This window comes from Perna viridis, chromosome 10 (genome assembly GCF_037379345.1).
Source record: "Perna viridis isolate PV_CMFRI_1.1 ecotype Kerala chromosome 10, ASM3737934v1, whole genome shotgun sequence".
Classification (NCBI taxonomy): Eukaryota; Metazoa; Mollusca; class Bivalvia; order Mytilida; family Mytilidae; genus Perna; species Perna viridis.
Genome location: NC_142454.1, coordinates 32,321,062 through 32,465,240, shown reverse-complemented (window position 1 = coordinate 32,465,240; position 144,179 = coordinate 32,321,062). Strand labels below are relative to the sequence as shown.

Here is a 144,179-nt window from a genome sequence, read left to right as displayed (position 1 = left end):
TTCTTTAACGTGCGAGGAACGTGGCATCTTTCCCAACAAGGTGCACCACTATGGTTTGCGGTCAGGTTTTCCGTATTATAGCCTGACAACCCCAGCATGCAACACGCCAGGGGTACCCCATTCCACCACCTGGAGCACACAACCCAGTTGCTCTGTGGGCAGAGCGCCCTAGCCCCCGGCTAGGGTTCTGAGCACTACTTAGTCGCCTTTTACGACAAGCTTAGCGCTGCTGCAGGCCTATTCTTTTGACACCCGGACCTGCACGGGTCTGACACTTCTTGAAAGAGACGCAAATCATTTACGTTGGTTTATGCGCAAACAAATTATATTTTAGCTCTGTAGAGTTAGTATCCAACTGAGACATTTACGACCTTTAAATTTTGCAAATATAAGCTTTCGTTTGGTCTATAGACTTAGGAGGAGGAGGCATATATAATAAACTTGAAATGTTTTGAAACCCCTAAGCTGGAAATCTTTACATACGTGTACATGGCATGTGTTCCACATAGCCACTGATGTATCCGTCTGTTTATTATCAAGTCAACCCATGTGCCCACTCGGCCACCAAACTTCAAAAAGGACTATTTATTAATAATATATTAATTTGTAGTATGATAGATTTTTCCTTTTTCCTGTGTTTTTTTTTATTTTTTTTTTAGTCTTGATGAAAACAGATAGTAGGCTTAAATAACACTTGTGTATGATTACGTTTATGATGATTGCTACATGTATATCAGAACACGTAACAATTTCACATATCGAGGTCACGTAATAACAACTTCGAACGTCTCCATGCTACTACATGCACTATTGATGCGAGAAAGTTAAATACATTTGAATTTAGTATTTATAAAAAAACACTTACATTTTTTTTTATATAAGTACAAAACTATTTAAGTACTAGTCAACCTAAAATTCAGACACTGTTGATGGTAGAGGTGATTCATGTTGTAGAAAAACGAAAAACCCATGGAACAGACGATGCTCAATTGGTCTACATATGCTGAATTTTATGTGACAATATTGCTTTCTGAATTTAGATCTGTACTTTTAAGAAAACCACACTTTAACTTGCCACTAAAATCAACCAAATCAATCTAAATCAAGAACGATAACTCTTGCAAACTTTAAGTGCTAATTTCGGTCACATACGCCAAGTAATATGTGACAATATTGCTTTCTGTATTTAGATCTGTACTTTTGCGAGAACCACAAATGAAGAACGATAACTCTTTCAAAGTGCTAATTTCATGTACAATCTATACAAATTTTATCTCAAAAGCGCAACATACGACTGCTTATGTGTTCCGTAACTGTTCCTAAATAAGAAATAAAAGTGAACCTGCTGGGGTTTTGACCTGCATGAACCGCCTCCTGTCTGATTTTTTTTTATAAAGACTGCTACTTAATATACATTCTAATGTGTTTTCTTTAATTATTTTTGCAAACCCGGAAACAGAAATCGGGCTGTCATTTATTCCTTCAGCAAATGTAATTTAAGATATTACATAACCATTAAATGAGATGATAGAAACCCTTGACTAACAAAACTTCATTTTCATTCATTCAAAGAACGACTGCTAACCAAAGAATACTGTTTGTACGATAAGAAAATGATAATACAAAAAAAAAAACATGTATATTAAAATATTGAGATATTCATTGGTTTCAAACAAATTGTTTAAGTGTGACCGTGAATGACTTTATTGTAAATCAAAAACATTTAGTATAACTGATGAAATACAAATAATACAAGGCCAAGATACCAATTTTCACTTTAACGGACGCCTAGAGGCACAATAAAAACCTACAATGTAACTGTGGACACCGACCCGTACTACACCTTTTCACAACAACAAAATGGCAATCACGCGTTAAGAAAATAATTATTAAAATACATGTACAAATGGGAGAGAGGAAAATCTACATTTGAACCTGTAAAATCCTAACTCCTGGCTTCTTGGTGGATTAGAAGGAGTTACAGCTAGTTACTATTAAAGTTCAAAACTTGTTGAAATTGAATGCGTATACGATATCCGTTTTTAACGTGTTCATAGTTCTCTTTTGGCAGGTTTTACTACATAGGATCCATTGCATGCTTATTATTCCTGTGTTGCCAAAAATATCCAGTTAATCGTACGATGATTAGTCGTAGAACAGACTTTTAACTTTCAACGCCCAATACTTTTCTCACGAATCATAGTTTAACCTCTATAAAAAATTAGAACTATTTTCCATAATAATTTACCTTTAAATGTATGTGTCTCTTTTTTTTTATGCAAATTCGCAAAATCGATGGTTAATGAAGGATGTAAGATAAGGGAACACGGTTGTTACGTCTATTAGTCGACTGTGTTCTAGCCTTTAACCATGCTGTCAAACTTTTGGACTTTTTCGAAAATTTTACTTATTACTGTGTACGTAACTGAACTTGGATTTTCTGTTGCTGGTAAGTGCTTTATCTATTCTTTTAGAGTAAGCGTTTTATCGTTGTTTTAGTAATAAACTTGAAAGACAGAACGTTTCAGCTATTCATAGTCAATTTGTGGCTTATCACAAATATGCACCACATGCACCAGTAGTTATCGCTTACACCTGAATGTTCATGTAGCGTGACGCAAAATAACACTTTGTTTACTAAGTACAGTGACATTCTGTCCTTTCAAGATACATTTTATTTTCTTTGTACCAAGTTCTCCTTAACCTTATTAATGGGACGGCGGACAGTGTAAAGGGAGAGGGCGGGATGGACAAAGAGATGAGGAAGGTATAAGGTAAAAGGGGACAGGAAAAGGAGAGGAGGAGTGGGAGAAAGGTACCCCTGTCCGTCTGCCTTTAATTTAATTAAAACCCAATACGCAGATGTTCTGGACAATTTGAGAATCTCCGTAGTTTTACGACTATGTGATTCCAATAACAAAAAAAATTATATACATTGCAATTTGTTTAAAACGAAACTCTAAATAATCCGAAAGTCTGTCTAAACTAGACACTTTTTAAAGGTCTTCCCATCAATTTAAATGTATTTAAAACCTTGGTAAACCGAACACCTGTCTAAACCAAATACCTGTCTAAACCAAACAAATTATAAAGTCCAAAAGGGGTTTGGTTTACTCAGGTTTTACTGTAGAAGAAAAAAATTACTTCTTCCAAACCTTTGTTTACTATTTTCTCCAACCTATCCTGTCTCGCCAACGTATTCAGACTATGGTTATTTTATCAATACCTCGGTAATGCAGTGAACAAATTGAAGCTGTACGTGTAAAAGGAAATTAGTATCAATATTTCATCTTGATGCGAGGAATGTTTGTTTTTAAATACATGATATTTATCACGCCCTATTTCAAGCATGAATTTTTATAGAATAATAAGGTCGAACGTAATTTTTTAAACGAATAAGACACGTTGTGGTAAAAACAAATTACTACTGTATGTGGAACATCTCTCTCTCTTTCTCTCTCTCTCTCGCTTTGAATGTGTGTGTGTGTCTTACGTTCTGGTGGTCTACTCTAAGAAAAGAATAGCATGGCCTATGATCGTAAATACATTTAAAGATAATCAGGTAACGTAGACGTCATATTGTCAAACATGATACTTAATTTTGTTAAGTATTTTTTAATGCAAATACATGTCTAATAAAAAAATGACATTTAAAGAGCTGTCATACAAAAGAACTTTGAATGGAACAAAAGGACAGCGATTAACTGTGAAACCTCAATAAACGGAAACATTTTTGGACTTAAAAATTTGTTTACTTTATATAGTTCGGATTACCAAGGTTAAAAATACATAAAATTGATGTAAAGGGACTTCAAAAGTGTAGTTAATTTTGATGCCTAGTTTTTAATTTGATGTTGTGGTTATAGGAAAGATTTACAGTGGAAGCTGTGTAGCCCGAACCAGTTTCTTGACTTTGAAGTATAATAATGTATTTAAACAATGAAAATACATTTATGTTGTTCACACTCAGTTTCACTTTGTTTTTTGCCTGAGGTACATGTATATACATATAATTCGTTTTACTTCAAACACACATGTAATGCATTATGTAATGTTCAAAATATTTTTACATGTGGGTTAAAATGTCACGATCCATTCATGTCTCTCTACCCCAAATACATATATTATGCTAGTATGATATAAGTTTAATGTGCGTGTGTGTGTGTGTGTGTGTGTGTGAGAGAGAGAGAGAGAGAGAGAGAGAGAGAGTACGCGTCAGTTTTGTAGGTGACGTGTAAGATTTTACGATAGTTGGTTTCAAATAATACTAAAAAACAAACGAAAACAAAAAACAAAAAACAAAACAAAACAAAATAAATGAGGATGGACTGTTACGCACCATCATCACGTTTATCTAGTATTAGGTTAAGTAAAATGTTTAAATTTAAATGTTGTAGAACATGATATAGGTCAGCACTAAAACTAAGGTGCAGGATCGCCTAAGAATTTAGCAGAGGGTGATAAACCAATACTTTGTCAACTGTGTGTCAGTTTCAATACTTTTTGAACATATGTAAACCAATCACATCCAGATGTCCCGTCATATCAGTTTCAATACTTTTTGAACCTGTATAAACGATCATCTGTCTCAACCGAACACAAAACTCAGTACGGAAAGGGGTCGGTTAGGTTTCACTGTATATCAAGTATGCTTTATAAATGTAACAGCAATTAGTGATTGGGAAAGAAGGAAAACCATAATCTAGAGATTTGATTTCAGAGTAGATCCATGCGTATCAAAGTCCCACACAGTGCTCATTTATTTTTTTTATTCAGGAACAGTTATAGATTACTTCTTTCACTGTTAGATAAAAATTATAAAGACTGTACATAAAATTGGCACTTTGCAAGAGTTATCGTTCTTGATTTGGTTTCATTTGGTTAATTTACGAAGAAGTACTTAGTTGATAATTTACAAAAGTTGTCATTTTCAATTTGATTCTTTTAAGTATGAGCCAAATGTGTGGCTTTGTATACAGAAATGAATACTTATTTACCTGAACAAAGAAAAAAATAGCATAGCCTAAGATCGTAAATACTTTTAAAGAAAATATTTTGTTATTTCGTCGGTTTTTTTTATTTAGTTACAGTTGTACACGTCTTGTCGGATTTTCTACTCTAAGGCACAGACCATTTTATTAACAATAAGAATTTTTTGCGAAAATGTACGTTTTCTCATCAATGATTTTTTTATTTATATATTTTAACCCCCCCCCCACCCCCAATCTCAGTAAAACTAGTTAGGATCTAATAGTTGTGTACTTCTCGTCGGATTTTTTTTGTAACAGTTGTATACATTGCCACAAATTTTTACAGTGATAAGATGTGAAATACCAACAGAACTACGAGGAGCCAGTTGGACATACCAACGACCGGGTTACAGCAGTAAAACAGTAAACTTTGGTACCACTGTGCTTACCTCGTTCTTATTACGTGTACAAGGGGGTGATATATCAGCCTACACATGTGTTGCGAACAAAGATCTATCCACTGACAAGACTGTTTTAATTTTTAGGTAATTGTAAGTTCTAAAACAGATAATAAGTGTGAATTGTATATCGATAAAACCATTTCGAGTAATTGATTTTCAACTGTAATATCAACAAGCCTTGCAGAGTGTACTGTTGTGCTGAAATTAAATATCGAGAAATGTTCGAAAATTTGATCATATGGTCGAAGTCAAAATAGAGTTCCACGTACAAGTTACTGCCCATTATGTATCAAATTGATGATTGTCATATCATTTTGGCTGAAATTTATTCAACAGACCAAATTCTACGAAAACATTATTTGGGAGTTATTGCCCTTTTCTAACAAATTAGCAATTATTCAAGTTTATGTTTAAGAGTAATCAATGAAACCAATATATAACAAAGAACATACAATAATAAAAATAATACGTACAAAACAACAAGAGTAAATGAGCAACTCGGACTCCAATAAAACTGGGAGCATGGACCATGTGAAGCGGTAGGGTAAGCGTCCTTTGCTATTCGAGAAACACCCACCGAGTTGCTCATAAAAAGTTAAGGCCGGGGTAGATAAATGAGGAAAGGAAAACTGACATATTGAAACAGTTCTCATGGTGCAGATGGACACACCATAACAATCCACGAGTTCATGTTTACGACAACAAACTTCTGTAGCGATGACTTGTAGTAACATAACTCTGTTCCAGAACATCATTGGAAGTTTAGCGCGGTTCAAAAATTCTGGGTAGTTACGGCAAGCTCTGGCATAATGTATGAGTTATGATATGAAAACTGCATACGCAGGTGCTGAAGGGATGTTGCCACAGTTGAAGGAAAGTTAACAATGCGGAATGAAAAGTCATGGCGTATGTCGTATACAATGGTATAATTTTATTAAAAGTTATCTCTCAAAAAATGATTCATGACAGATATATACTGTTACAGGCAAATCATATCGAATCACTTTTGGTATTATTTATTAAGCAGGGTCAATGGACTCCTTGGCCTCTTTTTTATGTCTTCCTTAAGACCATTTTTCGTTAATTATATAATTTTATTCTTTCAAGTATATTTCACAGGCTCAAAAGTCAAAACTATGTTCTGACTATCATGTTATATGGACGGATCGTTTGTCCAGTTTGTATGCGCCAATATATTCAGTTTAGTATATATATCATCTGATATACTTACTTCGTTTGATTTTCCGGTGTGACAACCTCTTTTACTGCCTCTTTTATATACAAATATTCTGCGCATTTTTTTCTTTTGTAGAAGTGATGAAGAATATTATGATGTAGCTACCTCTCAGAATCGTCGTATATATTTTTGTATGAAGATGACTAAAGTGTCCAATGATTTATTTTATTTCTTTTTACTTAACGGTAAGTGTAAAATAATGTTATCATGTGCTATAGGTAAATGATAAACATATCATATTTCCTGATACTAATGTAAATCATTAAAATAACTATTGACATTCAGAAATGTATAGGCAAGAACACTGTACAGACTTGAAATAAAAATAATATATCGATGAGGCGTAGAACCGCGAAACTTCGTCAACCGTTTTGTTTTATTGATTATTGCAGAAATCGTGTTTTTATTATTTCTAGTAAATATACTTCTAATGTTTTTTTTTATACTGGAGGCCTTATCATTTTTATCCATGGTTGATTATAATGAAAGTCAGATAGTTCGTGAAAAGGTAGGAAATAGTCGGAATCATAGTGTTTATACTGTCAGTGACCGTATACCACCAATGCATTTCGGTTCCTCGAATTGAATGATTGCTGTATAAATTATTTTTTATTACTTAAGGATGAATATCATTTGAAATACTTGCATTGACATCTTGAATTGTATAAACGTACATTCATTTAACTCATTTTAGTAGAAAAAATGACGGCATTCGCAATAGAGCGACATCAAAGGATGATAATAAGACAACTAAAATACACTCACATATCAACAACGAACATGAATTTACAGCATTTACACACAAACGAACTTCAAGTATATGCGCAACTTCATTAAAATTTGGGAGCATGAATCAGGTGCATAAGTTATATGTGTCCTCTGAGCTTCTAGAAACAATGCATATCTCACCCATTCCCATCACTTAACAAACCATAGGTTTAGAGGTGTATCATTCCAATATGCTGTATTTAGAACTTATATTCGCATTTGATAAAACTATTGATTGCTCTTCAATATGTGTGTGAGCGCATGATGTGCTTAATTGAAAATAAAACCACCGTTAACGACTGGATAAATGCAACACATGCACTGTATCGACACAACATAGAAAAATCTTAATAAAATGGGGAAAAAATCCACAACAATCACCTACTTTATCTATGTGACTGTTTTCTCATGCGACTTTGGAAAATTTAAGACATTTTACAGTGATCATCAAATGGCTGAAAATTAAGAATTTTTAAAAGTGTTAAGATACCGATGTATTAATTATTTATCATAAACATATTTTTGATATTATTTTTATTTCAGATCTGTCACCATCATCAATGAGGGTTTCTCCAACTGAAAGAGTCTCATCATATGAAGATGAGGAAGTGACTATATCTACAGATACTTTAGAGAGTACATTTTGTCAGTATGATACAAATAACCCACCTGATGACGTCAGAACTCTACAAAGATCAGGTAAACAGCACGATAATTTGTATTTTATTGAACATATAACAATAAAATGTGTGATTGTTTGACATATTTAACAATGCATGGAACAATCACGTCAGAACTCGAAAAAAGATCATTTAGCTAAAATTCATTTGGGTTTACACACCTATAAATTCAATTACGAATCCAAATGGGGAGTGCACCCCCTTTTTATTGGAAAATTTGCAATTTGCATGTGACAGAAAATGGAAAATAATGTCCTAGCAGTCACTTTTTTTTTCTGGGGAACCTCGACTGGCACCCTTCACTTTCAAAGTGTCGTTCCTCCCCCGAAATTCTTCATGTTTACACTGATACATGTTTTTATACAGACAGGCTCCATACACGCTTTTACATCAAGTTATTTGTTTTTTACGTTATCTTTTATTTTTTGTTTTCAAATATTGTAATTTGCACAGGTAATTGTATAAAACTGCTACTCGCTTAGCATATGTTAGACAAGGCAAAAGTAAAGTCTTTTTTATTGCTACCAGAAAGAAAAAAAATGTAGATAGGAGACTATTTAAAAAAAAATATATTGCATTGAATTAAAGGGGGGCAATCTAACGATACTTCATTAAAAATGGTTATAAAATGCTGAGGGTAGGCTAAAAAGTTAGCAGGAAGCAGACATTTCATGTTTTTCCTCGTGTGAACATGTGGCAATAAACTTAACATTGTAAATACCGTCATTAATACAGCCATCTTTATTCATCCATGAATCCAAATTAATTAATGATTTGATTCTCAATTTATGAATTGAAACAAACTTTTAACTAGTTACAACGTACCAGGTATTTTTCTTGTTTACTCAGCAAACGAAACAGTAAATATGGCTTGCTGGTTGTTTACTTTACTTAAACACTTGGGCTGAAAGGGAGCTGTTTCATCTAACACGTTTGAAAAAAAGTACATATGTACCTGTATGAATGCGTAAGCAATTAGTCACTTTAAATAAACAGTTTGGTCCTTAGTATTAGCCTTCGTAAGGCTATAAGAAATGTAACATTTTGCTTGTTTCGAGTGCAAGATGTTGTGTGTTCGATCCCCGGCAAAGTCATACCATATACTTTAGAATTTGCAGTCACTACTCCGCAGAATGTAGTATTTAATTGGCTCGAAGTCAGGATAAAGTTTACAAGTGAGGGGTAGCCTACATGCGGGCTGTGATATAGCACAATAAAGATCAGTAAAGATCAGGTCCAGCCTTTCAGTCTATTACAAACAGAGTGTGTTTGATCAAAAGTTTTCGTCCTAAAATACATGAACTATTTGCCATACGACGTTAAACCATTAATCAACCCAGCAATCACTCAAATCTGAAATAACGTTTCCTACGATTTGTTACATTTCATAGTTTTTTTTTGTATAAAATGACAAAAGTGACTTCCTTGAATCAAACCAGTCTGGTACATGTTATAACAGTGCTCCTTGTTTCGGCGGATTTTCATTCATTCATCTATGATCCCTTCAGGACCTCATGGTTTTCATATCATAACATTACTCATTCGTTACGCTAGAGCTTAGCAAGAAAACGCGTAATTTTTGTTATGTGACAGACTTCTGCTTTTGGAACATGGTTATTTTGCTATAAGATTAGTGTCATCACTACAAAATTTTATGTACTAGTGGATTGTTATGGTGTGCTCAGTTGCACCAAGAGAACCAATTTGTTAATCGGCAGAGTTTTTCTTTTATCTTTGTCATCCGGACGTGATATTTTATGATCAACTTGGCAGGTGATCCTTGAAAAGCAGAAACGTTTACGCTACAGGCGAGGATGGTCCACGCAAGTTTTTTTTGTGGAATTTGATTTGCTCATTTACTTTTTACTTGTTATTTGGGTGTATCGTGTTCTTTGTTGTGAGTGTATACTTTCCCCGGTTCCCTTGACTTTTAAAGTCATCCCACGAACTTCATCAATTTATGTTTACGTTAGGTAATTATAAAATCAACTAATTTAAATATTTTTATACTGTAGGAACATCAGAAACACTTCCGGCTGGTATCAGGTTATGCGAACCTTTTGAAAATATATGTGACTCAGGTTAGTAATTGTTGTTTGTTTTACATGTATATTTGCGAATGTTTCTTTAAGCTGCATTAGCTGCCAAATTTGTTAAGTTTTGATTCTACTGAATTTTGCTGATAAAATGAAATAAGTTTGTAGTAATGCAATGGAAGCAATAAATGTCGATAATACCTACGGAATATTGTGAAAACAACGTTTTATAGCTCAGATCTAATCATTTTTCGCCATTACTTCCAAAGATTGCCGACAGAACATTAACCTGGGTTAAAAATACTTTACCTTGGTAAAAAGAAATAACAATAACGGATACACAGGCAAGCACGTGTCTTGTTTACATTTCATTTCATCTATTTCTTTATTAGTTTTCAAATAAATAATGACAGTTACTGACCAAATTTTTGCCACATTATATCACAGTTCGTAAATTTTAAATGGATCCTTGCATTATATTCGAACTTTTTTCTTTGACGGCTTGATTCCGACGGTCTTCCTGGCCGTTGATTAACCACTTTCGCTTTGCGATCAGTTTTTAAAATAGCTACCGTTTCTAAAAATAGAACATAAGGGTCGTTTTCCGCATATATCTCCTAAACCGATAGGTTTCAGTTAAACTCTTTCAATGGCTTAAATAATCCTTATTATTAGGACTACTAAAAGTTTTCAGTGTTAAAAGTTGTCTGATGACTCATTGTAAGAGTTGTTGCCTTTGAAAGGGGAAAATGTCTTTTTTTTTAAATTTAAGCCACTGTCTTGAAAACTTTGATCGATAGAAAGAAACTTTTAATTTCTGAAATGATCCTTATGATAAGTCCTACCAAAGTCTTTTTTAGTCAAAATTGTTGGACAACTTCTTGTTAAATTTATTGCCTTTTAAAGGCAAAATTCAACCAGGTGAGCGATTCAGGCGCCTGAGAGCCTCTTGTTTCCTACTAAATTTCTATATTTTGCCAATAGAGTGAAAACTGTTTAAAACTGAATACAGACTGTATAATCTCTTTAGATAGGTGTTCGGTTTACAAATGTGCAAAACACGTTTAATCGTTTATAATGAGACTTCAAAGAGTTTAGATTTCCGGTTTATTCAGGGTTTGGTTTACGCATGTTCCACTGTATTGATTATATATTACGTCGATGTTTTTTTCCGGTTGGTACGATAGAATTTTTTTTGTAGTAATGATGTAAAGAAAATAATTTGTAAATATCAGCAAAAAATCTAAGCGTCAGCAGTGGTTCAATTTAACCTAGACAAATTCAAAATAACTGATATGATGTGATATACATTTAAAAGCAGTTTTTAATTAGTACTTAATTGATATCTGAGAATTTCACAGTTTCAGTCGTGAAGTGTCCTGACATTGATACCGTTCCCTTTTCTACGAACACAACATCTGGTTATTTAGTGGGTGACACGATTTCATTTAACTGCTCAGAGGGGTATGAATTGATCTCCGGAAGTGCAGAGTTGTCATGCGCAGATAATGGAACATGGACGGGAACGCCTCCGATATGTGGTGAGCTTTTTTAACGTTTAAAGTTTCTGGTTAAAACCGACATGTCTCTAAGATACTTTGAGTTCTTCATCAATACAATATAAAGATGGTGAAATTAAACAACTATTTCTGGTTCGAATAAGCATTGTATGATTAGTATAATTTAATTTGTGAACTTTTTTTGTAATATTTTAATATTATATCATGCTCTCACAAACTTGCTCTCCACCTTTCAATGGTATGAACATTACACATTTTTCATCTATCAAATATGCATCTATTCATATTTCAAAATATCTGTTGTATCCATACTAAATCCTGGCTTTTTTTACACTGACATTATTACATGTGCTTTTTATACACAATGTCTTTATGTGTTCAATGTGGATTATTGCTATCTAGTATTATGTGTTCTTTTTATTAGCTCACCTTAGTAACCTTTAGTTACTGAAAAATAGAACATAGGGGTCAGACAGTTGTTTTTCCCCCTATATTTTCAAAATCATTAGGTTTAGCTAAATTCTGACTTTGGTAAAAGTGTTCAGCAAGATAAGATCTATGTGTGGTCAAATTTTGGTTTTAATCCATTGAGCCATGTTGCAGTAACATACACTTGTAACGAAGAGTATGAAAGAACCTCAGGAGATTTAGTATGAAAGTGTCAAGCCGATAAATCATGGACGGAATCAAATCTAGTTTGTAGTGTGTGTCGTATGTATTAACTTAAATGGCTAGTACAGCGAAATCTATCTTTGCTGAACCCATTTGGACTGTAAAACTTGCTCGGTTTAGACAGGGTTCGGTTTTCCAAGGTTCAAAATACGTTTTTATTGAGATAAAGAGGGACTGTTCAAATTTTCTGGTTAAGAGACGGTGAGATTATTCAGAATTCGGTTCAGACATGCTACATATTTTTTGTTTCGCGAGTTCAATGCACCTTATTAGGTATTATACTAGTGTCTTTATCAACAACTCTGATTATGTACCATACTTTGATAAAACTAAAAACAGAATTGTACACCAATCTCGGAAAAGAAATAAATTGAAATATTAGCGTGCCATATTTTATGAAACAGTTTAATTGTTTTTCTGGCAATGATTGCTCTAATACTAGTAATTTATCACAGTTATAGCAGTTTTAAAGCATGGTTACCTTTATTATATAATAAATCGCTAAGAATTGTCGTCCATAAAGAGGATGTGTGGAAACACTCATATTTTTACATACTCTCTTGTCGAATTGGTTAAAAGCACACCAATAAAAATGTCCCTAACTTAACACAACATTAAAGGCCATGCATGATTAGTTTCCGAAAGCCCTTCTAATTAGGAAGGAACTATAACCTGCACCTGAAACGTTGGGTATTAATGGTTAAAATGGCGGGAAATATCTTTAACAAAATTTATACTCACATTTAATACTTCATTAACGTGTTAATGATTCACAAAATTTTGTAGCAATTATTTCGTGTCCATCTTTGCCAAATGTCCAGTATTCTACACGAACTCCATCATCACCAAGTAATACGTATGGTGAAACGGTGTCATACACATGTAATAAAGGGCATGAGTTAACTGCAGGAGATCAGACGAGGACATGCCAGGCTAATAAAAAATGGAGTGGCTCATCACCAACATGTAGTGAGTAATATATGCGGGGATATTTTTGCAATAATTAGAATGGGAAATCCCCACATGTTAATGTTCTTGGTTTAAATTGAGACAGTAACGAGGGGTATTAGGAAAAGACAAATGTTTGCCTACCGTATATGATAAATGATTATGCTTCCCTATCTACTAAACATATTTAAAAAAAAACTTTCACAAAATATCAAAATATAATACATATTTATCCAGTGAAAAATTATCAACGACGCTTTCTGATAACATCATGTTATTTCTGAGCATGCGTATGTTAACTATTTTATCGTTTAATTAAAATTTCATTCAAGCATGAACTGTCGCGCACAATATGAATTTGCATCTTAAGTACTAGTACTTCTCTGACTAAGAATCAGGCAAAATGTGTATAAGGCGTGACACATGAAGAAAGAAAGGCAGAGACTTTATAGCATTGTCCAAGTATTTATACCTCAGGACCTCTAGAAATAACCATCAAAGTATTTGTAAAGTTTGCTCTTTTAAGATATTGATAAGTCAAGTTTATTTGATGTGCTCTATGAAAAAATAGCATTTTGGTTGTTTTTAAGTATATGGAATATATATGAGGCAAAAAAAAGTTCAAATTGAGAAAAAAATGATGTGCCACCGATTACCTGATTCTTACACAGAATAGTACTTAAATTTCAACAAGAAAGAAAATTTTTGGTTGCTTGGTTTATAAATCGAATATTAGTTCTTTTTCAATTCGATATTTATATAGAGGTTCCCTTTTTCTTTTAGCAATAATATCGTGTCCTCAACTAGAAACAGTTTTGAATGCAGAATCAAATAATCCTGTTCCGGGTATTGCATTTGGGGCACAAATAGTATACACGTGTAACACAGGATATGAACGTACCTTTGGAACCTTAGTGCGCACATGTCAAGTAGACAAATCATGGAGTGGTGGCATTCCTGTTTGTAGTAAGTTTGATGCTTGTTTTTACGACACAAATTGATCCCATTCACCACTGAGCATAGAAAGTAATTCAAATAAAAGTTAAAAAAAAGTTCATTAATTGAATTTGCAAGTCTTTGAGATTTAATAATAAAGATTATGAGATGAAATTTTAAACTTCCCACTTTTACGTATATCAATTTGACATTTTGCCCATCCCTGAATATAACATCAATTTAACATCTTCTTCCTATCTTTATAGATATCATACCTAGATTCCAGCAGGAAATTAAAAGAATATTATCCAGGGATAGTCCAGACTTGGAAAACAGTTCAGATTTTATATATTTAAAACAAAAAATAAATTTACATTCTGATTATCTAGCTCCAGTCACGCTTTGTATTTGTCCACATTGCTCAGGTTTATCTGTAGGCAGAAGGAAATTTGTGAAGAAATGAATCCCGTTTTTATCAGAAGGTTATGTTGAATATCAAAGCGAACGATAAAACAATTCTGTTTACGTTAGGATCGAAAGCCGCAGCCTTAGCAACGTGTTCCGATATAACGTATACGAAAGCAGAATTAGCTTATTATAAAATATTAAAATGATAAAAAATACGCAAACAAAATTTCTGCCGTCTGTGTTTTATTTATGGGCAATTTCAGTTAAAAATGGTGTTTCATTATTATTTTTAGATCGTGTAAACTGTGGCATTCTATCAACTGTTCCCTCAACCAGTAATACTAAAACAGGGACCCTTTACTCAGACATTATTACGTACAAATGTTTACCTGGATTTATTCATGTAAACGGTACTCTCTCCCGGAAGTGTCAAGCTGACAAAGTATGGGATGGAAAGCCTCCTTATTGTGGTAAGATAACTGTTTTTTTTCATGTAAAATATGCTTATAAATGTGTAAAACAAGTCTAAACCTGAATACATGACATGTAAGCAATTGCAGTGAAACCCCACTTTACGGAACTCTGAATAATCCGTACACCTCTGTAAACCAGATACATTTCGAAGTCCCGTTATATCGATTCAAATGTATTTTGAACCTTGGAAAACAAAACACTTGTCTAAACACTTAAAAGGGGTTAGGTTTGGACAGGTTTCATTGTTTTCTTTAATCTTTTTTCTTCTTGAGAGTTAACAAAAATGCAGACATTTTGAATATCGTTTTTGTTTCTTTATTTTGCATCAGTTGAACATAAGTTATAAACTGAATCAAAGGGATAGCAGCATTTGACTATGAATACTGCACAAATATTGATGTTGAAAATACATAAAATTTGATCAGAATAATGTAAAATATATAAATATAGGGAAAGAGTTGCTTGTACATTAGTTCATTGTAATGACGTTATGTTTTCTCAGTTGCTATAGATTCTATTTTGTAAATTCACAATTAAATCTAACACACTTAATGATTAAATTTCAGTTATTTTAAGCCAATTTTAATCGCAATAGTTTATTTAAACTGATCTGATCTTTACTAAAACAAAACAAAAAAGAAAAACGGAAAAAAACATGTCATTTGTCTTCTTTTCCTAGACGTATTTTATCCGTAATATGGTAGATATTTATTTCCATGGATATTCTTGCATAGGGGAAAATGACATTAATGTGTCGGCACTTCATGCGCATGATAATTTTACACTTATCATTGTTACATTCATGTGAATTGAATTTTACATGAAATTTACGTGAACTCCGCATAATATTAACATGCTTTTCACATGAAATCCCTGCACATGAATTTCATGTCAAAAATGGACGTGAATTTTACGTGACTTCCCAAATCACCAGAATTTCACATGAAATCTTTCACAAATTTTATTTGCTCAATTCAGTTGAAAACACACATGAACTATTTGCAAGAATTATATGACATAATTTTCGTGTAGAAAGATAATTCTGTTTCGGATTCGATGATATTATACCATTTATTTTCAGGACAAACTCCCAGCTCACCAGACGCTCTGTCAAATATGTACATAACAGTAGGTGTTGCTAGCGGCATCCTCTTACTTATACCGTTGCTTGTCGTACTTCTAGTTTGTTATTTTAAGGACAAAATATTTAGGAAAAATAATGCAAAGGGAACATTGTACAAACAGAAAGACAGATTCAAAGGAAGGGAAATAAATGGTTACAGTGATTACTATTCAGATATTGACAGTAGTATGTACAGCTTTCGGCAAGAAAGAAAAGGACCATATCCGGTATACAATCCAAGATTTCCATATTATTAATAAGAATGAAAATCAATTTTTAAAAGGTATGCATAGAATGGTTACATCTGAGAAAGTCGGTACAATAGTGACTCAGCATTTTAAATGCAATAACAAAAATGACCTAATTAGCAAATGTAAAAATGTTGCAAATGCATAAACAACAAGCCTAGCTTGCGAACTAGTTACAAAAATATAATTATGTTCTAGACGCATTACCAAAATGAGTTAGCCTGCAAAATAGTTATTAAAATGTAATTATGTTGTAAAAGCATTAACAGTCATAACTAACCTTTCGAAATATTTATACAAATTGTAAGTCTTGTAATTCTAAATTAATTACCAAAATACAACGCTGAAGACAAACGGAATCATTAAGTTGTACTACATATAGCGTGTGTAAGATTAAGTTCATTAATCGTTAGTTGTAAGAATCGGGAATGAGAAAACATCAGAAACATGCATGTCAAAAACCCACCGTTCGACGGTATAATTTCTGTCAAAGATGCTTTCTCTATTTGAAAATACCACAATTTGATTTTTGCATCACTGGATTTTCTAAAAAAAAATTGTTCAATAGAATGTTAGAAAAATCAGGTTTTTGACAGACGTATCTTTCCTCGTTCTTCCTGTTGAATTAAGTCTTCTAATGGAAAAGAAATAATTTATCCGAAGATAGTTTTTTGCTCTTATTCTCGTACTTATCAACGTCAATTTGTTTATATCTATGAATTATGATGGCGTGCACACCTGTACCATGGGTGCTAATTTGTTTATTGTGTCACAGTTGTCGACCTTTGTCTACCTCGTCTTTCCGCTGAGCAAAACATATCTACCCTACATGGTCCATCTGGTCCTTGCCCCAATGTGTAAGTGGAGTCAGTGCTGTTTTTTTTTAATTTTTGTTTGTATACGTGTATGCCATTTATTACATTGAAGTGATTTACCGAATCAGCCTGTACTGTATTTGCAAAGCATCGTTTTTAACTAAATTAATGAGTCGATATGGAATTATTCTCCTTTATGTATATGTATTGTTTTGGTGATATAACATTTTAAACTTCTTTCATTTTATGCTGTTAATTTACTCTTTATATTTGTAGGTTTTGATGCACATTTTTTGTTGTCCATAATTTTATGTAAAATGTCTCTTTTTTACATTTATGTGCTTTCATATCCTGATGTATTTATGTGGTCGACGTTATTGAAAATGACATTTGCATTTTTTCTGTTATTTAAATAGCATGATGGGTTATTTTGCTTCAAATTGTCTTTTTTTTAATATTTTATTTCATTTATCATTCATGTACTGTGCACCATTATCATTTTGTGTGTGAAACCATTCATCATTTTCTTTAGGATGTCAAACATGAAAATCAAATTTGTTGAATCAAAATATTCCTACAGAATTTTTATAAAAACTTTAATATCTTATGAACCATTTTTCTGAGAGAACCCAATACATGAATTATCGTCACTTTACTACTTTACAATACAGGTATACAAAATTATCAGTTAGGATAATTAAAATTTTAAATAAAACATTTTCTTAAGGAGGCAGACAATTGTGAAAGGATAGGACTCGTAGTAAGTTAGTATAAATCATTTTACAGTAATATCATGCAAAGCATTTATGGAGTAACTTGGATTATTTTTTTTCTTTTTAAAATGAACGTTTGCCAGGCGTTGATGAAATTAAATATGATACTAACACATACCAACACTGATTTTATGAGTTATATCCCATAGCCTAGGTCTGCATATCTTAGATTTTAGTGTTTTGTCTTATTGTTGGAAATTGCAATGAAACTTGACGTTTGAATTCAATTGCTTAAAACTATTTCGATTATACAAAAGTCTCTTTTGTTTGTTTGTCTTTCATATGTTCTCTACTTTTTTATAGTTTGTTATTATTATTATTATTATTATTATTATTATGTTACAATTATATATCTTTATTGGGTATTATAAAAAAAATCATAAAACATTTGTACATTTTCTTGTTATTCTGTATCCGAAGCCAGGAAGACGAGGTACCAAACACCGGAAGTATAAATGTAGCAATCTTTGGGTAAAACAGTACCAGGAGAAAACAAAATCACCGAAAAGATTAACGCAGAACTCCTAGACGAATGAACGCTTTTTTGGAAATTCTAAAAAATTAAATTGTTTCCCCGACATCACTTTTATTGACACACCTATTATTCCTGATTAATACAGACCTTAGATTTAGCAAAAAAGTACATATTATGTTATTAAACGTGAACTCTTTCGAAATTCCGGAAATGTTTCACCAACAATCCTCCCATATTATAAAAATATCTTAATAAGCCCAAAAAGACATTAACTGAAAAAACAGTAATAAAGTTTAAAACTAGCCCTTTTTAATGATAATGGAATATTTTCAAGTACACCATAGTTTGGACATTTTTACAAGAACTAAGATATGTTTGTTATTTTTTTTTTCTGTCGTATTTTGTTTGTTTGTTCGTTTGTTTGTTTTTTGGTTCCATTTTTTTAAGTAATTATAAAGGCAATTTTAGGATGTTGTTGGAATATAAATTCTTCTTCGTAAATAAAAGAATAAATATAAAAACGTCTATTGTAATGTTTTTCATGAAAAGTAACTTTAATATCAATATTTCGAAGTATACCCTTTTCTAAAAGAGATTTTAGGAAAACATAGTATTACCCGCATAACAAATTTTGTTGTGAGTTGTGATATAATTTAAACTTCAGTTTTAGGTTGTAAAACCATAAGAAAATATTAACTTACTTCTGTGTTTACAACCTTAATCATTTTGTATCTATTTGTACTCATATCATAACCTGAAACACGCATATTGCTCCATGGCCTCTCCCAAAGTTTACCAAATGTATGATCTTAAACAACTTTCAAACCGGTCTAAACCGAAATTTTTATCTTAAAATTAGTTTGGTTTGGACAGGGGTTTGGTTTTCAAAAATAACTAAATTGTATTAAGGGACTTTCAAAAGTGACCGGTATAAACAGATTTCAGTATCAGTAAGGGTGTGGTTTATACAGGTTTCTGATCAATCATAGTGTGGATAGACATGTATTTAAATCAGTCAGGGTGTGGTTTAAACAAGTTTTCTAATCAGTCCGACTGCGGTTTAGACATGCTTTTGGATCAGTCAGTGTGCAGTTTAGTCAGGTTTTTGGATAGGTAAGGGTGTGGTTAGACAGGCTTTTGGATCAATAAGTGTGCAGTTCAGGTTTTCGGATATGTTAGGATGTGGTTAGACAGGCTTTTGGACCAATAACTTTAGACATGTTTTCAGATAAGTCATGGTTTGGTTAAGACAGGTTTTTGGATCAGTCAGGGTATGGTGTAGGCAGGTATCCCTACATCTAAACGGTGATAAGAATAATTCGGTCGTCAATGTATATGATTCAAATCTCATAATTTATATTAGTGTCTTAAAGTTCCAATGAAATGACCGAACATCTGTGTATATTTTTTTACCCATCAAACCTGGTTATCGTATTTGATAGAAACGCTGTCTCTTTTTTCCATTCGATGACTGGACTAGTAGATGCTGATATACCATCGGGGACAAATAACTAATACGCATGTACGTGTATGCAGTTACTGTAAAATAAAACGACAATACAATACACATAAAGTGTAGAATTTTACAGATAATACAAGTTTAGACAATGGTTTTCAAGGTGTTTAATATTAAAGATAATATATTCAACTGATGGTTCCTAGGAATAGGAGGAATAGGTGTGTTTACCTATTTCAGTTGCAGTCCCCTAGACCCCCTTTTTGTTGTAAAATTTTGTTTATTTTGAGCATATATTTTGGCACAAATGAGCAAGTAATAGCCTAAACCCCCTTCTTTCTGGACCTTTGTGTCCAATTTTAGAAATAAGATACTGACCATTTTTTTCCACATATTTGCCTCCAAACAGAAACAGAACACAGAAAGCACAATCATTCTAAATTTTAAATTTTACAATATCATGGAACTATGGCCACTATTAAAATAGTCCGGGATTCTCACCCCCTCTCGACCTGGTTTTTTTACTATTCCGAAAATATTTTATATCGATTTCTTTTTTCTATTTTTTGTTTTTGGGGGTGGGATGGGTTGAACCCGTGAAAAATGAATAATGACAAAACTTTTAATTTTTAGAAGTATTAGTATTAGCAAAGACAACACTTCTTGAAAGACTGGTAAAATTAATTTACGTTTGTAAAAACTCAAATAAATTATACTTTTAGCTCTGTGGAGTTAGTAACCAACTGCGACAATTACGACCTTTCGCAGATAAAAGCTTTTGCTTGGTATACAGACTTGTGGGTGAGGGAGGGGCATATATTTTTAACTGGAAATTCGTTGAAACCCCTAAGCTGAAACTATTACATCCATAAACATGGCATGTGTTCCACTCAGCCACTGTGGTGTCCGTCTTGTTTTAACAAGTTCAATAATTACAAAACTTCTAAAGTACCAGTCAACCTCAAATTAAATTCGAACCCAGACAGAGGTAATTCATGATGCAGAACAAACGATGCTTTTTTGGTCTACATATGCTACATTTTTGTGTGACAATAGTCTTTTCTGTACTTTTGAGAAATCCACATTCTAGTCTTAAATCAAATCAACCCAAAAAGAACGATAACTCTTTAAAAGTGCTATTCTTGTGCTAATTAAGCACAACATCCAAATGAAAAACGAAGACTTTTATTGTGGTCTATAACTGATTCTGAACAAGAAATAAAAGTAAATTTGGTGGGTTTTTGACATGCATGAATCGCCTCGTGTCTATTTTTTATAAAGACTATTACTTAAACGTTCTTATGTGATTATTTTTATTATTATTTTATTTTATTTCACATTATTAATATCTTATATGCAAATCCTAGAACGGAAACCGAGTTATCAGTTATTCCACCATCAATTGTAATTAAAGATCTTACATAAGCAATAAATTAGATGATAGAAAATTTTGACTGTCAAAATAAAGAACTATTGCCAACCTTGGGAAGGTGGACCTTGGGTTACGGACATAAATCTTACAAATCATTGGTACGTTTTTATTCGGCATTTTACATCAATCTCATGAAAGCATCAAAGTAACGTGGAGTAATTCCATTCTGTTTCAAGTGAAAGCATGATAGGCTTTGCTGAAATTGAATATGATACAAGCATATCACTGATTTTAAGAGTTATGGCTCTTACCCTAGGTCTACCTCCTTAAAATAATAATTCAAAACATATATATTGTAATATTGAGAAATGCATCATTAAAATGTTCATTTGGTTTCAACCAAAATCAATTTTAAGTATGACCGTAAATGGCTTTATTGTAAATCAGAGCAAATAGTAGAACTGATGAAATGCAAATAATATTATACAAGGTTTACGTATCAATTTTCACTTAACATAAGTCTAGAGGCAAATTAAAAACCTAACTGTGGACACCGACCCGTACTACACCTATTTACAACAAAAAATGGCAATCATGCGTTAAGAAAATAATTATTAAAATAGATGTACAAATTGGAGAAAGGAAAATTTTCTTTAGAACCAGTAAAATCCGAAGTCTTGTTAAAACTGGACTTTGCTTGATTAAAAGGGAGTAATATCTTCTTACTAGGTTCAAAATTTATTGAAATCGAATACCTAAGATATTCGTTTTTAATGAATCTTCCAGTGTGTTCAAAATTTGGTTTTGGCAGGTTTTGTTGTACAATTTAAAAAAAAAACATTCAATTTTTTGTACGATGATTATTCGTAGGACAGACTTTTAACATTCAACGCCCAATACTTTTTTCACGAATCATAGTTTAACCTCAATGAAAAATTAGAACTATTTTTCATAATAACTTACCTTTAAATGGGTGTGTCATATTTCAATGTAGAATTCCAATTGATGGTTAATGAAGGGTGTAAGAAAAGGAACTTGCTTGTTACGTCTATTAGTCGACTGTGTTCTAGCCTTAAACCATGTTGTCAAACTTTTGGATCTTTTCGAAAATTTCGCTTATTACTGTGTACGTAATTGAACTTGGACTACCTGTTGCTGGTAAGTGCTTTATAATCTTAAGTATTTGAGTAAACGTTTTATAAATGTTTTAAATAATAGACTTGAACGACAATTTAAACGTTTCAGCTATTTATGGACAATTTAAATGTCGCATACCACAAATATGCACCACATGCACCATGCAATATTCACCTTTCAAAAATTATGGCTTATTTTTCTAACGTTGTTCATGCAGCGGGACGCAAAATAACGCATTTTTTTTTACAATTTACAGTATTTTCTCTGGCCTTTCAACATAAATTGTATTTCTATTTTCTATCCTCATTTCCCTATCCCTTCGCCGTACAAAGTCCTTCCTAACCTGGGACGACACACAATGTAAATTAAGAAAGGGCGGGATTGGGCGGGAGAAAGGGAAGAGAGAAGTAAGAAATAAAGAATAAGGGAACCGAAGAAAGAGAAAATGGTTTGGGGAAAGGTACATCTGTCCCCCTTGTCTTTAATTTCAATATAGCCTAACATGCAGGTGTTCTTGAAATTTAAGTCTCCATGGTTTAAAGACTTTGGCGATTGCAATACAAAAAAAGGAGAAAAAAAGATGGATATACACTTTAACTTGTATAAACCGTAACCCTAAATAATCCGAAAATCTGTCTAAACAAAACACTTTTTTCAAAGGTCTTTTCGTCAATTTAATTGTATTTAAAACATTTGTAAACTGAACATCTGTCTAAACCGAGCAAACTTTAAATCCCAAAAAGGGCTTTGATTTAATTTGGTATTACTGTAGAAGACAAAACAATGTTCCAAATCTTTACTTACTATTTTATCCACTCTATCCTATCTCGCCAACGTATTCAGGCCATGGTTATATTTTCTATAGATCGGTTATGCAGTGAACGAATTGAAGTTCTACATGTAAAAGGAAATTAGTATCATTATTTTATCTTGTTGCGAGGGAAGTATTTTTTTATATATACATAATGGATATGCCCTATTTCAAACCTGAAATATCTACTGAATTATTAAATGTAACATACGAAAAAGCCACACTGTAGTTAAAACCAATTACTGCTATATTAGAAACAAACAAAATAAATATTTGGCTGCTTGAAACTTTAAATATCTCTCTCTCTCTCTCTCTCTCTCTCTCTGTGTGTGTGTGTGTGTGTGTGTGTGTGTGTGTGTGTTGAAACAAAGATAAAATATTGATCGTAGACCATGCAATATTTTATCTTTTTTGAAACAAAGATAAAATATTGCATGGTCTACGATCAACGATGGTAAATATATTTAAAGAGTAACAGGTAACGTAGACGTCATATTGTGAAACATGATGCTTTGTATACATAGAATGGGAAAGTCTAATATCATTTTGTTCAGTATTTTTGTGCAATACATGTCTGAAATACATAACAATTACAGAGCTTTCAAACAAAACAACATGGATTGTATTAAAATTTAAATTTCATAATATTTGTTTCAAATGATATAAAAATTGGTGAGTGGACTGTAACATAATCAAGTATTAAGCTCCGTAAATTTAAATGTTGTGAAACATGATATGAGACAGCATTAAAACTGAAGTAAAGGATCGCCAAAGAATTTGGCAGCGGGTGATAAGTGTATATTTTTGTCAACGTTCTGAATTGTGTTTCTACAAAGAAACCTGTCTAAACCAAACCCTGTTTCAATACCATTGAACCTGTATAAACCAAACATATTCTGATGTCCCGTCATATCAGTTTCAATACTTTATGAACTTGTGTAAACCAAACATATTCTGATGTTCCTTCATATTAATTTCAATACGTTTTAAAACTGTGTTAACCAAACATCTGTTTTAACCGAACATAACACTCCGTTCAAAAGGGTTCGTTGTAGAAAGGTTTCACTGTGATTATCAAGTATGTTTTATTTGTGTAGGAAAATAGAGAAGAATAACTGAATTGCTTAGTGATCTGATTTCAGATAAGAGTTGATTTATGCATATCATAACCAAACACATTTCACACTTATTTTTCATTCAGAAACAGTTATAGACTACATAGAAAGTGTCCGTTTTCCATTAATTTTCCATTCGCTTGTAGTACTTATTCGATGGAAATTGTATATATTGGATATTAATTGGCACTTTACAAAAAATATTTAATTTTCAAGAGTTGTCATTCTTATTTGATTGATTTAAGTATGAGCTAAATGTATTGCTCTGTATAGATAGGAACACTACCTGATAATATGGTCCACGTAGACAAAAACAAAAACAAAAACAAAAACAACGTCTGTTCCGCGTTTTTTTTCTCACCATAAATCACCTCCTGACGCTTGAATTTTATATAGATTGATACTTTTAAAACATGTAAATGTTAAATTTGACTATGTTTGCACGATTCTTAGATGACAATGTACTAAAAATTACATTTAGCAAGTATCTACAACACATATTTAATGATATGATAATAATAAAATAAAAAGGACTTGGGTTTCGATTTATTCATGATACCAAAAAGGGGATGAGCGACCGACTATAATTACGGTCATTTTTTACGAATCACTACCCCCAATAACAGTTGTATACTTATAGTAAGTTTTTTGCAAAGAAATGGTAGTTTACATCTCGTCGGTTTTTCTTCTGTAGAAATTATGTTATTTTGTCGGTTTTTCCACACTGAAAATTGTATACTTCTAGTGGCACTTTCTACTGTAAGGCGCAGACCATTTTATTAGCAATGAAAAAAGGAAATTTATTTTTACTCATCCATGATTTTTTTTTACTTATATTTTCCCAATTACTGAACAAGGAATACTTTCAAATAAAAACATTAATTTCGGTTGCTGCTAAAATATGAATAAAGAATTTGCACTTGGATGAACAAATTTCTTATCGAAAATAAAATACCAGCCCCCCTCCCCCACCTCAGTAAAAATAGTTGAGATCTTATAGTTGTGTACTTCTCGTCGAATTTTTACAGTAACAGTTGTGTACATTACGACATATTTTTACAGTGAACACATGTGAAATACCAACAGAATTACGAAATGCTGGTTGGACATACCAACGACCGGGTTACAGCAGTAAGACAGTAAACTTTGGTACCACTGTGCTTACCTCGTTCTCCTTAAGTGTACTAGGGGATGGTTTATCAGACTATACATGTGTTGCAAACAAAGATCTATCAACCGACAAGACTATCTTAATTTTTAGGTAATTCTGAGTTCTGTAGCAGATAACAAGTGTGAGCTCTAAATTGATAACACCATTTCGAGTAACTGAATTTAAAACAATTGGATCAACAAGCCTCTCTCTCAGAATATACATTTTTGTTGAAATTGAAAAAAACGAGAAAAGTTCTTCAATTTGATCGCTCAGTCGAAGGCGAAATAGAGTTCCATGTAGAAGTTGCAGGCCATTATCTGTCGAAGTTGATGATTGTCATATCATTTTGTTGTGCTTCACAAAATCTGCTCTTTAATCCGTTTGACACTGATTACTCGCCTGATACAATGATCTCCTCTCCGTAGGATATAGTACCCGTTTCTACAATATATCACACACTTGATAGGCACCTATTTTTCCAATTTGTATGCGCCAATATATTCAGTTAAGTATAGATCTCCTCTGACATATTTACATCGGTTGATTTTCCGGTGTAACAACCTATTTTATTGCCTCTTTTTTATACCGATATTCTACACATTTTTTTTCTTTTATAGAAGTGATGGACAATATTATGATGTAGCTACCTCTCAGAATCGTCGTATATATCTTTGCATGAAGATGACTAAAGTGTCCAATGATTTATTTTATTTCTTTTTACTTAACGGTAAGTGTAAAAATAATGTTGTCATGTGACAAAGGTAATGAGCAACAAATTACACAGTAAAGGTATTAATTGTCGCGGTGGACTAACTTTCGTAATTTCCGACATAAAAGTGCGAAAAATAGTACCCGCGAAAGTGAATGTTGACACTATATAAGGCTTATAATTTATTGATTCCGCGAAAACTTAAACCTCCGAATATGTTCACTTGATAGAATCCACGAAAAGTAATACGTTTACAGTATTTGCTGAAACTAATGTTAATAATAGAAAGAACTATTTACAATCAGATAAAAAATTGACAAAATAAGTGTGCAGTCTTGAATTAAAGAGACAATATACGGATGAGCTGGCTTAGAATCTGGGCAATACGCAGAGCTTCGCCGAACGTTTTTTTCCCGATTCCTGGGTAAAACTTACTTCGTTTTTTCTCGTAAATACACTGTGTTGTTTTATACATGTGTTTGCATTTGCCCCGATTGTAAAGTAGTTCGAAAAACGCTAAGAAATAGTCGGGGTCAAAATGGTCCATGCTGTCCATGGAAGTAAATATGCTGTCAGTGCATTTCTGTTGCTCAAATAATGTAATATGAAGTAGTCATTGCCTTAATAAGCGGGCACCGTGAACTTTACCATACATGTACCGTCTGTGCGAGTCTCGTAAAAATGATAAAGCACATTACAATGGTCGGAGGAAATTTTTTTTCAATATTATTATTTGAAAACCTGCTATCTTAAATAATGGGGGAGTTTTTATTTCAATGAATAAATAAATTGAAATAAAAACTGTTTTTTCTAAAATCCCAACCCACATCCCCCTTTCCCTCGCTTTCAAAATGGTCGAGGACTTTATGGCACTTCACAATACTTTATTTTTTTTACCCTTAAGGGCATCTCTAGCAACATCCTTTTCAGTTGTGGCCGATCAGATCAATCTGTACAAATACCGGAAATATTACAGTTCTCCGCTGACTGTGGAAATATGTTACACATATCATGTGACGTAAACAAATTCAGACGTAACTGACAGCTGCAAAAGAAAATGATTGCCTTTTCTATCTTAGAAAAGTCGTGCTACGATTTGTATAATATAATCGGAGTTATATTCTTTCCAAGGCGGGTTAGGTTCTTGACAACAGCAATAGTGGAACAGCGAATACACGAACATACATCCATGTGTTTCCTGATTTTTTTTAAAACATCATATTCTCCGTAAGGACAGTCACTTTTTGTTACTTCCGGGACATGACCTTTTTTCGTTAGTATATCGGGGAACCTTAAGGGAAATTTAGATAATACATGTAATAACCATAGAGCTCACATCGCTTTGCGGTGATCGCTATAAATTTGTGTATTTTTTGGATGAGTATCACTTATAAATACCTTCATTGACATCTGATATTTTATGAACGTGCACTCATTACTCATTCCCATTTCAGTAGAAAGGAAAATAAGGGGTACATGGGTAAAATATACATTAAATTAATCAAAGGAAAAAATTTAGACAACGAAAATAAACAGACAAAACAACGGAGAACATGAATTATCTAAATTAACACACATAGAGAACTGAAAGTACACGTGCAATTTCATTTAAAAAGGGGCATGGACAGGGTGCACCTGTTGGTTAAGGGTATTCTGCGTGTCTAGAAACGATATCTGTCTTCTTATTACTGTCACTCTACAAACCATAACCTTCTTGGAAGTTAATCTGGCAATGGGCTGTATTTAGATTTCATATTCGCATTTGAAAAAGAACGATCGATTTCTTTTCGCTGGGTTTCTCGACACATAGTGTGCTTAATGGCTGAATATTTCTAAAAAAAAAATCTACGAAAAGACATTCGTAATTAGATCGCCATATGGTTAAATAATCCAAAAAGTCATTTTCTTCTTTAAAAATATAACCGACTTATTATTTATTCATTTCTAAATGAGGAACTTTTTATTGGATTGCTCCAGATATTCTTGTATAAGCTCGATCATTAATTTATTTTAATATTTATTCATTTCAGACCTGTCACCATCATCAATGGGTGTTTCTCCATCTGAAAGAGTCTCATCATATCGAGATGCGGAAGTGACTATATCTACAGATACTTTAGAGAGTACATTTTGTCAGTATGATACAAATAACCCACCTGATGACGTCAGAACTCTACAAAGATCAGGTAAACATCATATTCGGCTTCACTTGTTTACTCTGATATATGTTTTTTCCCGAGAACTGACAGATTTTTACATAAAAGTTATGTTTTGAAATTCAGTATAATTTTGTTTTCAAATATTCCTAATTGCACAGACAACTTCCTGTTTTCATTGTGTGAATATTGCTACTTGCTGTTCGAAGGTTCAATTATGTGAACATTATACATATTAACTAAACACCCAGACCTTTAAGGCCTTTTAATTTATGAAATGTTGCAAAAACAACACGTCATTGAGGTTATTTTATTATAGACCGAATAATTTATAACTGTCATTCCTCATACTTTAATCCTAGCATCAAAAGTCAACGAGTAAATCATTCTGAAAGGTTGATGTCGTCAGTCGCATGACAAAATTTGGTTTTTCAGATGATGGACAAATTTGTTTTGTCAAATCAGAAAATGTTTTAATTCAGAAATTAAATTATTCAAAGATAACCTTTATCATTTTGTAGGAACATCGGAACCACTTCCAGCTGGTATCACATTATGTCAGCCTTTTGAAAACACATGTGACTCAGGTTTGTGATTTTTATTTGTTTGACTTGTTTTTAAAGTTGTGAAGTAAACAAATGAATATTATTATCATGATTATTATCATTAACAAATTTCTTTCTCAGCCGATGAGGTAAAAACATAAGTCTCTGATTTTGTTTCTTCCAAAGTTGCATATTTTGGTTTGCATTTAAATGCTGTTTGCTGATTTCAATTTTGTCTAAAGAAGAAGGTTGTACATTAAAAATTAGCCTATGGATATAAACATTGAACTTGAATTGGCAAATTTTGCTCTAAATGATACTGTTTCAATGATTAAAGCTTAATTCCATGAAGGACATTTCACAAATAACGTTGCATGAAATGAAAAGAAGAAAATTCACGAGGAAAGACCATCAGGAAACTGTTGTTTTCACATGTATTTTCATTGCATTGATATACTATATTTATAGTTTCAGTTGCACAATGTCCTGATATTGATATTGTCCGATTTTCTACGAACACAACAACCGGTAATTCAGCTGGTGATACAATTTCCTTCAACTGCTCAACTGGGTTTAGAGTGACCTCAGGAGATACGCAGTTGACATGCACAAATAATGGGACATGGATGGGAACACCTCCATTGTGTAGTAAGCTTTGAAAAGGATAATGTAAATGTTCTTTGATAATTTAAATATTTATCCCAAATCTATTGCGTAATTTCAAATAAGCAAACAAACAAACTTTACATTACATTATATGGTATGAAAAAGAATTAAAATCTTACTTTTTTGACTCATTAATGATCATAGTAGTGACTGCCTTTATCAATATATATGTATTAAATAATTTGATGTTAATAGGTAGAACAATTTGTGAAATACCAACAGAATTACGGAATTCAGCATGGACATACAAACGTCCTGGAGAAAATGATAGGACAGTACATTTTGGTACGACGACACTAACGTCGTTCCAATTGATGGTACAAGGATCAGATTATTCAGATTATACATGTGTTGTTGACCAACCCCTTTCGTCTGACAAAAGCATTCTACTGTTAAGGTAGTTATACTCTCAACCTTTGAACCATACCTATGCACTTCATACTCCCAGTGTTTAGCAGAGTTAGGATTGCTCATTCACTTTTGTTTTTTTGTACATGTTTTGGTTAATTTATGTTCTTTGTTGCATATGTACATTTTCTCAGTCTAGTCGTTATGCTTGAATTATATTCTTTTGTTCATACTCGAATCAAGTTGACTTAATTTCTTTTCCATTTCTTAATACATAAAATCTTCTTCATTTTTACTTGTTGAAAATAGTTTTAATTATCATCTATTACTTGTTGATTACCTTAACTTCAAATTTTCTAAACATCTTTACTGCCTTTTCACGAACAAACGAGTAACCTGTGGTTCATCAAAGTATGGCAGCATTAAAAATGTCCACAGGTAGGATAAGGGTAAATATCCATTCGAAATGCACTAATATTTTTTCTAATGTTCTAGAAATTCTCATGATTTCTCCAGATTTGATCCTCAAAACATACATAAAGTGAAATAGAGAATAAAAAAATAAAGGTTAGATTCCAATTCTTACAGACTAAAAAAGTACATCATTTTTTAATGTGTTCCTCTACTTCGTCTGAAGCGATATACTTCCATCTTGTGGTAATCTAGTATACGGCACTATACTGCAGTCGGTATATGTATGAATATCTGCAATATATCGTCCTATTCAGAATAAGTTATCTTATATCTGCAAAATACCTCTCACCTCAGGATATATTATCCTATATAAACGATATATCACTTTCTTGACAGGAAACAGTTTTCCTCATTTGTACGACCACTATGTTCAGTATAGTGTATCTGGTTTTTTTTTTATTCACTTTGACTTCTTTCCACAGAGTAACATACTCAATTATACGATTTGTGATACACATTTTTATTTCTTTTGTAGAAGTGATGGACAATATTATGATGTAGCTACCTCTCAGAATCGTCGTATATATCTTTGCATGAAGATGACTAAAGTGTCCGATGATTTATTTTATTTCTTTTTACTTAACGGTAAGTGTAAAACAATGTTATTATGTGCTATCGGTAAATGATAAACACATCATACTTACTGAAACTAATGTTAATGATTGAAATAACTGACAAATGGACTCTATTTAGATTTCATATTCGCATTGAGAAAAGAACAATCGATTCATCTTCACTGTATGTCTTGACGCTTGCTTTGCTTAATGACTGAACATTCTTGGAGAGCAAAATACCGTTCATGGGCAGACATTGTAGAATATAGACTGTATCGGCTCACTTTGTGATACCAATATAATAACAAAATCGAGAAATTATATTCTACTTTAAATATGTATCTGATTTCTTTATTTATTTCGAAATGATGAAATTTGTTTGAGATTGTTTATGATACTGATTTATTAGCTGGATCATTAATTTATTTTAATATTTATTCATTTCAGACCTGTCACCATCATCAATGGGTGTTTCTCCATCTGAGAGAGTCTCGTCATATCGAGATGGGGAAGTGACTACATCTACAGATACTTTAGAGAGTACATTTTGTCAGTATGATACAAATAACCCACCTGATGACGTCAGAACTCTACAAAGATCAGGTAAACATCATATTCGGCTTAATTTGTTTACTCTGATACATGTGTTTTTTAAACCAAGAACTGACAGATTTTGACATAAGAGTTATGTTATAAAATTCAGTATAAGTTTGTTTTCAAATATTCCTAATTGCACAGACAACTTCCTGTTTTCATTATGTGAATATTGCTACTTGCTGTTCAAAGTTTCAATTATGTGAGCATTATACATATTAACTAAACACCCAGACCCTTAAGGCCTTTTAATTTATGAAATCTTGCAAAAACAACACGTGATTGAGATTATTTTATCATAGACCGAATAATTTATAACTGTCATTCCTTATAATTTAATTCTAGTATCGAAAGTCAACGAGTAAATCATTCTAAAAGGTTGATGACGTCAATCATATTACAATATTTGGTTTTTCAGATGATGGACAAATTTGTTTTGTCCAATCAGAAAGCGTTTTAAATCAGAAATTATAATTATTCAAAGATAACCTTTATCATTTTGTAGGAACATCGGAACCACTTCCGGCTGGTATCACATTATGTCAGCCTTTTGAAAACACATGTGACTCAGGTTTGTGATTTTTATTTGTTTGACTTGTTTTTAAAGTTGTGAAGTAAACAAATGAATATTATTATCATGATTATTATCATTAACAAATTTCTTTCTCAGCCGATGAGGTAAAAACATAAGTCTCTGAATTTGTTTCTTCCAAAGTTGCATATTTTGGTTTGCATTTGAATGCTGTTTGCTGATTTCAATTTTGTCTAAAGAAGAAGGTTGTACATTAAAAATTAGCCTATGGATATAAACATTGAACTTGAATAGGCAAAATTTGCTCTAAATGATACTGTTTCAATGATTAAAGCTTAATTCCATGAAGGACATTTCACAAATAACGTTGCATGAAATGAAAAGAAGAAAATTCACGAGGAAAGACTATCAGGAAACTGTTGTTTTCACATGTATTTTCATTGCATTGATATACTATATTTATAGTTTCAGTTGCACAATGTCCTGATATTGATATTGTCCGATTTTCTACGAACACAACAACCGGTAATTCAGCTGGTGATACAATTTCCTTCAACTGCTCAACTGGGTTTAGAGTGACCTCAGGAGATACGCAGTTGACATGCACAAATAATGGGACATGGATGGGAACACCTCCATTGTGTAGTAAGCTTTGAAAAGGACAATGTAAATGTTCTTTGAAAATTTAAATATTTATCCCAAATCTATTGCGTAATTTCAAATAAGCAAACAAAAAATTTTTACATTACATTATATGGTATGAAAAAGAATTAAAATCTTACTTTTTTGACTCATTAATGATCATAGTAGTGACTGCCTTTATCATTATGTATGTATTAAATAATTTGATGTTAATAGGTAGAACAATTTGTGAAATACCAACAGAATTACGGAATTCAGCATGGACATACAAACGTCCTGGAGAAAATGATAGGACAGTACATTTTGGTACGACGACACTAACGTCGTTCCAATTGATGGTACAAGGATCAGATTATTCAGATTATACATGTGTTGTTGACCAACCCCTTTCGTCTGACAAAAGCATTCTACTGTTAAGGTAGTTATACTCTCAACCTTTGAACCATACCTATGCACTTCATACTCCCAGTGTTTAGCAGAGTTAGGATTGCTCATTTACTTTTGTTTTTTTTTGTACATGTTTTGGTTAATTTATGTTCTTTGTTGTATGTGTACATTTTCTCAGTCTAGTCGTTATGCTTGAATTATATTCTTTTGTTCATACTCGAATCAAGTTGACTTAATTTCTTTTCCATTTCTTAATACATAAAATCTTCATTTTTACTTGTTGAAAATAGTTTTAATTATCATCTATTACTTGTTGATTACCTTAACTTCAAATTTTCTAAACATCTTTACTGCCTTTTCACGAACAAACGAGTAACCTGTGGTTCATCAAAGTATGGCAGCATTAAAAATGTCCACAGGTAGGATAAGGGTAAATATCCATTCGAAATGCACTAATATTTTTTCTAGTGTTCTAGAAATTCTCATGATTTCTCCAGATTTGATCCTCAACACATACTTAAAGTGAAATAGAGAATAAAAAAATGAAGGTTAGATTCCAATTCTTACAGACTACAAAACTAAATCATTTTTTTTAATGTGTTCCTCTACTTCGTCTGAAGCGATATACTTCCATCTTGTGGTAATCTAGTATACGGCACTATACTGCAGTCGGTATATGTATGAATATCTGCAATATATCGTCCTATTCAGAATAAGTTATCTTATATCTGCAAAATACCTCTCACCTCAGGATATATTATCCTATATAAACGATATATCACTTTCTTGACAGGAAACAGTTTTCCTCATTTGTACGACCACTATGTTCAGTATAGTGTATCTGGTTTTTTTTTATTCACTTTGACTTCTTTCCACAGAGTAACATACTCAATTATATGATTTGTGATACACATTTTTATTTCTTTTGTAGAAGTGATGGACAATATTATGATGTAGCTACCTCTCAGAATCGTCGTATATATCTTTGCATGAAGATGACTAAAGTGTCCGATGATTTATTTTATTTCTTTTTACTTAACGGTAAGTGTAAAACAATGTTATTATGTGCTATCGGTAAATGATAAACACATCATACTTACTGAAACTAATGTTAATGATTGAAATAACTGACAAATGGACTCTATTTAGATTTCATATTCGCATTGAGAAAAGAACAATCGATTCATCTTCACTGTATGTCTTGACGCTTGCTTTGCTTAATGACTGAACATTCTTGGAGAGCAAAATACCGTTCATGGGCAGACATTGTAGAATATAGACTGTATCGGCTCACTTTGTGATACCAATATAATAACAAAATCGAGAAATTATATTCTACTTTAAATATGTATCTGATTTCTTTATTTATTTCGAAATGATGAAATTTGTTTGAGATTGTTTATGATACTGATTTATTAGCTGGATCATTAATTTATTTTAATATTTATTCATTTCAGACCTGTCACCATCATCAATGGGTGTTTCTCCATCTGAGAGAGTCTCGTCATATCGAGATGGGGAAGTGACTACATCTACAGATACTTTAGAGAGTACATTTTGTCAGTATGATACAAATAACCCACCTGGTGACGTCAGAACTCTACAAAGATCAGGTAAACATCATATTCGGCTTAATTTGTTTACTCTGATACATGTGTTTTTTAAACCAAGAACTGACAGATTTTGACATAAAAGTTATGTTATAAAATTCATTATAAGTTTGTTTTCAAATATTCCTAATTGCACAGACAACTTCCTGTTTTCATTATGTGAATATTGCTACTTGCTGTTCAAAGTTTCAATTATGTGAGCATTATACATATTAACTAAACACCCAGACCCTTAAGGCCTTTTAATTTATGAAATCTTGCAAAAACAACACGTGATTGAGATTATTTTATCATAGACCGAATAATTTATAACTGTCATTCCTTATAATTTAATTCTAGTATCGAAAGTCAACGAGTAAATCATTCTAAAAGGTTGATGACGTCAATCATATTACAATATTTGGTTTTTCAGATGATGGACAAATTTGTTTTGTCCAATCAGAAAGCGTTTTAAATCAGAAATTATAATTATTCAAAGATAACCTTTATCATTTTGTAGGAACATCGGAACCACTTCCGGCTGGTATCACATTATGTCAGCCTTTTGAAAACACATGTGACTCAGGTTTGTGATTTTTATTTGTTTGACTTGTTTTTAAAGTTGTGAAGTAAACAAATGAATATTATTATCATGATTATTATCATTAACAAATTTCTTTCTCAGCCGATGAGGTAAAAACATAAGTCTCTGAATTTGTTTCTTCCAAAGTTGCATATTTTGGTTTGCATTTGAATGCTGTTTGCTGATTTCAATTTTGTCTAAAGAAGAAGGTTGTACATTAAAAATTAGTCTATGGATATAAACATTGAACTTGAATAGGCAAAATTTGCTCTAAATGATACTGTTTCAATGATTAAAGCTTAATTCCATGAAGGACATTTCACAAATAACGTTGCATGAAATGAAAAGAAGAAAATTCACGAGGAAAGACTATCAGGAAACTGTTGTTTTCACATGTATTTTCATTGCATTGATATACTATATTTATAGTTTCAGTTGCACAATGTCCTGATATTGATATTGTCCGATTTTCTACGAACACAACAACCGGTAATTCAGCTGGTGATACAATTTCCTTCAACTGCTCAACTGGGTTTAGAGTGACCTCAGGAGATACGCAGTTGACATGCACAAATAATGGGACATGGATGGGAACACCTCCATTGTGTAGTAAGCTTTGAAAAGGATAATGTAAATGTTCTTTGAAAATTTAAATATTTATCCCAAATCTATTGCGTAATTTCAAATAAGCAAACAAAAAATTTTTACATTACATTATATGGATGAAAAAGAATTAAAATCTTACTTTTTTGACTCATTAATGATCATAGTAGTGACTGCCTTTATCATTATGTATGTATTAAATAATTTGATGTTAATAGGTAGAACAATTTGTGAAATACCAACAGAATTACGGAATTCAGCATGGACATACAAACGTCCTGGAGAAAATGATAGGACAGTACATTTTGGTACGACGACACTAACGTCGTTCCAATTGATGGTACAAGGATCAGATTATTCAGATTATACATGTGTTGTTGACCAACCCCTTTCGTCTGACAAAAGCATTCTACTGTTAAGGTAGTTATACTCTCAACCTTTGAACCATACCTATGCACCTCATACTCCCAGTGTTTAGCAGAGTTAGGATTGCTCATTTACTTTTGTTTTTTTTTGTACATGTTTTGGTTAATTTATGTTCTTTGTTGTATGTGTACATTTTCTCAGTCTAGTCGTTATGCTTGAATTATATTCTTTTGTTCATACTCGAATCAAGTTGACTTAATTTCTTTTCCATTTCTTAATACATAAAATCTTCTTCATTTTTACTTGTTGAAAATAGTTTTAATTATCATCTATTACTTGTTGATTACCTTAACTTCAAATTTTCTAAACATCTTTACTGCCTTTTCACGAACAAACGAGTAACCTGTGGTTCATCAAAGTATGGCAGCATTAAAAATGTCCACAGGTAGGATAAGGGTAAATATCCATTCGAAATGCACTAATATTTTTTCTAGTGTTCTAGAAATTCTCATGATTTCTCCAGATTTGATCCTCAACACATACTTAAAGTGAAATAGAGAATAAAAAAATGAAGGTTAGATTCCAATTCTTACAGACTACAAAACTAAATCATTTTTTTTAATGTGTTCCTCTACTTCGTCTGAAGCGATATACTTCCATCTTGTGGTAATCTAGTATACGGCACTATACTGCAGTCGGTATATGTATGAATATCTGCAATATATCGTCCTATTCAGAATAAGTTATCTTATATCTGCAAAATACCTCTCACCTCAGGATATATTATCCTATATAAACGATATATCACTTTCTTGACAGGAAACAGTTTTCCTCATTTGTACGACCACTATGTTCAGTATAGTGTATCTGGTTTTTTTTTATTCACTTTGACTTCTTTCCACAGAGTAACATACTCAATTATATGATTTGTGATACACATTTTTATTTCTTTTGTAGAAGTGATGGACAATATTATGATGTAGCTACCTCTCAGAATCGTCGTATATATCTTTGCATGAAGATGACTAAAGTGTCCGATGATTTATTTTATTTCTTTTTACTTAACGGTAAGTGTAAAACAATGTTATTATGTGCTATAGGTAAATGATAAACACATCATACTTACTGAAACTAATGTTAATGATTGAAATAACTGACAAATGGACTCTATTTAGATTTCATATTCGCATTGAGAAAAGAACAATCGATTCATCTTCACTGTATGTCTTGACGCTTGCTTTGCTTAATGACTGAACATTCTTGGAGAGCAAAATACCGTTCATGGGCAGACATTGTAGAATATAGACTGTATCGGCTCACTTTGTGATACCAATATAATAACAAAATCGAGAAATTATATTCTACTTTAAATATGTATCTGATTTCTTTATTTATTTCGAAATGATGAAATTTGTTTGAGATTGTTTATGATACTGATTTATTAGCTGGATCATTAATTTATTTTAATATTTATTCATTTCAGACCTGTCACCATCATCAATGGGTGTTTCTCCATCTGAGAGAGTCTCGTCATATCGAGATGGGGAAGTGACTACATCTACAGATACTTTAGAGAGTACATTTTGTCAGTATGATACAAATAACCCACCTGGTGACGTCAGAACTCTACAAAGATCAGGTAAACATCATATTCGGCTTAATTTGTTTACTCTGATACATGTGTTTTTTAAACCAAGAACTGACAGATTTTGACATAAGAGTTATGTTATAAAATTCAGTATAAGTTTGTTTTCAAATATTCCTAATTGCACAGACAACTTCCTGTTTTCATTATGTGAATATTGCTACTTGCTGTTCAAAGTTTCAATTATGTGAGCATTATACATATTAACTAAACACCCAGACCCTTAAGGCCTTTTAATTTATGAAATCTTGCAAAAACAACACGTGATTGAGATTATTTTATCATAGACCGAATAATTTATAACTGTCATTCCTTATAATTTAATTCTAGTATCGAAAGTCAACGAGTAAATCATTCTAAAAGGTTGATGACGTCAATCATATTACAATATTTGGTTTTTCAGATGATGGACAAATTTGTTTTGTCCAATCAGAAAGCGTTTTAAATCAGAAATTATAATTATTCAAAGATAACCTTTATCATTTTGTAGGAACATCGGAACCACTTCCGGCTGGTATCACATTATGTCAGCCTTTTGAAAACACATGTGACTCAGGTTTGTGATTTTTATTTGTTTGACTTGTTTTTAAAGTTGTGAAGTAAACAAATGAATATTATTATCATGATTATTATCATTAACAAATTTCTTTCTCAGCCGATGAGGTAAAAACATAAGTCTCTGATTTTGTTTCTTCCAAATTTCCATATTTTCGTTTGCATTTAAATGCTGTTTGCTGATTTCAATTTTGTCTAAAGAAGAAGGTTGTACATTAAAAATTAGCCTACGGATATAAACATTGAACTTGAATTGGCAAATTTTGCTCTAAATGATACTGTTTCAATGATTAAAGCTTAATTCCATGAAGGACATTTCACAAATAACGTTGCATGAAATGAAAAGAAGAAAATTCACGAGGAAAGACCATCAGGAAACTGTTGTTTTCACATGTATTTTCATTGCATTGATATACTATATTTATAGTTTCAGTTGCACAATGTCCTGATATTGATATTGTCCGATTTTCTACGAACACAACAACCGGTAATTCAGCTGGTGATACAATTTTCTTCAACTGCTCAACTGGGTTTAAAGTGACCTCAGGAGATACGCAGTTGACATGCACAAATAATGGGACATGGATGGGAACACCTCCATTGTGTAGTAAGCTTTGAAAAGGATAATGTAAATGTTCTTTGATAATTTAAATATTTATCCCAAATCTATTGCGTAATTTCAAATAAGCAAACAAACAAACTTTACATTACTTTATATGGTATGAAAAAGAATTAAAATCTTACTTTTTTGACTCATTAATGATCATAGTAGTGACTGCCTTTATCAATATATATGTATTAAATAATTTGATGTTAATAGGTAGAACAATTTGTGAAATACCAACAGAATTACGGAATTCAGCATGGACATACAAACGTCCTGGAGAAAATGATAGGACAGTACATTTTGGTACGACGACACTAACGTCGTTCCAATTGATGGTACAAGGATCAGATTATTCAGATTATACATGTGTTGTTGACCAACCCCTTTCGTCTGACAAAAGCATTCTACTGTTAAGGTAGTTATACTCTCAACCTTTGAACCATACCTATGCACTTCATACTCCCAGTGTTTAGCAGAGTTAGGATTGCTCATTCACTTTTGTTTTTTTGTACATGTTTTGGTTAATTTATGTTCTTTGTTGCATATGTACATTTTCTCAGTCTAGTCGTTATGCTTGAATTATATTCTTTTGTTCATACTCGAATCAAGTTGACTTAATTTCTTTTCCATTTCTTAATACATAAAATCTTCATTTTTACTTGTTGAAAATAGTTTTAATTATCATCTATTACTTGTTGATTACCTTAACTTCAAATTTTCTAAACATCTTTACTGCCTTTTCACGAACAAACGAGTAACCTGTGGTTCATCAAAGTATGGCAGCATTAAAAATGTCCACAGGTAGGATAAGGGTAAATATCCATTCGAAATGCACTAATATTTTTTCTAGTGTTCTAGAAATTCTCATGATTTCTCCAGATTTGATCCTCAACACATACTTAAAGTGAAATAGAGAATAAAAAAATGAAGGTTAGATTCCAATTCTTACAGACTACAAAACTAAATCATTTTTTTTAATGTGTTCCTCTACTTCGTCTGAAGCGATATACTTCCATCTTGTGGTAATCTAGTATACGGCACTATACTGCAGTCGGTATATGTATGAATATCTGCAATATATCGTCCTATTCAGAATAAGTTATCTTATATCTGCAAAATACCTCTCACCTCAGGATATATTATCCTATATAAACGATATATCACTTTCTTGACAGGAAACAGTTTTCCTCATTTGTACGACCACTATGTTCAGTATAGTGTATCTGGTTTTTTTTATTCACTTTGACTTCTTTCCACAGAGTAACATACTCAATTATATGATTTGTGATACACATTTTTATTTCTTTTGTAGAAGTGATGGACAATATTATGATGTAGCTACCTCTCAGAATCGTCGTATATATCTTTGCATGAAGATGACTAAAGTGTCCGATGATTTATTTTATTTCTTTTTACTTAACGGTAAGTGTAAAACAATGTTATTATGTGCTATAGGTAAATGATAAACACATCATACTTACTGAAACTAATGTTAATGATTGAAATAACTGACAAATGGACTCTATTTAGATTTCATATTCGCATTGAGAAAAGAACAATCGATTCATTTTCACTGTATGTCTTGACGCTTGCTTTGCTTAATGACTGAACATTCTTGGAGAGCAAAATACCGTTCATGGGCAGACATTGTAGAATATAGACTGTATCGGCTCACTTTGTGATACCAATATAATAACAAAATCGAGAAATTATATTCTACTTTAAATATGTATCTGATTTCTTTATTTATTTCGAAATGATGAAATTTGTTTGAGATTGTTTATGATACTGATTTATTAGCTGGATCATTAATTTATTTTAATATTTATTCATTTCAGACCTGTCACCATCATCAATGGGTGTTTCTCCATCTGAGAGAGTCTCGTCATATCGAGATGGGGAAGTGACTACATCTACAGATACTTTAGAGAGTACATTTTGTCAGTATGATACAAATAACCCACCTGGTGACGTCAGAACTCTACAAAGATCAGGTAAACATCATATTCGGCTTAATTTGTTTACTCTGATACATGTGTTTTTTAAACCAAGAACTGACAGATTTTGACATAAGAGTTATGTTATAAAATTCAGTATAAGTTTGTTTTCAAATATTCCTAATTGCACAGACAACTTCCTGTTTTCATTATGTGAATATTGCTACTTGCTGTTCAAAGTTTCAATTATGTGAGCATTATACATATTAACTAAACACCCAGACCCTTAAGGCCTTTTAATTTATGAAATCTTGCAAAAACAACACGTGATTGAGATTATTTTATCATAGACCGAATAATTTATAACTGTCATTCCTTATAATTTAATTCTAGTATCGAAAGTCAACGAGTAAATCATTCTAAAAGGTTGATGACGTCAATCATATTACAATATTTGGTTTTTCAGATGATGGACAAATTTGTTTTGTCCAATCAGAAAGCGTTTTAAATCAGAAATTATAATTATTCAAAGATAACCTTTATCATTTTGTAGGAACATCGGAACCACTTCCGGCTGGTATCACATTATGTCAGCCTTTTGAAAACACATGTGACTCAGGTTTGTGATTTTTATTTGTTTGACTTGTTTTTAAAGTTGTGAAGTAAACAAATGAATATTATTATCATGATTATTATCATTAACAAATTTCTTTCTCAGCCGATGAGGTAAAAACATAAGTCTCTGAATTTGTTTCTTCCAAAGTTGCATATTTTGGTTTGCATTTGAATGCTGTTTGCTGATTTCAATTTTGTATAAAGAAGAAGGTTGTACATTAAAAATTAGTCTATGGATATAAACATTGAACTTGAATTGGCAAAATTTGCTCTAAATGATACTGTTTCAATGATTAAAGCTTAATTCCATGAAGGACATTTCACAAATAACGTTGCATGAAATGAAAATTTGCTCTAAATGATACTGTTTCAATGATTAAAGCTTAATTCCATGAAGGACATTTCACAAATAACGTTGCATGAAATGAAAAGAAGAAAATTCACGAGGAAAGACTATCAGGAAACTGTTGTTTTCACATGTATTTTCATTGCATTGATATACTATATTTATAGTTTCAGTTGCACAATGTCCTGATATTGATATTGTCCGATTTTCTACGAACACAACAACCGGTAATTCAGCTGGTGATACAATTTCCTTCAACTGCTCAACTGGGTTTAGAGTGACCTCAGGAGATACGCAGTTGACATGCACAAATAATGGGACATGGATGGGAACACCTCCATTGTGTAGTAAGCTTTGAAAAGGATAATGTAAATGTTCTTTGAAAATTTAAATATTTATCCCAAATCTATTGCGTAATTTCAAATAAGCAAACAAAAAATTTTTACATTACATTATATGGTATGAAAAAGAATTAAAATCTTACTTTTTTGACTCATTAATGATCATAGTAGTGACTGCCTTTATCATTATGTATGTATTAAATAATTTGATGTTAATAGGTAGAACAATTTGTGAAATACCAACAGAATTACGGAATTCAGCATGGACATACAAACGTCCTGGAGAAAATGATAGGACAGTACATTTTGGTACGACGACACTAACGTCGTTCCAATTGATGGTACAAGGATCAGATTATTCAGATTATACATGTGTTGTTGACCAACCCCTTTCGTCTGACAAAAGCATTCTACTGTTAAGGTAGTTATACTCTCAACCTTTGAACCATACCTATGCACCTCATACTCCCAGTGTTTAGCAGAGTTAGGATTGCTCATTTACTTTTGTTTTTTTTTGTACATGTTTTGGTTAATTTATGTTCTTTGTTGTATGTGTACATTTTCTCAGTCTAGTCGTTATGCTTGAATTATATTCTTTTGTTCATACTCGAATCAAGTTGACTTAATTTCTTTTCCATTTCTTAATACATAAAATCTTCTTCATTTTTACTTGTTGAAAATAGTTTTAATTATCATCTATTACTTGTTGATTACCTTAACTTCAAATTTTCTAAACATCTTTACTGCCTTTTCACGAACAAACGAGTAACCTGTGGTTCATCAAAGTATGGCAGCATTAAAAATGTCCACAGGTAGGATAAGGGTAAATATCCATTCGAAATGCACTAATATTTTTTCTAGTGTTCTAGAAATTCTCATGATTTCTCCAGATTTGATCCTCAACACATACTTAAAGTGAAATAGAGAATAAAAAAATGAAGGTTAGATTCCAATTCTTACAGACTACAAAACTAAATCATTTTTTTTAATGTGTTCCTCTACTTCGTCTGAAGCGATATACTTCCATCTTGTGGTAATCTAGTATACGGCACTATACTGCAGTCGGTATATGTATGAATATCTGCAATATATCGTCCTATTCAGAATAAGTTATCTTATATCTGCAAAATACCTCTCACCTCAGGATATATTATCCTATATAAACGATATATCACTTTCTTGACAGGAAACAGTTTTCCTCATTTGTACGACCACTATGTTCAGTATAGTGTATCTGGTTTTTTTTTATTCACTTTGACTTCTTTCCACAGAGTAACATACTCAATTATATGATTTGTGATACACATTTTTATTTCTTTTGTAGAAGTGATGGACAATATTATGATGTAGCTACCTCTCAGAATCGTCGTATATATCTTTGCATGAAGATGACTAAAGTGTCCGATGATTTATTTTATTTCTTTTTACTTAACGGTAAGTGTAAAACAATGTTATTATGTGCTATAGGTAAATGATAAACACATCATACTTACTGAAACTAATGTTAATGATTGAAATAACTGACAAATGGACTCTATTTAGATTTCATATTCGCATTGAGAAAAGAACAATCGATTCATCTTCACTGTATGTCTTGACGCTTGCTTTGCTTAATGACTGAACATTCTTGGAGAGCAAAATACCGTTCATGGGCAGACATTGTAGAATATAGACTGTATCGGCTCACTTTGTGATACCAATATAATAACAAAATCGAGAAATTATATTCTACTTTAAATATGTATCTGATTTCTTTATTTATTTCGAAATGATGAAATTTGTTTGAGATTGTTTATGATACTGATTTATTAGCTGGATCATTAATTTATTTTAATATTTATTCATTTCAGACCTGTCACCATCATCAATGGGTGTTTCTCCATCTGAGAGAGTCTCGTCATATCGAGATGGGGAAGTGACTACATCTACAGATACTTTAGAGAGTACATTTTGTCAGTATGATACAAATAACCCACCTGGTGACGTCAGAACTCTACAAAGATCAGGTAAACATCATATTCGGCTTAATTTGTTTACTCTGATACATGTGTTTTTTAAACCAAGAACTGACAGATTTTGACATAAGAGTTATGTTATAAAATTCAGTATAAGTTTGTTTTCAAATATTCCTAATTGCACAGACAACTTCCTGTTTTCATTATGTGAATATTGCTACTTGCTGTTCAAAGTTTCAATTATGTGAGCATTATACATATTAACTAAACACCCAGACCCTTAAGGCCTTTTAATTTATGAAATCTTGCAAAAACAACACGTGATTGAGATTATTTTATCATAGACCGAATAATTTATAACTGTCATTCCTTATAATTTAATTCTAGTATCGAAAGTCAACGAGTAAATCATTCTAAAAGGTTGATGACGTCAATCATATTACAATATTTGGTTTTTCAGATGATGGACAAATTTGTTTTGTCCAATCAGAAAGCGTTTTAAATCAGAAATTATAATTATTCAAAGATAACCTTTATCATTTTGTAGGAACATCGGAACCACTTCCGGCTGGTATCACATTATGTCAGCCTTTTGAAAACACATGTGACTCAGGTTTGTGATTTTTATTTGTTTGACTTGTTTTTAAAGTTGTGAAGTAAACAAATGAATATTATTATCATGATTATTATCATTAACAAATTTCTTTCTCAGCCGATGAGGTAAAAACATAAGTCTCTGATTTTGTTTCTTCCAAATTTCCATATTTTCGTTTGCATTTAAATGCTGTTTGCTGATTTCAATTTTGTCTAAAGAAGAAGGTTGTACATTAAAAATTAGCCTACGGATATAAACATTGAACTTGAATTGGCAAATTTTGCTCTAAATGATACTGTTTCAATGATTAAAGCTTAATTCCATGAAGGACATTTCACAAATAACGTTGCATGAAATGAAAAGAAGAAAATTCACGAGGAAAGACCATCAGGAAACTGTTGTTTTCACATGTATTTTCATTGCATTGATATACTATATTTATAGTTTCAGTTGCACAATGTCCTGATATTGATATTGTCCGATTTTCTACGAACACAACAACCGGTAATTCAGCTGGTGATACAATTTCCTTCAACTGCTCAACTGGGTTTAAAGTGACCTCAGGAGATACGCAGTTGACATGCACAAATAATGGGACATGGATGGGAACACCTCCATTGTGTAGTAAGCTTTGAAAAGGATAATGTAAATGTTCTTTGATAATTTAAATATTTATCCCAAATCTATTGCGTAATTTCAAATAAGCAAACAAACAAACTTTACATTACATTATATGGTATGAAAAAGAATTAAAATCTTACTTTTTTGACTCATTAATGATCATAGTAGTGACTGCCTTTATCAATATATATGTATTAAATAATTTGATGTTAATAGGTAGAACAATTTGTGAAATACCAACAGAATTACGGAATTCAGCATGGACATACAAACGTCCTGGAGAAAATGATAGGACAGTACATTTTGGTACGACGACACTAACGTCGTTCCAATTGATGGTACAAGGATCAGATTATTCAGATTATACATGTGTTGTTGACCAACCCCTTTCGTCTGACAAAAGCATTCTACTGTTAAGGTAGTTATACTCTCAACCTTTGAACCATACCTATGCACTTCATACTCCCAGTGTTTAGCAGAGTTAGGATTGCTCATTCACTTTTGTTTTTTTGTACATGTTTTGGTTAATTTATGTTCTTTGTTGCATATGTACATTTTCTCAGTCTAGTCGTTATGCTTGAATTATATTCTTTTGTTCATACTCGAATCAAGTTGACTTAATTTCTTTTCCATTTCTTAATACATAAAATCTTCTTCATTTTTACTTGTTGAAAATAGTTTTAATTATCATCTATTACTTGTTGATTACCTTAACTTCAAATTTTCTAAACATCTTTACTGCCTTTTCACGAACAAACGAGTAACCTGTGGTTCATCAAAGTATGGCAGCATTAAAAATGTCCACAGGTAGGATAAGGGTAAATATCCATTCGAAATGCACTAATATTTTTTCTAATGTTCTAGAAATTCTCATGATTTCTCCAGATTTGATCCTCAAAACATACATAAAGTGAAATAGAGAATAAAAAAATAAAGGTTAGATTCCAATTCTTACAGACTAAAAAAGTACATCATTTTTTAATGTGTTCCTCTACTTCGTCTGAAGCGATATACTTCCATCTTGTGGTAATCTAGTATACGGCACTATACTGCAGTCGGTATATGTATGAATATCTGCAATATATCGTCCTATTCAGAATAAGTTATCTTATATCTGCAAAATACCTCTCACCTCAGGATATATTATCCTATATAAACGATATATCACTTTCTTGACAGGAAACAGTTTTCCTCATTTGTACGACCACTATGTTCAGTATAGTGTATCTGGTTTTTTTTTATTCACTTTGACTTCTTTCCACAGAGTAACATACTCAATTATATGATTTGTGATACACATTTTTATTTCTTTTGTAGAAGTGATGGACAATATTATGATGTAGCTACCTCTCAGAATCGTCGTATATATCTTTGCATGAAGATGACTAAAGTGTCCGATGATTTATTTTATTTCTTTTTACTTAACGGTAAGTGTAAAACAATGTTATTATGTGCTATAGGTAAATGATAAACACATCATACTTACTGAAACTAATGTTAATGATTGAAATAACTGACAAATGGACTCTATTTAGATTTCATATTCGCATTGAGAAAAGAACAATCGATTCATCTTCACTGTATGTCTTGACGCTTGCTTTGCTTAATGACTGAACATTCTTGGAGAGCAAAATACCGTTCATGGGCAGACATTGTAGAATATAGACTGTATCGGCTCACTTTGTGATACCAATATAATAACAAAATCGAGAAATTATATTCTACTTTAAATATGTATCTGATTTCTTTATTTATTTCGAAATGATGAAATTTGTTTGAGATTGTTTATGATACTGATTTATTAGCTGGATCATTAATTTATTTTAATATTTATTCATTTCAGACCTGTCACCATCATCAATGGGTGTTTCTCCATCTGAGAGAGTCTCGTCATATCGAGATGGGGAAGTGACTACATCTACAGATACTTTAGAGAGTACATTTTGTCAGTATGATACAAATAACCCACCTGGTGACGTCAGAACTCTACAAAGATCAGGTAAACATCATATTTGGCTTAATTTGTTTACTCTGATACATGTGTTTTTTAAACCAAGAACTGACAGATTTTGACATAAAAGTTATGTTATAAAACTCAGTATAAGTTTGTTTTCAAATATTCCTAATTGCACAGACAACTTCCTGTTTTCATTATGTGAATATTGCTACTTGCTGTTCAAAGTTTCAATTATGTGAGCATTATACATATTAACTAAACACCCAGACCCTTAAGGCCTTTTAATTTATGAAATCTTGCAAAAACAACACGTGATTGAGATTATTTTATCATAGACCGAATAATTTATAACTGTCATTCCTTATAATTTAATTCTAGTATCGAAAGTCAACGAGTAAATCATTCTAAAAGGTTGATGACGTCAATCATATTACAATATTTGGTTTTTCAGATGATGGACAAATTTGTTTTGTCAAATCAGAAAGCCTTTTCAATCAGAAATTATAATTATTCAAAGATAACCTTTATCATTTTGTAGGAACATCGGAACCACTTCCGGCTGGTATCACATTATGTCAGCCTTTTGAAAACACATGTGACTCAGGTTTGTGATTTTTATTTGTTTGACTTGTTTTTAAAGTTGTGAAGTAAACAAATGAATATTATTATCATGATTATTATCATTAACAAATTTCTTTCTCAGCCGATGAGGTAAAAACATAAGTCTCTGAATTTGTTTCTTCCAAAGTTGCATATTTTGGTTTGCATTTGAATGCTGTTTGCTGATTTCAATTTTGTCTAAAGAAGAAGGTTGTACATTAAAAAATAGTCTATGGATATAAACATTGAACTTGAATTGGCAAAATTTGCTCTAAATGATACTGTTTCAATGATTAAAGCTTAATTCCATGAAGGACATTTCACAAATAACGTTGCATGAAATGAAAAGAAGAAAATTCACGAGGAAAGACTATCAGGAAACTGTTGTTTTCACATGTATTTTCATTGCATTGATATACTATATTTATAGTTTCAGTTGCACAATGTCCTGATATTGATATTGTCCGATTTTCTACGAACACAACAACCGGTAATTCAGCTGGTGATACAATTTCCTTCAACTGCTCAACTGGGTTTAGAGTGACCTCAGGAGATACGCAGTTGACATGCACAAATAATGGGACATGGATGGGAACACCTCCATTGTGTAGTAAGCTTTGAAAAGGATAATGTAAATGTTCTTTGATAATTTAAATATTTATCCCAAATCTATTGCGTAATTTCAAATAAGCAAACAAACAAACTTTACATTACTTTATATGGTATGAAAAAGAATTAAAACATTACCTTTTTTGACTCATTAATGATCATAGTAGTGACTGCCTTTATCAATATATATGTATTAAATAATTTGATGTTAATAGGTAGAACAATTTGTGAAATACCAACAGCATTACGGAATTCAGCATGGACATACAAACGTCCTGGAGAAAATGATAGGACAGTACATTTTGGTACGACGACACTAACGTCGTTCCAATTGATGGTACAAGGATCAGATTATTCAGATTATACATGTGTTGTTGACCAACCCCTTTCGTCTGACAAAAGCATTCTACTGTTAAGGTAGTTATACTCTCAACCTTTGAACCATACCTATGCACCTCATACTCCCAGTGTTTAGCAGAGTTAGGATTGCTCATTTACTTTTGTTTTTTTTTTGTACATGTTTTGGTTAATTTATGTTCTTTGTTGTATGTGTACATTTTTTCAGTCTAGTCGTTATGCTTGAATTATATTCTTTTGTTCATACTCGAATCAAGTTGACTTAATTTCTTTTCCATTTCTTAATACATATAATCTTCTTCATTTTTACTTGTTGAAAATAGTTTTAATTATCATCTATTACTTGTTGATTACCTTAACTTCAAATTTTCTAAACATCTTTACTGCCTTTTCACGAACAAACGAGTAACCTGTGGTTCATCAAAGTATGGCAGCATTAAAAATGTCCACAGGTAGGATAAGGGTAAATATCCATTCGAAATGCACTAATATTTTTTCTAGTGTTCTAGAAATTCTCATGATTTCTCCAGATTTGATCCTCAACACATACTTAAAGTGAAATTGAGAAAAAAAAATGAAGGTTAGATTCCAATTCTTACAGACTAAAAAAGTAAATCATTTTTTTAATGTGTTGCTCTACTTCGTCTGAACCGATATTTTTCCATCTTGTGGTAATCTAGTATACGGCACTATACTGCAGTCGGTATATGTATGAATATCTGCAATATATCGTCCTATTCAGAATAAGTTATCTTATATCTGCAAAATATCTCTCACCTCAGGATATATTATCCTATATAAACGATATATCACTTTCTTGACAGGAAACAGTTTTCCTCATTTGTACGACCACTATGTTCAGTATAGTGTATCTGTTTTTTTTTTATTCACTTTGACTTCTTTCCACAGAGTAACATACTCAATTATATGGTTTGTGATACACATTTTTGTTTCTTTTGTAGAAGTGATGGACAATATTATGATGTAGCTACCTCTCAGAATCGTCGTATATATCTTTGCATGAAGATGACTAAAGTGTCCGATGATTTATTTTATTTCTTTTTACTTAACGGTAAGTGTAAAACAATGTTATTATGTGCTATAGGTAAATGATAAACACATCATACTTACTGAAACTAATGTTAATGATTGAAATAACTGACAAATGGACTCTATTTAGATTTCATATTCGCATTGAGAAAAGAACAATCGATTCATCTTCACTGTATGTCTTGACGCTTGCTTTGCTTAATGACTGAACATTCTTGGAGAGCAAAATACCGTTCATGGGCAGACATTGTAGAATATAGACTATATCGGCTCACTTTGTAATACCAATATAATAACAAAATCGAGAAATTATCTTCTACTGTGAGTATGTATCCGATGTCTTTATTTATTTCGAAATGATGAAATTTGTTTGAGATTGTTTATAATACTGATTTATTAGCTGGATCATTAATTTATTTTAATATTTATTCATTTCAGACCTGTCACCATCATCAATGGGTGTTTCTCCATCTGAGAGAGTCTCGTCATATCGAGATGGGGAAGTGACTACATCTACAGATACTTTAGAGAGTACATTTTGTCAGTATGATACAAATAACCCACCTGATGACGTCAGAACTCTACAAAGATCAGGTAAACATCATATTCGGCTTAATTTGTTCATTATTCAGTATAATTTTGTTTTCAAATATTGAATATATATATAGACTATATCTACAGATATTTTGGAGAGTACATTTTGTCAGTATGATACAAATAACCCACCTGATGACGCCAGAACGCTTCAACGAACAGGTAGAAATACGCCAACTTTAGAGTATATTAAATATAAATGTAATATTCAATAGGATTATGTGTGAAATTATTTCCTCTGCATAATTGAATTATTTGATAATAGTTAAATGTTTTCCAAGGCTGTTAAATTGCTTCCATATGCACAATCTTATCATGATTAGATGTCGGTGTGTCTGAAGGGGTTTCCTCCAGGATTACTATCATTTTGTAAATAGTTGGGCTTGGTTTTTATAGGGTAAAAAGAAAAGTTGGGTGATTATTGTTTTATTGTACTATTTAATTTGTCATTTTTTTTCCGGGATATTTGTAGGTATTATTTAATATCAAGGATATTTGTTTAGGTATTAGTTAATATCCAGAATATTTTAAAAGATTAATTATTAACCAAGTCATTCTTTTAAATTAGTGATCAAGATATTATTTTATGTGTTGTTTTATTTTTAGCCAAGAAATTATTTTATAGTTAAATGTTATCCTATAAATAAAATGCCTACATGTACATGTATATGAAAAAAGTAAAAAACTTCGAGGATATCATGAAACAAAAAGTTTTATCATGGATTATCGTCCATCACAAAACATTACACTAAACCTTTTGTCGAACCTTTTTTTTGTCGGAGGGGGGTGCCTTAATTCCAACCAAATATACAGAGGACGTTATTTGTTTTTCATTTATTTATTATTAATACTGCTATTTTATGTTTTATCACATTTCTTTTATGGTGTTACTTCCGTAAAGAACTGTAACATAGGTCACAGTTTTTATTAAGAGTATTAGTTATGTTCACCGTATGTGAACTATGTTCTGGATAATATGTATTAGTATATAGTAATATCCTGATTACAATAGGAATACCTGTAGCTGTTTTACTATAACTTAATCCACTCCTTGAAACGTTTAAGTGTCCCATTGTAGCGTTTGTTTATCGTGAATTTACACATCGTTTTTCGTTTGTTTAAACGCACGATGAACGCACGCTATGGGCGTTCGTTTAAACCCACGATAGAAGCATTCATTTATTTTTATACTTTGTTTATTTTCCTGATTCAACTATTATTTGTATATTATTTGATAATTATAAGTCATAAATTTTTAATAATTCAATATTTTTTTTTTTTGGTCATTATTTGTTAATACTATTATTTCACATCGTTCGTCTAGCGTGGGTTTAAACGCGCGCTGGAAGTGTTTGTCTATCATGGGTTTAAACGCACGCTAGAAGCGTTCGTTTATCCTGCGTATAAATGCAAGCTTGGAGCGTTCGTTTATTGTTCCTTTAAACGCAAGATAGGAACGTTCGTTTAAACGCACGTTTAGCGTGCGTTTAGGTATCGTGCGTGCGGGAAACCTAAAGGTCTCAAGGAGTGTTGTAATAGTATACATCAAGCAGTGGAAACACTTTAATAGGTATTGGAATTTTTTATTGTCGAATAATATCCCCTGGAAAAAAGTTAATGTGAAATTATTTCTGCAGGATGAGATTTCATCCGGGTAGTAAAATGTCTTAACTATGTGTACACTCTTATAAAAATCCGTTCCTTTAATTGTTTGATATGTATGGAATTTAGGATATGCATGTTCTTCAGCATATATAATAAAAGTACATTTGTGCGTATTTATTAACCACCTGATGACGTCAGAACTTTACAAAAATCAGGTAAACTGCACATTTATCTAAAATATATTTGGGTTTACACACCTATAAAGTCCTAAACGCTACATCTGATACTCAGACCTTACAGGGTTTTACTTCTTTGTCATTTTGTTTTTAAATTTCTGACACTAACTCATCATTATACATGCCTGTTACCATCATTTTGAATATTGGTTTCAACAGACTCTTTAAAGCAGTTTGTGTGAAAATACAAGATGAAGAAAAACGATCATTTCTTTCATTACTGTTTGTCAGCAAAGATATAGATGCGATAAATTTGGCTAACCTACACCATCACAAAAACGTTACCAACAAAATTCCCCCATATTTCAAGGACTAAATTATTTCATATTCCTATACTTCACCCACTGCATCCAAAATTTTCAATTATAAAAGGCAATTGCAGAACCTCGAGATTGACGAATTCAAGGCTAAACTACCTGACTGCTCTTGCCAAAAAAAAACTCCATTTAAATATGGTCCTTCCGGTCAAGTCGTTACGGGAGATTAAACCATCATCCATCTCTGCGTATTATCCTGTCTGAAAGACATAACTATCGTGAACCACGCTCCATACATTGGAATTATAACTTTAAAGTTCTTATGAATGTCGTGGAGTACTACGCAAGAAAATGTATAAAACGAGATTAAGAAGACATTGATTTTCCGCCAGACTGGTTAAGACCGTGAGGTCTTTAATTTTAAAACGAATGAAAGTTTTAAGTAGGTCAATGAGTGCCAATGCTACATCAGTTTTCAAAGACCCCGATGTAGTAAAAACATTGTCTACTGTACATGACAAACATGTTGTCGTACCAGCATACAAATCCCAATACAACATTGCTTTTGTCTGTAAAACGTTTTACATACAATATTTTATTATCAGAGGTAGACATAGAAAGTAATAGCAGTAATAAGACCTATAGTGCTACCACACTCTCCAAAGAAGTAATTGTGGAAAACCATAAATCTGTGCTATCCTCTTTTGGTCTCTCTACCAAGGACGATGATTGTGATTTACCGTCTATGTACTGGATTCCTTAACTCCACAAGAATCCATATAAACAACGTTTCATAGCTGGATCTGCAAAATTTACCACCAAACCTTTTCAAAACGTTCAATTTCTATACTAACAGCTGTCAAAGAGGATCTTCAGTCCTACCACAACACTTGTTACTGGCGTACTGGTACTAATTCAATGTGGATCCTGAAAAATTCGAAATATCTTTTGGAAACAATCAGTACAAGACTATTATCAGAATATAATCACATTAAAACCTAACACTGTATACTTCTATTCCCCATACTAAGTTAAAATCCCGACTTAAAAACATTATACATTGTTGTTTTCCCCAAAAAGATGGTACACCTAGATACAAATATAAAGTTCTTGGTAGAGATTCCTCATACTTTGTAAGAAATAATTCCAAATCATCTTCCAAATATACAGAGGAAGATGTTTACAAAATGCTTGAAATCTTAATCGACAACATGTTTGTCTAGTGTGGTGGACGCGTTATTAACAAACGGTCGGCATTCCAATGGGAACAAATTGTGCTCCACTACTTGCTGACCTATTCATTCACTGTTATCAGGCTGATTTTATAGCGGATCTGATCCGAAAGAAAGAATTTCGTTTAGCTAGATCCTTTAATCTCAGTGTTCGCTGTATATGATGACGTATTATCTTTAAACAATCCTAATTTAGGGATTTGATACAACGAATATACCCCCAAATAACTTGAGATAAAGGATACTACAGAAACTGTGAAGTCAGCATCATATCTTGACAAACACTTGGAAATCGATGTTAAAGGAAAACTATTGACCAAACTTTACGACAAATGTGTTAATTTTTGATTCAGAATTGTCAACTTTTCCTTCATCTGTGGCAACATCCCTTCAGCATCTGTGTATGGCGTTTTCATATCACAACTTATACGTAATGCTAGAGCTTGCCATAACTACGCAGATTTTTTGTTTTTGTATCGCGCTAGAATTCTAACAAATATGCTTCTTGAACAGGGTTATGTTGCTACAAGATTGAAGTCATCATTACAGTTTTATGGTCGTCATCTTGAACTCGTGGATGGCCACGGTGTATCCATCTGCACCATGAAAACTGATTTATTCAACGTGTCATAGTTTTCCTTTACTATTTCGTCTACCCCGGACCTGACTTTCTATGAGGAACTCGGCGGGAGTTTCTAGAAAAGCAGAGGACGCTTACCCTACCGGTGCACCTGGTCCATGCTCCCAGTTTTTAGTGGAGTCCGAGTAGATCATTTGCATTTGTTACTTTGTATTTTTATGATTTTTTGTTACTTCATGTTCTTTTTTGTGTGTGTCTGTTTTCCATGTCTGGTCTCTGTCCCTGAATTACATTCTTTTGATTACCACTATAACCTTGGTTTTCGTGATTATTCCATAAATCAAATGTTATGCCAGAGGTTGCCAATGTTATGCCAGAGGTTGCCAATGTTATGCCAGAGGTTGCCAATGCTGACATTTTGTACCAAACTAGACTTCTTACAATTAATAGGGTTGATACAAAATTGAAGTCATCGTTACAAGGTTTTATGACCGTCATCATGGACTTGTTGATTGCTATGGCGTATCAAGGAGAACCGATTTGTACACAAACTCATACTTTTCCTGTTTAGATCACTTGGCTGTTTACTATGGCAATTCAAACAAAATATCAAAAATAAAAATATGTAGGCTTTTCACCCATGAATCACATTTTGCGTGATTCTTAGCTGGAGTGCTATGTAATTTGATAACCGTTTCAATCGTGATTACTTTGACTTTGCTTTCTCGATTCGCTTTTCCAAAGTTATCCTTCTGACTTTATCCTGTTATATTTTATCCTCAACATGTCTCTGTAAGCAAAATTATCAAAGAAAACTTTGTCAAATTGTAGGGACATCTGAACAACTTCCGGCTGGTATCACTTTATGTGAACCTTTTGAAAGTACATGCGACACAGGTTTGTTATCATTGCTTGGTATAAATGTTTTTTTTTTTCGAATATTTGAAACGTGTACGACAGATAAATCAATTATTTATAATTATTTTAATTATTTATATCATTCTAATTATTGTCATTGATAAAAAATCATACTCTTATCGGCTGATTTAAGAAGCTATTCAGTTTGTTATTCTTTCAGAATTTCTTTTACTAATATTCATTATATATGAAATGTCTTTTGAAGACAAAACAATTTTTTGGCTGGATACGAAAGTAATTTGTTATGATAATGATGCACAGAAAACAATTTGCAAACATTGCACTTCAAAAGAACCGATATTATTTGGTATATTTTTAAAAAAAAAGGCGTTTTTTATTTCTACTAAATTGATATATGAGAATTGCACATTTTCAGTTGTGAAGTGTCCTAAGATTGATTTTGTCCCCCTTTCTACGAATACAACATCCGGTAATTCAGTAGGTGATACGATTTCATTTAACTGCACAGAAGGATATGAATTTACTTCCGGAAATGCAGAGTTGACATGCTCAAATAATGGAACATGGATTGGAAAGCCTCCAACATGTTGTGAGTTTCCGTTGTTTTGTGGTTGTTTGAAAAATATGTCTCTATGGTATTTAAGTAGCTGTCTTTGTAAGAATCATGCAAAATCTGAAAAATGTGATACACCCAAAAGAGGCTACATGTTTTTATTTTTGTGATTAAGTTGTTTTATGGGTCTATACTATGAAATGTGTAATTATTCATTCAAATTTGCCTGCTGTTAGTAGATAATCAACATTGAAAATCCCATAGATTCTATTGTATTTGAGTGTCAGTTACTGAGTTATCTCCCTTAATTTTGAAATCTACAGTGCACTCTATATAATTTTTATCTCCTAAGAACACAGTTAGTTTCTGTTTACTATGGCAATTCGAACAAAAATAAAAAAATAAAAATATGTAGGCTTTTTACCAATGAATCACATTTTGCATGATTCTTAGTTGGAGTGCTACTTAAGTGGTTTTTTCAAAATCCAATACCATGTTTATGACACAGAAGTGGTTTTAAGAGCAATTGTACAACTGATGTGCATTAAATAGATGAACTTTTTAAAAGTTATTACATTATAACATGCTCTCCCAAACTCGCTCTTAGTCTGTCAATAATGCGAGCACTTCACTGAGTCCTTTTCAAAATATAAGACTTTCATCGATTCATATATTTTAAAGTATCCGCTTTAGCAATATTTAATCATTTTGCTTGTCACACCATGGAAGTATTATATCTATTTATCCATGGTCACACTAACTTAACGCCATTTGCTTTTTACATATTTGTTTGGAACAATGGCTTTATGTGTTACACGTAGATTTTTGCTACCCATTATTTTCGTTTTGTTGTATTTCTCGTATTGTAGATGTACATGTATATATTTTCTAAACTTTCTACGCACACAGGTACATGCAGTTGCACTAGACCGCTTTAGATTGATAATGCAGGTCTCTTTATTTATTTCGTTATGCAGTTTTTTTTATATTTATTTCGTTATCTTGATTTTCTTATCAATATTTTCCGTTACTGGTATTCGTTACATATTATCATGATAACCTATTCTATCATAGTTATAATTTTAATTTATAAATGAAGAGCAAATACAATCCTATGATAAGGCTTTTTAATTTCGAGAATTGTATATAATCACTACTACCGAAGGCATCAGGAAAGTGGACTCTACTATCTCGAACCTAGACCGTAAACCCCACAAATTTTACGAAAGTTAAAAGGGACTGAATTTTTAAATTAAATTAACACTGGCAGTGTTCTCGTTGTTTGCGTTTTTTGTCGGAGTGAGTTACAAATCACCCATGATCTTTCGAATTGATTGGCCGGGAGTGAAAATGATACTGCCACAATTTTTGAGATCTTGTGCAATTGATGACCTATTGTACAAAATACTCATGAAAAATATTTGAAATTTGGATATTTGTTTGAAATTGCCATAGAAAACTGGTCTTTTGTGTTTTAACTTCATTATCATGTTCCTTAATTATTGAGAATCAAACATAATACTTTTCACAGTAACCAGTAATTAATAAACTATTACCAATAAAATAATTTGGAACCCCATCTAAAATGTTTGTATTACCATATACAGGAGTATAACCCGAGAGCATTCAGTTTACAACACAAGGACGAACCGAATCCGTGTATTTACTGGTTTGATAGAAAGTGAAAATATTACGTACAAAATGTCATTTTTACACAAACCTTAGGTAAACCATTGATGCATACAATGATCACATGATTACGATTCAATGATATGAATTTTATGCAGTTGACTAGTTTAACAAGGTTCAACATATGTACAGTTCATGTAAAGAGACTTTAAAAAGTGAGTTTGTGATTGACTAAACTAGTTCTCACGATATTCTTCATATTTTAGCTATAATAACGTGTTCTAGCCTTGTTGATGTTGCCAACTCAACCACAACACCTAAATCACCTTCTAGCACTTTTAACGAGACAGTAACATATACTTGTGATGTTGGATACGAATATTTCTCAGGAAATTTGTCAAGAACATGTCAGGAGGATAAGCAATGGAGTGGTAGTCCTCCTGTGTGTTGTAAGCATTTTTATCGATTTTGTCATTTGACAAGGTTTTATGAAATTCGGGGTTTTGATGGAAAAAAACATTCAATACATTACCTACAGATATTCAAAGGCTTATATCACAAATACGAGCACACTGACCCATCATTTTTTTCTAATTTAATGGTTTTAGTATAAAGAGATCTTAAAGATTTATCAATCCTTTGAAATTCTTCTTATTTTTCCAACAGAGAAGCAAACATCATGTAGGATAGCTATATTTTTATTTGCTTTGCAAATTTGACAGTTCTAACATCGCTGGAAATTTTTTGACCCTTCTATAAGTTCACGTTATCTTCCCTGTATCAATTTGATCCGATGGAGCAGTGTAACGAATAGAGTCGTCACATTCTGAGACGTTGTATAATATTGATTTGTTGTGACATGCATCATTAATTTGATCCTCTATCCTACATAATAACACATAGATGAACTGTCCCGTACTACCATACATCGTGTACTAAGTTACAACCCTAGATTAATCCTACGAGGAGGAATGACCCGGCCAGCGAAAGCTATATTTTTATAAAGCCTAGCTGGCCGAGTGGTCTAGGGCGCTGGACTTAGTGCAGGCGGTATTTCCTTAGATGTCACAGCGGTACGAGTTCGAGTCCCGCGGAATGAACGACCAAAAATTTGCATCGCAAATTTGACAGTTCTAACATCGTTGGGAATTTTTCAGACCCTTCTATATATACATATATTTCGTTCAGTGAGTGGTGTCTTTCATGTTCTATCTGGTACATTTTAGCCATTGTGTCATGTTCAGCATTGAGTGCTGTATCGGACACCTCACAGGATCCTACAAACCCCTCTAACAATTACGGCGAATTAATAACGTACACCTGTAACGTTGGGTATGAACTAACATCTGGTGAACTTTCAAGAACTTGTCAAGCAGATAAATTTTGGAACGGCACAGCGCCAGTATGTTGTATGTATTGATCACTATTTTAGAAATATGCAAAACTACAATGATTGTATTCAATATTCAAAACTAAAACTCATTGTATGTATTTTTATTTCTAGATCGTGTTAACTGAGCATTTTACCAATTGTTCCCTCTATCAGTCATACTAGAACAGGGATCCATTTTATGGATACTATTACATACACGTGTTTACCTTCACCACTAATTTAGAAACTTTCTAATCATTAGAATTGTACTCTTTTCGTATATGAGGTATATGATACAAATAGAGAAATGAACATTCATCAGATCATACAATATGTACCATTTACTTCTTAGATAGATATTATATGCAAAATCAAAACAGACTTATGAATAGATAGAGAAATAATAAGTTTATTTACAGAAACATTGGATTTATTGATAACATAGATAACATATTGCATACTGCTTTATAAAACAACTTTCTAAAAAATATTGAGCTAATTTAGCCATGCCCTTTTGCATGTATCAACAACAGTTATATCCAATTTCTTACCTATGAAACGAGTGTGTTGCATTAAGCCATTTCTCAGTCTGAAAATGGACGACAGTAAATCATAGTCCAAGTATTTTATTTTTTACATAACTTATTCACGTATACATTCCGTTCAATGAGTGGTGTCTTTCATGCTTTATCCGGTACATTATTGTAGCCATTGTGTCATGTCCAGCATTGACTGCTGTAACCGATGCCTCACGTGATCCTACAAATTCCTCCAACAATTACGGCGAATCAATAACGTACACCTGTAACGTGGGGTATGAACTAACAACTGGTGATTTGACCAGATCTTGTCAAGCAGATAAATCTTGGAATGGTTCAGCTCCAGTATGCTGTATGTATTCCAGATCAAGATGTTTCGTTTTCAATTATATATAAAAAAAAATGAACTAAATATGTGTTTATCCACTTTCTATTTTTTTTGTAATTGCAAGAATTACAACTTAATTTAGCCCTTTTGAGTTGTACAAATATTCGACACTAATAGAATCATGTTTCAAAATAATTCTTTTGTACTTTATTTGTTTTTCTATAGCGCATACGGACTCTGAGAAATATTTGCAGAATTTTGCTCCAAAGACCTAAGAAATTATCATTAGGTTGAATGCAATTTGAATTTTGAACATTGTTATCATTATTTGTCTGCTTGAATGTTGGAACAGATTTTTGAATATCTGATACAAGTAGAAATCGAAACAAAAATCCATGTGATCAGGCTACGAAACATAGATAGGTTACTAATTAAGCAAATAATAAAGAATAAGAAATAAATGAAATTCATATTACAGTAGCCTAATAGGGATATATTTTGTTTGAGGAGATAAAATTTCTGAAAATATTTCCTAGAGTTGGTATGTACTATAGAAAAAATATTGAAATAAAAAAGCTAAAATATTAATGAACTTTAAAGAATTATATTTTAAAGATTTATAATACTCAAACGGATTATAATAGACATTGTGTCATGTTAATCTATCTGCTTATGTTGTAGCTATTGTGTCATGTCCATCTTTGCAAAATGTACCACAATCGTCACGGGTACCATCAACGCCAAAAAATACATACGATGAAACAGTTACATACACTTGTAACAATGGATATGAAAGAACTTCCGGAGATTTTGCACGGAAATGTCAAGCTGATAAAACATGGAGCGGATCAACTCTAGTTTGTAGTATGTGTCGTATTGATTAAGTGGACATTATTGCTAGTATTTGTGTTATGAATTCAATGCGCAATATTATTTTTGTACCAATAATTTTAACACGCAATATGTATTTTTAACCGTTGTCTTCCTTTAAACAAAAACGAAAATATAATTGTGCATTGAACTCAATCAAAAGTGTAATGATAATCGCGTGCAATAATTTATAAAATATCAGATTTTGTTTCCTGACAGTGCTTGCTCTAATACTAACCATCTATCACAGTTAGATTGCCTGCCAGAGCATTATACTTTTTTTTATATTATTGACAAAAATTTTCATAGAAAATTAGCATGGGTGAATGACCTACTCCCTTGTCGAAAACTCCTTGTATGTATTTTTATTTCTAGATCGTGTTAACTGAGCATTTTACCAATTGTTCCCTCTATCAGTCATACTAAAACAGGGATCCATTTTATGGATACTATTACATACACGTGTTTACCCTCACCACTAATTTAGAAACTTTCTAATCATTAGAATTGTACTCTTTTCGTATATGAGGTATATGATACAAATAGAGAAACGAACTTTCATCACATCATACAATATGTACCATTTACTTCTTAGATAGATATTATATCCAAAATCAAAACAGACTTATGAATAGATAGAGAAATAATAAGTTTATTTACAGAAACATTGGATTTATTGATAACATGGATAACATATTGCATACTGCTTTATAAAACAACTCTCTAAAATATATTGAGCTAATTTAGCCATGCCCTTTTGCATGTATCAACAACAGTTATATCCAATTTCTTACCTATGAATCGAGTGTGTTGCATTAAGCCATTTCTCAGTCTGAAAATGGACGACAGTAAATTATAGTCCAAGTATTTTATTTTTTACATAACTTATTCACGTATACATTCCGTTCAATGAGTGGTGCTTTTCATGCTTTATCCGGTACATTATTTTAGCCATTGTGTCATGTCCAGCATTGACTGCTGTAACCGATGCCTCACATGATCCTACAAATCCTTCCAACAATTACGGCGAATCAATAACGTACACCTGTAACGTGGGGTATGAACTAACAACTGGTGATTTGACCAGATCTTGTCAAGCAGATAAATCTTGGAATGGTTCAGCTCCAGTATGCTGTATGTATTCCAGATCAAGATGTTTCGTTTTCAATTATATATAAAGAAAAATGAACAAAATATGTGTTTATCCACTTTCTATTTTTTTGTAATTGCAAGAATTATAACTTAATTTAGCCCTTTTGAGTTGTACAAATATTCGACACTAATAGAATCATGTTTCAAAATAATTCTTTTGTACTTTATTTGTTTTTCTATAGCGCATACGGACTCTGAGAAATATTTGCAGAATTTTGCTCCAAAGACCTAAGAAATTATCATTAGGTTGAATGCAATTTGAATTTTGAACATTGTTATCATTATTTGTCTGCTTGAATGTTGGAACAGATTTTTGAATATCTGATACAAGTAGAAATCGAAACAAAAATCCATGTGATCAGGCTACGAAACATAGATAGGTTACTAATTAAGCAAATAATAAAGAATAAGAAATAAATGAAATTCATATTACAGTAGCCTAATAGGGATATATTTTGTTTGAGGAGATAAAATTTCTGAAAATATTTCCTAGAGTTGGTATGTACTATAGAAAAAATATTGAAATAAAAAAGCTAAAATATTAATGAACTTTAAAGAATTATATTTTAAAGATTTATAATACTCAAACGGATTATAATAGACATTGTGTCATGTTAATCTATCTGCTTATGTTGTAGCTATTGTGTCATGTCCATCTTTGCAAAATGTACCACAATCGTCACGGGTACCATCAACGCCAAAAAATACATACGATGAAACAGTTACATACACTTGTAACAATGGATATGAAAGAACTTCCGGAAATTTTGCACGGAAATGTCAAGCTGATAAAACATGGAGCGGATCAACTCTAGTTTGTAGTATGTGTCGTATTGATTAAGTGGACATTATTGCTAGTATTTGTGTTATGAATTCAATGCGCAATATTATTTTTGTACCAATATTTTTAACACGCATTATCTATTTTTAACCTTTGTCTTCCTTTAAACAAAAACGAAAATATAATTGTGCATTGAACTCAATCAAAAGTGTAATGATAATCGCGTGCAATAATTTATAAAATATCAGATTTTGTTTCCTGACAGCGCTTGCTCTAATACTAACCATCTATCACAGTTAGATTGCCTGCCAGAGCATTATACTTTTTTATATTATTGACAAAAATTTTCATAGAAAATTAGCATGGGTGAATGACCTACTCCTTTGTCGAAAACTCCTTGTATGTATTTTTATTTCTAGATCGTGTTAACTGAGCATTTTACCAATTGTTCCCTCTATCAGTCATACTAAAACAGGGATCCATTTTATGGATACTATTACATACACGTGTTTACCCTCACCACTAATTTAGAAACTTTCTAATCATTAGAATTGTACTCTTTTCGTATATGAGGTATATGATACAAATAGAGAAACGAACTTTCATCACATCATACAATATGTACCATTTACTTCTTAGATAGATATTATATCCAAAATCAAAACAGACTTATGAATAGATAGAGAAATAATAAGTTTATTTACAGAAACATTGGATTTATTGACAACATGGATAACATATTGCATACTGCTTTATAAAACAACTCTCTAAAATATATTGAGCTAATTTAGCCATGCCCTTTTGCATGTATCAACAACAGTTATATCCAATTTCTTACCTATGAAACGAATGTGTTGCATTAAGCCATTTCTCAGTCTGAAAATGGACGGCAGTAAATTATAGTCCAAGTATTTTATTTTTTACATAACTTATTCACGTATACATTCCGTTCAATGAGTGGTGTTTTTCATGCTTTATCCGGTACATTATTTTAGCCATTGTGTCATGTCCATCATTGACTGCTGTAACCGATGCCTCACATGATCCTACAAATCCTTCCAATAATTACGGCGAATCAATAACATACACCTGTAACGTGGGGTATGAACTAACAACTGGTGATTTGACCAGATCTTGTCAAGCAGATAAATCTTGGAATGGTTCAGCTCCAGTATGCTGTATGTATTCCAGATCAAGATGTTTCGTTTTCAATTATATATAAAGAAAAATGAACTAAATATGTATTTATCCACTTTCTATTTTTTTGTAATTGCAAGAATTATAACTTAATTTAACCCTTTTGAGTTGTACAAATATTCGACACTAATAGAATCATGTTTCAAAATAATTCTTTTGTACTTTATTTGTTTTTCTATAGCGCATACGGACTCTGAGAAATATTTGCAGAATTTTGCTCCAAAGACCTAAGAAATTCTCATTAGGTTGAATGCAATTTGAATTTTGAACATTTTTTTTTCAAATACGGTCCTTCCGGTCACGTCGTTACGGGAGATGTAACCATTATCGAAAACGAATCTCTGCGTAATATCCTTTCTAAAGGTCCCAAGTACCGTGAACCACGCTCCATAAATTTGAATTATAACTTTAAAGTTCTTATGGGTGCCGTCGAGGACTATGCAAAAAATGGATAAAACGAGAACAAGAAGACATTGATTCTCTGTCAGAGTGGTTAAAGGCCGTGAGGTCTTTAATTTTGAAACGAATGAAAGTTTTAAGTAGGTCAATGAGTGCCAAGGCTACATCAGTTTTCAAAGACCCCGATGTAGCAAAAACATTGTCTACTATATATGACAAATATGTTGTCGTACCAGCAGACAAAGCCCTAAATAACATTGTTTTTGTCTACAAAACGTTTTATATTCAATGTTTATTATCAGAGGTAGACGTAGAAAGTAATAGCAGTGATTAGACCTACACTGCTACCACTCTCTCCACAGAAGAGGTTGTGGAAATTCATAAATCTGTGCTATCCTCTTTTGGTCTCTCTACCAATGACGATGATTGTGATTTACCGTATATGTACTGGATTCCTAAACTTCACAAGAATCCATACAAACAACGTTTCATAGCTGGATCTGCAAAATGTACCACCAAACCTCTTTCAAAACTTTTAACTTCTATACTCACATCTGTCAAAGAGGGTCTACAGTCCTAACACAACACTTCTTACTCCGGTAATGGTATTAATTCAATGTGGATCCTGAAAAATTCGAAAGATCTTTTGGAGACAATCAGTTCAAGACTATTATCTGAATATAATAGCATTATAACCTATGATTTTTCAACACTGTATACTTCTATTCCCCATACTCAGTTAAAATCCCAACTTAAAAACATTATACATCGTTGTTTTTTCCAAAAAAGATGGTACACCTAGATACAAATATATAGTTCTTGGTAGAGATTCCTCATACTTTGTAAGAAATAATTCCAAATCATCTTCCAAATATACAGAGGAAGATGTTTACAAAATTCTGGAATTTTTAAATTGACAACATATTTGTCCAGTGTGGTGGACGTGTTTTTCAACAAACAGTCGGCATTCCAATGGGAACAAATTGTGCTCCTTTACTTGCTGACCTATTCCTTCATCCTTATGAGGCTGACTTTATAGCTGATCTAATCAGAAAGAAAGAATATCGTTTGACTAGATCCTTCAATCTCAGTTTCCGCCATATAGATGACGTATTATCTTTAAACAATCCTAATTTCGGGGATTTGATACATCTCATCTACCCGAAAGAACTTAAGATAAAAGATACTACAGACACTGTGAACTCAGCCTTATATCTTGACCTACACTTAGAAATCGATGGTAAAGGAAAACTATTGACCAAACTTTACGACAAACGTGATGACTTTTCATTCAGAATTGTCAACTTTCCTTTCATCTGTGGCAACATCCCTTCGGCTCCTGCGTACGGAGTGTTCATATCACTCATACGTTATGCCAGAGCTTGCCGAAACTACACAGACTTTTTGTATCGCGCTAGAACTCTAACAAATAGGCTTCTGCAACAGGGTTATGTTGCTACAAGATTGAAGTCATCACTACAGATGTTTTATGGTCGTTATCATGAACTCGTGGATCGTTATGGTGTATCCATCAGCACCATGAAAACTGATTTATTCAACGGGTCATAGTTTTCCTTCCCTCGTTTGTCTACCCCGGACTTGACCTTTTATGAGCAACTCGGCAGGTGTTTCTAGAAAAGCAGAGGACGCTTACCCTCCGGTGCACCTGGTCCATGCTTCCAGTTTTTAGTGGAGTCCGAGTTGCTCATTTACTTTTGTTACTTTGTATGTATCATTTTAGTTACTTTATGGTCTTTGTTGTGTATGTCTGTTTTCCATGTCTGGTCTTTGTCCCTGGATTACATTCTTTTGGTTACCGCTATAATCTTGGTTCCCTTGATTACTTTTGTTTGTCTGCTTGAATGTTGGAAAAGATTTTTGAATATCTGATATCAGTAGAAATCGAAACAAAAAGCCATGTGATCAGGCTACGAAACATAGATAGGTAATTAATTAAGCAAATAATAAAGAATAAGAAATAAATGAAATTCAAATTACAGTAGCCTAATAGGGATATATTTTGTTTGATAAGATAAAATTTCTGACAATATTTCCCGGAGTTGGTATGTACTATAGAAAAATATTGAAGTAAAAAAAAGTTAAAATATTAATGAACTTTAAAGAATTATATTTTAAAGATTTATAATACTCAAACGGATTATAATAGACATTGTATCATGTTAATCTATCTGCTTACGTTGTAGCTATTGTGTCATGTCCATCTTTGCAAAATGTACCACAATCGTCACGGGTACCATCAACGCCAAAAAATACATACGATGAAACAGTTACATACACTTGTAACAATGGATATGAAAGAACTTCCGGAGATTTTGCACGGAAATGTCAAGCTGATAAAACATGGAGCGGATCAACTCTAGTTTGTAGTATGTGTCGTATTGATTAAGTGGACATTATTGCTAGTATTTGTGTTATGAATTCAATGCGCAATATTATTTTTGTACCAATATTTTTAACACGCATTATCTATTTTTAACCTTTGTCTTCCTTTAAACAAAAACGAAAATATAATTGTGCATTGAACTCAATCAAAAGTGTAATGATAATCGCGTGCAATAATTTATAAAATATCAGATTTTGTTTCCTGACAGCGCTTGCTCTAATACTAACCATCTATCACAGTTAGATTGCCTGCCAGAGCATTATACTTTTTTATATTATTGACAAAAATTTTCATAGAAAATTAGCATGGGTGAATGACCTACTCCCTTGTCGAAAACTCCTTGTATGTATTTTTATTTGTAGATCGTGTAAACTGTGGTATTTTACCAGCTGTTCCCTCTACCAGCCATACTAAAACAGGGATCCATTTTATGGATACTATTACATACACGTGTTTACCTGGATTTATTCATGCAAACGGTTCCCTCTCTCGGAAGTGTCAAGCTGACAGAGTGTGGGATGGGATTCCTCCTTACTGTGGTATGATTACTTTTAAATAACGCAATAATTTTGTCTTATATCGATCAATGAAATGTCGAAACAAAGTAGTCTGTAGCCAACAAAAAATGTGGTTTTATATTTATCGTATTTTCAAAACATATATGCTTGAAATAACAATTATTGAATGTATTTTGCAAGTCAAATGTAATTCACTGCGGTTTTAATTCAATAATGCCTCCCTTACAGCTATGCAACTTAAAGGTAATGCTGTCCGACCTTTTTTAACCTATTTGGAAACGTTTTGCACAAGTGCATCGTCATTTTAAATGACAAATATTGTAAGTTAACGATCGTCATAGGAATCCGTACGTTGCACGGGATCTGAGGCGAGTAACATTAGTATACACCCGCTTGAAAAGCGGGAAGTATACAGTTATCATCCTGGATGTCTGTTCGTCCGTCTTTGGATCCCTCTCAAGTCTTCTAAAACCTCTAACTGACACATTCTTTATTATATTTTTTATTTTTTTATTTTATTTTATTTTTCATCTAAATGACTTTTATGGGTTTTTATTATATGTTTTCTACCGAAGGAAGCTTTGCTCATAGCGTTTCTTATTTTCACTATAAATAAGATCAAAATCATTAAATGAACATGGAAGTTTTTGTAAATTTAAATCTGGGTTCCCTTGGTTATTCTTTAGTAAATTTTAAAAGTACGAATCATATATATTGCAAATGTTGATTATATTTTTACAAGGAATTATTTCTTTTCATCAGCATTAGAATAAAAAAGATGATAATCGAGATGAAAACGAGGCTTTTTGTTACTTGCTCTACATTACTTTACATAATACCGAATTTTGTTTCAAATTCCCCATGCTATATTACGCCCAATGAACTAATTGTAGGGTATCAAATTTTCCTTAAAACTAATTCCACTCATAGGCACTGTTGTTCGTTTTTAAATTCATTTATAAAGAGATATTGAATATTGGTCTGTATAAAAAGATTTCTGCAATGTATCATTTATTTCTAAATATCTCTTATCTAAATGTAAAAATACAAGGGCACGCTAGATGTTTATTGCAGTTAGCATAAAGGTTAACTTAGATTAAGTGTGCATTATATCTTTACTGTATCTTTGTTAGAAGTACTATTCCGTTTTTACTCCAATGATGTTTGTCATATTTATTTTTAGGACAAACTCCAAGCTCGACAGAAGCTCAGTCAAATATGTACATAACAGTAGGTGTTGCTAGCGGAATCCTCTTACTTATACCGTTGCTTGTCGTACTTCTAGTTTGTTATTTTAAGGACAAAATATTTAGGAAAAATAATGCAAAGGGAACATTGTACAAACAGAAAGACAGATTCAAAGGAAGGGAAATAAATGGTTACAGTGGTTACTATTCAGATATTGACAGTAGTATGTACAGCTTTCGACAAGAAAGAAAAGGACCATATCCGGTGTACAATCCAAGATTTCCATATTATTAAAAAGGATGAAATCAGTTTTTAAGGCATGCATGGAATGGTTAGTCATGACAAAGTCAATAATGACGTATCTTGTGAAAAAGTTATAGAATTTGTAATTATGTTCTAAATGCATCACCAACAATGACTAAGTTTGGGAAGTAATTAAATATATAAATATAGTTATGCTCTTTATTGTTTACCAAGCTGAATGAACTTGGGTCAAGTTCAAAGGTGATAAATGCTTTATATTCTATGTACTTAAAAGTTCAATCTTATGTAAAACTGAATGGTCGAATGACAGACTGGTTTGATGTAAATTCAGGATTGAAACAAGGGTGTATATTATTTTCCTTTTTTCCTATATTTTGTTAATGATCTGGTAGATGTGATTCAAACCTTGAAAGTTGGTGTTAAATTAGATGCTATTATCTCTATTCTACTATACGTGTTTTTTATGTGAAAATGAAAACGATTTACAAAGAAGTTTTAATATTTTAAATCGATGTTGTCAAAGTAATAGTGTAGTTGTCAATTTAGCAAAGTCTCAAGTTCATTTTAGACATCTATAACACTTTTATAATTTATTTTAATGGCGAAATTAGAAATTGTGGATAAATATACATACCTTGGATTTGTTTTAAATGAAGTTTTAATTATAAATATATGGCTAAATCTGCAGCTGAGTCTGCTTTCGGTTTATTGATATCTAAATATAAAGAAATCGGTGGTTTTGATAATTCTATTTTACAAAATGTTTTGCTAATATGATGTTGTCTGTCATTGAATTTGGTGCCTCAATATGGGGCTGTAGAAAATTTTCATGTAATAATGCAGTTGAAATCGTGCAATGCGTTTCTGTATGGGGATGATAAATATACCTTTTCTCTTGCATGATATGGTAATATGGGCTAGAAGCCTTGTGTTGTGAAACAAGTGTCATATATTGTTAGAATTTGGTCACGATTTACAAAAATATGTAATGACTGACATTGTATCAATCGAATAAAAAATTGGGACTTTAGAGTCCATAGTAAATTTAGAGAGATTAATATTAACCATTTTGCAAAACTGACTTTATTTTAAAAAAAAAAGCTTGACGATATAAATTTTGATATTTTTGAATATAAATGGTATGATTCAAATACAAATAATCGTAGTAAACTGCGAACATATAGAATTGTTAAACATGAATTAGAAAAAATATTTGAAATGTCAAATTCCTGCTCGGTACCGAAGTGCTTTTACTAAATTTCTCTGCGGCGTTGTATCATTACGAATAGAGACTGGCCGATATGAACGTATTTTATGTGAAAATAAACTATGTTTTGAATGATGTAAGTAGAAGTAACAATAATAATGAAGATGAGAAACATGTCATTTTATAGTGTCCATTATATTCGCATTTAAGAGAAGATACTTTAATAGATTAAAAAGAGTGTTTTACATTTTGTATTCTATTGTAACCTTTTTTTTTTGTTTTTCATATACAGCCTCTAATAACTGCTTGAAAGAGTGGCTCTCAATTACTGCCTATGGTAAAGTGCTTGCCTTCATAGTGAAGAAAAACCCATCAAACAAATGATTTTTTTTCTGTTAAAATATGCTACACTTTCAAATAACGATAAGTATTTCTGCATTCAGATCTGCACTTTAAAAAAAAATTATACATTTATATTCCGCTAAAATCAATCTAATCAAGCCAAATCAAGAACGATAACTCTTACAGAATGCCAATTCCATGTACAATCTATATGATTTTCATGTCAAAAGTGCAACGACAAAATGAAAAAAAAAAGACTGATTATGTTATCAGTAACTGTTTCAAAACAAGAAATTAAACTGAATTGGATTGTTTTTGATATGAATGTATCACCTTTTGCTACTTAAATGTTGTCACATTGTATGATATTTTATGAATTTTATGTCATAAATCACAATTATATATGTATATGTGTGTATGCATGAGAGGTGAGACTTTGTCTGTCTGTCTGCGTTTCCAACAATTACTTAGCTTGTGAAATAGTTATAAATAATGTAATCATGTTAAATAAATTCATTGCCAAAATTACAACACTGAAGACAATCGGAATCATTAAGTTGTTATACATATACCATGTGCTGCAAGGTTAAATTCATTATTAAAGGTACAGCATTTTGCCCTATAACAGGACGGTCGTGTTTTTGCATCACAGTTCCTCGTGTTGAATGTACGTGTTCTGAGGGAAAAGAAACAACGATTTATCCAAAAAGTTTTTTGCTCATATTCTCTTACTCATCAACGTCAATCGGTTCTGTCCATTGAAACTGAGTTTGGCGATGTGACCAGAAAAGATGTTTATATCCATAGATTATTATGGGGTATATACCCTGTATCATGAGTTTATAAATATGTTTATTGTGTCACAGTTTTTGACCTTCGTCGTTCTCGATTATCCGCTTAACAGACTACACTTACACTACCGGTACATCTGGTCCTTGCGCAAATATGTTAGTGAAGTCTAGGCTGTTTTTTATTAATATATTTTTTGTTTGTTTCTATGTGTAATTGTTTTTTTATGTAATTCTTGTTCCTTGTGTGTGTCAATATTTGTTTGTTTTTTTTTTTTTGTTTTGTTTTTTTTGTCTTTGTTTTTGTTTTTTTTTTTTTGGTTTGTTTAGTCAGAAACTGCATTCATTATGATTACCGCTCAAATCTTGGCTTCCTGATTTTACTTAATTATAATCTCTAGTCAAATGCTTAGAATCAATATTTGCTCTCCGATTCTTATTAAAACAAAGTCCATTCTTTTCAGAAGTTCATCTCAGTAGGTTTAATTATCTAAAGGAATTAAAAGTTCTTTCTTTTACCTCCTTGAAGAAACATCTTCAAAATCAACACAAAATCATTCACCTAATACTTACATCGATTACTTTTTGCTCGCAAAGTGATACTGTTCATTTTTATTCTATTCAGTATTTCTGCCAAGGGAGATATTTTAAACCTCTCCATTACGCAACTACCTTGAATGTTATTATTAATTAATTATTAATTATTTATCCTACATTTCAAATTTTTATTTTTTGTAATGCATTTTTTCTAAATTTCAAAGAAAAATTAAAAATGTAGATGTGATTTGGCTGAACATATTACCTGATAGCGTTTATATACATCATATACAGTGAAGCCTGTCTAAACCGAACCCTGAATAATCCGAAAACCTGATTTAACCAGTCATTTTAAAAGGTTTTTTCCAAAGGAGTTAATTATACTCTAGTATCAAATATAGCAATAATTAACGATGTTTAATCGTAAAACAAAGAGACAATGTTTTATCCGGGCGAGTACAAAAACTTCTTCCTGAATACATATCGGAAACAATACATGCATAGCGAGAACTATTTATGACTTCACACATTACAACGTTACCTTATCAGCTTGTAATGTATTTATTTTGCATGCTTAAAATAAAATAGTCTTGAGTAATTGCGAGGCAATGTAAGTACTGACATCGTTTTAATTAAACAATTGGGTCAATTTGGAATTGGTATGTATATGCATTTTTTTGTAATATTGCATTTTAAAGTCTTTCGTTTTATGCTGTTAAATTTATTTGCCATTTTTTATTATGTATTTTTGGATGTTGCTTTTGCACATAATTTCTACTCCTTAATTTTATGAACAATGTCTCTTTGTCACTTTCATGTGCTTTCATATCCTAATGTTTTTTTATGTGGTCGTCGCTATATATATATATTTGCCATCCGTGTACTATACACCATTATCATTTTGTGTGTGACACCATTTAACCTTTTTTATGTTAAACACGAAAATCAAACTTATAGAAACAAAGTGTTACTTCAGACTTTTATTAATATCATATAAACCATTTTATAAGATAACCAAAGACACGAGTAATCGCCATGTAACTTAACAACACAGGTAAATAAATTCGAAAACTGTTTGGATAATTAAAATTTTGAATAAAACATTTTTTCAAGGAGGTAGACTGGGGTATGACGCTCAAAAATCATAAGTACGTTTGTGTAAAGCATGTTACAGTGATTTCATGCAAGCATCTTAGCAACTTAGATTAATTTTATTCTCTTTTTCAAATAAAGGCATGTTCAGGCGTTGATGAAATATTGAACATAGGTCTACATATTTTAGATTTCAGTGTTTTATCTCATAGTTTCTATTATACAGAAAGAAATGTTCGTTTCTACGAAGTATGTGTTTTTTATTTGTTTATCTCTACTTTTTGATACTTTTGTTTGTTACAATAATATATTTTTTACATTTGTATAAAAATATCATAAAACATTTGATTGCGCATGTTATTCCGTATTCGCACCCCGCATAACGGATGACCAAATACCGGAAGTATAAATGTAACACTCTATGAGCAAAACAATGCCAGGAGCAAAACAAAAAACGAAACAAAAAAACAAAGAACACAATAAAAAACAGCAGATGAGAAAGGCATCGCCTAACACAAAATCACGGAAAAAAACAACATACATAGAATAACGAGCAGCACGAATTCAACTAGACACCCAGTTCAAAATCCTATGGCATGGAAGAAGGAGCAGCTACTTCTGAGTTTTAGACACTTTAAACTGAAGCAGTAGCTTGAATATTAATGTTACTATAAAGGGGAAAAAATAAATAACAACAATGAATTCGACGTCGATATTGTTGCATATTGTTACTTAAGCCTCTCCTCTTATTTCAATTTTAAGTTGTAAGTCAAGTTTAGAGGCTGTATGTAAATATTTGCCACGAATAATGCTTCGATTAAAGGTGCGCAATTAATGACCACTAGAATGCTTATTGTCCTTTAATGCATAATCCCATCAAATTGGACAAATATATCGTTCAGATGTACATATTTCAAGAAATTTATCTAAATAGTAAAAATTTTAAAAACTTTTAAAAATTAAATAAATGCTAAAACTCCTTAACTATTTTTATTTGAATTCAAATAGTTAATGGACCCACCTGGATGATTTACAATATTTTGGAAATTCCAAACATCACTTTTATTAAAACACAGTTTTGCTTTTTCTGAATAATACATGCCTTATATTGTGCAAATAAAGTAACATTATATATGATTAAACATGAACTCTCCCGAAATTCTAGCTGAGCATGCGTGAAGTATTTCACCAACAATCCTCTTTTGAATCATACTATATAGATATCTTAATAAGCCGAAAAAAAACATCAACTGAAAAAGTAAACATATCAGTTTGACAAATTGTGTCATCATTTATTACATAACTTTTTTTTTGTTATTAGTTGTTATATCTAAACGCTAAGAGGAAGAATTTGGTCGTCAATATAATTTAAACCGTTTTCATAATTTATGGGAAATAAATGATTTAATTTACAGTTCCAATGTAATGACCGGACAACTGTGTGTAGTTTTTACCCATTATAAATTGGCTCGCGTGTTTAATAGAAACATTGTCTCCTTTTTTCAATTCGATGACTGGACTAGTCGATGCTGACATACCATCGGGTACAAATAACATCAAAAGTGTCCTATCATTCTTACAGAAACCAATATGAACTTCTCTTAACAGCTGAGACCTCACTGTCAGTGAAAACTGATACAGACCAGAGCGTGGGGCGATGAAAATTCCTGTTTGTGGATCTTAGACAAAATAGCGGCACTGAAGAAGGCTATACAGCTATTTGAACGTTTCAGTTGTGTCTTAAAGAACATCTCTACCGCTGAAGAGTAATCAAAGGAACCAAGATTCTAGCGTAAATCAAAAGAATATAATCCAGAGACAAAGACCAGACATGAAAACAAACACAACAAAGAACACAAAGTAACTAAATAATACATACAAAATAACAAAAGTAAATGAGCAATTTGGACTGCACTAAAACTGGTAGCATGGACCAGGTGCACCGGCAAGGTAAGAAGGTAATTCGACATTTTTTTTTATATAAGTGTACATTTTGATTTAACTATGATTGTAATTATCTTTTATTTTAACTTTCGATGCTGGATTCTTTTAATTTTTCATTTGTACTAGTCTGCTTACATTCTAACTGTTCGTGATAAGTGTTTAATGAATGAATTGCTTACATATTCCGTCAATCACTTTAAGTATTTACATCGCAATTTGGAAATCGACGATGCAAACTTATATCTGTAATTTTGAATTGCATTACCACTGGTATTAAAATTATTGAAACTATAAACGTCAGTTAGAATTTATATTGTCAAACATACTCGGTCCATTAAATTTGGTGCGGTAAAAGCGACGAATGAACTCATAATGACGGGATTTCAACTGAATTCAATGGTTCTTTTCGCACTGTTGAAAAAAGGGTATTCTTTACATCAACAACGCCTACATAAATTCAAACGGTATTATTTTACTGTAACGTTTGATGGAATGAAAGTTGTCTTTACGGGAGGACAAGTCATCGCGTATGTCGTACAGTTTGGTCAATAGCTATCCTTTACCATCGATCTCTTAGTGTAGGTCAAGATATGAGGCGGACTTCACAGTGTCTGTAGTATCTTGTGGTTTAATGAGTAAAGAGTAAAGAAAAAAAAATAAAAATTAGTTAATGCAAATATAAGCAGCATATAATATAGAAGATAAACACCTACCCTATTGGTCAGATTGTTCCTCTTACCCAACCCAGAGACTAAATGCAATGCAGTGAAATATATGAATGCATTAAATAAAATACGAAGCTAATAAAATAGTATACAGTGCATGTTTAGTAAGAACAAGTACGAAAGATGTCGCACAAATAAATTGCATCTCGAAATTGCGATTAAGATAATACATATGATATAAGATAGATTAACTGAAACCATGTGTTGATTTTACGCAATTTACATTCCCAAATACCTGGTATAAGACTTTTAAGTACCGTTCTGTGTAAGAATCGGGTAATTGGTGGCACATCATTTTTCTCAATTTGGTCTTTTCTGTCTCAAATATTTTCAATACATCTAAAATACGACAGAAAAGCTATTTCACATTATCCGGAAGCATCTGCGACGTAGGTATTTCTTTACTGTTCAAATTAGGAAAAAGTGTGTGAAAATTTTGCCGCCATTTTTCATAGTGCTTTTCAACTAAATTTGACCTATCAATATCTTAAAAAGGCAAACTTTACAAACACTTTGATGTTTATTTCTGGCTATAAGGTAAAATACTTTGATAATGCAGTAACATCTCGTTTTGTTTTTCATGTGCAATACCTTATATACATTTTGCCTGATCCTTAGACAGAGAATAATTTTTGCATATTACACTGACTTTTTTATTGCTTATAAATTTCAAAACTTGGTGTTTTGATATGCTTTTTCTTTTTCTATCATTATTTCTTCGTTCCTCACAAAAATATTTGTTTAATTCCATTTTTATTATTATTGAGACGTCGATTAATTTCTACAAAAAATTATTGCTTTACTCTTATTTAATTGCTATTATTATTTTTTTGTCTTTAGTAAAAGTCCTTGTTTATCACAACAATGCATGATTAAACCCCACCACCCAAGGAAATCTTCTACATTCAAAATTTTGATATCTGCATCATGCATATATTTGAAAACTTTTCAATATAATTTCTTATGCAATTTACAGATTTATCTCCCGTTGAAATTCGTACATTTGCAGTAAATTTGTATCAAGTTTAAACTTCCTTTAGTACATATAGTTAATTACGGCGGTTAATTCATACCATTTTTTTTCTTAACTTCATGTATTTTTAAGGGAACCAAGATTCTAGCGGAAATCAAAGGACTGTAATCAAGGGACAAAAACCAGATATGGAAATCAGACAAACAAAACAAAGAACATAAAATAACCATATATTACATACAAAGTAACAAAAGTAATTCAGCAACTCGGACTCCACTAAAACCTGGGACAATGGAACAGGTGCACCGGTAGGATAAGCGTTTTCTGCTTTTCTAGAAACACCTACCGAGTTCCTCATAAAACGTTAATACCAAGGTACGATCCACGAGTTCATAAAACTCCTGTAGTGATGACTTCAATCTTGTAGCAACATAACCTTGTTCCAGAAGCCTAATTGTAAGAAGTCTGCATAGTTACGGCAAGCTCTGGCTTAAAGTTTGAGTTGTTATATGTGAACTCCATACGCAGCTGCTGAAAGAATGTTGCCATGAAATGAAAGTTGACTTTACGGAATGAATATAAATTCATCGCGTTTGTCGTAAAGTTTGGTCCATAGTTTTCCTTTACCATCGATCTCTAAGTGCAGGTCAAGATATGAGGATGAGATGAGATGAGGTGTACCTCTCTCTTGTAGATTCTTGAATTTTACTCTCATTTTAGATTAGAGATTTGTATGCTTATCCTAAAGGAAATGAATGGCCAGCTCAAGCATTTTTTATTTTGAATTTTTTTTCAGTCAAAATCATTTGAATTATTAGACAGAAAATAACTTTTTGTTGTTTTGTTGAATGTGGTAACATTCAACGACAGGCAAGATATACATCATTAAGAGATCACTTTCCCTGCAATAAGTAAAACTATTGTATATATTTTTTTCTGTCTAGCATGAGAAAAATTATCGGGAAGCACTTATCAAAATATGTCAATTATGTCAGTTTTTGGAAAATGAAAGCTGTAAAGTACTTGATAATATCGCTTCCATGTGTTTTCATTGGGTGCTTATTAATTAGCCCATTCATAGAGGTTCAATTTTTCAAATAAACGACACGATAAAACAAAAACAATTTTGATTTTATTTTCCAATGTAATAACACGACATATGTGAATAATTCATCTCTACAACGTATATAGGATCAGATTTGATGTTTCTGAAAGTTAATCTATCACCTTTCTCCATTTTAATAACTGTACTAGTCGCTGCAGCCGTACTCTCAACAGCATATAACTTGATCACCATTCCTAAAAATGCCGATGTGAAGGTCCTTCTCCGTAAAAAAACTTACTCTGATCGTAAGCGAGAGCTTGTATAGCCCCGAGAGCGGGGCATTAAATATTCCTGTCTTTGGATCATAATTGAAACCTTTGTCTAAAATGATATTATCGAATTTGACCACATCACCTTTCTTCATTTCTTGACCAAAAATGGTCACCATACTTACAGTGATGGCTGGTTTAAAATCTCCTAAAATAAAATGGTTAATAGTGATTGATCTAGGGGTTCCGTGAATATATATTATATAAGATTATTACATTAGCAACAAAAACTTTGCATTTTCTTATTTTTGTGATTTATCGCCTAAATATGAACTATTTTTTCAATGACCCACTTTATGATATGTGTCGTGGGGGCCTGCCTTAATGTTGCTAGACCATTACCGGATTATACTCAATTGCAACATGTACGGGTGTCGATGGTGGAGTATGATATGCTGATCCTTCCGGAGAATCTGATTTCACTATTTTTTGTGTGAGCTCATATTGCTAGATGTTTAGTTTTTGTGTTACGCATTATTTTCAGTTTTTATGTTGTCTATTTTATTTGGTTTGCTACGTTTATTTAGATCGTCTGTTTCTGTTTTCATGTTCTGGCCATGTTTTCCTTGATTCTAATTGTGCAAAATAGTCAAATTACACTATCAAAATGATGGGTTTTTCATACCATGTTTCACCTACTGCCTGATTCTTGCAGGGACTGACACTTTATTAATCAAATATGATTTGGTATGATTTTGAAACATAGAAATACTTTTAAATAAATTTCCTATTATTCCTATACGAAATCAACATTCCTCATTCTCTCTACTAATTCCCCATTCTCTCTTCTAATTCCCCATTCTCTCTACTAATTCCTCAATCCCTAATATACCAAAGATAAGAAAGTCAACCCCAAATGAATACGTATTACTATTCCATCGTCAAATGTTTGCATGTTTGGAAAGTAAAAGACAATTACATTACATAAATCATTGGCAAGGGTCGTGAAAAGTTGTTGTTGTTGTTGTTGTTGTTGTTGTTGTTGTTGGTTTTTTTTTTTAATTTAACTAATAATTTACAATCACGTTAAAAAGGGTTTGTGGTCGATTTGACAAAAAGTCGCTTTAAGGGTAAAAATGAAAGAAACACTATTTATTTGCTTTTTTGTATATATTTATTTATTTACGTAACGAATTAGAATACACTGTATATGTATATCTTCTAATTTTTGTGGCAGTTGGTTTTCTGTGCGAGATTTCAGTAATCGTGTAAACAAAATCCAACTTGATATATTGTGGTTTAATCGTATAAGATGTCATTGCATTGACTTACAGTTCTAGTAAATACATCGCAAAGTAAGACATCTTCCTTTTATCATATGAATCTTGTGAAATGTTGTTGTAGTGAGACCAAAAGCAATACGCAAGAACCATATTTTAACGAGTACAATTCTAGTTTTAGGGTCATTTTTGGATAGGGGTCTATCATAGACATTCAAACCTTCACAGTAATTAAACTAACGTTTTGTAATGTTTTAGTTTTATAATTCACTGGAACTAAATGTATTCACTATCAACTCAAAAGGTTACATACCTTTTTTTAACTTACTTTTACGTGTTTGTATTTCTTTCTCAATTTGGTTCATTCTCTTAATTATATCAGGTATTAAAGCAACATTCTTTTTTGCAGTATAACAATCAGATACTGTTTCCAGACAGAGATCCTGTTCCTTAAAAGCTAAAGCTGCCAACCCAAGACTGCATACTATTGCAGAACATAGTGCAAATGACTTAAACATATTCTACAAATAAAATAAAACACAGTAAACGACGACATGATCCATCGTAATAAATGCATGTGGTAGTAACGAAGTCGATGCATTGTGTTCATATTAATCATGTGTATGATGTTAAACAATTGACTATAACGTGGATCATATATGATTTAGTAGGGATTGATTTATTTTATTATTTTTAATAATATATGATTATAACTTAAGTACTTCTCCGTCTAAGAATCAAGCAAATTGTGTATAAGGTGTGGCACATGAAGACAAAATACACGGACATTTTATTGCATAATCTAAGTATTTATACCTCATAACCTCAAGAAATTACTGTCAAAGTGTTTGAAAAGATTGCCTTTTTAAGATATTGATAGGTCAAATTTATTTGAAATGCACTATGGAAAAATGGCAGGAAAATTTTCCCGAGCCTTTTCCTTATATAAGCAGTCAAATATATACATCACCGATGCTTCAGGATAAACTGAAATAGCGGTTCAGTTGGTTTCTAGATGTTTTGAATGTATTTGAGGCAAATAGACCACATTGAGAAATATGATGTGCCACCCATTGCCTGATTCTTACACAGAATGGTACTTAACTTCTTTCAATTATCAACTGAATTACTACAGCACTTGTTTATGTAGCTTCGTTATAAGTAAAAAAAAACACTAACGAATGAAAATTTACTTTAATGCAATGCATTTAGACACTTATCAAACGTTTTGCGCTTTTCATCCGATACCTCTTGAACTTAATCTAGGCTAGAGTTTGTTACGTATAAATGTTCAGAGATCGGAATTTTACAGATTGTTAATATACTTTTTACACATTATACAATGTGTTGCACAACACAATGAACTATACTTAAAATTTTCAATAAAGATAAGTAAATTGAAATATACTATATTGTCAAACATCAAAACTTGATGATATATCTATATTGATATCTATAATAACACGAAAGTGCATATCAACATATAGACCGTATCATGAGTCATCTAGTCTTGTACATTTTAGCATTTAATCAAGATTATTTCCGTTGGAATTCTATTAATTATCTTTTTTCCCTTGAAATTGTTCAATAGAATAGTGATAGAGAAATCAAGGAAAGTAAGATGCGAACAGTAAACTAGAATCATAATCCAGAAATAAAGAATAGACCAAGAATAAAAACACAACAAAGAACATTAAATAATCAAAATAACCATGATCGCGACAACCGTTCGATTAATCCTACAAGGCTTTTCTAGAAACACCTACCAACTTGCGCCCAAACTGTTACGTCCGGGTAGACGGAAGGACAAAACTATAATAAAATAAACAAATCGATTCACATGTGCGTGTATCTTTGATAGCGGGTAATTAAACAAAAAACAGGATAAAAAAGAAAACCAAGAATATTAAATAAAGTATCAAACAGTAAGCAAGGGTTGCAATTAAGAGTAATTTCATAACAATGGTTAAAAGTTTACAGAAATGGTACGTCTGCAATGGCAACTTAAGGATATTACTTTTCAGGCAAGTAATAAAACCAAAACCATTTCCTCCTTCGTCATACTGTCAAGCGAGAGAAATTATAGTGAACAGATTGATAATATGTGTCAAGTATTGCAGCTTGATCGTGAACATAGGCGGTGAAAGATCATGTACAAAGGGTTGATTGACTTTTTTGACAATTTTGATATTATCATAATGTCTGTATCCTAGTGTATTGCAGTTATATGATATGAAACAATAATCAAGGGAACCAAGGTTATAGCGGTAATCAAAGAGTAATCAAGGGAACCAAGGTTATAGCGGTAATCAAAAGAATGTAATCCAGGGACGAAGACCAGACATGGAAAATAGACATACACAACCAACAACATGAAGTAACTAAAATTATACATACAAATAACAAAAACACTAAAAAATGTGCGCATGGACCACGTGCACCGGTAGGGTAAGCGTCCTCTGTGATTTAGTCATTCAAAATGTTTTATTGTATGTAAACAAAACACATATTTCTATTATGTTCCTTTGTACCACGTAAACAAATGGTATTAATATGAGCAATGCCTAAGTTCTATGATAATAAAAATAATACAATTACTTTACTTATACTGGTTTCTGAATGAAAAATACCAATCATATAAATATGAATATTAATTGTAGAAAGCCTTTATATTTCTCCTGTTCTTTTTTAATAAATTGCCTTATTGTTTATTATCATTTTACATTTGAAGAATGTGTATAAGAGCCTTATGTTCTCCTTTGCTGCAGAAAAGAATATTTGTTATTGTTTAAATATTCTTTACATTTTATAGTTTTTACCTCCTAATCATGCAATATATATTTGCACGATATTATTGACTGATGTTTTATAGTGTTTTAGCTTATATGTTTAAGAATAATCAAGGAACCAAGATTATAGCGGTAACCAAAAGAATGCAATCCAGGGACAAAGACCAGGCATGGAAAACAGACTTACACAACAAATAAGTATTTCTTTTTGTGTAATAACTAGAATTATCCATAATTATGTTAAAAAAAACTCGTTTGAATGTGACCCAAAAAATTAATTTCTGTAGAATGCGGCAATACTCTTTCCAAATCATCATCCAAATATACAGAAGATCTTTTTAAAATGCTGGATTTTTTATCGACAACATATTTGTCCAAACTTTACGACAAACGTGATGACTTTTCATTCAGAATTGTCAACTTTCCTTTCATTTGTGGCAACATCAATTTAGCATTTGTGTTTTCATATAACAACTCATACGTTATACCAGAGCTTACCGTAGCTACGTAGATTACATTCTTTTGATTTCCGCTAGACTCTTGGTTACCTTGGTTACTCTTTTAAGCAGCAAAAAGCAGTAAAAAGTCATTAGAAATAATTAAAAATCTAAAGACACCGCCTTTAATTTTATATAACCATAGAAACGAGAGTGGTATTGTTCTGGTCTTAAAATATCATGTGGTTGAAATATGCAATAGAGTGAACCCTGCTGGACCCTTTTAGACTTTAAAATCGGGTCGATTTACCAAGGTTCAATATTCATCTACATTGATATAAAGGACTTTATAAATGTCTGGATAAGAAAGGTTTTCTGATTAGTCAAGTTCGGGTTATACTGGTTTAACTAAATACAGTAAAGTGCGATACCATTCACGCATGCGGAAGTATTTCTTAGAAGTTTTTTTTTAATAGAGAAATATTGTTAAACGGTCTAACTACATGTAAACTTACTAACTTGTGTGGTAACTAGGAAGCATGTGTGATGTTTTCCATTTTAAAAAGGCTTTAGAAGAAATAAAAATACGTAGTTAAGATATTTTGATATTTTTGAAAGGAGATATTGTATGTTACGGCGGCAGAAAGCAATCTGGAGGTTTGCAATTCTCCCAATATTACCTGTCTTTGGCCACCCAAGTTGCATTTCGACAAAGCATCGGGGCACAGCAAATACCAGTCACTTGTCTGTAGCATTCATAATCTACAAATAAAAAGTTAGTACTTCCATTTACTACTTTTATGGGGTTGCATTTGTTGTGTTTCACCATATCTGTTCCATTTTCTAATTTTAACTTACATTTAAGACGCTAGAATTTTTTAATTGAATCCGTTTTGTGCTTGCTTCTTATGTTCTAATGTGCTTGGTTAGCTTGCTTGAATCATGTCGTTCCTTCAGATAATTGTAAGTTTTAATAACTATTTTCAAAGTCTTTTTTTAAATAAAGATGAACTCAAAATTGACCTAGATTTCTTAAAGTAATTATTTACACCTGCTCTTGTATGATGCTTTTTTTTTTAAATTAATTTTAGAAGTTATTTGATCTGTTTTAGATCTCGATGCATCGTCCAACCGAATATAATAAATCCATTGTGTTCAAAGGAACGAATCAGTTTACCAAATAAAAGCAAAATAAATAAAAGAAATCCTAAATTATCCTAAATGATTTTTCAAGTACCTGGTGGGGATCACTTGGTTTGTGAAATACACATTTTCCTATTTTTGGTTCATCGGGCGGACGTTCTGAATGTGGAACAGTAATGTTACACAATATAACGGTAATGAGACATTTATTGCTAACGTGAAATTAATTCAACTGTATGTTATACCTCATCTCCGAAAACCCGACTTGCGAAATAAACAGTAGTATTTTTCTTTAAAAAAAAAGTTCGTTATGAATTGTTTTTTTTTCCAGATTATGTTAAGCTCTTGCTCACTTATCATCAAAAAGACACTAAATGACATTGTCTGGTTTATTTTTGCATAAAGATGCAGCACGTGTGTTACGGCAGTGATATAATCATGTTTTGTTTTTTGTTTGTTTGTTTGTTTGTTTGTTTTTGTTCTATTTTTCAATGTGCAACACAATTTTAAAATCGATTGAAGTCATAGTTGATAAAGATAAATCATAAGAAGCTGTTTAACTTGTTGGGAAATAAGGCTTTACTCGGGTGGCGTAGATGACGAATGTTTTGTCGTGCTTCTCTTTGAATTAAACATGCGTCCGTTTTGTTAAACTGCACAATAACATTAATGCAAACTTGTTCTGAATCGGACTAATTTGGTTTCTTTTTAAATTGAAAGTTTAACTTTTGTGGGAATATTATTGAATATAGCAATTATACATATAAAGATGTGAAAATTAGATGACTCTTAGATGCTGTTGACAGACCGCTAAAATAAATATACATATTTGGGGAAATAAGTATTCCACTGTTCTCTCAACATATAAAAATTCAAAATTACATACAATAGCATCGTAAACTTTTCATTCGTGACTTAAGTTAAATTAATTTGATGGGACTCCATCCTTCCCTTACACGTAGCAAATGTAGACAACAAAATACACAGATGCACTATTACCATCTACTGACATCATTTAAAAATTGCTGGGGAAGAATTTATGAAAAATATGGATTTCATTCCAAAATGATATTTTTTCCCAATTTTAGGAAATCTAAGTCGTGCTATGAAAACGCGCTTAAATCTCGTTTTAGTATCATACCAAAGGAACCCAATCGTTCGTCCGAAACTAAATTGCCATTAGAATCTCAGCAGCAAGGTGTATAACCGGGACACTCATGTGAGTTCTTGCATTCTTTCCATGGTTTCTGAATATCTTTGTACGAGGCACTCCAAGCTGTACCAAGAATAATCTGCTAAAACAATCGATTAGATGTTTTATAGATGTCAAAGTGTCATTGTTACTTCATATACACAGTAAAAACTATCTTAACCGGACCATATCAGAACTTCAATATTAGTTCGGTTAATCATCACCAAAATACATTTAAACTGATATAAAAAATGTTCGCTGCCCTGTTAAAAAAGAGGTTGTTAAATATTTCAATATCTATCATGCTAGAACAAAATAATTCGAAATTGTGATGGGTCAGTGTGCATATATAAACATTTGAAATTTAAACGTAAAAAAGATTACTTTTTAGTATCCATTGGCTTTGTCTTACTATGTTTTATATACTAAAAATCCTAAAGACATGATTAGGATTTCATAAAAAAAAATATAACATTTTAAGGTGTTTCTAATGCAAATATGAAGAGAAAAGTGGAGTCATAGGGCAAAACATATTTAAGCTATGAAAGGATATACATATATCCAGAGGACATGAGCAGAGAACATTAATAGTAACTGGTGTAGAAACCTTTTCGGAATATTCAATGTTCGATTTAGCCATGTTTCACATATGTTGCCTTTTAAAAGACAATGGCATATTTGAAAATATAAGTTCTTGAAAGTCAAACACGGGATATGATTTGACAAGACCGCATCGTGAACAACTGTCTTACAACACACGAAGAATAAACCAGACATGGATAATACAAACATATCAAACAGTGCGGAAAAAAAAACGACACAAATCTGCAAAGTCGGTTAACAGCACATTAGAGATTATGTTGTCTTTGTTTTTAATGTGCGGACTCTAAAAAAGCGTATTTATATTTTTATTTACTTATAAAGTGACAGGGTGAACACATGTGGTCCGGAAGGAAGAGCATTTCCTGCTTCTTCCAATGCATTAGTACGTAAAAGATGATTCGGTAAGGAAGAAAGGCATCTTTGATCGTTGATTATAGCCAAAAAGGATGCAATATTGGTCATTCTAGTCATGGCGACGACCGTTCAAAGTATGACATGTTGACTTCGAACTATGAGAAGCAAAACCTTCCCCATATATATATATATGGACGACTAATACATTATTACTTTATGCCCCATGCCCCATAGTTATCACTTCCTGAATTTACTAAGGTACATTTTATAATAATTTATAATCCAGTTGATCACATTATGAATATATTTGCCTAACTTATATAGCAACATATTGTGCATTAATTATCTTGTCATGCCATTTTAGGGTTAACCGGACAATTGTGACTTATTATAGTTTTTTAACCCGTCAAATATAATTTTCTTAAAATTGGTCATGCTACATTTAAACAAGTGCAAGTGTAGAAATGTGAATTTCTTTTATTTATGGTATTGAAAACAACTTCAATTAAGTTTGATCTGAGTGGTTATTAAGTGTATTGTTTATAAAACTTTGTATAATATAACTAACTGTTGTTCTATATTCATTTAATGTTATTACCTGAAAAGAACATAAACTAAAAAATGGGAAACATGTTAACACAGATACCCCCACATTTGGAATAGGCGAGACCCACAACACCTGGGCAAAAGATGTAAAATAGCAATTCTAGCGGAAATCAAAAGAACGTAATCCAGGGACAAAGATCCGACCTGGAAATCAGACACACACAACAAAGACATCAAAATAACCAAAATAATACATACAAAGTAACAAAAGAATGAGCAACTCGGACTCCACTAAAAACTGTGAGCATGAACCAAATGCATCGGTAGGGTAAGCGTCCTCTGCTTTTTTAGAAACACCCCCCGAATTGCTGATTAAAAGTCGAGTCCAGGGTAGACGAAAGAGAAGGAAAACTCTGACATGTTGAACAAATCAATTCTCATGGTGCAGATGGATACACAGTTACGATCAACGAGTTCATGATGATGACCATAAAACTTCAGTAGTGATGACTTTAACATAACCCTGTTCCAGAAGCCTAAATCTAAGAAGTCTGGCGCGGTACAAAAGTCTGCGTAGTTACGGGAAGCTCTGGCATGCACGAAAATCAGAGAATTGGGTGAATATTTACAGTTTAAATAAATGTTTGAACAGTTCTACTTAACATCCGGGAACCAATTGTGACGGATGGACTTAATGTTTATTGCGCATAATATCAAAGTAACAATCAGGCATTCAAATAAATCAATAGAAAAAAAATTAAAACTTTAAACAAATAATGCCTACGTTCTGGAATGGAAAAAATGAATACGAAATAAGAAATGCAAGATGTCATCATGTGAACAAATGTGAAATTTTCGACAAATTAAATTCAGCAATTTTAGAGGTGGTACCCGCTTTGTCGACCAATTTCAAAGTCCATATTTTAAATCAGGAAACACAAAAAAAAAACTTCAGATAGAAAAACAAAATCGGAGGTGCATCATGTGAAAGAGGAAATGAGAAAATTTTATCGACTTCCTTTCCTTTTATAACTGGTGACGGACAGCATGATCGCTATATATCTTCCGCTTCGAAATGTTGATTTTGTCTTTCGCTAAACATTATTATTTCGTGTTTCAAATTAACACTATTTTTATATTGTATAAAATAATTGCAAGTGTCGTAACTCTGCTGGCTATTTCTTATGTTTGCCTTTCCTGATTTTTCGAATATTTTGTCGAGGACACGGGTTAAGAATCATTTATAGTTTCAATAACACGTTAAGTGTTGATGTTTGTAAGAATTGGACAAAATGGAAAAGAACATGCATGTCAAAAATCCACAGATCTGACAATGGTCACTGAAGGTTACTTTCTCTATTTGAAAAATATCACTATTTAATATCTGCATCACTGGTTTTGCTCAAAGTTTTTTTCAATAGAATGTTAGAAAAATGAAATTTTTGCCGATGTTCATTTTCAATGTGTTTTTTTATATATACAATATTTCACCTACTGTCGGATTCTTACAGGAACTGACACTTAATTATGGTAGCATCTACAATTGCACGTGAACGCAATAAAAAAAAAGTTTTACTGAATTAGAAAGAAACAAAGTTCTAGCTATAAAAGGTATACCACTCGGTATAAATAATAATTATTAATGAATACAAATAAAATTTATAATAATAAAATTAATTTAGAGTGTTTTATCAAATGTAACTTATCCGAAAAGACAATTAACTTTGAGACAGTTTGGTCGACGTTCTCTTATTTCAGCTACCCATGTGAAATTATAGCATTTCCATTCCAACGACAAAGGTTGATACACATAACATGCATATTCTGAAATAAACATATACAATGTACATGTAATAAGTGTGAATTTTATTTTTGATTATTCTTTTCATTTCCAATTTATTCTAGACGTCTTCATGAAATTCATTTGAAATTTATTTAAAATTCGAAGTCATCTAATATACTAAAATCCGAACGAAATGTCACGGTTTGGCTGTGGATGAATGAAATTCAAAGTAATAGTAAGCACATGTTCCACAACTGACAAAAGAAACATCAAAGCTTGTGCAAAATCGGTTTCCTAAATTAATCATATGTACCACACGATACTGTTTGGAGAATCTTAATTCATTCTGTCCTCTTGATTATTTTTGGTAGGTTCCTACCTTGAGGTTTCTATGTGTTATACTGTCAGTAGATTGTACTTCGCTAATATATATTGTCAAATGACAAATCCACCAATGTAGGAAAAGAGGTAATAAAACAACAAATACCATTAAAGACAATCTTACCAGGTTTGCAACCGCATGTTGTATCACAGGTATCTCCAGGGCCACTTGTGGAAGGACTTTGACAGTCACCAGTCTGCGATTCCTGATTAGGAAGACCTGGATAAAGCGACATATTGATCATGAATTTTACGAACTTGTCATAACCCGACTTGTTTTAACGTGTTCAATGCAATTCGTGTAGTTCCAAAGAAGACTCGTGCCATAATAAGGGAACAAAGAACCAATAGTTGAAGCAGATCATTATAATCGATAAAGTGTACAGCTTTTTTCTAAGACGTGGATTACAAGGTGTAGCGTTGACTGTTGAAACTGTAATGTTTGTACTTAAATTAGGTAATAGGGCCTAAAGCATCTAGTTCGTTTTCATATACCTGTTGGGCCGAAGTCCGTAATCAAAATTCCCTCTGAATCTCTACAGCAAGGTGCAACGACTGGGCACTGATGTGAACTCGTGCATTCCAATGTACTTCCTAATGGACCACATCTCAGAAGTAAGAAAATTTAAAATAATTAATCTGAACATAAAATATGTTATTTTCCAATACACAGCAAAAAGTGCCGCATGTAAAAATATATATTTTGCACAATTCATGTGATAAATAACTTTTTCATAATTATCATATGATTCTTATATGTTAGTATTGATAGCCAACAAATGATTATCATATGTTTGTGAAAAGCATATGATAATCATGTGATGATTATACTACGCTCGATATATGATAAACATATGTTGTACATATGATTCTCGTGTGAGACACTTTTTTTGCTGTGTATATATGTTGCTCTGTAAGTGTGTCAAACCGTTTAAACATTTCCCTTGGTACTGTATGTAGTTCTGTAAGTCTAGTCTAGAACACTTACCTCGATTAAGAATACGTCAAGTTAATATTTGACAAACTCAAATAACATTGTCATATCACCTAAAATGTATACTGAATATCGGTTAAAGAAATACCGAAGTGTCGATAATGGACAACTCATACACATCAAAGTAAAGGTACATGTCCTGAGCGGAAAAAAACAGGAAACATAAACGATTAGACACAAATGTAGCAAACAGAACTAGAGAAATACATAAACACTAATCCGTGAAAGTTTCGCGACAGTTTTATTTTCGCTATTTTCGCACCAAGGTTCGTAACGCTAAAATTAAACTGTCGCAAATATTTTCTTCGAAGAACAATACAATACAGTTTGAAGAACGATCGCGAATTTAAAATTGCGCCAAAGCAGATTTATAGCAGAAACCGCGAAAAAAAAAGACGGCGCAAAAATTTCCCGGTTTACAGCAATTTATAAAAAGAAGATAAGAAAAACAAGATGTAACATAAAAAAATAAAACACTAGCAAAATGAATTCCAAAACAAACCGGAAGTGACATCACGTGTTCTGGAAGGATAAGCTTCTCTTGTTCACCCAACGATACCTGTCAGGTTGCAAGTGTACAAAAAACAAATAGAACACTTACCAGAAAATTTCCCATAGAATACACAATTACAAAAATTTAGTTTCCATTTAACAGGAAGAGAACAAGCATTACAATATGGCCGTCTGCAGTAAATTGAATCATTAATCGTTTTATATCGTGAAATAGTTATGTAATTGAAAATGGGAAAGTAAAGCTTTATATGTTATTTATGACGAAAATCCGCTTAATATAGCATTTGTAATTGTTATTCAAAATGTGTTGTTTTTCTACACTTTTGTTTCGAAACGTACATCTGTAATGGTTTACTTCCATGAAATACTTCAAAACTCTAAATAAAATCAGAAATAAGTAAAATGTTGATTCAGTGTATGCACAATCAAAGAGTTATGTTTTTTTACCGTTTGTTTGTTTTTTGTTTTTTTTTTGTTTTGTTTTGTTTGTTGTTTGTTTGTTTGTTTGTTTGTTTGTTTGTTGTTTTTTTTTTTGGTTATTGATTGGTTTTTGTTGTTTTGTCGTCTTTTTGTATTAAGTGTCTTTTTCTATGCAATTCATTTGTTATGAAAATAATGAACAGTGTTTCTTTGATGCTTGCGGTCAATTTACCATTTATATAGCAAAGCTCAGGGTAAGGAAAGAATGACTAATAGTGTATATGACCTCAACACCTATGTGTTAAAAATAATGAAACAGCTGTTTAAAATGCTAAAAGCAGATAAAAATTGGATACTTTAAAACGTTTGAAAAACAGACAGAAGTCAATAAGAAGATCAAATTAAGACATCTTGCTTGGCTCGTGTAATAAAACGAAAACAGTGAACCAGTTTGTGCACCCACAGAATTTGAAATATGATTAATTACACGAACTGTGCAGTAATTTGCAAATCACCTACTACTACACTATGATATAGCTAGAGAATTGCACGTGCGTCTTCACTAGTAGGTTTGAGTTTTTTTTTAAATAGGTAATACTAAATGTCATAGTGTCAAATGATAGGCAATCTGTCAACCATAACTAGAACAAGGTATAAAAACGACCGGGAAAAAATGCAGAGTATATACACAGAATCTAGCTGATATTCCCCTACAAAAACAAGGAGTGAGCTAATGTGCCATTGGACTAAAACATTTCTTGCTTCTTGTAGTACATATAGATCCTGTTGTCTTTTGCGTGCTGTGTTAGATGAATGATCTACAATAGATGGAAGTCTTTGATTTAAAGCAATCTGATTGATTGAAAGCTGTGTTCAAGATGAGATTATTTTATGAAACTGGGACTGTTCTTGTGGTTTGATGTTTAATCACTAAAAGCGTCTTACGTTTAGTTATCTAATTATTTATATGTTGTAAGTATACTAATGTTATATAGAACATGATAATTTTGATCATAGTTATTAATGATTTACAAAACATGTTACGAGGCCGTACAATTTCTTAATGGAGATCATGTGCGAAAGGTTGGTAAAAAATATAGCTCCATATACCTTTATGACTATAAAGAGTGTAATTTTTTTAAATAATGTAATGTTTGTTTTACAGTCAGTTAGTCACACACATGTTTTTATTTATTATTAGGATATAGAAGAAATAGAGGATTAAGGACCGATGTATACTCCACTGTTAAAGAAACGCAACATTCTTGCATATTTAGCAGTCTGGACGTATTGATAAAATATTGGGTGTTTTCGTCACGCTGTCATAAAATTAATTAATATTGGAGCTATACATGTAATACATTCAAGAACGTTGGTCTAGGCTAGCCGCTTTGACCGATGCATTTTTTTTTAATTTGAACCTGTTTTTTCCCGTTTTTATTTGAATTTGTCCTGATTATATACATGTAATATGTAATAGGAAAATTCAATCATATTTTATAAAGCTATACTTAACCTAAATGAAACTATACCAATCATATAAATATTGCTAATTTCTGTATGCTGTACAAGTATTCCAAGGAGTAACCACTCATCAGCAGCATTATAATTTATCAAAACTGTATGTTAATAGAAAAAATTATTTCGTTGAGTTTAAAAGTACAAATAATTGTTTAGTTGATCATTATGAGGAGGAGGATGACAAAACATTAAGACAAAGAGCATTTTTCAATAAAAAGCCTGATCATTTGCTAGTAATTTGATGAGAAAAAATTAAAGTAAGAAAGAAGTAAATTTAAAAAGACCTTAAGATATTGGTTTTGGGGTATACAATGTGAAAATGATACGATACGACAAAAAATACCTAATCAACGTCAATTTAGAGATGTATGAAGACTTAGGTTGAATTGATTTTACGTTAATACATGCTGTTTGAAAATCGAATAAACAATTTACTTTATTATACTGCTGCTCCTTGTACTAATTTGACTTTACGTATTATATGAGACTACATTTCCTTATCTTTACACATACGTGACATACGTACTTAATCAGTAAACAAGGCTATCTATTAATATTATAAAAAGTGCAAAGGACGAAATGGAAAGGATATTGCTGGTGGTAAGGACAGTTTTATTGGTTTGGACAGTTGTTTTTAGATTTGTAATGCTTATCTATAAAAAATAGAAAAAAAAATGCAGCATGCGTTGTTCATATGTTTTGAAAAAAAAAAACACATGAAGAACATATGTTTCTCTTTTGATTTCATATGTAAAGGACTGCCATGAAAACATATGAGAAATATTCATGGAAAACAAGTATTGAATGTATGACAGCTGTCCACATCAAAACAATAAAAAACTACTTCTTTCCTTAGTTTTAGTAATTGAATTGGTTTCACATTTTTACATTTTTTCAGCTGTTGATGGGCACAGCGTTCTGTGCTATTGTTAAAAGGGACACAACATGCACAAATTCATATTCATGTCCATCGACTGCAAAGTGCTGTAGAGATTCGAATGGAAATACAGTCACAGACCAACATATGGGAGGGTTTGGTAAGATTCATTATTGACTAATGTTCGAATATTAGCCTAAATACGATCAGAACTGCCAATGCAATACACAATACAAAATTGCGCCAATACGGGATTTTGCCATCCATTACGGCTTTTACCCGTCCAATACGTCATATTGGCCTGATTAAAATCCATATTGGCTTAGTTTTGGACTAGTTAGTCAATAAAGTTATAATTGTGTAAGGTTTTCCATACTGGCTTAGTTATTGGTCCAAGGACAAATAACTCAGCCAATATGGAAAACCTTACGCAATAATACTATTTTATTATGTGAAACACTTCAGTTATATTTAAGATGTAGCAAGAATCTCCAATCAAATACTAACAGACGAATGTGTTAGTCCTGAAGATAATTTCATTAGCAGATATGTACTTGTTGGTAAAAGTTTAGTATATGCAATAAATGTCGTACAAAATTTATGTGAAAATGTCGAAGAAAAAATACATTAAGTGTTCATGCAAGACAAAAATAAACAACAACTATGAAATTAATGGGTATGAAAGAAAAATTTTATGTGGTTAAAAAGAATGTATGGTCGAGTAAGATGGTCTTGAAAAATTCAACGGACTTGTTAGTCAGAAATAGGTGGTCATACGCAGAACAGAACTAACGGGTGATGTGATCAAGCACGCAATGACGAGCTTATTGGATAATACTTAGAATTTTTACTGGTAATATGGCCTTACATGCACAATCAATGACTATGTGGATTTGATGAGAAACTTTGACGTGTTATTTCATGCATAGACCAACAAAAGACCAGTAGTGTCATAACTAAATGGAACTGCGAAACATTTGGCAGTATAAGAGATATGTGAAAGTGATCATGGCAATACACGTTTTCGTACATACATGCATAATAATTGATTAAGTAGGACAATGTAAAGGGTAGTGTAAAAGATTTAGGTATTTAATGATCAGCATTGATACGCATTTGCGATCATGCACAGCCCAATAGGCTTGTTTGTTCAGTGAGACGCTGACGGATGGTCTTTCGAGACTTTGGATACTTCAATGACACCAGTTTAAACACGGTATGGAAAATTGTACAGTAATGAAGAGAGACCCAGTCATAAAACATAAAATGTTCACACACAGTCAGTACCAAACTCCGAAACAATGGTGAACACTTCAACGCCCAGGTTCAGGGATACTTGAATCGCATTATCGCCGCTGTTTCGGAGTCTGTTCATTATATCAATTTTATAATCTGCTTAAAACTAACCAATCGTAAGGAAAAACACAAGAAAAATAAATATCATATACATATATACATTAGTGAATATAAATTGCAATTATAATAATAAAAAAAAAGATTGCCTCATGTCTACATGTACTGTAACATTTCATTCAGCCGATGACTATTGCTAAGTTCTAAGTTTTATTTTAGGTCCTCCCATTCTTTCATCACAGAGTGGAGTATGCACTAACGTTCTAGGAGGTGAAGGCGCCATATGTGACTCATCTTGCGGATGTCAGCCTGGTGAGACATGCCTTAACCTTGTTTGTTTAGTTTTGTTTTTAATGAGTTGTGTTGGTCTTTGTTTAAGTATGTGTTTGTTTTTTTTATTTTATTATTTTTTTTGTTTTGTTTTTTTTAAGGGGGGTTCGGACAAACTATAAATATTAGTTTTTGTTACTTGTTAGGATACTTAATGTATAATTTAGTTATTATTCTCGTCACACGTTATTATGGAAGGAGCGCCAGCGAAATCCTATATATGTAGAATGTAAGACCAAAACTAAAAAATGTTCTGACGAAAGTGATAAAATTTGTCGACACGGAAGTAAATTGCCCAAGTGCGGAGGCGCTGTTTTGTCTAAATTATGACACTGAGCTTCGTCCGTCATAGGCATAGCCTAAATTCATATTATAAGCAAAAAATAATCATTTCACCCTTTTATACTGAATGGTTTCTCTATCATAGTAAATGGTATAATTTACAATTTTGGACAAGGTTGTTAGTTGCCAGCACGATTTGCAAAAAAAAAAAAAAGAAAAAAATACTGAATAAATAAATAAAGGGAATATTAAGCCACACTCAAAGAGATAATCATTTACTAAATGAAAAAGTCAGTATCATAAAAACACGTGATAAATGGGCAATCTAGAGACATCATGAATCTTGTAAACAACCCTTGTTATTTGAAATCCAGCTTACTTACTTTTATCTAGTAGAACGTAAAGTAATGGTTAATAGCTCAACGACTGCAATACAAATAAATCGCAAAAACAACTAGAAAAACTGTGAGCAATGCTTCCCCATATGCACCTTATAATCTCCAAATTGATTCGGATCAAAATCTTAAATATAGGAGGTGCACAAGAGGTACATCTAATAAAGATTCTGTGAAAGTTTCATTAAATCCCATTCGATGATTAAGGAGGAGTATAACGAATAAGAGATGTGTACCCTTCCGTTTAACGGAAGGAAGGCAGGAAGTACGAACGGACGGAAGTGGATGTAAAAAAAAAAACAGGTGGTGAAACCAGTGGCATAGGGTAAAATATAATTCAAAACACTGTTATCAAATAAACCACTTACATGTACATCGGATATCAAATTATTCCTTCATACATTTTCGAAATCAGCAAACTTTGGGTTTACATTAGATACTTGCTTAACTGTCACAAAATAAACACACATCTTAATTAATACATTTACCATCGTCTTATTGTCAAGAGATATTATCACGAAAAGTATCACCGCTTGATCGTTCAGGTTTGTATAAGTTGCAGTTTTATTGAAATTGTCGGGAAGAAAAATATTGTCAATCGTGGTGTCTTACATCCTTCGTATTCGATCAAATAGCATTAGCATTAGCAGACGTACATTAGCAATCCATTCACGACCATTAATTTTCTCTCGTTTACAGTGTATACTATTTTTAAACAATAACCAAAATGATTTCAGAAATTGAATGAGAACTACTTTTTAAGATATATAGTCAGAATAAATGTTTATTTACTTGCACTTTACAGGTTATGAGTGTTACCGACCAATGTCCGGAGTTTGTTGTCCTCCAATGAAATGCTACAATGCCACGTGGGTTGAACAACAAAAGAAATATTGGGCTAACTGTCGCCCTCCTACCTGCTTCTTTCCTCCGTAACAAATACTTGGAATAAAATAATTAATATTATAAATGGATTTTATTGATTTCCTGTAGCGCTAAATTCCAAGGGGTTTAAATAGTTTATATTAAGAGAAATGTTTGTAACCATATTGAATTTAAAAGGTACCTACTGAAAAGTGATACTTAACAACGCAATAAAAACATGACTTATTACAGCTATTTTTTAAAGTACTTCCAGCTAAGAGTCGAGCAAGATGTGGTTTGACAGCCTACATATTTTTTTATTTTTGATATTTTGCTTTAAATGTTGAAATAAACTGAAAATAACATGTGGATTTTCTTAGAATCTTTGTTTATAAGAGATATAAATTATACAGAATGTACTGTAGAATTCAAAATGAAGGGAGATAACTCTGTAATTAACACTAATATACTGTAGAAAACATTGGATTTTCAATGTGAATCATTTCCTAAGAGCAAACAGATTGGAATGTACGGTAATACATTTCATCATATAGACCTATATAGCAACTTAATAACAAAAATAAAAATGTGTAGCCTTTTTTTGAGGTGCATCACATAAAACAGAATTTGCCTGATTCTTACAAAGACTGATACTTAAATAGCGTGAAGTATTGTATGCTTAGAGAAGCAAATACAAAATATGTAATGGTCATCAGATGAGTGTATGTACATAACACGTTGTGTTCTGTTGCTATTTACATCCAAACTGGTTTCCCCCAGGAGGACAGCGTTCATGGAGAGAGTAATCTAGAAAACCAAGATTCTTGCGGAAATCAAACGAATATAATCGAAGTTGGAGCATGGACCACAGATGCACCGGTACGATAAGCGTCGTCAACTTTCCTAGAAACATCCGCCGAGTTGCTGATAAAGTAAACGAAAGAGGACACAGTGAACAAATCGGTTAATTCTCATGGTCCACGAGTTATGATGACGACAATCGATATTCTACACGCAGGCGCTGAGGGGTGTTGCCACAGATGAAAGAAAGTTGACAATACGAAAAACATCTCTTGTAGGCAGTAAAACAAAATAAGTTTTGCTTTCAAAACAAATTGTATTTTTGAACTCTAATATTTGAGTATATATACAATTAAAACTAAACCTTCCATGTTCATTTAAAAAAGTAAAAATGTTAAACTGTAGTATAAACACTGTCTTCTGTTAATAATTATGTTTATTGGGCAAATAACGCTTCTCATTCCGTGAAGCCCATGTGACGTTAACTATTATATACAATGTAATAGCATTTTTTTTCAATGCACGACGGATCAGTGGTAGTTGCTACATACACGTCAATATGATTTTACGACACAGTGAAAAAAACACAAAATACTGTAACATACAATTAAGAATCATTTCAATTATCAAAATATCGCGAAAAAATTATCCATTCTTTACATTCTTAATTTTTAAAAAGAAAAAAAGGTCAGATGTTCAAATAGGAGTAAATTCACAAAGTTTATGACAGTGTTGTAATAATAATAATAAGATATTTTATGAATAAGAACATCACCGAGTTACTGGTTATTTTTTCGGTTTAAGGGTATTTCGTGGACAAAACTAAAAACCCGCATCATAACATATGGGTTTCATAATGAAGTGTTCCAATGTTTACCTGTACACTGTGGCAAAAAGCAAAAAAGGGCCAAGAAAACGAATGTACAAATGAAAGAAACAACTATTAATATAAAACCATAAAAATAAATAGGGTATGTAAGTCTCGTCATGTGACCCCGTGATTTCACGAGAATGGGTCCTAGTCTACCATTCAAAAGCATAGAGATTTGTCATTTAGAGAGCATTGGGTTCAGTATTAAGGGCAAAAAACTTTCTGTGTAAAAAATACCGATAAAAATGACAAATAACTATTTCTACATGATAACTGTAGTTAGAAAATACATAAACTAGAAGAATTTGCATCGTTATACAGCGTTTCGAGTTCCCGGAAGTAAACAAGAAAATACAGATCGGTCTTCGGTTTTCAATACGTTCTACATCGGAAATTCCGGTAAAGAAAATGAAACTAGAACGAGACTTACATACCCTATTTTATCATAAAATGTGTTTCCCTAATAGATCATCTATGTAATAAATATTCCTACATCAAAAAATGAGCAGAATAACTTCTGAATAGAATATTCATGCTTTAACCAATAGAAATCGAAGACTGAAGTCTTCATAGTCGCTAATCGTCAAATACTCTATGTCACTGATTTTGGCTTGTTTTCAACATCCAGGCGAATTTTAATGCTCTACAAAACATAACTCCCGGTCAATGAGTGATTTTCTCAATGTATGGACTTTGTTCAGAATTTTAAAAATCACAAATTTTAGTGAACTGAAACTTGAAGATTTTAAGTCGATTGATGGTATACACTCATGTTCTTTTCCATTTCACATCTTCTGACATATCGTACATTTGTACATTAGTAGCAAAATTAGTATAAATCCTTTTTCGAAAATAATTTATAGTTGACATTGTAGAACGTGTTCAAAACTTATGTCGGTTTTATAAGCTCAATCGACTAAGATCTTCAAACGAAGTTTCGATATGCTCTATTTGAAATCGGGTGACATCGTAACCGTGATGTCCCGAATGTTTCGCAATTAAAATAACCCGGAAACCAGGCGTTTCTCAGTTATATTACAGAAAGTTCGGTGCTAACCGATAATTTTATATTTTAATGTAAACTTCCCGCTCTCATAAAAGTAAAACAAAACACACGTAGAACACATGTACAATATTTAGAAGAGGTACATTTTAATCTTCTATGAAGCTAGACTTGACGGGTTTACAGCACTGATAGCAGCATAAGGTAGACTAAGTGTTGTAACATATAATTATGCAAATCATATACGTATGCACAATACTGAAATACGAGTGCAAGAAGTCGCAAAAAGATCGGATATGGTGAAACGTAAAACAATAATGCAGCAGCGTTTAGCATAAATACAAAATAGTAACTACTTTCATTTATCACAAAAAAGTATTCAACAAGTGTAAACACACTTTAAAGTAAGCGTTTAAAGGCCCGTCAAAAAAGTAGTAAAATACAAAAAGTGATATAACGACACAAAAATACATCTCCTGACTGTGGACAGGCGCGTAAAATCTGCGGTGGGGTTTGACTAGTTTTATAAGACCTTAACTATTTTCCTTTAATGTAAGGTCAAAAATGAATTGAAACAACAAACAAAAACACCATAAAATTCACTCAATAGTACATCTAAATCTCTCCATGGACCATATAGACATAATGAGAAATAAATTTTAAGAATGCTCGCAGTTACTGAAAGCAAGCTTAGAACGTACATGTATTGAAGAATGACAATACCATCAAAACTAAAAGCATTATAGATCACACCAACAAAGATAATTAGGCACAAAAACTTACTTTCGATGCAGCCTTGAATTACATAAAAACACAAGCGGTAAAAAAGTAATTAAGTACCATTTTGTGTAAGAATCAGGCAATGGGTAGCACATCATCCTTCTCAATTTGGTCTTTTTTCCTCAAATATATTCAATACATCTGGAAAACTGAAAAGTTACTTAAATTTATCTTGAAGCATCTGTGACGTAGATACTTTTTAACTGCTTATATATAACAATACTCTCATGTTACATATCCATTATGTCCGAGTTATCTTATCTTAATCTGATAAGGAAAAAGTGAGAGAAATTTTTCCCGCCATTTTTCCATAGTGCATTTTAACAAAATTTGACCTATCAATATCTTAAAAAGACAAATTTTACAAACACTTTGATGGTAATTTCAGGAGGTTATCGGATATAAACACTTGGTTAATGCAATAAAATCTCTGGGTTTTTTTCCTTCACGTGCCACACTTTATACACATTTTCCTAATTCTTGGACGGAGAAGTACTTAAACCTAAAATCGCTCTCATCAACAACCCTACAAGAGAACTTTTATACGATGTTTTTGGTTGTCCATTACAGAAGCTAACTTAATACCACAAACCCTTTCCACGTGTTCGTGTTAAGTCGATGAGCATGCGTGATGTATACTTCCGCAAGGTAGGATTTCCTAGGATTTACACCTCTGTCATTTTCAGTACTTAGCCCCACCTCTTTATGCTAATTGGTATAGTACGATGGACATAGTTTCGCGGATTTGCAATGTGTGCATGCCTTTGGATTTTTTTTCATTCCTGTGTAGCAGAGCCCATGAGCTAGTTGAGTGAATCGGGAAGCGGTTATAGGTCTGAGGAGCGAATTGTGGTAGAACAAAAGAATTTTCCTTGCGGAAGTGAATATTGAGCATGTGTAATGCCTCGTTGTGTCTCATACCTAAGTACATTTGTACCAGTCTTTGTAAGAATCGGGTAGAGGGTAAAGGCTAAAAGCATGAGTGAAACATTCACTATTTTCACGATCGCAACTAGGGATTGAGGCCAGATTGGTCTTATAGCTTATGATTTCGTTTAATTGAAATTAACTAACAATGAATACATGTAATACATCATCGGATGTCAAATGCACATATAACAAATCACAAATGACATATATCCCAGACAAAAAAAATGATGACACTCCGTAGTTGTTGGATCCATATTTTATATGTAAGTACCAATTAGCGACTCAAATAAAAGGTCATAATACCTAATAACTAAGAAAATACGACTGCAGTAACTATAATTTAATAACAAATACAAATAATCGTAAAACATAGGAAATCAAAGTACATGTAGTTATAAGGCATCAGAAATATGGAATTCATAGGAACGGAAAAATAGATTTATGAAATTTTGTAGCTACAGCTGTTAAAAAAATATTTAGTAATGAAAAGACATAACAAATTGTAAAAGGTCTTTTAGAAAAAGAAGAAATATGAATTATGATTTGAAAGAAAACCAGAGAAGCAATTGAAGTAGGATGGCAAAATGTGTATGGTTATGATTCATTGAACGATAAAAAAATTAACTTTTCAATTACAGCTGGCCAAGTCTCTCTGCTTCCTCCACCTGTTCAGCCCAGCTTAAGCTACTGATTTGATGATGCATTTCTTCCAGTGGATAAACGGCCTCCACTTGGTCTGCCCAACTGATATTAGGAGAGTAAGCATTAAACCCCTCTTCGAAAGCGCCTTCTTTTCCCATCTCTGTTTCGATTTGCTCTGCAAGATCAACTTGCTCGGCCCAACTCAACTTTGCAACTTCATTATCGCCTTGACCATTGTTCAATTCGGTCTCATCATTGTTTTCTAGGCAGCTGCTTTCGGTGTTTGTTTTGTCCGCTTTGAATTCTCTTGCTTCAGTTGTATAAACTTTCTCGCCTAATCGGGAATCGAGCGCATCGTTTTCCTCTCCTGTCTCTTCCTCGTCGGCCCATTTCAAGATTAAACTGAAATCAAGTTCCTCACTGTAATATGTTTCAGTCCTTTCTGCCCAGCTCAATCTTTTATTGGAGTCAGCAGTTGGGCCTGAGATGAGTTCATCAACCTCGAATGCTTCATCTTTTTTAGCCTTGCTGTCCTCGAGTTCTTTAGCTGAGTCGGCCGATGTTAAGTCTAACTCAAGTTCTACATCGGATGCTTTCACAATTTCAGTGCAGTTATATCCATCATCAGAATTGGTCGATGTTAACCCCAAACTTAATACACCATCATCAGTGGCTTCGAATTCAATGTTACAACTGAAGTCTCCAGCGGCAGTAAATAGTTCAATTGGAGAACCATCAGGGTTGCAGTATGCAAGCTCATCAAAACATAAATTAGGGTGATTTTTTCGCTCTATGATGCTTTCTTTGAGAGCATCAATTTTACTTCTGATTTTTGCAACCTCAACATCTACAAATAAAATATAAATTATTGTATAATGAGGAATCAGTAACAAGATTTGCAATCGCACACAACGAATTCCTCATTGCTACCCAAGATAATATCAGCCTGGCTTCTTGGCCTTTTGATTTTTTATAGACCTAATAAATGGCAATCTATATAAGAGCATATAAGGAATTAATCCTTATTTTTTTTTTTTATAATTAATGTTGTTTTTATTTTACAAATGTACAATATCATACAGTTTTCTTAAAATCAACATCTCCATTACTTTAAATCAATGACCCATGCATACATACCAACACGACGACCCAGATCTCTAATCTCGTTAACTCTCTCTAAATCTGTTCCTTCCTGCCATATTTTGTTATAACGGTCTAACTTTACGACCTCAGCCATGATCAGAGGAGTCCAGAACTCACTATCTGTACTAAGACGATGTTCAATTAGGTATTTCATGTCCAAAAGTTCGTATGTATGTTGCAACTCGGACATGGTGGAGGACATTCTTACTTCACTGTTTGTAAGTCGACTTGTAATGTCTGCAAAACAAAATTTCGATTTAAAAAAAAAATCTCATTTAAACTAACAACAGAGTTTTAAAAATAATTCATAAAACTATAACAATGGCTTGCTTTCAAATGGCAAAAATTAAAATTAAGCATAGAGTTTTACCATGTAACTCTATATGTATGTACTTTTACCTGCAAGTATTCATTTCAAATATATTTTTATTATATTTAATACATGTAGGTATGTGTTCGTTTGCTTTTTTTCCAGTTTTGCAAAAAAAATATTTACCTTCCATATCAGGCCTTGCCATGTCAAACTGGAACTGCGCATGCTTCATCATGGATTCATAAATCTTGAGCTCTGAGGAGACAAAAATGATATTTAAAAAAAAAAAGGTAAATATTAGGGTAATTACAAAAAGTGAGTTACATTTGTTTACTCATATTTAAATGAGTTTTTATTATTATACTTTAGACAGGGATTTCATTCATGAATGTTAAAATATCCAGATTAGGTACAGTGAATATGTCACAGCCGTGGTAAAAATGTGATAAACATATGACCAACCTCTTAGACTGTGTCTATTCAAAAATAAGAATAAAATAGTCCTATTAGAATTCCTGATAATATAATATATACATGTACATTAAAATTGGACCATTAATTCTTGCTATCACATATGAAAAAGGAAAAATAAGTATAGTTAAGTAATGTGGACTCCGTAGACTGAACTAAGTTTGACAGTTCCAAATCAGGCGTTTCCTTATGGTCACAATTAGTTACCACTTTTTGCATTTATATTTGATCTGATTATTTTTATGATGGAAGTCGTTCAAACTAAATAGGTTGGTGAAAAACTGAAATTGGTACCTTTCTTGATCTTCCTGGTGGTTCTAATGGATTTGTTTAATCCAAGCACGAGACAAGCTAACACCATGATGCATACCATCTGAATTTTACTGAAGTCGGCAAGAAACTGTTAGAGAAACAGACAAAGGAAAGATAGTGAAGGAGGAAAGAGAAAGAAAGCTTTGATAGTAAAAAGAAGAAAAACGTAGACAGAATTAAAAAGAGAGAATGAATAAGGCTATACTGATAAGAGAAAATGTGTTATAAAAAGATCACCACAGTTAAGAAAAACCAGAAGAAATAAAGTGACAAATAAAAGAAGAGAAAGAAACAAAATAAAACAAACAGATAAGGTTCTAGATATCCAGAAAAGAAGAGAAAAGTAAACTTGGTATAATGAAAAGTAAGACTAAGTTTTTTTTCAACACTTGGATTAGTATGACAATCTTACATCTGTTGAAACTGAAATCAGATGAAAGATGGAATCTGAGGCGAATGTTACAACTGGAATAATGGCTTGGTTACAAGCAAATGACGTCATTTCCGCCATCATAGCAGCTGCCTCCTGTAAAATGTTATACACGTAACTGCCCACATATTCAACGAAGTTCTCATCCAAATAAACTCTTTTTTCCATTTTGGTTCGGAACAGGTACTCTGTATATTCCAATATGAATTCATCAGGAGATAAATTGGCCAACCGTAAAGGAAACATGCTACAAAATAACAATGAAAAAGAAAATAAACCAATTAAAAGATCCGATCATGTTTTGCATATACTCAAAATATCAATTTTGTTTTAGCCGATGGCTGTTGCACATTGACACTTTTTTCTAAATGTTTCCTGATGTTCTAAAAATGTAGTATAGCTCTAGCATTGACCACAATGGATCTCATCGTGCTGAACACTTTTATCCTTGTGAGAATTTGGCTATGTCGGTCACCTACAACCTGCGACATCAAATTTTGAAATTTCTCAGAAATGACCGACCTTATGCAAATAAATTTTATAATGCCGAACTCAGGGCGTTTTGCCAAGATTGGCGACCTCAATACCACGACCCTAGATTGGCGATAAAAAATAGGAAGCGTTTGTTATGTTGCTATGCCGTGTTTACATTACAAGATGACGGCCATTTTTTCCCGGACGTCACAAGCGGAAAAACTAACTTACACTCAGGTGCCAAAAGTTTGTCAACTTTCACATGTACGCTAGTCCGGCCACGCCCCCTTTTAATTTTTCCGATACCGATAGTGACAATGTCAATGCATGTCAACTTTGTAATTGTTGGTTTAAAAATAGTAAAATAAGTAACTTTTACGGTGACTGGGTCAAAAATGACGTCATTTCCTTTGTTACGTCATTATTCGCGTGTTTGTAAACATGGGGAAGAGAGGTAAAGATCTTGATGTTCAAACCAAAGAAACCATTCTATCTATGGTTAGGAGTGGACTTAAGTCGTCTAAAGTGGCAGAAATCTTGGAGATACATAAGTCTACAGTTTCCAAAGTTTTGAAGAGGTATAGAGAACGTGGAAACAACGAAAACGCACCAAGGAAAGGACATCCCAAACTTTTGTCAGTTCGCGGAGAAAACGCATTGACAAGGATTGTAAAGAAAGGCCGCCGGAAAACTTTGAACGACATAACAGCGGAACTTAATAGTGATACACCTGTAAAACTGTCTCGCAGAACAGTTCAACGTGAATTGAAGAGGCTTGGGTATAATAGGAGGACAGTAGCAAAAAAACTTGGAGTACGCGAGGTTAACAGGAAGAAACGCCTACAATTCTGTCGTGGAAAACTACATTGGACAGCTAACCGTAACTGGAAGAGAGTTATTTTCAGTGATGAGATGACTATTGTTATAAAACCGGATGGTAAAGTGAAGGTATGGAGAAAACAAAACGAAAAATGGCGTGGTTATTGTCTTGGATATCTGAATCAGGGCCCGACTCGTAGTCTGAAGCTTATGGTTTGGGGTACTATTACTTACTTCGGACGAGGACTGCTTGCATTCGTTGACGGAAATATGAATTCGGAGAAATATATCAAGACTTTAGATGACTTTTTATGGCCTGTTATCATTAAACACTTTCCGAATAATGACTTTCAGTTTATGGATGATAACTGTCCCGTGCACAGGTCCCGAGAAACCGAAGCTTGGAAGCAGCGAAATGGAATTCAACCGTTTTTCTGGCCACCACAGAGCCCGGACTTAAATCCGATTGAGAATGTTTGGCTGGTCTTGAAAAATCACATAAAAAGAAACATTTTTCACATTAAAGACACGGAGGACCTAAAACGCGAACTTCGGAAGGCCTGGAATAAGATCAGTGTAACATACCTGCAGAGCCTATACGGAACATTGCCGAAACGTTGCCGACAAGTGTTAATGTCTAAAGGATTTATTACAAAATATTGGAGTTTTATGTCATAAATAAAGGTATGATTTTTAATTTTTATTGTGACGTTTGTTGTTTACAATAACGCCATCTTGAAAAAAAGTTGACAAACTTTTGGCACCTGAGTGTACGTCACAATGGTACTCAGTGTTTTCCGTGAAACTGAAATGGGAGCCACTCCTGCAAACAGACGCTGATCAGCCGATACTGACAGCGAATATTATTTTTGGAAACTACGTTATTTTGAAGTTGTATATTGGTTACGACATCCGAGGTAAAAGACGTCATAATCAAGAAATGAAGAACGCGAATTTCTGGTCTTCCTTATAAGCTTATGCCACATAGTGAATGGCTTTTCAATACGTAATTTATGCAATGTTATGAGGAATGGGGTTTTTTTATGATAAAAAAGACAGAAAAGCTTGTTCTGAGAATCCACCACATCACATCCCAAAACAGATTCTGTAGATTAAGGGGTGATCATTTGACTCGGGAGTGACAAATTTGGTGGGGTCAGAATATTTTTGTTGTTGAAATTTTGGGAGGCAGGAAATATGCTTAACATCAATGGTAACACCGCTCAACGTCTTTCAAACCGATGACGTAACAAACAGTTAAGAAATTTTCTCAGACTTTTAAAAGTATTTTTTTCAAGTTTTGTGGCGCTGCAATGGGGCCGGTATAGATTTCTTTCAATTTCAAGCATGACTGTATATTATAGATGCCTCGTCTATGAAAGTTAATTAAAAAGAGACCATCCATGACAAACTACATGAACGTCGGAAGTCAAGTATACTATATAGTCCAAGTCACCTCAGATTGTTTGCGGTTTTTTGCGTTTATTTTTGTAATTACTCGACGGTTCCTTTCAAAAACTTGCCATTTTATTCATGTCGTTCTGTACTACGATTCCCTTGCAATTATTTTTCGTTCTTACATCCGAGATTGATAAAATTCAAAATTTATTTTTCCTACGAGAATTTTGCATTGAATGTATTGTTTATCCGCCATCTTGTTTCTATGGATATTTTGAAATGTTCCCTATTATCTCACGATTGAAGAGGTGAAATACCATGATTTCCCGCCATATTTCTGCTCTTTACCTTTAGGAAAAGACAAAACCAGAAGTTCCGAATGAAAATGCTACAACTGGTACTTAATGAGAGTCTTACCACATAAAGTAATAAATTAGCAGGGAACCAGAAATCCCTGCTAATTTATTACTTTATGTGGTAAGACTCTTATTAAGTACCAGTTGTAGCATTTTCATTCGGAACTTCTGGTTTTGTCCTTTATTAAAGGTAAAGAGCAGAAATATGGCGGGAAATCATGGTATTTCAGCTCTTCAATTGTGAGATAATAGGGAACATTTCAAAATATCCATAGAAACAAGATGGCGGATAAACAATACATTCAATGCAAAATTCTCGTAGGAAAAATAAATTTTAAATTTTTTCAATCTCGGAGGTAAGAACGAAAAATAATTGTAAGGGAATCGTAGTACAGAACGACATGAATAAAATGGCAAGTTTTTGAAAGGAACCGTCGGGTAATTACAAAAATAAACGCAAAAAACAATCTGAGGTGACTTGGACTATATACAACAAAAACACTTCCTTCGAAAAAAAAACATGTGAACTAAAAATGAATTAATTCAAAGTGTAAACATATCATAATTGCTGATAAAAAGAAGTAACGAACTTACTTGGTGAAATTCCTATACGCCTGCAAGTTATTCACGAAGTATCTAAAGTTTTTCTCTCTATACTAGAAACGCTGCTGTTGTGATGGAAAATGTTCTATAAACTGACAACGTCGCTATTGGAGTCGAGCGACGTCACAATAGACAGACGTAAAGGTGACGTTGTTAGTGCATAATCTTAACCTGTCCGAACTAATCGGAAAACTATTCGGCAAATTCCGTCGAAAACATGCAAGTAAGTAAATAAGTAAGTAAATCAAAGAATGACTCTAACTTGCATTGAGGCCCTTTAAAACAAAATAAAATTCAAACAACTATTCAAGAAAAATATAATAATATATACAATGTGGGGTTGGTAATTGAGGACGAAGTCCTCATAATGATAGTCAATATGAATTTTTTAACCTTTGACCTTCGAAGCACTGCGAGTCTGGTTAAGTCTTAATCTGGTTCCCTGGTCAATATCATAAGCTACCCTAGGATCGCTAAAATATAGACTCGGGTCACCAGCGACGGATATGCACAATATATGAATGAATTGCCGCTTATAAAATAAAATAAAAACAAAGATTAGATTATCTAAATTAACTCTGTTATTGTGCAATTATCGAAAGACGATATAGGTAATTTGAAAAAAAATATTTCAAGGTATTTTTCTTTAAATTTGAATATTGGAACGTATTAAAGTGAATAAAATAAAGTCTACTTCGCTCAGCCAATCAAAAGACCGAAGACGTGACTGGTCACCCGGGGTTATATTTGAGAGAAAAATGTTGAACGAAAATATTACCCGGGCTTCCAGGTTAGATTTAGTCTGGATGTGACAGAAAGTTAACTTGTAATAAGTGTGATATAAAGCAAGGATCTTTTTAGCTTCGTACCTTAAACAACATTAAACAAGTAGAGTTTTGTTAAATTATGAAGAAAAATAAATCCTAGGTGATGTAAAACTGTAAATTAAAGCCATTATCATTTAAAAAAAATATCAATATATTCAACTTCGTCCTCTGACTGGTTACACCTGCATGCCTCAAATTATGTTACCCATTCCATTGACATTCAATTAATGTTTATATATTCATGCTATGTCCTGCAAAAAATGCAAAAAAATCACTTAAATATACCAATGATGTCTAGAATTGTCGTGAATGAAATGGTAAAGTATGGAACGCCATAACTGTCTTAACTGGTCAATTATATTTATACGCGGTGCTGTTTTCTTATATTCGATACTTTCTTATTTATATGCGGTTGTATTATCTTTATATGTAGTGGTTTTATCTCGACAAATTTGCTTCATAGTTAATATTAGTATTAATAAATCAGAGGTTCTTTTTGAACCATTTATTTTGTCGTATGGGGAGAATTTAGTAAGTACTGTTAATTTCTCTGACTTGGCGTGGACAAGAACCTATGTTTAACCCTTTCAGTGCCAGGAATTTTCAAAAGCGGAAAGTGGGAGTGGAATGGGAGTGAGGGATTCCTAAAGCGGGAATTATGAGAAGGGTACCGGGAGATAAATGGCCGTTTTTTTTTTTTTATTTCAACCACCAGGAATCTGGTATTGAAGAAGCAGGAAGTGAGAGTGGAGTGAGAGGAAGTCCAGAAGCAGCAATCGAGGGAGGGAACTGGAATTTATAAGTCATGCACCGTTTTTAACTTATTTATTCCTTGCTTGGTTATGATAGTATGTCAGCCAAAACAGTTTTGAACATATTCACCATTTCGACGTGAAGAAGAATTTAAAATGCAGTGTCATCACTGTACTTAATCTAAATAACATGTGACATGTGCTTAACCCCTTTTGACCTACATCAGAGGGAGGCCCCAGTAATGGACATAAGAACTGGGTACAAAAATCGATCACAGATTTTATTTCTAAATCTGTATGTCAGGAAGGTTTTATGTCGGTTTGATGTGTTCGTCACATTAACCTATAAAGATAATTACCCCAGTACCGCATTATCTCAGAAAATCGCTGATAAGCCATTTTTAACTCCCTTCACACAAAAAATTAACGTATTGTCTTGATGGCAGCAGTGCTCATTTTTCACATGTTATGTCCGATTAACGGATGCAAAGGGGGTTCAGGCGGGTAGAACTGTTCCTCTTTTGTTTGAAAATGTTAAATTGGTGCCTTTTTGCATGAAAAAAATATAGCCTGGACCCCCGCCGCCCGGTCCAAAATATTTTGCGCCTGGGCTGTGTACAATTTAGCAGGCTTCTCGAATAATTAGTTAAACAACCTTTTTTCCTTTTTTCCAATGGCACCCCGCCATTTCATGCTTGAAAATCAAGATCTAGTTTCAACCTATTTAGTAATTGTGTAATTATTTTTTATTAATTGCATCTTTGCTAATTGTGATTGTGTTTCTTAGTTGGTTCATGTATACTATGCTATTTGTCTATCTGCATGTTCGTCCAAGGTCCAAATCCAAGTATTTGAATATTATACAGCCTTTCAGAAAGCATCAATTAAGGACATTGTTTTGTGCGTGTCTTGTTTTTGAAGTAATAATTTGTTTTGCTTTGTTGTTTGCTTTGTCTGTTGTTTTATAATTCGTTTTTTGTTTGTTTGGTTTAGTTTTTGTTTTGTTTAGTTATTGTTTTCTCCGATTTTTGCAAAACATTCGTTGAATCAACTATCAACTATCTGACGTTTAATCGGCACTTAAAAAATAGAGTTCAGGCCAACACTTGATTAAGTCATAGTATTTACTTCCTCAAGTTTTTGCAAGTAATTTAAATATTATCTTGTGACTTTTTCATTCAATTTTCGAGATTATTACATTTTTACAATATTGTAGATTCTCTTTGTAATCGACTTAGTGTTTTTTTTCACTGTTTTCTATACACTTCAGCTGTAGGTAATTACGAAGTTCGGTGGACAGTGTGTTTTCGTTGTTATTCTTTGTTTTATTTGGTTTTTTTATGTGTTATTTTTGTAGTTTTATTTGTTGTTCTTTTTTTTATTATTTGTTATGATTTTGCATCCTTAACCCGATCCACCTAACATCTGAATAAATCTCTAACAGTTAACATTTAAATCAAGAGGCCAAAAATTTTGCGTCGTCATACCACCTCCTTATTAATTATACCATACATGACATGCACTTAACTCCGTTGACCTGCATTGATAGAAGTTTACAAATATGGATCTCGAAACATGTCTCAGAATTGATAAAACCTTGATCAATCCCGTCCTTGAATCGATCAACACCGTACGTAAAATTGTTCAGATGGTTTCTTAACTCAAAGAATGTCCCTTGAAGTATTATCATTAACTAAATAGTCAAGTTTTCAAGTTTGTTTATTCAAAATGGATAAATTCCCTTTGCTTGTGGTGAATATTATCTCAATATCAAACACCAAACGGGACGGCATATCTCGAAAGCTTAAGATCATAAACAAAAAGACATGTTTCACTTTCTTCACAAAACCCTTGTATAAATATGCAACCGTATTCACAGGCAGAAATATAGATCCACTGTTAAACCCTTCCACCTGTTTTGTACAAAGCCCAGGAGATTATAGGGCTTCGTTTGTATATGTTACGAATTAGATTGTTCTTTTGTATCAGTTTTTCGCACTTTAACAAGTTTTCGAACGAACCCTTTCACTAAGGTACCGTTCGAATGGTCCAAGGTGTCAACTTACCGGAATTAAGAAGCTCCCCGCAGAGACAAAAAAACATATAATAGACCCAGATTAGGCTTATGTGTCATCGGGGTAAATAATTACCCCGGATTAAAAGATCGATATTTAGATTGCTTTAATCTCCCAAGGAATATAATACTGTTTTATGAAAATGATAAGTATATTATGGTTCACAGCAAATTAACCATTAAATGGAATGTATATGTTCCCGTTAAATGTAACTTAATGGGGTACGGCTGTCGCAGTGTTTGTTCTCAAGATAGCGGACTTTAGGGGACTAACGAGCGAGATTAGGCCCAATGGTAATAAGAGAAGTTCGAAGCATTGTTGATAGTTTGTTTTTAGGATTATAACCTGAAAGAAAAAGTTTATTTTGGATAATTTGTGGAGTGGAGGGCTAAGTTGAGAGGCTAATTGCCTTCTTAAATAAAAGGTAAGAGCTGTTTATTTTACGACAGTTTTGTGTTGTATGTTTTCATTATTTCTGACTTGACGTACTTTAACTGGTTGGACGTTTGATTTTATTCACGATATATAGTAAGATAGGTTATTTATTCATTTATATCTGCATTTGGTGCTTCCGTGAGATTTGTTGCATAGTTGCCCGACTTCGATTTTTAGTTTTTCCCCTCTGAAATAGAATGCATTCAGGGCAATCTGATTAAAATACACGATCTGACAGTGCCAAGTTTATGGAGGGTAGCGTAATTAAAGATTTTATTTTAATTAGATTGCATTCAGGGCGGATGTAAAACTTTAAAAGGTTGTCGACGCATGCAAATAAAGCAAACCTATCTATTTTGTTACCCCGCAAATGGGGAAAGGGCTATATATTGCCCGGTTCAAAATTGTACGGCCGTTCTGTGTCAGCACAAAAATACATAATTTTATAAGTATTCCATGCTTTCAGGTGCATATATGTCAGGGGCGTAGCTAGGCCTGTTTTAGTTGTACGCAAAATTACGGCGAGGGGTCTTGGGGGGGGGTCGCTCAAGGCCCCCAGTGAGTCCGGCAAGGCAAAGCCCTGAGGGGAAACTCCTGAATTTTAACGATTTTGGAGCCAGTTTTTCAGAGCCTATAGTACGTTCATGGTATGAATATGTGATAAATAACCTTTGTTTCATCTTTAAAATGTGTGTTTTTATTTTTGTTACTTTTTCCGAAAGTACGCAACTGCGTATTTGCGTATAGGCAGCTACGCCCCTGTATGTATTGGAAACAAACGTTTACTATAACCTGTGTAGCTTCCCTTTATGTTTATCATTGATTTCAGTGGTACAAACTAAAGGGAGTCTTACCCGGAGCCCCCAATTTTTCCTAACAAAAAAATGAAAATCACATCATATTTATTTGTTTTGGAATTACAATGCCAAGTAACTAATATTGGACTATAAAGTTTTCTGTTCTTTTGTTGTTGTTTAATTTTGTTTTGTTTTGTTTTTGTAATGTTTTTGGGTTTGTTTTTTTTTTTTGTTTTTTTGTTTGTTTGTTTTTTTTTTGCAATGTTATCACAAAGTATTAATCAATTTGATAAGGAGGCTGCCCATCTGAATAAGGATAATAATTAATTGATCTACCACATTTAAACACTTGTAAAGAAATGTATTTTCTGTATGACTATTATTACTTTCGGAATCTATATATATATTTACGGTTCAAAACTTGTATTTTATATTTGTCATTAAATCGACGCTCGGCAATTATCTATAAAAATACGTCCTTTATCAATTCGAATGCAATTGATCTAAAACCTCTCTAAATGAAAATATCGCTTGTCACAAAAGAGAATTAGAGACACTTCAAAATTGTCACAAGTACGTGCTGAGAGTACTGTTTGACACAAAGCAACAAATTGTCGTCAATTTTCCCAATAATCTCTAAATAATTTGTCTCGTTGACAGCACTCATGCTCTAGCCGGGATCTGAAGCCCTATTGTAGTTAGTCCTTCAATATAAATGGAAACTTTACAATTTTACGGATAATTTCTCTCGTTTTCTAGTGCGGCCTACTGACCGCAAAATTTTAATTTCTTCCATGGAAGATTTATTAGTATAAAACATCAGTATAAAACTGCGAAACTTAAGGTTCATTGTGAAGTCAAACGAACCAAAGGAAAGTTTAGCTCATCTTTAACACTTGTATTTTGTTATGTTTCACATATTACGGTCATAAAATTTCAAAATTACAAAGAACACCGAAATATTAGATTTTATCTGAAAAGATTTAACGTGAAGTTCATGAACTTAAAAATATAAACAGACAATTTAATTTCTTTATAATTGAGGAAAAGCTTCTAATGCAGTCATAAGCTATTTACGGAGAAAGCATTTAAGACCGAGCTATATTGTTGTTGTCACACCATAAAGTCGTATATTAGGGCGTTCCAGTTCTAAATATGGACTTCGGCGATGTATTTATTCACGTTAAATGGTGCTAAAGTTTGTTTTCCCTAAATTCCAGTTCATCGGGATGTTTGGATTAAAAGTTCCCGTTTGTCAAAGCCTAGGATCACCGGACTTTGATGATGTCAACACCATTTTATCAAACAGGTATGTATGAATTATCTATATATATTATACTTCAAAGACAGATTATCGCCCTGAAAATGTTTCATACCTTGTCCTTTGGCTTTGCCTTATCGGTGTTCAGTTAAAACGGATTAAGCATTAACTTTCGATACATTAATCATACATTTGTACTTCAGTTACAATTACTGTCCAAAACGCAAAGGACAATAAATCATTGGGCGCAATTATATTAAAAAGATTGAAAGGAACATTTAGTGTAGGCCGAGAGATGGGAAATTATAACGAAGCTTTGATAGTGAAGTTTTTTTTTTTTTTTTTATAAATTAATTGTGTAGTGTTAATCAAATATTGAAATCAGTTGATACCATGTTGAATCTTACGTCCATGCATTTTCCGTGTTAAGCGCGGGTTTACGGTTTTGCGAGTAGTTTAGCCAATGACTGCTAGAGGATAACGATTTTTTTCCAGTCTTAAACTTCCAGTTCTTATTTTTAAAAGTGTTCAATAGTCACAAAACCTTATTAAACTGAAATGTTTATTTTCTTCTGTTTACATCCCATTTTCACTCAGTTGTTTTTTTGGTGCGCTTGTGAGTACATGGCAAATTCTATAAAAGTTTTTGTGGCCGTTTGTGTACTAAATGTCCACACTCAATTCGGTCGAAGAATAAGACCCGTATCCCCGCTCGTATGATCGATGCCCCTATACTCTTAATAGACAAGTGTCAATGCATGAAGTATATCTTATTAACGACTTGAGGTCAAGAGGATGGGAAAAGGAGAAAACTGACTGGCTATATAGCCGGAATATTTCACAATGCCATTCAGCTGATGAACAATGGATGTTTTCATTACTTTTCCAACCTGAGTTACAACTTCTTGTGATCTTTTCATAAGTATGGCCATGGGCATATAATACACATTGTATATTTAGGTCCATGGTATGGCTTTCTGAAATTTCTGTTCTTCAAAAAACTGACCACTAATTTTCGATTCGTTGTCTTTTTTTCCCACTTCATTTGCATGTTCCTTGTGTAGCCTTTTACCGATACTTGATTATGTTTTCGACATATGGTCAATCGAACCGCCAATACAGACACAATTTTAAAATCAGTGCCTACCGATTCTGCTTGCAAATTTACTATATATTGAAAAACAAGTACTATCTTTAAAAAAAAGATAGCCGACGCAGTAAAAATTTGTTCTTTTTTACTTCTAAGTTTCTACATTTCTTTGAAGAAAATAACACATGGCACGCAATTTTTAAGGTTCCGATAAAGTTTTTTTCGAATTCAAATTTTCAAATACAGATTTTTTGAACGCCTCTAAGTTAACAGTATTTGACCTATCGGGAAAAAAAACTGCGATCAGGTGACTTGCGTTTCCATAGAAGAGCGTACATAAGGTCAGAGGGTAAAAAGCGAAGCTATACCGACTGCGTCGGAAAAAACACGCAGTTACACGCATCTTATCTGTTTTTACCAACTCGAGTAAAAGACAAACTAGATCTTTGGATACATGTAACTGTAGTTATGGGTATCGGTTTAATACCAGTGGTATTGAACGAAGGTACATTTGATTTTTTAAAGGGGCTAGTAGAACATAATTATTTTCAAATTACATTTGCGAATAATATCTATTTTAACAATAAACATTTCCCACTACGCCTTTCTAATACTGGTTAGCCGTTATGGATCATGCGATGTTACATTTTTTTTTATTAATACCTGTATTATGTAATTTAAGTAGTACTCCAGCTAAGGATCGTGCAAAATGTGATACATGGTTGGAAAGCCTACATATTTTTATTTTTTATATTTTGTTTGAATTGCCAAAGCAAACAGAAACTAACATTCGGTTTTTCATATAATCCGTGTTCTTAATAGATAAAAATTATATAGAATGCCTTATTGATTTCAAATTTAAGGGAGATAACTCTGTCAATGGCGCTGAAATACACTAGAATCTGTTGGATTTTCAATGTTGATTACCTCCGAAGAGCAGACTGATTGGAATTAAAAATTACACCTTTCATAGTATAGACCCATAAAACAACTTAATTACAAAAATAAAAATATGTAGCCTTTCTCTAGGGTGTATCTCATATATTACAGAATTTGCATGATTCTTGCAAAGACAGTTAAGCCTCGATCCGTCCATTCTTTTTAATACCTTTTGATTCAAATATGTTTTTTCTGCTTTCTTTTTTTTACTTTTTAACAAATTTAAAAGTTGTTGACAAGTTATGAAAGGAAAGGCAAGGGAACTGATATATCCGTACATATTGTGTATAATTTTTTAGACATTCATTCTTTCCAATCCCTTGTACGCCCTTAATTACAAATAGAAAGTTGTATAGAATATTAATTTTTTTTAATGTTTGATTTGACATTTACTTTTTAATTCTGCAAGGGTTAAATGCCGAAATTAAGGTATTCAATTGATACTTTTGACAAAGTGATACTTTTCTTTCAGTTGTCACATAAACTACCTTGAGACACCCACTGAACAATATCCGGTTTGTACAAATTATGAACAGAGTTCCTCGGATAAACTTTTGATAACTTTTAATTTAATTTAAATGTTTTTTTATACAAAAGTTTACTTGTTTACTCCAAACTTTCTTTTTGTGGTAAATCAAGGGGAAAATAATTAATGTCAAAATGAAGTTTAATTGATTACTCCGATTAAATGAAAGATAGTAGGTTAATTAAATCAAGTTTTTAGTGGATTGACCTTGAGAATGAGGGCTCATGACACCGGTCTATGACACTTACTATAAGTTACTAATATCAGCGAACAATAAACTAATTAATTACGCGAGCGATTTCCCTACTAAATAATTTACTATATGGAATTTACAGCAATAAAGGCTCATCTACAATTTTTTATTTATAACTTTTATTGGTTTATTGAATTGTCTATTGATACATGTAAATGGATTAAACAAGTCAATTTGTTGGTTTAACCAAATATTTTTAGTTTATATTTGTTTTTACCATAATTTGAAGAAAAAAAATTCAATTTGAACTGGAAAAATCAATGCACGAATAGTTTTTAAAAATAAAAAAATCTTTGATTTTTCGGTTACTCTGTGATAAAGGCTTTTACCACCTTTTTGGCATAATAACTTTTTTGTCACTGTGTTCCGGAATCAAGTAACGGAAATATTTTCTGGTTTAGAATCGCCTTAAAAAATGAAGTGAAAGTTCCGAAAAGTGAAAGTAACAAAGCAGTTTTCAAGAGTCTTGTAATCAGGTACTATTAGCCAAGTATTTCATATGAATAGACCCTTTTGTACTAACGGTGTGGTAGTCGATGAACATGCGTAAAGCATGCTCAATATACACTTCCGCGAGGAAAATTCTTTAGTTCTACCCAAGCCCTACCTCGCGGAAGTGTATATTGAGCATGCCCACCAACTTTCCACAAAAGGGTCTATTCATGGTATATGGTCCTTGAATTCTTTAAAATTTCCCATCCATCAAGTTCATGTGGAACTACTATGAAAATAAAAGTGCTGTGTATTTAATTGTGATGAAACCCAGTCACGCCCAGTGTATCGATACATGTAACCGTAAACCCACATACATCATGCCATTCATGGACATGGCAGTACTGAGTAGTTTATACTTTATAGACCCTTTCGTGCTAACTGAAGGATAGTCGATGAGCTTGCGTAAAGCATCCTCAATATACACTTTGGCGAGGAAAATTCTTTTGTTCTACCAAGCCCTACCTCGCGGAAGTGTGGAAAAATTTCAAGAATTTCAATTGGCTAATAAAAAGTCGAAACAAATCCTTTAAACCCTGATGCTGCAAGGCAATATACCTGGCAGTACTGGCTGCAACCAGGAACATTTATATCGCTTTATAGTTTAAATGTATCAGTTGCAACTACATAATCATTTCCCCGTGGAACATTACAGTTTTCCCCATGGAACATTACACTTTATTTAGCACCTCAACAACACTCATTTTAAATTACAAATTATACACCGCCAAGTCAGGAATTTCTGGCCTCTGAATGTATTGTTTTGTTTTCACATTCAGTTTAGTTTTATGTTGCTGGAGTGTATAGGGTATTTCGCTGTACCTGTGTATAATGTTGTTTTAGGACCAGTTGCAGCCTGCCTTGTGGTTCTTATTGAAGACCCATGGGTAGCCTTGAGCTGATATTTTTTAGCCCAGTGGGGTTGTTGTCTCTTTGATATACATGTATACACCATTTCCATTCTCCTTATTTATTGTATTATTTGATTTACGTCTCCTGTTAAATTTTGGATAATATAACAAAAATACTTCTACTTTCTAGCAACATGAGATACATATTTTCAAAAGTCCTACATTTGAATCTACTGCTACAGTAGAATAGATTGTTTTGACTTTGTCCATGAACTGTTTATATATTTATCCCTTTATTATGCAAATTCATCTAGTTGTGATGGCATCAATAACAAAATATGGGGCAAAAATCAAAATTGAATAAATTCCAAAGAATAATGACCAGGATTGATTTTCTTTATACTCAGAATTTACCGTTAATATGAAGAAGTTTAAAACTTTTCTGAAGCCATACAAATTAATGTCTGAGGAAAGTTCATTTTTTAGCAAAAGTTTCTCTACATTTAATCTTTTAAATAAAAGAAATAAATTTGGTAAAAAGTTTGGGAAAATTGAATTTGCATACTTCTCTTCTGATTAGTACAGTTGGCTTTTCAAGAACCTAACTTACTTCAGAAAAAATATAGCTCTGACTGTATTATTCAAATCAAAGCATAGCTTTTCTTAGGTAAGAAAGGCATTTATTATCTTGAAATATTCATGACGGTCAGTTGCATCTTAAATCTTTGATGTTTACATCATGGGTTTGTGTAAAATATTTTTGCTTTCCATGGCAAACTGTTTTTGTTCCAGAATATGTAGTGTTCTAAAATCTTTCAAAAATTGAGGTTTCTTCAGGGTAAAATCCATATAAAATCAACATTCCCACAGTCAATGACTGCTTTCCTAATAAAACAAATCCTTACAGCATATGAAGTTTTCAACTTGCCACGGGAAAGTGTAACTAAGTACCTAACTTTCCCTGACCCAAATTTCACTTGCCCCAGGTAGCGGGAAATAGGAATCCTAGAACACTGATATGTATAAATTATGAAACATCAAAAATGCTGGAGCTGCTTGTTAAGGTTTCATATTGAATGTTTCTAATTTGATTTCTAATTGATTCCAGGAAAAAAAGTAATAATTTATTTGTAATTAAAACTGTATTTTGAATGTATTTAAATCTCAGAGTGCAGATACAAATCATCCAATCTAATTTCATGACATCACAATACCAAACTGAGTTAAACAATATAACCTGGGGAACTCTAAGAGAACCAACCAATCAGAAAGCTTGTTACAAATCAAATTGTATGCTTCTACTATTGTAGAAAACTAGATTTTAATGCTATTGCTTTACATCTGTTTCAGTTCCTTTAGTAAAAAGGACAACCCATGGCAGGATAAGGTTGACGATAAAGGGAACATTTTCTACCTAGAAGTCGTAGAAAAATGTAAACACCTCAAACTAAAAAATTGCAATGAAAACAGCATTGATGATGTTGGATATGGAACTGACAATGAATTCAATAACTTCCAGTTGAATATTTCTGAATTTATCCCCCCTTATAAGAACTCATCAAGCAAGGAGGAATGTTTGGTTGCAAATTGCAAGTGTTCTCAAAATGGAAATAATCCAGATTTTTACAGAATGGATAACTTAGTTCAGTTTAAAATTCCAGTAAAACATGTCAATTTAGGCAAATTAATTGATGGTACACCAAGACCTCATACCTATATTGGGAGGCTATTGTGCAAGGAACTTTTGGGCATAATTCCTGGCCACTTCAAGTCTTCGAAATCAAGCTCAACTAATGGTAATCAGAGATTGTGTATTAGAGGACTTGATCCAACCAAGGATATCCTAAAGAGAAAACATGTTCATATTGGTAAGGATATTTTCAGTCTACTGGTTGTAAATGTAAACATTCCATTACTTTATTTATTTTATAGTGTTCCCTGCTGCTTTAGAAATGGGCACAGTATCAAATAAGAGGGAAATTTTTCATGTCAAAAATGAAGCTTTTGCATCTGTGATATTGTATGCCTTAAGTTACTTCTGAAATTAAAGAACCTTAGTGAGCGCACTCACTTACCCCACACGTCCCAATGTTGGATACTCAAGTAAATTTGTTCGTTAGAGAAATACATGTAGAACGACCCCGATAAAAAAGGAATATGAGTGTTTTTAGGCTTTAGACTTTTATCTTCTAACTAAATTCTGTTACTCAGAATGGTAGTTTCAAACTCCAGATTGAATCCAAAGTAAATATCATTGTAGCGGAATAAAACATACACTTGACCTGTAATTTATCATGGTGAACTTATATACCAAAAATCATGTCATAATTTGCAAGCCTTTAGAAAAAAAAGTCTGAAAAAGGGTTGTTTCTGTGAATTTAGCTAAGTTCAAGGCCTGTAATTTTGGTAAAAATCATCAGAGCGGAACCAACTACAAACTTGTCCTGTAACTTATCATGGTGAATTTATGTACTAATGTCAATATCTGCAAGCATTTAGAAAAGAAGTCAGGAAAACTCTTATTTCGGTGAATTTTGCTAAGTTCAAGGCCTGTAATTTTGGTAAAAATCATTGGAGGGGAACAAAAGTTAAACTTGACCTGTAACTTATCATGGCGAACTTATATACCAAAAATCATGTCAATATCTGCGAGCATTTAGAAAAAGAGTTCGGAAAAATGAAGATGGACTGATGGACTGACGGACGGGTCAAAAACATTATACCCCTCGCAACTTTGTTGCATGGGGTATAATAAGGCTGTTTCACCCTAGTGAAAACTCCCAATATGTGAAAAAAAATGGTTAAACAATTATCCCAATTGAGATACATGTACTGTGAAAGTACTTAAATTCTTAGATACCAATGGATTAGGGAAGAGACACAAGTTTGTGGATTCTTGAATTCATGGTTTTGAGGTGTTTAGTATATACATCAATGGAAAACTACTTTTTGTTTGGAACCAAATTTCAGTGTTAGCCTACCCATGAAAACCACAAAATTGATACCCCACCAACAATACTATTTTCATAGTAATTTATTTCCCAATTGGTAGTTGAAGTGCAGGATATGGTGTTACTCACTTACTGTTCATTAATTGTCTTTTTCTTGTTATCCTCTAGAAAAATAATGATTTTAGCTACAAATTTAAGGTATTTTGTAGTTGTTTCAGTTTCTCAATTTAAGAAAAGACTGATGCACATTTTCCTGTTAAAAGAGGATTGCATATTTTTTAAAAAAGGGAACAATATCACTGTGAATGTTAGAGGCAACATTGAATCACATCATGCAGGTTTTTAACATCTACTTAGGGAAAATTGAAAGTAAAAGGCAGGGTGCTTATAAAACCCATCAAATAGGGCAGGGGGCCCAGGCCCTCCCAGAACCATCTGTAGGTAACACTACTATATCACACAGGCTTAAAAGGCAGAATACTTACATGTAGCTTCATTCTTTCAGTATACAAATACTTGTATAAAATGAACTGAATATAGAATTTCAGTCAATTGTGTGCGTAACTTTCCTTTGAAACTTGGAAATTTGTATTTGAAAATGATTTTTTTACTTTATTTCGTTTCTTAAGTCTAAAATTCAAACACTTAGACCAGTTGATTTCATTGCATTAATAGTCTAATATGTACATATGTACATTTATTTGTACATTTGTACAGTTAAAATATGTAAGTAATACATTTTATATGTTTGTTATTTAGGGGACTGCCTAAGACTCGTTAACGGACAGGAAGTTACTTGGAGCAACGTAGATGAAGTGTTCACCAAACTGTGTTCAGTTACTGAGGTATGTTTACTAATGCTGTGTTATTGTTGCTGAACTATTACCAGATTATTCTCACTTGCAATATGGTGGGTGCAGCTGGCAGAGCAGGACGTGCTTACCCTTCCAGAGCACCTGATGTCACTCCCAGTTTTTTTGTGGGAGTTTATATTGCTAGTGGTGTAGTATTTTGAGTGACATCTTGTTTTCTTTATCTTCAGTTTTTATGTGTTATCTACAATATTTTATTCAGTTCACCAGGGTAGGAAACTCACTCAAATTCTAACCAGTCCTGACTACTATTTTTCAATATATTTACTACATGGCTATATAAATTTTTTGCAAAAATTACCGAAAAAAATAACCTGTCTCGGGCTGGCAGGCAGGCAACTATTTCTAACTCTGAGTTCACTATATTGTGTGTAGATTGTCTTTGTTTCCTGTATTTAAGTTCAGACCAATGTCATGTTTTTGGATTTTGACATATTTTAGTTATCCCAATGCTTTTACTTAGGTATTTTTTGGCTGATATTTAGGCTAAAATAAATCTGTAGTGTGAAACAAAAATGGGGAGGATATCCATGGGACAACCACAGTAGCAGTCATATACAAGAAAAAAGTGCCATATGGAGTACCTGTAACCTGTACACCTTGCATGCTTATCTGCTCCTTTACATGTTACTTACCATTACATTATATTAAAATGATTTTTATTTACTGTCAATATTATAAACATTGACCCTGGTGTTCCCTTCCCTTCCTACTCCAGTAGCAGATATGGAAGTCAGGGGTTGTAAACCTCCTCTCTTTGTAGAAGTTTGTCAGATCTGACCAAACTTTAGGCAAAAATGTGATAAACTATAGTCTTGTATCCCTCTTTTGTGGGATCGTCTGAATATAGCTGAAATATTGCTGCTCGGACATTAAACCCCAACAAACAAACAAACTCTTTTGTGGGCCCCACTTTAAAAATATCTGGAATGGCACCTGCCCTGATTATTTCTCTTACATTATAGCAACACAATTCTTAGAAACTTGACCACAATTTGATATAAAATATTTAGAAATGATTCCATGTTCCTCCAGCTGTATCATTTTTGCACTGTGCTATCTGAAGATTTAAGCTAGAATGCACTATTAGCACTTTGCTGTAGATTTGGGGAAAAACTAAAGATTTGCGCTATGCCAGTATGCTCTATGCTTTTTTAAATTTTAAAGGGGAGATCACTGTAGCCCATAGACTGTTGGTTACTATACAGACTAAACTGTTCACATAAAGATCATTAGGATCATCTGCACATGAAATTTACATGAACTTAACATGCACTTATGATTTTCAAGTGAAATTTAACATGAACTCTATCATAAAATGCATTTGCTTAATTCAGGTGAAAATCATGTAACACGCCGACATTTGAAAATCATATGAAAATATTTTGCCTGGTGTTGGTCATTAAACACAATAGACCTCCCAAAAGATTACCCATATCTATGATAAGGACCCAGCTAGCAAAAACATTACACAATTTTGAAAAACAAGCAAGACAATTATTATAGCATGTTTATATTTGTAAATTGTAAACAAAACAAAGTTACACTTCTAGATTAGTCAATGTGTATCTTGTAGACCATCTTATCTTATTCACATTCAACTTGTAACAATCTGTAATAATAACATTATGTTCGTTCACTTAACATTGTACATGTATTTAATTACAAATGTAAACAAGTGATTTATTTATTGACCTTGTGACTTTGGAGTCTTTATAGTCTTGTGTTTTGAAGGGTATATTATAATAAAGTGTGTATTTAACCATCCACATGTGGTAAGGTAATGCCAAATTATACAACTGCAAGTGATAGGGATGTTTGTTTGTCCTTCCTTCCATCCATCTGTACTTCCTTCCTATATCTATCTGCCATTACACAGAGGGGTACCCATCTCTTATATGTTACTCCTATATATGACTACACTGCTATTTGGAATGTAATGAAACTTTCACAGACTTTCACTTCATCACATGTTCCCATTGTGCACCTCCTATTTAAGATTTTGATCCAATCAATTTGAAAGTTAAAAAGTGCAAAGTTATCAAATGGGGCCATATAAGGTGTTGGAATTTAATGAAACTTTCACATAATCTTAACTACAAATTCCAATTGTGCACCTCCTATTTTATTTTGTTTTGGGTTTTTTTATTTGTTTGTTGTTTTTTCTTCTTCAGGGCTATTTTTTTTAACATCTGATGAGTCTTAAAGTGAGATTGGTAAATCTTGTACTCAGGAATTCAAATAGCGCTAATCCAATATTGGACCCACAATATTTGGTTCAGGACCATTCCAGACCTACTATATTTTACATTTACTATTATTGAGAACTTCAATGTTACTTTTTTGGAGTTTTATTTAAAGATGCATATGAAAACATATGTAGTCCTATATTAACAAAATTGGTTTGAATTATACCTTACCCAGAAAAACCCTAAAAATTACTACCTGGTACATCCAGTGCATGGTTCATGATAGGCATGCAAACAAGTTAGGAAAATGGGAATGTAATTCCTTTTAGGAGGTGTATTTGCTAAAAACTGTATCATTTAGTTCTTCTTAGCATTACAGATAGTGATGGTCATTTAAAATCAATAAAATAAAGAGAGAATACTGGCTAAAACAGCCTTATACAATTTCTCCATAGGAGGTAATTGTATTGTATTCCTACTTTTGGAGGTGTCAATTGATGGTTCATTATTAAGCAAAATAGTAACATATCAAAAATCCCATTTGATTTTCTATAGGCCAAAATACATGTAAAAATATTTCCATCCCCTCCCTATGGCTATCCAATTTTTTCATCCTCCCTGAAAAAAATTATTTGGATTTTTTTCCCAAATTAGGTAAATTTCTTTCAAATTGACAGCATTTAAAATAAAAATTAGAATTTGCCTGCTCACCCCTAATTTTGAAAAATGTTGGATGTGAATCTAGGAATTTTTTTATGATGGCGATATTTAGCAAGTTTTCAGAATTCTTACCGGTATGTGATAATGGCCAGTTACCAGCAAACTATTAATACAAATGACAAAAACTAATAATGTTTCACTACCTAGCCTTACCCTACCGGTGCACCTGGTCCATGCTCTCAGTTTTTTATGGACTTCAAGTTGCTCATTTACTTTTGTTGCTTTGTATGTATTATTTTGGTTTTTTTATGTTCTTTGTTGTGTGTATCTGTTTTCCCTGTCTGGTCTTTGTCCTTGGATTACATTCTTTTGATTTCTGCTACAATCTTGCTTTCCTTGATTACAATTCAACATCAGGGGATCAAATAAGCATTGGTCCAAGATCCAGGTCTTAGGTAAATGGAATTTCAATGGTCCTTCAGAAAAAAATGTGGGCTTTTTATTAACGGCCTTTCACTTCCTTCTGGTTAACCTTTCATTTATGATGCAAAAAAATTTCTGTCACTTTTGAAAGTAGATGTAAACCTCTGAAAATGGAATTGAACTTGTACCAAATTGCAAGGTATTATTGGCCCCTATCCAAATTGTAAAAAATAATATTGATAAAAAAATCATGTAATTATGTAGCACTCCAGCTAAGAATCATGCAAAATGTGATTCATTGGTAAAAAGCCTGCATATTTTTATTTTTGATATTTTATTTGAATTGCCATAGTAAACAGAAATTTACATTCAGCCTTTCATATAACCTGTGTTCTTAGGAGATGAAAATTATATAGAATGCACTGTAGATTTCAAAATTAAGGGAGATAACTCTTTAAATGACACTCAAATACAATAGAATCTATTGGATTTTCAGTGTTGATTAACTCCTAAGAGCAGGCAGATTTGAATGAATAATTACACCTTTCATAGTATAGACCCATAAAACAACTTAATTACAAAAATAAAAATATATAGCCTTTTTTGGAGTGTATCACATTTTTCAGAATTTGCATGATTCTTACAAAGACAGCTACTTAAAATATACTGGTAAATGGATAAAAAGGGGGAAAGGTAACATGTTTTACAATCAATATAAACATTTTATCTGGCTAGGCTAGTGCTCCTTTAGCTGTTAACACTTTCGTGAACATTAAAAACTAATAGGGTCTACAATTTTTTACCTTTAGTGTCGAAAATACCATAAATATTTTGAAAACTGTTTTGATTTTAATTAACGAAATAAGTGGCCATCCATTGACCAAGTGGTATGATTAAGGCTAACATCCATGAACCGGTACTCAAATTTTTAATAAGAATTCTACTCTTTTTATTTTTATTTGATATTTCAATTTAAATTGACAATGAATTTGTACCTAATGAAAACAAACATTGAAATTGAATATTTTCTTTGGCTCATTAATTCTAAGATGTAAAAATATTTTTACAAATAATTTAGAGCATTATGACAATAAATCAGCTTAAAATTACACCTTAAAGCTGATTATTCAGACCCTGAGTGTTTGGACTTGGTAGCCCTTGGAACTGTTGGGTTACGACATGTATTGGATATTGACCCAGTTCTAAGTTTAATAATTTGTTGTACGATCTTATATTAGTTTAGACATTTTTTTGTTTGTTGTTTATGAGAATGAGTTTAAGTGTTTTTATACAAAGGGGCATTAGGATAAGTTAATACATGTACATGTATTATTTGGTTTGACCAAGGTTAGGATTAGAAGTAAATAGTTTTAGTTGATCCTTGTAAATTAGGGTTGTGTAGAATTTAATTAGTAGGTATGTCACATACCCTCCTATATGGTGTCAGGTTAATCTAAAATCAGTTTTCTTAGTACAATGTAGTAAATTTTAGGTTGGGTCTCCATTTTCCTGAAAGTCAGGATGCTTTAGAATTGTATGTGAAAAACTTAAATTAGGATATTGTATTTTGGTGTGTATAATGTTGATGTTTTTACATAGTACTGTGAAAGTTCTATTGTTCGCGGGGTACCCATTTTTTGTGGTTTTCGTGGGTGAGCCAGACCGCCAGACCATGAAATTTTCAGTTCCCAATGAAAAGGAGATTCCCATTATCTCTCAAAACCATGAATTCAAGAATCTGCAAACTTTTGTATCTTTCTTAATCTACAAAAATTGGTATCCATGAATTAAAGTACTTTCACTTTGATCATTTTCAGGGCATGGGGATGTGTAGTATGCATTAATACATAAAATTTGGCCACAAAATGACAGATTTTGTTAGATAAAAAAGATTGCATATTATTATTTTGTTTTGTTTTGGTCCATTTCGTTTCATTGTGGCCCTTTTTGTTATGTTTCTGTCCATTTCATTTGGTTTCAATCAATTTCATCTTATTTGGGTCCGTTTCATTTTTTTCGTTATTTTTTTGTTCACGAAGTATTGGTTTTGTTCTATCAAAATCAGCTGGTCTCCTTAAATTACATCGGATATTAGTCATCTTCTGTCAATCTTCACTTTGCCCAATCTTGTTACTTAATCAAACATCAAGCTTTTTATACAATGAGTGGGTGGTTTATTGGAATCACCTTATCTTTTTGACATTCCTCACATCTGTCTAATTTTCTTCACAATTATCTCAGCTGCTAGTGAATGGATTGATTTCAAATTTGGTATGTTGCTTTCTATAGATGGGACATATTGTAATGTTGTAAGCAAAAATAACTTCCTGTATGAGTGGAGGTATACATAGCTCTATATGTGCAATTTCATGTTATTTTTTAGGTCATAGGTCAAGGTTTAATGTCTCAGAAAGATGTGAAATTAAATTTTAGGGTCCAATTACCGGTATTACATCTAGAGGATGTTTCCCTTAAGGAGGTAGACCTAGGGTAAGGGATATAACTCTTGAAGTCAAATAAATATTCGTATCATATTTAATTTCTCCAAAGCCTTTCAAGCTTTCATTTGAAACAGAATAAAATCAATCCAAGTTACTTTGATGCTTGCTTACATGATATTGGTGTAAAATGCTGAATACAAACATTCCAATGATTTGCAAAAGTTGTGTCCCTTACCCTTAGTCTACCTCTTTATTGCTCTTGTCTGTTTTGGATACAAGATGTACCCAACACGATGAAGGTTTTTTTTTTTCATATACAGTGAATCCAAAAGTCCAAAAAGTTTTTGGTTAAGATACATGCAGGTTTCACTATAAATGGACATTCAATTTTGTTAATCAAATATTTTTCATACCAAACAATTTTTACCCAATCCCATAATAAAACTGTTTTTTGGACCTCTAAATTTCTAAAGCATTTTTTAAAACAAACACAAATTTCTTTTCATTTTTCAGGTAACAGTAGTTGTACAACAACTTTCAAAGAAATCCACAAAAACATCAAGTCATCATGGTATCACCTATACCATTGCAAAGGATTCTGGGATTGTACAGCTGTTACCAAAACAGGATCAGATAACTCTCCGATCAATTGATGACAATTCTTTCTGTGCAATGTATGTTAACTTGGAGAAACTTAATTCTGAGCAAAATCAAAAAGATGTAAGTTTAACCCAGATAGTATTTGGTTTGCTGTTCAAACTGCCAGGGTAAATTTTCATCATAAAAGGAAAAATAACTTATGTATGTACTTACACATTATATGTGAGAAACTTCAAAATGAGCTTTGTCAATCCTTTATGAATCTTTCTTTAAATGTGTTGCTTTATTTATAATTGTACGAGATGAAACAAAATATTAGGCCATGGGATAGTACTTTTTTTTTCTGTTCTTTGTAAATTTGGCTATTTTATGAATTCTTTAGTTTAAGTTTCTTTTGAACATCAATATATTAACTGGAAAATGTAGAAATTTTAGTATGACTGAACAAAGTATAATGGGGCCAAGCAAAATGTTCCTATCTAACTAGATATACCAATAGACCAGTTCTATTTTGATTTCAATTTTTTTAGTATCAACTGAAACTCTTCCCCAATTTTGAGAAAAAAATAGGGGATGCTTATATCTTTATATATATTTAAATGTATATCTCATTTTACAGGATGATTTAGTTTATCGTTTTCCAGACAATGACAGTGAGATATTCAGGATGCGAGGGGCATTTGTGACCATTTATAGTACTCTCTCAGAATTTTCAATTTCATCAGCTAACAGGTGAGAAGACAAAAAGTTCTGCTCTGAACATTTTAAACTTGAAACCTTTTCAGTTGGGTTTTAAACTGGACCAATTAACCATAAAAAAGACCTGATTATTGTACCAATTTTCACTTAAATGACTTTGTGAACATGTTGAAATTTTTCAATAATGAATTGTTCTTCATAAAATGTCTACACGTTAAAATGCAAAATTGAATTGATTCTACCATATGACTATATTTTATATGGAAATCAATTTTCTTCTTGTTTTTTTTTTAATGAATGACAGCTAAGGTTCAAGTTTCTAGGATGTGATGAATAAATTTTACTTTCAGAACAACATTTACTTATAAGAACAAAGCAATAAATGCTACTTACCACAAGGAAGATGGAAACCTCCTGATAGTATTATACCAGAATGATAGGTTGGTACTTATAGATATTACATGGTACTATTTGAAACCTATCCAAACAGAACCCTGAATAATCCAAAAACCTATCTAAACCAAACCCTGAATAATCCAAAAACCTCTCTAAACCAAACCCTGAATAATCCAAGAACCTGTTTAAACCAAACCCTGGGTAATCCAAAAACCTGTCTAAACCAAACCCTGAATAATAAAAAAAACCTGTCTAAACAAAACCCTGGGTAATCCAAGAATCTGTCTTAACCAAACCCTGGGTAATCCAAAAACCTGTCTAAACACTTTTTTTTTAAATCCCTTTATATCAGTTATTTTTCAACTTTGATAAATCAAACACTTGTCTAAACCCAGCCATTATTGTAATCTAAAATTGAGTTCAGTTTAGACAGCTTTCACTGTAGTTTTGTAAGTGACATATTTATGGACCAGTTTTGAATAATAGCATTTTTTTTTAAGTCATAAGAGAAAATGTCTCAGTTAACCTTGTAACGTTAGATTTTGTTATACCACACCCCCCCCATTTCCAAAGTGGTGGTATATAGTGATTAGGGTGTTGATCGTCATCCCTTCCTTACTTCCTTTCATTACACATGGTGGAATCATCTCTATCCATTGCTCCTCCTATAACACTGAATGGAATTGAATGAAACTTTCAAAGAATCTTTATTACATGTTCCCATTTTGCACCTCTTATTTTAGATGTTGATCCGAATCAATATGGAGGTAAAAAGGTGCATGTTGTCAAAGGAGGGAGGGGTATAAGTGATTATTGCTCACAGTTTTTATAGTTTATGTTTTGTCAAGACATTAAAAAACGGCATTATTCTTTTTATCCAAGATTGTCATGTTGTCATTAGGAATTTCTAATATTTTTTCATATAACTGCTGTCACCTGCGATAGAAAATATCAGGCTGTAAGAACAATGAAAAACAGTAAAGTTGCTAATAAAAAATCTGTTCAAAGTATCAGAAATTTTTTTTTCTTAAATCAGTAAGGCTTGTAAATGTCTTAATGCTTCTTCTAAAACTACATACGGAAATTTCAAAAAAGCTTCCTATTTTTTTCAAGTTGCTCTGTAACACTGCTCCAGAGCACATTTTTGGTTTTAAGTACCAATCCATATAAAATTCAGACACTGGAAATGGTAGAGGTGGTTCATGAAGCAGAAAAACCCATCAAACAAATTATTGTTTTCCAAAACTGTGAAAGTTCTTAAATTCTTGGATATCAATTTTTATGGTTTAGGGAAGAAACCCTAGTTTGTGGATTCTTTAATTTGTGGTTTTCAGGTTTTTAGTATACAAGTCAACTGGATTTGCCTTTTTGTTGGGAACCAAATTTCGTGGTTTTGCCTACCAACAAAAACCATGAAAATTGGTACCGCATGAACAATAGTACTTTCACAGTATACATACGCCATATTATTACATAACAATAGTCTACCCCAGACTTGACTTTTTATAAGCAACTCGGGTGTTTCTAGAAAAGCAGAGGACGCTTATCCTCCGTTGCACCTGGTCCATGCTTCCAGTTTTTAGTGGAGTCCGAGTTGGTCATTTGCTTTTGTTACTTTGTATGTATTATTTTAGTTACTTAATGTTTTTTGTTGTATTTGTCTGTTTTCCATGTCTGGTCTTTGTCCCTGGATTACATTCTTTTGATTTTTGCTAGAACCTTGGTTCCCTTGATTACTCTATAAATAATCTGTACAAATAAATCATACATTCATCACCCACTCAAATCAACCAAATCAAGGATAATTTTCGGTGCAATTTTCATACACAATCTATCTAATTTTTATCTCAAAAGAGCAACAACCAATTGACAAAGTATGACAACATAGGCTGTTTCTATTTTTGAATCAGATAAAAATGTGAATTTGATGAGTTTTTGACATGAATAAATCACTTTCTGTCTGACTTTTATTGGTTGCTATTTATTGCCTATGTGAATTTAAATTATCATCTGTTTTCAGAGTACATCCATTACTTGTGCCAACACTGCTCCAGAACCTTGTCCGTGTTTTACAAGTGCAATATAATTCTCTTCATGAAGCTTTTTCTCATCAAGACAATCATCCCAGTTTAACAGCATTGCTGTCATCCATTCATCATCAGATAAGCTCTGCCCACTTCTCTACTGATGCTCATCAGAGCAGAACAAGCCAGAACTCTGTGCAATATTTACCCCTAGATTCTGTGTTCATGGTAAGTGATTCTATTAAACTGTAGTGCAAGGTTATACTATACATGTATATATAATATGGGTATAAATTTTCATTAAAATTTAATTTAATTTAAATGTATATATCGATATATTTATGATATGTAAACCCTTTTCTCCTTGAAAATTTCCAATTTACTGAAAAGTTACTTGAAAATCAGAGAACAAAAGAGGGTTTTTATTTTGTTTTTAAGTAGTACTCCAGATAAGAATCATGCAAAGTGTGATTCATGATTGGAAAGCCCATATATTTTTGATATTGTGTTTAAAATTTTATAGTAAACAGAAATTAACATGTGGCTTTTCATATAACCCTAGTTCTTAGGAGATAAAAGTTATGTAGAATGTACTGTAGAATTCCCTGTAAATGACACTAAAATACAATAGAAACTGTTGGAGTTTCAATCTCTTAGAGCAGACAGACTGTAATAAATAATAACATTTCATCACATCGTTCCATAAAATAACTTAATAACAAAATTCAAATTGTGTAGCATTTTTTGGGGTGTATCACATTTTACAGAATTTGCATGATTCTTACATAGACTACTACTTAAATATATTATATATATATTGTTCATCAGCTTTTTTTCTATTTTTCTGAAGGATGGTGTAGATGGTTTGTTGACTGGTTGGGAGGCCTTAGACTGTAAAGAAATGGTAAGAATTTACAATTTATAATGAAGTAAAATTCATCATCTGTTTATAAGTCAGATATTAGTCTTTTATCACAAATTCAGTGTACTGGTACTGTGAAATACATGTTCATTTATATGGGGAGGAGGCTCATATTAAAGCTACCAAATGGTAAAATGGTTGTTTCATTTTTTTTTTAATTCGGTTCAAAATCAAAACTTATTTTATCCGGTATACGCCTTCTTCCTGGATGGGGGTGTATTATGATATACTTGTGTCCGTCTAGCCATCTGTCCATTTGTTCCATATTCGACTTTAGAGTAATGGGGCTTTATTCATAAAAAAGGGAAAAAAATCCCATTTTTGCACAATTTTCATGAAACTTTGTTATTTTGTTTATTTCTATTTATTGAAGCTCCTTTGGATTTTTTACAAATTAGTGGTTATACATTTTTTAGTGATAGGACTTTATTCATGCAAAAATTTCCCACTTTCTGACTATAACTCTAAAACACTTTCACCAAATTCCATGACATTGTGAATTGTTTATTTTTATTTTTTTTCAGTCTGACAGTTACTATGGCTGTAGAAGAACTTTCACAGTGCTGGGATCATCTTTGTTTTACAAGGTAAAACAGATTTTAATAAATTGTGTCCTAAAATCATCACAATTGATTTATCTACTCATTGCCAGTGTTGCAGGTGTATTGCCTACTAGGGCTAGGAGGACCATGTCAAGGATATAGGGGGGATCTAATAATGACCAGGAGATTTCCAGGTAAAATTTTGTTGTTTAGGCCACTGAAACTTTAATATCTTGGTTCTTAGGCCCTCATTGTCAATTTTTATTGCCCTTTGAATAAAATAAAACCAAAAGACAAAGGATCTCTTTTATCATTTTATCTGTTTGTGAACATTGCAAAAACCATTCTCATAGTTTTTTGGGGTACAATCAATGTATTAATTAAAAGGTTCCCCTTTTTCATTGGTTTGCATGAAGTATGGCCATGAAAACAAAAAAATAATTTGAATGGCCTTGCTGAAAAATCTTTTTTTTTTTTAAATTGTGAAATCCTGAAAAGGGAGTATATGTATTTTTATTCTTTCAGCACTTTCTTAATCTAGTGTATGGCACTTATCTCATCGATAAGAATAAAATTTTTTGGAAGTACCAATGTGACTAAAGTTATTATGAAAACAATTTTTAAATATAAAGGCATCAAAACCTGAAAAAGACTTGGTTATGTTTAAAGAAGCCATTTATGATATTTTAGGATCATGTTGTATGTAACCACCTGCCAAAGGATGACCTATTAGATGCTTACCTGTACCTGAAATACCAGATGATATTGTCTGTCTGCTGCTCTGAAACTGTGCAGACGACGGTAATTTGGAGGGAAATTTATCCCACAAGGCAGTTCTATAATCTGCCAGAGGAGGAGCCATTTGGTTACACAGAACCTGTTTCAGCTAGATGGTTCTGGCTTATTGTTTCATATGTAAGTTATAGCACATACAATGATGATGTTCAGGTGATGGAGTTGGTATTCACTTGATTAAAATGACCTGATTAAATTTTTTTAACAAATAGTTGACTGGACATTGAAAAGGAGATATAAACTTTCTTTCAATATCTTTTGAATTGTCTGATAGAAGTTTAAATTTCCTTCTCATTTGTTCAGGGGTATGTTCCCTTTATGCTAGAAAAGTTTGCTTGATTATATAGAAAACATCGGAATTCCCTGGACCGCCCCCTTTTCTTTTCTTGATCTGCCTTTGACAACATACATATTACTTGTGTAAAAGGACTCACTTTGTTTTCAGTATCAGGTTCTGTCCTGAAATAATTTTCACCTAAGTTTTTTATTGTATAGGTTTATCTTAAAAAGTTTAGAAAGTAAAGTTCTTAAAAGTTCCTACTATCAGCAAGGAATTATACCCCCCCATTCCCATTGCAAGTGGTTTATATATTGGAATCACCTTGTCCATCCGTAATTCTATCTGTCTGTATGTCTGTCTATACAAATTTTGTCATAATTATCTTGGCTTCCAATGGGTAGATAGCTTTCAAATTTGGTGTGTAACTTTATACAGGTAGGGCATACATTGCTAATGATTTCGTTTGCTGTTTAATATCAACTTCCTGTACAAGTGGTGTATACCTATCACAACAATGCGTGCAACTTTATTTTTTTCTTAATTATTGAAACGTTTCCCTGTCAAGATTCTCAGTGCTTGTCTCTGTACCCTTTATACTTCAATTAAAACAACAACAACAAAAAAACAATTCCTGATAATATTACATATTTTTCAGAAACATACAGTGCTATGTACCATGTTGGAAACAAGTGGCTATCACATGAGGTATTGCATTATAAGTACTTTATTTCTTGATCAACTCCGTATGTGTTCAATTTACTCTGTTCCTTCTTATCAAAATTATTTTGACATTTCAAGTTACATATTTTTAGTTAAGTGGGCTTTTGATATTTGGCATGTGGGTAGATCACCTAAAGATGATGTGTCGCATACCATGGATAGTGGCTTATACCTTTGAACTTTGACCTCAAGGTCAAATTCCTGTTTTTTTTTTCAGTGACAAACTTGTGTCAAACTTTTTTGTCTTTCGATGTTAGCTTTTCATATTTAGCATTTGGTTATTGAAGCTAAAATATATTTGATTCCATCTGTTTTTTCTCAACTGGTATATATCTCTATTAAATATGAGTGCTGCATTAAAAACTGGAAATTTTGATTTGAGAAGTTTTTCCCAGATCCATTTTGTACATGAATATATGGCTTAATTACCACGGCAGAGCCCACAGAGATGGATTTTATCACAATGATTTCTACTTACAGTTACTTTTTATTGTTATATCACACTATAAAGTTGACCATATCTATTTCAGCAGGTCTGGTATATCACTAGATCCTGACCCCTTCCTGATAGACCAAGCTAAAGCCACACTCATGCAGATCATAAACCTCAATATGCATCAACAGATTGAACACTGGTAGGCACTACAACATGTAAATATATTGTTAGGCTATGATGAACAACTGGATGTCAAACCTTAAAAACATGCCAAGCCATTTGCTTGACAAATGATTTTGTTTTAAGAAATCATTAATGAAATAAGGCCTAGAAAAAAATATCTATGTTTTCCCCAAGATGCTATAAAAATAACTAGGGTTGGTAGGTAGACTATACCTTTTTTTATTTTTTCAAAGTTGACGCATTCTGGCTTTAATAGTGCATGTCAGTAAATGGCAAAAAACTGTTCAGGTTAGGCACCAAACATTAGGTAGGTAGGGTTAGCAGAAATACAGGTAACTTTTTTAGGCCTAAATTTAATTTCTTACTCCTACTCAGTGAATCTTTGTGATGCTTAAATTTAGAGTTATCATTTTTATCTTGTTTTCCAGTTACAGACAAAATACAGCTTCCTTGGTGACAACACTTCAGGACTGCTCTCACAAGTCTTCCTCATCCAGCAATGGTAAGTATCTTGTTATTGTAAAGTCTGTGTCAATTTTGTCATGAGGATTTTTTAAAAGTCTCTTATTCATACATGTATCTCTGCTAGAGTTCAGTTGCTGTATATGAAATCAACTCATTAGGAAATGTATGGGTCATTTTTACGATAATTACATCATGTGTTGTATATTTATTAACTTTAAACTTTGACATAATAAGTTGTATGTTGATTTATGTTGCCAAACATTTTTTAGTAAACTGTGAAAGTGAATTGTTGATCATTACGATTTCATCTTATTTTCTCAGTTGGTATTGGGCATAATGAGCAAAAGTTTGGCAGTTGCAAGTTTAGGGAAGGGTTGGGGATGGAACATGCCTTTTTGTTGGATTTTTTTATGTAAAATTTGAGAAAAGGATAGCCTGAAATCTGATCTTTATGAAATTTTGGATCAGAATTTCCCTATTTTTAAACTTTCGAATATGCCCTTGGTTTGGTCTGAAACTTTTCTGTGGTTACTTTCATATGTTTCATTTTTCCCATTCACTAGAACTCAACTTTTGATTTGATGAACATGATAATACTCTAAACAATTAGAAAAATCCTTTATAACATTTAGACTTTGGTTTAATTATACCCCCAATCAGTGACATTGTGGTATGTTCAGGGTATGATATAAATATATGAACCTTGTCCTACTGGGTTAAGTTAATGAATGAAAATTCTACTCACCCAAATCAAAATCTTGGTTGTTTTTTAGTAAATGAATGTTGAAAAAATAATAGTCCTCCGGGCTAGTAAAATTTACATTTTACTTGTCTGAATGGTAATTAAACTTGTCCTGGACAATAGGACAACTTTTTATATCTCACTCTGATGTTGGAATCACTTTATATGCCTGTCCATCATTCAGTCTATTTGTCTGAATTTTGTCACAATTATTTCAACACCCATTGAATTTGCTATGTAGCTTCACATAAAGAGGCATATATAATTAGCTATTTTGGTTGCTTTCTAATGACAACTTCCTGTTTCGTAGGATTGCCTTTTGAGTGGATGTGACTGTCTGCAGATAATGACAATGCATACAATTTCATATTTATTTCAACTATGCATATTTTTTCATTATATTAGATATATTGAAGAACAACCTGTTTAACAGACACAGGAAGTCTGGCAGATTTCTACGAGATTCTTCTGTCAGATCTAATGCCTCGACAGACAGTGGCTCTAGTGTAGATAGTGGCATTAAGAAACCAGCATTGTATTACCATACAGCTGAAGGAGGCTACATGCTGGATCTGAATCATGGGTTGGATATACCCAGAACTGATATAAAGTAAGTTTTTATAAACTATTTTCAGATGTTGACGCATAAGGGCAAACATGAAGTACACCCCTCATCCTTAAATTGAAGGGAAAAAAAAACATGCAATCTTAATTTTTTAACAAATGCTACACCCAAAGTTTTTTTGCCTTGCTTCATCTGGCCTTTAATTATATTTACACTCCTGGCCAACTTGAAATCCTGGATCCACCCCCGCAATAGCTTCAGATTTTGAAATATGTACTACCTATAGCAGTGACCAGTTTTGTAGCTGACAAAAACATCACTGTTCTTCTGTTTTTACAATGCTGCTTACATTTAAGCTACTTTTTAATGAATTTTTAGAAATGAAAAATTTAAATTCTAGAAAAAAATGATTTTCTTGATTTTTAACAACAACAACAACAAAAACAACAATTACACTAATTTCCAAGATCCTTTAATAATTTTTCACCGTTATTCAAAAATAATTGGTCTGTCAAGTGTTTGCATGGATCAGCTTGGTACTACAAATGTATAACAATATATGACCTCTTTTTTTCAGGTTGTCGGTTGGGTCAGAGAATTGTATGTTACATTATCTACATGTAGATAAATACCAAGGTGTCTATATCAAGTCTGAGGTTGACAGTGGTGACACAGATCAGAATGTCCTATTCAACTTCTCACTTTCATGTTCTAAGATCAAAAATATCTTTGATAGGTATAGATATAAACGGGTATGTATATCACATATTCAGTATAGTGCTTGAAGCAGTGTATCTTACCTAGGGGCATTGAATTGAAAGTCCTATAGTCACAATTTTATGAAAGTTTGAGGCTTTACTGTTTTAATATGTATTTTGATATGGTTCATTTTGTATAGTCTGTGCCAAAAATGTACTGAGTATGGTAAATGTAGTTTTTTAGGCATTAAACACCTTATAACAGAAATTATTGTGATAACTTTATGAGTGCCAACTTGGAAAATAAGATTTAATTTCAATTATTTACTTTTTTTTAATCTTTGTTATTTTTTCTCTGAAATGAAACCAAAATTAACTGCCTCCAATAATATCTGAAGTAACATCATGTGGATCAATATCTTAAAAAATGTGGTGAAAAAAATCTTTATATACATGTATGCATCATACATGTATTTTATCTCCACCATTTACATGTAGACTATTCCAGAGCATTGCAATACATATGATACATTTCAGAAGTCACAGGAACCAGGTACAGACTCTAGTAAGATGTTACCGGGGGGACAGGATCCTACATTCCGTAACATTAGAGAGGAAGGAGTCTTGTTCCACATCCTAAGTAATCCGGTGGAAAAGTCACACACCGCATACTGGGTAGTAGGGTAGGTACTAATTAATGTTGGTTAGATTATGGTATAGAAACAACTTTTGGTTGGTTTACGCTGAATAAACCGTGAAGCAGTTTATGTTGCAGCAAAACCGACCCGAAGTCGTATATCCCATAATCTAACCAACATTTGAAAACAATTCTTATATATTAATTCATTAACACCAGAAAACAAAAATTAAATCACAATTTATTGTTTTTAAAATATGAAATCAACATTTTCTTTATGCGGGTCAATACAGTCAACTGTCAGCGGATAGTGTCATTTGTAATGTACGTACATGCTTTTAGTGTATGAAGTAGTTCCGTAGTTAGGGGGCGTGGTTAAAATAACAAGTTTGGTTTTATGAAATGGACAATGTTGCTGGATATAGCTGGACTACATGTATTCAGAATTTCACAAAAATTAAATTATATATATAACTTAATGGGTGAAAAAACAAATGTTTAGATATTCATACATCCTTTGAAAAATAGAAATTGAAATATATGAAATGCTGAATTTGTTGAAATATTTAATTGTTTGGGAAAAAAATGTTTCATACTGTAACCGTGAAATTTTTCATGAAAGTGTACCTCCATATATGTGTACTGATAGGATAATTAAGTGTCAGTCTTTGTAAGAATCAGGCAGTAGATGTAACATGGTATGAAAAAAAACATCATTTTGAAAGTGTACCATCAGAATCAAGGAAAACAGATTTTCCATATCATGCTTGACCATTGAGTTACAATTTCATTGAAATGCACTGAAAATGAACATTTTTAAGGGTAGATAACTCTGTTAAAAACCTCATTTTCCTGGGATCCTATTTGAAAATTTCTGAGCAAATCCAATGACGCAAAGAACAAATAATGGTCTTTTCAAATAAAGAAAGCACCCTTCAGTGAAATCATATTGTCATATCAGTGGAATTTTGACATGAATGCCCAATTTTTCTAATTTTGCCTGATTCTTATAAACACTTACACTTCATTGGAAAGAGTGAATAACCAAAATAAGATCACAAGTGCCAAAGAATGCCCAGATTTAACAAGTACATGGAATCTTCAAGTGTTTTTGACAGGAATTATTATATTTTGGTTGCTTACGATTAACAATTGATTATTCTATTTGTTATAAAGATGCTCTCTATAATTTATTGCCATTTTCAACATTGATTTTAAATTTTGTTATCAGCATATTTATATTCATGTTGTGTCCTTGTGGGGGGAGAAAATCTGAGAGTGAAATTACTGAAATTATTTCACAGTAAATTATTGAAATTTATTAAACAGGGATCTTTCTATCAATCACCGCTATCTTTATAATAAATTAACTTGATATATGGTACATTTGTTTTATCATTACTCTCATTGTTATGAATATACATATGTTGTTGTATACATTTATATCTGCACCAAAGATGTTGCTGTTAAGTTTTTGTAAGAATCAGGCAAAATGGGAAAAGTCAAAAACATGCATGTTAAAAACCCACCAATCTGACAATGTAATTTCATTGAAGAAGAAGACCATTATTCAATCTCTGCATCACTGGTTTTATTTAGATTTTTTTTAGTAGATTGTGAGCAAATCAGGTTATTGACAGAGTTATGTGTTCATGAAATGTTCATTTTCAGTGCATTTCATTGGAAACCAAAATGATATGGAAAATCTTGTCTTTTTCCCTTGATTCTGATGGTGCAAATAATCAAAGTAAACTTTCAAAATGGCTGGTTTTTTTTCATACCATGTTTCACCCACTGCCTGATTCTTACATGTACATAAATTGACACTTAAGATATTCTCCAAAAGATTTACAGATAGCATCCTGATAACCCATGAATTGTATTCATTATTTCTGAATGATATTTGTATCAAATGTTCAAATTGGTCTTCCAAAGATTCTTTATTGCCATGTTGTCTCCAAACTAATATTTTTTCCTTTTATAGGAGACAGAGAAGTTTGACTGAGACTTATGTTTGCTTTAAAGATGGGATACCTCAAAGTACAGTGGAGTTAGCATTCAAATTAGCTTTTGGCATGAAGCCAGGTTGAAGAAATAAGCATGTACCTCATGTAACTAAAATTAAATCAGCACCCAATTATTGCAAGTGTGAGAACTTTGTGCTTAGTAGGAGAAGAAGAGAATTTAGTGTTGGTAATAGTTACATAAAAATGTTTGTAGTCTGTCACTTAAAACTATAAACTATAGATCTATTAGTGGATGGCACATCCCAATTTTTTTTTTTTAAATTTCATCGACAGCTACTGAAATAAAGGGAGATAATCCAAAAAATGACATTGAAAGTACTAGAATTTTAAATTAAAGGGAGATAACAGTTTGATCTGTTCATAATTTAGTTGATCTGTAAAAGAGCTTTGAACATATATTCTAAGTCATCACTTTTGATAAATAAAAATCTGTGTTCTCGCTGACATAATAATGAAGGTATATTGGGAAAAAAATGGTGGGATAAAATTTACTCTGTAGCCCTTATAGGATTTGCTTGATATCTAGATGGACAGCTGTGCAAATTTTGAATTCCTAAATTTGTAGAGAGGAAAGAGTTGCTATATTGGTCTATAAAATGTTAGTGCTGAGCCTTACTATGTAATTCTTTTAACATAGTTATTTTCAGTACTTGTGTTTTCATGTTGTTTTTTTGGGTGTTGTTTTGTAAGTTTGTTGGTATTTTGGGGGGGTTTTTTGGCAATTGTGTACCTTACTATTTATTTATGTATAATGGCATTGACATCTACAACAATGCTCTTGTTAAAAATACTTGATTTAGCAAAAGTCACATTGTGCATATTTCTACAAATATTTAAGGAGGTAGACCTATGTTAAGGGATATAACTCTTGAAATCAGTGATATGTTTGTATCACATTCAATTTCACCAAAGCCTCCAAAGCTTTCTTTTGAAGCAGAATAAAATCAATCCAAGTTAAATAGAAGCATACATAATATTGATGTAAAATGCTGAATACAAACGTTCCAATGATTTTTAAGAGTTGTGTCCCTTACCCTAGGTCTACATCCTTAAGGTATCTACTTTTAGATTGGATATTAAATTTATAAAAAAAAAACAAGATTTTTAGTTTTTACAGATACGAAAATGTATATCCGTCCACTTTGCAAAAAAGTCATCTCATTATATACATATATATATTAATTCTCACTTTTTTGTCTGTCTGTCTGTCTGTATGTTATTTGTTTATGTTTGTCATTTTGCTAAGGATGGGCACTTTGTGATTATTTTATTTTACTGTTGTGAAAGCTTTTACTATCTACCATTACTCGACAAGTAGGTGATATATTGGAATCGGTTTTCCAACTGTTTTAATATCGTCACAATAATCTCAGCTCCTATTAGATGGATTGATTTCAAATTTCATGTATAGCTTTATTTAGATAGGGCATACATTGTTAGAGATTTTTGGTGCTGTCTGATATCAAGTTACTGTTTGTTAGGACTTTGCCAGTTTTCACTTTATGGGATGATAGAGAAAATATTCGCCAAACTTCCAGGTCTAAATGGATGCATTGATTTTAAATCTGGTTAGTGGCTTAATATAGATGGCGCATATGTTGTAAGTGATTTTGGATGCTGTTCAATATCAACTTCCTGTCACAATGAGTTATACTCAGTACGACATCCCATGCAACTTCTCCTGTAATATTAATTGATGAATTTTTAAGAAAACTCGAGTCAAAATGTCATCCATTGATTCTGTTTTCCATAGATCATGGGTTAATGGAATGAAGGAGTTCATTGGTGTATAAATGTAACCGAATCACAAATTTAGTGACATTTAAAGGGTTTTGTAAGTGAGTTGGCAAGTTTAATAAGCAACTAACTCCTCCTAAACATCCTTTATTCCTTTTAATGCCATACTTTGTTAAACAACTTCAGCATTGAAGAGGTTTATATTATTTGATTAAAGAGATTTTTAAAAGAAAATAATGCACAACAACTGCTCGTAAAAATGAATGAAAAAAATCAACAAATCATAATCAATGTATCTTTATATATGTTTGATATTTATCGACAGTGTCACATTTGTTTCCCCACCCCTCTTCCACCCTATCCCTAGTCTACCTTTTAAACAAATGTAAAACAAGTTTGAGTCAAAGAACAAAATTGCTGTCTGATGTAACAGGCTTTTTACTCTGGTATTAATTCTTGGTTCCTGATTTAGATATGGGGTTCAATATGATTTTTAACAGGTTTCAGATGAGACCATCAACTTAATACTTTTAAAATAGCATAACTGCAAAAACAAAGATTAACCAAGGTCATAAGCTAAGACCTTTTCCATAGTGAGGCAGTACAAAATATGACATAGTGTCAGCTTAGTGGTGCAAAATCCTGTGTTTTGGCCATTTCCTTTTACTTACTTTCACTTTGATTGATTGATTGATTGTTGGGGTTTAACGCCTGAGTAGCAATATTTTAGCTATATTCAGGTGAATTTTCACTTTGAAATGCTTGTATTTTTTTCCATTTTCAATGAAGAAAAAATTATTTCAATATCTTAATAAATTTAACTAACCACAATGATTAGATAAGTATGTACATTTTTTGTATAACCTAGTCATGTAGAATTAGGAAAGTGGTCTGGTGGCCGAAGTTAACAGATTAGAAAGGAGTTATTAAAAAAAATCCTAATTGAACTATTAAAACTCAGACAATTTTTATAAAGTATAGTTTTAACTCAGTTTCAATTATTCTTATGAAAAATGCAAACTCATCATATTTGGTCAAATTTTTAGTGTGGCATCTGCTTCACTGGCCTCAAGGAGTGCTGACCCTGACAACATGTTTGATTTAAGTGTCAGTCTCTATAAGAATCAGGCAGTGGGTGAAACATGGTATGAAAAAAACCACCATTTTCTGAAAGTTTTATTTGACTATTTGCATGAAGATTTTCAGTATTTTTATTTTGGTAAATTGAGTTATAATTCCATTTAAATGTACTGAAAATGAGCATTTCAAGGGCAGATAACTCTGTCAAAAACTTCATTTTTCTAACATTTGAAAAATTTCACTGAAAATCTAGCAATGTAGTGTTAAAAAAATTGGGTTTTTTTAAATAGAAAAAGTATCCATGAGAGAAATTATAATGTCAGATCAGTGAGTTTTTGACATGCATATCTTTGATTTTTTTTCCATTTTGCCTGATTCTTACATAAACTGACACTTAATGGATTATTATTCAAAGTGTTCAAGATAAAATCAGATTGTTATGTATGTTACTATTTATTATTACGTTTTACATGTATTTTTATTTACTTATTCTTGGAAGAGGGTATTTGTCACGTTTACAATCAATATCTTGCTATTGTACATTTTTAACATAATCAAAATGATATAATTGTTAAAGTCTATATACACTTGTTAAAATAAAGCAACATTTTAAAATTTATTTTATTATTTTTAAGGATCGAGGCATTGCTTGGTATTCTTAAGCCACTTCTTGCAGTCATAATTTCAGTACTTTTTATATTCGCATATGATTTGCATAATTACGGTATATATTTATACTCCACATAAAGCTGCAAATCTGTGCCATTGCCAGTTGTTTAATTTGGTTTCAGGTAATTAAAAACATTTGGGTCATCACTGTTACGAAAGAGTACGCAATCGTATCAAGGGAACCAAGATTTTAGTGGAAGTCACCCAATTTTAGAGCATATCGCATTCGTGACATTTCAGATGTTGAAAGTACACCAAATTCAGTGACAGAGAATATTTGACGATTAGCGACTTTGAATACTTCAGTCTTCGATTTCAGAATGTTTTTATACAGGAAAATTGCAACATATGTTTACATGTTAAAAACATTATGAACCAATCTTATTCCAATGTAATTTGCAGTGCAAATTTTCAAGGAGTAATCTCTAATCAGCAGCCATAAGAAGATCTAAATCCATGGATGAAAAGAATTTTATTTGCAATTTTTGGAACCAAAAGAATGTTTCAATTATCTTAAAAAATGAAAAAAAGTTATGACGGTTCAAAGTTGATGTCCCATGCCATTTAATGAATTTTTTGCCAACAAAACCAAATCACAGGTAAGTGTTGACATCACGAAGAACTCTCCTATAGTCAACACATTTTGATTGCACAAATAAAACGATTGCAGTATGAATAGCGTTAGCATGCTATAGTATCATAATCGAGAAATCAGAGGTCATAAAAATCATTCTCTTTTAATGTATGAATTCTTTTGAAAATCAAATTATTACCATATGATTTTTATTTCTATGTTTTCATGAATTAATTCATTAAATCTCAATATATGTTTTTCATGTTGGTCCTCAACATATGTCAAACACATGATAAACATACAGTGGATATTTACCCTACTAGTGCACCTCGTCTTTGTTTCTATTTTTGATGTAGAGAGCTGCCTAATTTTGTGTATATTGCAGTTTTTGTATCTTACTCTAGGTCAACAAAAATAATTCTTTTGATACCCCAGCAGATGAAGTGACAAGGTTTTGTGTGATACCCTCCAAAAAGTCGTGTGTCCATCCATCTGTCTGTCCCCGACTGTTTCCTTATGACAACTT

The 144,179-nt window shown here is 32.3% G+C and overlaps 7 protein-coding genes and 2 long non-coding RNA genes across 24 annotated transcripts; 5 read left to right on the top strand and 4 right to left on the bottom strand.

Annotated features, from left to right (window-relative positions):
* Positions 1–2,221: 2,221 nt before the first annotated feature.
* LOC148605432 (E-selectin-like) lies at positions 2,222–18,458 on the top strand. 5 transcript variants are annotated; one of them, XM_088549317.1, is made up of 11 exons: positions 2,222–2,449; positions 5,317–5,515; positions 6,747–6,853; positions 7,980–8,135; positions 10,132–10,197; positions 11,514–11,693; positions 13,131–13,313; positions 14,076–14,258; positions 14,495–14,563; positions 14,930–15,106; positions 16,192–18,458. In XM_088549317.1, the coding sequence occupies exons 1-11, from the start codon at positions 2,371–2,373 to the stop codon at positions 16,488–16,490; spliced, it is 1,698 nt and encodes a 565-aa protein (XP_088405443.1). In that variant the 5' UTR covers positions 2,222–2,370; the 3' UTR covers positions 16,491–18,458. The 5 variants fall into 5 exon arrangements, with proteins under 5 accessions (XP_088405443.1, XP_088405442.1, XP_088405445.1 ...); XM_088549316.1 differs by having other exon boundaries at positions 2,227–2,449; positions 6,744–6,853; XM_088549320.1 differs by lacking the exon at positions 2,222–2,449 and adding an exon at positions 6,179–6,354 and having other exon boundaries at positions 5,383–5,515; positions 6,744–6,853.
* A 595-nt stretch (positions 18,459–19,053) lies between these two features.
* Positions 19,054–22,477, bottom strand: LOC148605431 (uncharacterized). Its single transcript, XR_015915992.1, has 2 exons — positions 22,336–22,477; positions 19,054–20,083 (listed from the first exon to the last, which is right to left on the bottom strand). It is a non-coding gene; the product is annotated as an uncharacterized LOC148605431 (long non-coding RNA).
* LOC148605430 (uncharacterized) lies at positions 22,390–73,012 on the top strand. 6 transcript variants are annotated; one of them, XM_088549310.1, is made up of 51 exons: positions 22,390–22,530; positions 25,498–25,696; positions 26,209–26,315; positions 28,328–28,483; positions 28,975–29,040; positions 29,467–29,646; positions 29,860–30,061; positions 30,962–31,071; positions 31,488–31,643; positions 32,140–32,205; positions 32,632–32,811; positions 33,025–33,226; positions 34,127–34,236; positions 34,653–34,808; positions 35,305–35,370; positions 35,797–35,976; positions 36,189–36,390; positions 37,294–37,403; positions 37,820–37,975; positions 38,472–38,537; positions 38,964–39,143; positions 39,357–39,558; positions 40,456–40,565; positions 40,982–41,137; positions 41,634–41,699; positions 42,209–42,388; positions 42,602–42,803; positions 43,707–43,816; positions 44,233–44,388; positions 44,885–44,950; positions 45,377–45,556; positions 45,770–45,971; positions 46,871–46,980; positions 47,397–47,552; positions 48,049–48,114; positions 48,541–48,720; positions 48,935–49,136; positions 50,039–50,148; positions 50,565–50,720; positions 55,462–55,527; positions 55,925–56,098; positions 57,958–58,140; positions 58,918–59,100; positions 59,772–59,954; positions 60,612–60,794; positions 61,752–61,934; positions 62,591–62,773; positions 63,729–63,911; positions 66,534–66,716; positions 67,096–67,272; positions 68,435–73,012. In XM_088549310.1, exons 1-51 carry the CDS (start codon positions 22,452–22,454, stop codon positions 68,731–68,733), a joined length of 7,719 nt encoding a protein of 2,572 aa, XP_088405436.1. In that variant the 5' UTR covers positions 22,390–22,451; the 3' UTR covers positions 68,734–73,012. The 6 variants fall into 6 exon arrangements, with proteins under 6 accessions (XP_088405436.1, XP_088405435.1, XP_088405438.1 ...); XM_088549309.1 differs by having other exon boundaries at positions 26,206–26,315; XM_088549312.1 differs by lacking the exon at positions 55,925–56,098 and having other exon boundaries at positions 26,206–26,315.
* A 4,414-nt stretch (positions 73,013–77,426) lies between these two features.
* LOC148605429 (uncharacterized) lies at positions 77,427–84,961 on the bottom strand. Of its 2 annotated transcripts, none has more exons than XM_088550719.1 (4): positions 84,416–84,961; positions 82,812–82,893; positions 79,219–79,426; positions 77,427–77,833 (listed from the first exon to the last, which is right to left on the bottom strand). In XM_088550719.1, exons 2-4 carry the CDS (start codon positions 82,884–82,886, stop codon positions 77,583–77,585), a joined length of 534 nt encoding a protein of 177 aa, XP_088406845.1. In that variant the 5' UTR covers positions 82,887–82,893; positions 84,416–84,961; the 3' UTR covers positions 77,427–77,582. The 2 variants fall into 2 exon arrangements, with proteins under 2 accessions (XP_088406845.1, XP_088406847.1); XM_088550721.1 differs by having other exon boundaries at positions 79,234–79,426.
* Positions 84,962–87,672: 2,711 nt separating this feature from the next.
* Positions 87,673–89,834, bottom strand: LOC148605428 (uncharacterized). Its single transcript, XR_015916074.1, has 4 exons — positions 89,729–89,834; positions 88,629–88,741; positions 88,258–88,353; positions 87,673–87,793 (listed from the first exon to the last, which is right to left on the bottom strand). It is a non-coding gene; the product is annotated as an uncharacterized LOC148605428 (long non-coding RNA).
* Positions 89,835–92,079: 2,245 nt separating this feature from the next.
* LOC148605427 (uncharacterized) lies at positions 92,080–95,788 on the top strand. Its single transcript, XM_088549904.1, has 4 exons — positions 92,080–92,181; positions 92,480–92,618; positions 94,031–94,123; positions 95,624–95,788. The coding sequence occupies exons 1-4, from the start codon at positions 92,161–92,163 to the stop codon at positions 95,752–95,754; spliced, it is 384 nt and encodes a 127-aa protein (XP_088406030.1). The 5' UTR covers positions 92,080–92,160; the 3' UTR covers positions 95,755–95,788.
* A 4,604-nt stretch (positions 95,789–100,392) lies between these two features.
* Positions 100,393–107,146, bottom strand: LOC148605425 (uncharacterized). The gene is made up of 6 exons (XM_088548419.1): positions 107,020–107,146; positions 103,361–103,625; positions 102,931–103,036; positions 102,349–102,420; positions 101,847–102,089; positions 100,393–101,556 (listed from the first exon to the last, which is right to left on the bottom strand). Exons 2-6 carry the CDS (start codon positions 103,622–103,624, stop codon positions 100,700–100,702), a joined length of 1,542 nt encoding a protein of 513 aa, XP_088404545.1. The 5' UTR covers position 103,625; positions 107,020–107,146; the 3' UTR covers positions 100,393–100,699.
* LOC148605426 (uncharacterized) lies at positions 104,294–106,050 on the top strand. Its single transcript, XM_088547587.1, has 2 exons — positions 104,294–104,800; positions 106,036–106,050. The coding sequence occupies exons 1-2, from the start codon at positions 104,294–104,296 to the stop codon at positions 106,048–106,050; spliced, it is 522 nt and encodes a 173-aa protein (XP_088403713.1).
* Positions 107,144–143,025, top strand: LOC148605424 (protein inturned-like). Of its 6 annotated transcripts, none has more exons than XM_088548413.1 (19): positions 107,144–107,251; positions 113,135–113,223; positions 116,385–116,459; positions 118,677–119,194; positions 121,037–121,122; positions 127,376–127,582; positions 128,082–128,194; positions 128,512–128,601; positions 130,578–130,809; positions 131,432–131,485; positions 132,028–132,090; positions 132,736–132,960; positions 133,776–133,825; positions 134,371–134,475; positions 134,888–134,961; positions 136,072–136,276; positions 136,809–136,983; positions 137,467–137,612; positions 139,551–143,025. In XM_088548413.1, exons 1-19 carry the CDS (start codon positions 107,246–107,248, stop codon positions 139,654–139,656), a joined length of 2,619 nt encoding a protein of 872 aa, XP_088404539.1. In that variant the 5' UTR covers positions 107,144–107,245; the 3' UTR covers positions 139,657–143,025. The 6 variants fall into 6 exon arrangements, with proteins under 6 accessions (XP_088404539.1, XP_088404543.1, XP_088404541.1 ...); XM_088548415.1 differs by lacking the exon at positions 107,144–107,251 and adding an exon at positions 110,695–111,106; XM_088548417.1 differs by lacking the exon at positions 116,385–116,459 and having other exon boundaries at positions 139,551–143,019.
* Positions 143,026–144,179: the final 1,154 nt, after the last annotated feature.

Bases quoted from the DNA above. Each gene is read 5' to 3' on its own strand.
- LOC148605432 (XM_088549316.1), top strand. From the start codon at position 2,371: ATGCTGTCAAACTTTTGGACTTTTTCGAAAATTTTACTTATTACTGTG. The intron at 2,450-5,316 runs GTAAGTGCTTTA...AAATTTTTACAG, and splicing joins ACTTGGATTTTCTGTTGCTG to TGATAAGATGTGAAATACCA. The intron at 6,854-7,979 runs GTAAGTGTAAAA...TTTTTATTTCAG, and splicing joins TTATTTCTTTTTACTTAACG to ATCTGTCACCATCATCAATG.
- LOC148605430 (XM_088549309.1), top strand. From the start codon at position 22,452: ATGTTGTCAAACTTTTGGATCTTTTCGAAAATTTCGCTTATTACTGTG. The intron at 39,144-39,356 runs GTAAGCTTTGAA...TGATGTTAATAG, and splicing joins GGGAACACCTCCATTGTGTA to GTAGAACAATTTGTGAAATA. The intron at 48,721-48,934 runs GTAAGCTTTGAA...TGATGTTAATAG, and splicing joins GGGAACACCTCCATTGTGTA to GTAGAACAATTTGTGAAATA.
- LOC148605429 (XM_088550719.1), bottom strand. From the start codon at position 82,886: ATGCTACAGACAAGTGACTGGTATTTGCTGTGCCCCGATGCTTTGTCG. The intron at 79,427-82,811 runs GTAATATTGGGA...TTTTATTTGTAG, and splicing joins ACTTGGGTGGCCAAAGACAG to AATATGTTTAAGTCATTTGC. The intron at 77,834-79,218 runs GTATGTAACCTT...ATTTTATTTTAG, and splicing joins TAAAAGTAAGTTAAAAAAAG to GAGATTTTAAACCAGCCATC.
- LOC148605427 (XM_088549904.1), top strand. From the start codon at position 92,161: ATGGAAAGGATATTGCTGGTG. The intron at 92,182-92,479 runs GTAAGGACAGTT...ACATTTTTTCAG, and splicing joins TGGAAAGGATATTGCTGGTG to CTGTTGATGGGCACAGCGTT. The intron at 92,619-94,030 runs GTAAGATTCATT...GTTTTATTTTAG, and splicing joins CCAACATATGGGAGGGTTTG to GTCCTCCCATTCTTTCATCA.
- LOC148605425 (XM_088548419.1), bottom strand. From the start codon at position 103,624: ATGTTTCCTTTACGGTTGGCCAATTTATCTCCTGATGAATTCATATTG. The intron at 103,037-103,360 runs GTAAGATTGTCA...TTTCTCTAACAG, and splicing joins TGATTTCAGTTTCAACAGAT to TTTCTTGCCGACTTCAGTAA. The intron at 102,090-102,348 runs GTAAATATTTTT...TTTGTTTTGCAG, and splicing joins GGCAAGGCCTGATATGGAAG to ACATTACAAGTCGACTTACA.
- LOC148605426 (XM_088547587.1), top strand. From the start codon at position 104,294: ATGGGGAAGAGAGGTAAAGATCTTGATGTTCAAACCAAAGAAACCATT.
- LOC148605424 (XM_088548412.1), top strand. From the start codon at position 113,102: ATGGTGCTAAAGTTTGTTTTCCCTAAATTCCAGTTCATCGGGATGTTT. The intron at 130,810-131,431 runs GTAAGTGATTCT...ATTTTTCTGAAG, and splicing joins CCCTAGATTCTGTGTTCATG to GATGGTGTAGATGGTTTGTT. The intron at 134,476-134,887 runs GTAGGCACTACA...CTTGTTTTCCAG, and splicing joins CATCAACAGATTGAACACTG to TTACAGACAAAATACAGCTT.